General features: G+C 37.9%; 2 protein-coding genes across 9 annotated transcripts; one reads left to right on the top strand and one right to left on the bottom strand.

Moving 5' to 3' along the window:
* Positions 1–61,373: 61,373 nt before the first annotated feature.
* On the bottom strand, positions 61,374–83,962 carry LACC1 (laccase domain containing 1). 6 transcript variants are annotated; one of them, XM_072617162.1, is made up of 8 exons: positions 83,384–83,554; positions 80,587–81,181; positions 80,015–80,068; positions 76,282–76,460; positions 75,166–75,331; positions 70,517–70,742; positions 69,230–69,409; positions 61,675–61,806 (listed from the first exon to the last, which is right to left on the bottom strand). In XM_072617162.1, the coding sequence occupies exons 2-7, from the start codon at positions 81,125–81,127 to the stop codon at positions 69,235–69,237; spliced, it is 1,341 nt and encodes a 446-aa protein (XP_072473263.1). In that variant the 5' UTR covers positions 81,128–81,181; positions 83,384–83,554; the 3' UTR covers positions 61,675–61,806; positions 69,230–69,234. The 6 variants fall into 6 exon arrangements, with proteins under 6 accessions (XP_072473265.1, XP_072473263.1, XP_072473266.1 ...); XM_072617161.1 differs by lacking the exon at positions 61,675–61,806 and adding an exon at positions 66,523–67,236; XM_072617164.1 differs by lacking the exon at positions 80,015–80,068 and having other exon boundaries at positions 61,374–61,806.
* CCDC122 (coiled-coil domain containing 122) lies at positions 83,625–127,228 on the top strand. 3 transcript variants are annotated; one of them, XM_072617169.1, is made up of 7 exons: positions 83,625–83,711; positions 84,163–84,297; positions 103,178–103,303; positions 108,312–108,427; positions 112,809–113,207; positions 113,976–114,092; positions 126,519–127,228. In XM_072617169.1, the coding sequence occupies exons 4-7, from the start codon at positions 108,314–108,316 to the stop codon at positions 126,666–126,668; spliced, it is 780 nt and encodes a 259-aa protein (XP_072473270.1). In that variant the 5' UTR covers positions 83,625–83,711; positions 84,163–84,297; positions 103,178–103,303; positions 108,312–108,313; the 3' UTR covers positions 126,669–127,228. The 3 variants fall into 3 exon arrangements, with proteins under 3 accessions (XP_072473270.1, XP_072473268.1, XP_072473271.1); XM_072617167.1 differs by having other exon boundaries at positions 108,293–108,427; XM_072617170.1 differs by lacking the exon at positions 126,519–127,228 and adding an exon at positions 117,703–117,788 and having other exon boundaries at positions 108,293–108,427.
* Positions 127,229–144,179: the final 16,951 nt, after the last annotated feature.

Genomic DNA, 144,179 nt, shown 5'->3' with positions numbered 1-144,179 from the left:
AGGTATAAGTAGATTTAAAAACTAAGTCATTGTGTGGCCTGAGGGGATCTTTATGTACAGGTGAATGACCGTGATTTCTATTTGAATTTAACACCATTGCACTACCAAAGCTCCTTCCTTGGACATATTACCAAGATAGTATTGTGCACAATATGCAATGTAGAAGATCTCATCAAAAAGCTGTAGAATCAGAAAACAAGACAGGACAGTCATGAAGGGATGGTAAAGAAGGGCACTCAAACTTTCACATTACAGCAGTGCCCAGGTAATGTAAGAGCCTTCAATAGTCTTCAACAAATTAGACAAAGCGTCTGTGGACCATGTGGATGAGTCACAGAGGACAGGAAGGTACAAGTGTCTAGTGAACTATTCTGCTGGAGGCGATGCCTACATCAACAAAATTGCTTTGATTCATTGAACTAGCAATAATTCTGTTCTCCAAAAATGAGGGCAGGATAAACAGTGCAGAAAGACAGCATAATCACAGTGCTTTGGGTCCTCAGATACCCTTCCCTTTGAGAATGGGTTTTGTTTTGTTTTGCTTTTTCTCTGCTGGATTCTCTCCCCTCTTATAAGAACGCATAAAGGGTCAGGAACTGAACTTGTGATTTCTTCAGTATAAAATGCATATAAGGAACTCCCAAATGAGGAAATTCCCTCTACCAATGAAAGTCTACAATTTCTCTGCAGATGATGGTCTTAGAGAGTTGCCAAAAGCACTTGGAGTTTTAGGGATTTGTCCTGGGTCAGCATATGTAAGAGGTAGTTCTTGAATTCAGGTCTTCCTGTTTTCAAGGATGGCATTCTATCCACCATGCCACCTTGCTTCTCGAAGGATAACATATGTCCTTAGAAACATTATCCCTATTTTCCTAGCCTTATCTTGGTCTATTTTTCATGTACTCTAAATTCCAGAAGATCAGAAATAGTTACTCTCTCTTGTATATACCCTACATGTCTGTTGCTGTGTCTCTGCATATGTTTATGTATATGTCCCCTGGGGAATGTCTTGTGTATCTATTTATAATCTTACTGGTGAGCTGTCCAAAGGTCTCAGTGTTGAGAACATGAGCCAGTGATGCTTTGGTGGCTAATGGGTTAAACAGATGGGAGAGCCAGGTGAGGTAGCCCTAAACCAGAAAAGTTCAAGTCTAAAGGACTGATAATATACCTGGTAGCTTAAGGGTAGCAATAAAGACTTCTATTTTCCTCTCAGCCTGGGCTTGGTTGGGAATGTGACAACATTCCAGGGATGATTGGGTATCTGGAACTAGGGCAGACTAGCTTGATGAAGTGAGGGTTGCTATGCAACAAGGAAGAAAAGGACCTTGGGAAGGAGTGATAGTAGAAAATCTATAGACTGCTAAAAGATAGAGGAGAAATTGCATCTCAGGAAAAGGGAAACTGGCTGCAAAATATATTATAGTAACCTTAAGGTGACTGTAGAATGGAAGGCTGGAAAAAAAACTTTTCAATGGAGACTAAATATTGTTGGGTATTTGTAAAAGACAAGTCTGCTTTTATACTGAATGCTTTGAGTTCAATGGACCTGAGTTCAAGTCATAACTCTGCAATTTGCTATTTCTGTGACTGAATAAGTCATTCAACTTGACAGATATTAATTAAACATTTCCCACACGAAGGCACTGCATTCTCTGGGTCTCATTTTCCTCAACTATGCAATGAAATGGTTGGACTAGGGGATCAGTAAGACCCTTGTAGGCACTAAGAACCTATGAAACAGATTCTAAAAGGTAAAGACACCCCTTATAGCTTTGCCAAGCTGAATTAACTGGCAAGAAAGTAAGAACTGATCTAACATCTCACCCAGACAGAATTGGTCTGAATGATCCCTGACAAGGCCTTTTAGAAAGACAGTGCATCTTGACAAGGGGAGTAATGGACCCAACATACAGAGTGACATGGAAAATGGGCTAATTTATTTATTTTGCTCTACATTAGTAGAGGGTATTTGCTCATCAGTAGTTCCCAATTGCTGCACAATCACAGATCTGGGTTTTGCTTTGTTTTTTAAATCTCTGTTGTGCTTAGAAATAAAATCCTTTGAAACCCCTGTTAGATAAGTTCCATGCTGCTTTCAGGGAGTCAGGCAAGGGAGAAAGTTTCATGTTCTCATCCACAAGCTTTGCAGGGGACTTGAGTTCAAAGCAGTATTTAGATGACAGAAGGGTATAATAGTGAGCCAAGGCAGAAAAAGAAGGGGCAGCTTTAACCATACACCCTATTTTTCTAGCCTTCTCTTGGCCTCCTTTTCATGTACCCTAAACTCCAGAAGAACAAAAACTAGTTACTATTCCTTGCATATATGCTACACACCTTCTCCTGTGTCTCTGTGCCTGAAATGTCCTTCCGCTTCTCTAGTTAATGGGTTGCTACCTAGACTGTAATTCCATCCCCTCTTCCTTAATTGCCCATCCCGTCTCTTACCCAATAGGTAATGACATTTCTTTCCCTGAATCTCAGGAATCTGCTTTGGATCTGTTTTGTTTGAACCTTTTCTATATTTAGACCTGGAGCATGGTGCTGTGCTGGGCTATCATTAATGTGAGCATCCCCTCAAGCAATGCATGCAGATCACAGACTATCCATACATTCTCACCCCCTGCAATTTTGTCTGTGTGCTCCTGGATATCCTCCATAGGGAATTCTACACAATGTGTTAGGAAACTTCATCTGGGTAACAGTGCAGAACTCAGATTGCCCTTCCCTCTTACTATATAACTAACCCACCTCCTTTTGGGGATCATTCATTTGAATATTGGTCTTTTTTTTTTAAAGAGGTAGGTGTCAGTGGGCATCTTGAGGTCATTAAAAATTCTAAGCAATTTCTCAAACTGGATCTAACCCACTCTCTTCTTCCTGTTCTATTTTGGGATCAGCTTGTTCATATGCAAGACCTGCCTAAAATATACATGCTAATACACTTATTCAATGAAATGGACCTCCAGATAGATAGATAGATAGATAGATAGATAGATAGATAGATAGATAGATAGATAGATGGATGCAGGAATTTTTGATCCACTTGACTTTTCCTGTGTGAATTTTTAGGCCAGTTTCTTCTGAGTGGCCATGGAATTCCTTGAAAAGGCTCTGTAGTAATTTGGAACTTGATGCATTCAGCACAATGTTACCTATTAACAGGAGCACATGACTGTCTTCAGCATCTAGATGCAGGGGTGGGGAATCTGGGGGCCACATATGACCTTGAAGCCCAGAGGTTCTCCACCTCTGAGAGAGAGAGAATTCATTTCATTTGACTTCTGTGTAGAACATTAGCCATGACTGTGTCAAATAACCTTGGTAAACATAAGCCTCTCAACTTTATGCCTCCCTTGCCATAGATTAGCAGAGGATCATTGATCAGTCATCCATTATCCAGAAATCATATGTGATCTCAATATTTGTGTAGGATAGGGAAGAGAATAAGAATGTGTTAAATAGCTGCTATGTGCTAGGCATTATGCTAAGCACTTTACAAATATTTATCAATCCTACAAGGTAGATGTCATCATTTACCCCATTCTACAGTTGAGGAAACTGAGGTTAAGTGATTTACCCAAAGTCACATAGCTAGGAAGGATCTGAGGCTGGATTTGAACTCAAATCTTCCTAATTCCAGGGCCATTGCTCTATCCACTACCACCTGGATGATTCTGGGAGATTCCCTGTTGGAGAAGAGATATTATGTCCCACCAAATAAAGTGCTTTTTATAAACAGACAATCCACAATAATTCAAAAGGATCTTACATTCTTTACATCTTTCAGTCAAATGTCTAAGTGTGAGGACATGGCCTACTGTAGAAAATAATTTGGGGGGGATGGGGTACCAAGATGGTGGAGTAGGAGGATGGACCTGCTTTAGTTCTCCTCCTATAGCCCATAAAATACCTGTAAAATTTACTCTAAACAAATTTTGGAGCAGCAGAAGTCACAAAATGACATAGTGAAATAGATTTCTAGCCCAAGATAGCCTGGAAGGCTGACAGGAAAGGTCTATCACACCAGACTTGGGGCAGAGCACTACCTAGCATGGGCTACACCTCACTGACAGGACTGGAGCAGGCTTCAGGGTGCAAAATCACAGACAGCTGCTGCAGTTCCCAGATTTCTTAACCCACAAATGCCAAAGACAGCTTCAAACATCAGCAAGAAAGCTCTTTCACCTGGGTGAGAGGGGAGCAAGGTCTGGCCCCAGCCCAAGGCCCAAGGCAGCTGTGTCCACTTTTGGAGATCTCAACCTAAAGACCATGGGGGAATGGAGCAGCTGATCTGGGTCTCAGTCCTGAGAGGTGGTCCTGGGGTGAGGAGGAAGAGCACTGGTTGGCATGATGGAGCTGGTGGTGGGTGTGGAGAAGGAATAATACTTTCAGTTCCAGGACAGAAAAGAGTGCTTATGATTGCTCACAGACCAAAGTGCAGTCCAGGAGAGGAAAAAAGTCATCTCCCTTGATTGTGTCACCTTGGAGGAAATGAGAATGTACAGGTTCCTAGACATATCTCAGAGAACAGCTGCAAAAAACTTCTGAAGCCTAGGGTAGTATACCTTCCACTTGACAAAGGACTCAAAAGTCAAATAACTGACTGGGGAAATGTCCAAAAAAGGGGAAAAGGCCATGATCAAAAAAAAAGCCTAGACATCATCTTTCATGAAATTATCAAGGAAAACTGCCCTGATATTCTAGAACCAGAGGGCAAAATAAATATTGAAAGAATCCACAGATCACCTCCTGAAAGAGATCTGAAAAGAGATTGTAGCCAGATTCCAGTGTTCCCAGATCAAGGAAAAAATATTGCAAGCAGCCAGAAAGAAACAAATTGAGTATTGTGGAAATACAATCAGGATAACACAAGATCTAGCGCTTCTACATTAAGGGATCAAAGGGCATGGAATATGATATTCCAGAAGTCAAAGGAACTAGGATTAAAACCAAGAATCACCTACCCAGCAAAACTGAGTTTAATATTTCAGAGGAAGAAATGGTCATTCAATGAAATAGAGGACTTTCAAGCATTCTTGATGAAAAGACCAGAGTTGAATAGAAAATCTGACTTTCAAACACAAGATCAAGAGAAGCGTGAAAAGGTAAACAGGAAAGAGAAATCATAAGGGAACTTACTAACATTGAACTGTTTACATTCCTACATGGAAAGATAATATTTGTAACTCTTGAGACTTTTCTCAGTATTTGGGTAGTTGGAAGGATTACATACATAAAGACAGAGGACACAGGGGGAGTTGAATAGGAAGGGATGATATCTAAAAAAATAAAATTAAGGGGTGAGAGACAAATATATTGGGAAGAGAAAGGGAGAAATGGAATGGGGCAAATTATGTCTCATAAAAGAGGCAAGAAAAAAATTTTTTAATGGAGGGGAAAAGGGGGGAGGTGAGAGGGAAAAAGTGAAGCTTACTCTCTTCATATTTGGCTTGAGGAGGGAATAACATGCTCACTAAATTTGGTATGAAAATCTGTCTTACACTACAGGAAAGTAGGGGAGGAGGGGACAAGTGAGGTGAGGGGGATGATAGAAGGGAGGGCAAATGGGAGAAGGGAGTAACTAGAAGTAAACACCTTTGGAGGGACAAGGACAAAAGAGAGAATAGAATAAATGGGGACAGAATAGGATAGAAGGAAATATCATTAGTCTTTCACAGAAAGATTATTATGGAAGTCTCTTGCATAACTACACATGTATAGCCTATATTGAATTGCTTGCCTTCCCAGTAGGAGTATGTGGGGAGGTAGGAAGGAAGAGAAGTTGGAACTCCAAGATTTAGGAAAGAAAGCTGAGAATTGTTTTTGCATGCAACTGGGAAATAAGAAATAATAATAAGGCAATGGGGTATAGAAATCTATATTGCCCTACAAGAAAAGAGAGAAGATAGGGATAAGGGAAAGGAGGGGTGTGATAGACAAGAGGGCAGATTAGGAGAAGGGGTATTCAGAATGCATGGTGTCTTGGGGTGGGGAAGGGGAGAGATGGGGAGAAAATGTGGAACTCAAAATCTTGTGGAAATGAATGTTGAAAACTAAAAATAAGTAAATTAATTTTAAAAAGAAAATCTTAAAAAATAATAAATATATGCATATATGCATGTATATACGCACATATACATATTCATATACATACACATACATATATGTATGTACTATGTATCCATAGCATTTCTTTATTTGATATAAGTATTTTACATTAGATAATTTTACATTATGTAAAATATATTATAATATATAATATAAATATGTCTATTATGTATTTCAAAAATAGCAAATTAAACAAAATAAATTTACAGTTTTTTTTTTTTTTATGATTTTTCTTTCCTGTTTACCTTTTCATGCTTCTCTTGATTCTTGTTCTAGAATGTCAGGGCAGTTTTAATAATTTCATGAAAGATAATGTCTAGGCTCTTTTTTTTGATCATGGCTTTCAGGTTGTCCCATAATTTTTAAATTGTCTCTCCTCGATCTATTTTCCAGGTCAGTTGTTTTTCCAAAGAGATGTTTCACATTATCTTCTATTTTTTCAATCTTTTGGTTTTGTTTTGTAACTTCTTGGTTTATCATATAGTCATCAGCTTCCCTGAATTCTACTCTCATTTTTAAAGAACTATTTTGTTCAGTGAGCTTTTGAACCTCCTTTTCCATTTGACTAGTTCTGCTTTTTAAAGCTTTTTGGACCTCTTTCTCCAATTGAGTTAGCCTATTTTTAAAGGTGTTATTTTCCTCAGTATTTTTTTGGTTCTCTTTTGGCAAGCTGCTGACTCACTTTTCAAGCTCTTCTATGTCCTGATCCCATTTCATATTCATTTTGGAGGTACTGGAGGAAGAAGCCTTGACTTCCTCTGACAGTATGCATTGTTCTTCCTCATCTGAAAGGATGGAAGGAGATACCTGTTCACCAAAAAAGTATGGTCTTATTGTTTTCTTATGGTCTTATTTTGGGGCATTTTCCCAGCCAGTTACTTGATTTCTGAATCCTTTATCAAGAGGAAGGTCCTAGTGCTCCTCCTCCCCCCAGGACCATGTTCAAGGCTGAGATTCAGATCAGCTGCTCAATTCCCCCTGGGCCTTTGGGTGGGGGCAAGGCTGCCACTGAGGGCTGAGGGCTGAGGTTCACAGTTCCTGCTCAATTTCCCCACACTCTTTAAGCTGAACTGCTTGGACAATGGACCCAGGCTCCTTCTGCAGCCACTGTAGCTGCCAGCCACCCACTGCTGCTGCTGTTGCTGCTGCTGCTGCCACCTCTGCTACCTCTTGGGGCCAGTGCTGGGGGGACTCTGCTCCCATCTTGCCCAGCGTGGAAAGCCCTCCCACAATGACTTTTGAAGCTTTCTTTGTCACTTGTGGGTTGAGGGATCTGGGACCCTCCCTGCTGGGAATTCTGCCCCAGAGGTCTGTTCAGGTCCTGTTTCTCCCTATGCCATGTGGCCAGGGCTGGGCTCCACTCCCCTCAGTGTCCCACAGGATAGACCTTTCCTGTTGGCCTTCCAGGTTACCTTTGGCTGGAAATCTCTTTTACTCTGTCATTCTGTGGCTTCTACTGCTCTAAAATTTGTTGAAAGGCATTTTTTACAGGTATTTTGTGGACTGTAGGGGAAGTGCTAGAGTATATGCATCTTTCTACTCTACCATCTTGACTCCACCCCCTAAAGTTTCATATATAATCATCTTTTTTCTATTCTACTAAGTTATGGAAAAGCTTATGTTATTTCTAAAGTTCAGAATAAAATAAATAAAATTTTTTTAAAAAAAGAAAAGAACACCTTTAAAAACAGACTAACACAAATGGCAAGAGAGGTCCAAAAAGTCAATGAGGAGAAGAATGGTTTAAAAAGCAGAATTAGCCAAATGGAAAAGGAGGTTCAAAAGCCCACTGAAGAAAATAGTTCTTTAAAAATTAGAATAGAGTAGATGGAAGCTAATGACTTTATGAGAAACCAAAAAATTATAAAACAAAGCCAAGAAATGAAAAAATAGAAGACAATGTGAAATATCTCATTGGAAAAATAGATCAGGAGAGATAATTTAAAAATTATTGGTCAACCTGAAAACCATGATCAAAAAAAGAGCCTAGATATCATCTTCCAAAAAATTATCAAGGAAAACTACCATGGTATTCTAGAAACAGAGGATAAAATATAAATAGAAAGAGTTCACTAATCACCTCCTAATAAAGATCTGAAAAGGAAAACTAGGAATATTGTAGCCAAATTCCAGAGTTCCCAGGTCAAGGAGAAAATATTACAAGCAGCCAGAAAGAAACAATTCAGGTATTGTGGAAATACAATTAGGATAACACAGGATTTAGTAGCTTCTACATTAAAGAACAGAAGGACTTGGAATATGATATTCCAGAGGTCAAAGGAGATAGGATTGAAACCAAGAATCACCTACCCAGCAAAACTGAGTATAATACTTCAGGGGGGAAAAGTGGAATTTCAATGAAATAGAGGACTTCCAAACATTCTTGTTGAAAAAACCAGAACTGAAGAGAAAATTTAACTTTCAAATACATGAATCAAGAGAAATGTGAAAAGGTAAACAGGAAAGAAAAGCTTTAAGAAATTCATTAAAGTTGAACTGTTTACATTTCTACATGGAAAGATGCTATTTGTAACCCATGAGACCTTTTTCGGTATTAGGGTAGTTAGAGAAAATACATATGTGTGTGTGTATACATATGTGTATATGTGCATGTGTGTGTATGCATGTATATATTATATATTTGTAGGTATGTATATGTACATGGGTGTATGTGTGTATATGTATATATACATAGATAGAGGGCACAGCGTGAGCAGAATATGAAGGAAGAATACCTAAAAAAAATAAAATTTACTGTTGAATGGAATGCATTAGGAGTAAGAAAAACGGAGAGATAGAATGTAGCCAATCATTTCACATAAAAGAGGAAAGAAAAAGCTTTTACAATGGGGAAGAGGGAGGAAATGAAAGGAAATAAGTGAGCTTTACTCTCATGGGATTTGGTTTAAGAAGGAAATAATACACACTCAATTGGATATGGAAATCTATTTTACCCTGCAGGAAGGCAAGGGGAAAGGGGATAGGAGAGGGAAGATAATAGAAGGGACAGAGAATTGGAGGAAGGGATAATCAGGAGCAAACATTATTGTGGGAGGACAGGTCAAGGGAGAGAATGGAATAAATGAAGGACAGAATAGGACAGAGGGAAATGTGGTTAGTCTTTTACAACATAACTATTATGGAAGTGTTTTGAGAAAGGGAGAAATGGAATGGGGCAAATTATCTCTCATAAAAGAGGCAAGAAAAAGCTTTTTTCAATGGAGGGGAAAAGGGAGGAGGTGAGGGAAAAAGCGAAGCTTACACTCATCACATTTGGCTTAAGGAAGGAATAACATGTACACTCAATTTGGCATGAAAATCTGTCTTACACTACAGGAAAGTAGTGAAGAAGGGGATAAGTGGGGTAGTGGGATGATGGAAGGGAGGGCAAATGGAAGGAGGGAGCAATTAGAAGGAAGTGTTTTGCATTGTTACACACGTATTACCTATATTGAATTGCTTGTTTTCTTAATGAGAGTGGGTGGGGAAGGAGGAAGGGAGAGAATATATAATTCAAAGCTTTAATAATGAATGTTAAAAATTGTTTTAGCATGCAACTGGAAAATAAGATATACAAGCAATGGAGTATAGAAATGTATTTTGCCCTATAGGAAAACAGAGGGGAGGGAGATGGAAGGAGGGGGGTGGTAATAGAAGGGAGGACAGACTGGAGGAAGGGGTGGATGGAGTGCATGCTGTCCTGGGGTGGGGGGTTGGGAGAGATGGGGAGAAAATTTTCAATTCAAATTCTTGTGGAAGTGAATGTTGAGAACTGAAAAATAAATGAATTATATATTTTAAAAATAAATAAATAAGAAAATAATTTGTATAGTCTCTCTATTCCTTTCTCAGATTTTCATGATGTAAGCTACATGAAGAAAAGCATTATTTCTTATTTCATCTTAACATTTCCTCATCTCAGAGTGATAGAATGGAAAGAGTGATGGTCTCTGAGTCAGGAAGACCTGGGTTTAAACCCTGCCTCTGACACATAAATTAAAATTACTGCACAACCCTGGGCAAGTCACTTAACTTTAGGGTGAATCTCCAAGGCTCTCAGTTTTCAGAACAGTTCTTAATCAATCCACCTCTGACAATGAAGTTTCCTCACCCAGGAATTCCCAACATCAATGAAATCATAGGCCCAGATTGAAAACAAAAAAACCTCAGAGACTTCCTAACCACATAGCACAGTACTCTGCACACAGTATGTGCTTAATAACCATTTGTTAAACTAAGTTGAATTGAAAACCTGTGGAAAGTCACAATGAATCACAGGCTCTTCTTAGAGCAATGAGGACAGTTTCAGCCAATTTTCTTTGTTCACTTGTTGCAAGAACAGACTTTGGCCACAGAGGGCTTTAGACATACTTGGTCTGGAGTGTTTTGTTTGCAGAATCTGTTGATGCTTGTCAGTGATGCTTCTTATGCCTCTAATTGTAAAACAAAACAAAACAAAACAACAGCCTTTTAGATGAAACAATATTTTTACCTTCAAGTCACTGGGACACTTAGACTCATGAATGCCTTTGGTAAGTTTTCACCAACTCACCCATAAGTACCTCTTTCCTTCTTGGCTCTCCCAAGGTGGTGCACAAACACTGCAACAGACACATGGAGGAAGACACGGAGCTGACATTAGCCAAATGGAGGGGGAAAGAAAGAAAATTAATTAAGATGGCACAATTCCAAATCTCCATTTTTAATAATTATAATAGCATTTTATAAAACCCTTTAAAGTTTACATAGCACTTTGAATGCTGTCTTGTTTGATTCCCACAACTCTGGGAGGTAAGGTGTCCCCATTTAACAGATGAGGAAAGTAAGGCAAACTGAGGTTAAGTAACTATCCTAGGGTCTCCCAACTAGGGAGTCTGAGGCAAAATTCAAACTCAGGTCTTCCTGACTTCAGGTTAAAGTCTATCCACTGTGTCATCTAGCAGCTTAGCTTAGCTTTTACCTATTTCTCAGTTTATTTACATTTAATCTGCATTAGTAAGAAGTAGATTGGCAGGGTGGATGCAGAACCAGTCTTGGAGTCAGGAAGAGGTGAGTTTCTAAGATACCAGCTGTGTGACCCTGGGCAAGTCAACTTACTTTCTCAGTGCTGTAGACAACATTTGAGAGCAGGAGTTCCCTACATTGACAAAATCATATATCCAGGCAAAAACAAAAACAAAAAACCCAACTTCAATAAAGAAATAAATTGTAAGAATATAACTTGATTTCAAAAAACATTTGCCATAAGATCAATTAGTTCTTTTAATGCAGTATGGGCTTATAGCCAAAATGGGAATAGAGGAAATAAAGGAATGAAGGAAATAGAGACCATCCACATTTCAGGCCCAGCTCTGCCAACATCTTCAGAAAGTCAACTAACCAGTTGATCTGAGACTCACTTCAATTTACTTACGTGACTATTATGTCATAAACGACTGTGGCCAAGTTACCTTTCAGGGTGTTGACTTCTAGTGGTTTGAGCCCCAACCCAGGAACCTGGGAAAATCCCATCAGCTTACAGTCTGATGGGGAAAGACAACACACAAGAAAAGCTGAAAAGGGGGGGAGGGTACCCAAGGCAGGCAGGTTGTTTTGTGGAATCAAAGCCAAGCAGAGGGGCTGAGAGAGAATGGGATTTTCAGGAAGGTTGTGAGCCTTTGAAAAAGGAACACTTGGGGAGGAGCTGAGCACACCATCTTCGTTGTTCTATCTCATGGCCAACCCGAATGAAAGATCTTCTCTTGTTTTACTTTCCCTCTCTCTAGCCTAAAGTCCGCCTCCCCACCTCCACCACTCAGGCTCATGCTATAGTTGGGATATATGGGCCTGCTTCTTTGAAATGTAGATGAATCTTCTGTCCTTTGTATACCCAAAGACTCCATTCGCAGGTTTACTTATTACAGCTAAGTAAAAATAGATAGAACACTTACTCCAGGTGCATTCTCCCAACCCCCACAGTAATGGAAAACCTAACCCTTTAGGGTTACAGCTGAAATTCAGAAGAGGATTTAGGAGCCTCAGACTGAATTTTAGCTAAGGTGTTAGGTTTTCTATTGCTATCACTCACAAGCCCCTATTGGGCATGCTCTATATTATTATTCAATCCACAGACCTCTTTTATCTTGTAGAAAAGGCATTTGCTGAGAAGGTACAGTAACATCAGAAATTATAAAGGCAATTAACTCCCCTTCTCCCCACCTTCCAGAGCACACTCTCAACCCTTGCACACACAAGAGGAGTGGACTCAAACTCAAAGTACAATGAATTGAGGCACATTTGTAGAGAACATGTGGTTAAAAAGGTACCCCTTCACTCTTGGCTTTAGGAAAGAGGAAGAGGAAGAAAAGAAGAAAGGAGGAGGAGGAAGAGGATGAGAAAATGAAGTGATCTAAGGAAAAAGAGGGGAATGAGAGCCAAGAGATTGGAGGGTAGAAAAATCAGAGAAAGAAGAAAAAAGGAGACTACTGAGTAGTTGGATCTACAGATAAGTATGAAATTCTTTCCAAAGAGAATGCCTCTGAGTCATTTGAATATTTCACAAAAGGATAAAATCGAGTCACAGATATCACCAAGAGTGAAGGTATACAATACTGGTCCCAGAAAAAAGTGATAGTTAATTTCCTCCTCATGGCAAAGGGGACCAAAGGGTATTTTAGCATGAGCAACTGTGATGTTTGTCATCTTCCCAGAGAATGTATCCAAGGTGATAGAAAGCCTTCAAAGACTTGTTGGACCCTATGAACTGTTTCCTGTGCCAGTGATGAATGTAGAAACACACGATGCAGCCAGAAGGGACCTGGAAAGGCTCTCCAAGGAGTAAAAAGGCATGAACAGGAAAATTCAAGCTTCAAGGACACAGGAGTTAGAAGGGTTGCCAAGTAAGATAAGCACTTTAGTAGAGAAAGTAAAATGAGGGAAGGGAACTGCTGACTAAGGAGATGATGTCTGGATTAGATAATCTCTAACAGAAGTTGGCAACCTAAGAGGGGAAAAGGAGAAAGAGCTACAGCCTGTTTTTGTATGGCACCCAGCTAAGAAAAGTCTTTATGTTTTTAAATAGAGTTGACCATACAAAAATAGGCAACAAGATTTGACATTTTACCAGTTCCCACTGTAATATCTGTTCCAGTTCTAAATCCTATAAATTTATAATCCTATGACCCTTCGCTGGAAAATTATATTCGTTTCTTCAGTCTATGGCACAAAATACAGGAATGATCAGCTGTTGGACATGAACAGAGTACAGTCAATGAATATTGTGAGCAACATATTTGCTCCAAACCTGGCTAATCTAATGGAGTGGATTTTTTAAACCAAGAATGGTAGGGAAAAGGAGAAAAGCATCCATATACAACTGCTAAACAACATACTGAGGAGAAGAGGTACAGTAAAAAAGGACAGGTGTTTAATAATTTATAGGAATCAATTAATTAAAATCTAGATCATCTAAAGTCAATGCTCTTGACTACATCATGCTGCCATTACCTGAGTTGCCTTGAGTAAAGCATTTAACCTGTCTGAGCCTCAGTTTCTTAATCTATAAAAATAAGACATTTAAGCTAGATAATGTATAAATTTTCTTCCAGTTTTAACAGTTGAAGTCTCTTTAAGCCTTCCCCCTCCTCCCCAAAATGCATCCCACTGTTTCAAGTAGCATGGTGTACTCATTATAGATCCAAAAAATCCATGCACATATCCATTGTCCTATCTTTATCTATTCCATTCCTCCCACCTGGATTGTTCTTTCTCCCCAACCCCCCCCCCCCCCCCGCTTTCATTTTTATGTCTAACCTTTCTTTCAAGATTCAACTAGAATTCTGCCTTTTCTGTGATTCTCTGTGGTGCCTAAACAACCAGTCTATGAACTTTGGCATCAATCAACCAACAAATGTTTTTTTATTTTTTTTAAATAGTATTGGTATTTTTTTCAATTACATATAAAAATAGTTTTCAGCATTCATTTTTGTAAAATTTTGAGTTTCAAAATTTTCTCCCTCTCTCCTTTCCCCCTCCCCAATGCAGCAAGCAATCACATATAGGTTATACATGTACAATAATGTCAAACATACTTCCACATTAGTCATGTTGTAAAAGATGAATCAGAACAAAAGGGAAAAACCATAAGAAACAAAAAGTAAAAAACAACAAAAAAAGTGAAAATAGAATACCTTGATCTTCATTCAGACTCCACTGTTCTTTCTCTGAATGTGGTTAGCATTTTCTACCACAAGTCTTTTCAATCCACCAACAAAGATTTATTAAGCACCTACTATTTACCAGACTCTGTGCCAGCTTCTATAATGACATCTAGCAAGTAGTATACACTAGAGACAATCTCTGCCCCAAAGGAACTTATATTCTCCTAGGTCAGGAATTTTTAACTTGAGGTTCATGGATGATTAAGGAGCTCCTATGGAATGGGCCCCAGTGTAGATTCCCAAATGGAAGGGCAGCACTCAGCCCTCAGCATGAGGGTGGGCAACAAAAGTACAGATCCCAGAGCCAATGGCAAAGGAATGTAGTGCAGCACCAGTGGCAATAGCTCAGGTAGCAACATGGCACCCATTGGAGTAGAGGGTGGAATGGATGGTGGCAAAGACAGACCTAACATGGCTCTTTGCTTACAGTAATTGGAAATTAATAGGGCCCTTCTACATTGTGTAATTCTACACAATAATCATTAGACAACCCCTTCCCTGGGAGAGCTTAAGGGATCACAGGTTGGTTATAGGGAGATGTCTTGCTTCCTGGCAATGGGAACAAGATGAAACTGTATAACCAACCCTCAGAAGAACATGAGCAGTTCCTCAACAGAGGCCTCTAAAGGGACAAAAATTTGATATTTTACAACTAACTCCCACCTCCGATAAGGTTTCCATGGAGAGACAGCCCTGGCTGTTGGGCCAGGAAACATTGAGCACATTTAGGGTGGTATATAAAGATTCTTAGTATTGACCCTTTGCACTGGGTTAGACTTTATTCAAGACTGTAATAGCCTCTAAGCTACCTTATTACAGATAATCCTGAATTAAGATGAAGATCTGTGACTGCCCAAAGCATCATCACCTACACAGTGATCTTGATGGTACTGGTAATGCTTATGCTCAGTGTTACCACTTTACATCAGAAGACCCACAGTGAATTGCAAAGATTTGGCAAAGACCCTCCACATGAACTGGATAATTAAGATCCAAAACTTGGTCTTTGTAAAGGGGGAAACAAAGCCTGGAATTTATAGACTTAATTTTCTTCTGAATTTAGTCACATCTTCTGGGGGCCATTGATTTTTTTTAATCTTTCTATCTTTGTTTTTCCTTTACCTGCTCTAAGATCTTCCTCCAATGCTGCCTGCACTAGAATTCTCATATTTCTAAGTTTAGAATTTTCCAGCAAGAGCCCAAAAGCCATTTAAGTGGTAGATTATCTTTAGGACTGAACCACCAAGGTATGGGTTGTAATAGGAGCAATATCTGCAATGAACCATCTGGTTCAATCTTTTTTTTCCCATAGAAGAGAAAGACATTATCCCTGAGATTTGATTGGTTCAGGGGTTATAACCCAAGCTGTTGACAGGACTTCCCAGTCCCATAAGGTATAAAAAGTCAGTCTACAAAATGTTAATGCTTTTTCTGCCTTTTCCAATGTCTCATTCATCATTCTGCAAAATGAAATCAACCCTGAAACCCTTTGAGAGAACAGGGAGAAGAACCACACAGGATGAGAAAGCATAGATGGGTGTCAGTGTGGGAAAGGGAAAGAGATTTTCACCACTGCAAAACCCACAACAATGAGATCACAGATTCATTGAAGGACTCAGGTCTGTAACATTTGCCTTGATAGTTGCCATCATTCTTCATCCCAGCTGGAGCTGAGTTTCAAGTATATTCCAAGAATCCATGCACTGACCACTTTTTCTATTATATTAACCTTAAATATAATTGCCACCTGACTGGTACTTACCTGGGTAACCTGAAAAGACAGAAAATTTAGCAACCATGTCTTTTCTTTTTTAGTCAAGGTTATCATATTCTTTCCTTGAATCCTCAGGTGGTAGAGGGCCAAGCCACTAACAGTCATTCCCAAAGTCACTCCTGGCATTACAATGTGATCCTACTAGCAGTTGGAAGGGCATTGAAAGTCCAGACTGTCATTTGGGCTGATGTCAAGATTCCTTCTAAGGGCACAAGGCCCAAGCAAACCTTAAATCAACTCACACCTGCTTCACAGACTATCCAAGACCAAGGGGCCTCGCATAGACCCTAGCTGCTCCAGGCATGGATCAACAATTCTCTGGGTCATTCCCATGTGCTGGTCCTATAATGACTTCTGCTTGGATCCTACCCCAGCTTTGGCGCCTATCTTGGTATAATGGTTCCAGGCTCTGCTAACTCTGTGACTTTTGGCTTTGACTCCAGTTTTGGCTGCTGGAGCCTGGCTTGGATCTTGGACCCTTCCTCAGCTAACTCTGTGACTCCTGGCTCTGACACCTGGCTTAGCCTAGACTGATTAGTTAACAGAACCTCATTTGGCTTCTCTCCTCCTTTCATAGACTTTAGCAAAGACCTAGAGAGCAACACAAAGTCTTCTGTCCTATAGGTCCACCCTAGTCCCTAATGGTGTGTCTGGCAAGGGAAAGGAGGGAAAAGGGAAACAGAGAGCTTTCTATTCTTATCCATCATCCCTCCTCTGTTTTCAGTTTTAAAAAATTGATAAATAAAAATGTTTCATACTTTTCAGTTGCAGAGGGGTGTTGTGGAGATTGGGTCACAGGATCCCTCTGTGAGCACTAATGTAAAATGTGACCAGGTAGAATTCATGTAGGAAAGAGCTATAGCCCTGGAAACTACTGCATATTGAGTTCCTGAAAAGAAACGTACATTTAAATATACATTAACTATACATTTAATTAAGTTAAATATACATTAAATAATACATTTAAATATTCACATATATAATTATACATTGTTAAGCCAAACTTCTTTAACAGACATACTTGAATTTACGCATACAAATTAGTTTTGTCCCGTTGAAAGTAGTTATTCTGCAGACATCTAGGTGCTTTTACATAACTGTGTCAAATCCAATATAAACATTTTTTTAAAAATTGCTCCTAACAGAAGTTCATAGTTTCATATAGAATTCTCTTTTCCCTTCATTGTTTATTGAAATGTTCATGTTTGTTGATGTTTGCAAAGCTCATATTAAAGAAGAAAGTAGTCATGTTGGCAGGCAATATGTTTATTCCAGATTTCGTAGGATGATGAGAGATAACAATATAAAAGACTTAAAGCTGGAAGAAATCCCAAAAGCCGTCTAATCCAACCCACAAGGAAACTGGCCCAGGCAGGTTAAGAGGTTTGTCCAGGGTCACACAGATAAGAACATTTCTATGTTCAAATCATTTTTGGTTTTCATTTTTTGACGAGTTCCAGATGCCTCTAGAGTCTGGATATTCTCAACACTAACAGAGTCTGAGGTGTAAGGTAGATGGATTAATAAAGCCAAAGAACACTGATCTGGGTCAGGAACAAGCTAGAACAAGGGGGTAACAGAGTGACATTGTGATGCAGCTCCTGAGCTGATTCTGAGAAATCCCTCACATGTCTTAAGAAATGGCTGCCTCACTGAAGTAAATATTTCTTTAAAAAATAAGCATACTTTGCTTCTTTATTTTTAAGCTTTGTTTAAAAAGATTTAGCATATTCAGGAAAGGAGAGGTCAACATATTGAAGAAAATGTTACCCAGAGAGAGAAGAGATTGGTCATCCTTTATATGACAGATCCTGGCAAGAAGAGGGCAGTTAACAAGCGGGACCATGAGCTCTGGACTCGACAGAACGGAAGAGCCTTTGCCCAAGAATATTAAAAGCAATCTCTTTTTCTCCACCAGAGAAGACTTTTATTAGAAAAGTGAGTGTTCTCAGTGACTGGGAAGGGGGTGTTATGTAAATGAGCACAATTAGCACATCTAATGGCAGCCAAGAATATGTTGGAGACGACCGCAAAAGGAACCTAAGCTGTGAATAAGCCCTAGGGGTGAGATAATATTCAATCATTCACTTGGTCATTCACCCATTCATGCTTTCAATAAACCTATACCGAGCACCTACTACATACAAAGTGCGTGTACACATATAGATATACACAGAGATGTGTATTTTAAATGTTTTTGTGTATATACATATGTGTATCTGTCATCTTGTATTTCACTACAACATATATACATACTGGCCAATACATACATACATATCTATTTATGCATACATTTGTACGTGTGTGTATGGAGATGCAGGGGAGACAGAGAGAGAGAAAGAGATGATTTGGGAGGGCTGATACTAGAAGTTGGTGGGATCAAAAAAGGCTTTATATAGAATGTGTCACTTTAGTTGAGCTTTGAAAAAACTTTGAGATTCCAATAGTTGGTAGTGAGGAAGGGGTGCCTTCCAGGCATGGAGGCTTAACCACTGTAGAAGATGGGAGACAGGAGATTGCGTGGTGTATAAGAATTAGCAAGAATATCAATTTGTCTACACTAAGCAGTACTGTTATATTATACAACAAACGTATAATAAGGCCAGAAAGATGGGTTGGGATCAGAAAGTGAAGGCCTTTAAATGCCAGAAAAGTTTGTAAGTTGATACAAGAGGTAAGAGGGAGCCATTGGAATTTGTGTGTGCTTGTCCTTCTTTGCCAAAGAAGACCATCCATCAGAGAAATGATGACATGACTTGCACCTGACTTTGTTTTGAGTGAGGGAGGGCTGTGTAGGTCACCAACCTCACTTCTCCTCCAGAGCCATCTGAATCCAGTGACCAGATATTCATCAGGATGACTGGAGATGGCCCAGGAATTTAAAGAGTAGGGGAATGAAGTGGTCAATCCTGTGCTTTCACAAAATCACTTTTGAAAATATATGTGGGATGCCCTGGAGATGGGCAAGTCTTAAAGCAGGAAGGACAATTAGGAATTATGCCTAATAGTTTTTGAAAAATTATACCTGGCTCTAGTTTGTTCAATATATGTACAGCTGCTTTAACAAAAATGTATTTTAAGAAAAGTAGCAAAAAATGGCCTCTTCTACACCGCTGATCTTTTCAGCTATCCATGTCTGAAATCTACTAAGCACTGATCAGCAGAGGTTCCAGTCACCTGGTGGCAGCTATTCAAGGTATAGACTGGTGATTTTCAAAGGTCTTTGTCTTATGTTGCTTTATTATTCATTGAAGGAGAAATCTTGACACACTATGAGTGAAGAGAGGCAGGAGAGTTGGGAGATACTGCAATTATATAAGTTCCATTAAGTCTAATACAAGCCTAAATGAGGCTAGAGCCACATTCTGCCAGGGCATACCTTTGGAGAACTACTAGACATAGAGAAGACATGTAAGTAAACACAATGTGCAGATGATGGACTAAATTCATCTAATACACCTTATCTTTGCAATCCTAAACTAAGTATATGATGCAAACATCATCATAATTAAGTCTAGAATTAGCATCCACCCCATTTAATGATGGTCATAATTATACCTTATATTCATAGTAAGCTATAAGTTTATAAGCATTTGGTATAATTATCTCATTTCTTTTAGCATGGAAAATGATATCCAGCCATTCTAGTCTTTGACATATTACCACTATCACTACCATCACCACCATCACCACTATTACTACTACCACCACCACCACTACTGCTGCTGCTGCTGCTACTATTACTACTAATAATAATTATAATTATAAATCATATGATAAAGTTTATAAAGTACTACCCTATGAAGTAGGTAGGAGAAGGATTACTATCCACATTTTATAAATTGGGAAACTGAGGCTCAGATATATTAAATGATTTATTCAACTAATGAGTGGAAAAGCATGGCTTCAAATCAGGTCATCTGACTCTCTGAAATATGTTCTTGCTATGATACCATACTGCTTACATTTTGGCTCTATTACTTATTTTATTCTTTCCTCATCCCACATCTTCTGTTGAAGTATGCCAGATGACATTGTGCTTGTCAGAGAAAATCTCAAAACATTGCAGAGACTCCTGGAAAATAGCTATAACTATCCAAAACAGTTTGACAACCATCCACACAAGAAAAATCAAGTGGATGGAGACTATATAGATCATGACATGCAATGGATAGACAATCTTGTCCACAAGCATAATGTGTATATAAGCATGTTTGCCCTATTTTTGCAACTGAGAAATGGGGAAAATAATAGTACCTATGTCCCACCTATGTTGGGAAGATTAAATGAGATATTATTTGTAAAGTTCTTAAAGCACAATGCCTGGCCTACAGTAGGAATATACTAAATGCTTGTTTCCTTCCCTATGTCCTCTGGATGTGGGCATCCCTTAATGTGTATTCCATTCAGCTTGATCCTATACCTGTGCTTTCTGGGTAGACAAGGAATGCATTCCACTTCTTTGCTTTGTTTCATTCTCACAGAAAAGGAAAATCTGACAACCAGGAGCCCCTTGAGCCAATACTAGACTAGGAGATGGCCTGAGTTCTCCTTCAGCCTCCAAATCTGCCTTTGGCCAAGCGTGAAAACAGAGAGAAGGAAGGAATGAAGAAGGGATTCAATCAGATGCCTGATTAAGGGAATCAAGGGAATAGTTTTAGAACAGAAAAGGATCATTTAGTCCAATCCCCAATTTTGTAGGTAAAAAAACTGAGACATAAGGAGATGAAGAGGCCCAAAGTCACACAGAACCAGGATTCAAACTCAGGTTCTCTCACTGCATCCTCTCCACTGCACCTTTGAAAATCTTAAAAGGACAGCCCCTACTTTCCATGACTCCTCTCTCAATTTTCACCTTAATTGTTCTAGACTAAGATTAATTCTTCTTCCTGGGATGACTTTCTTCTAGGCATTCTCCTGGTTCTCTGAGGATGCAAAAGATAATGAGTTCCTCCTGATCCTGTGTGTGTGTGTGTGTGTGTGTGTGTGTGTGTGTGTGTATGCGTGTGTGTATGTCTGTGTATGTGTGTGTGTGTGTGTGTGTGTGTGTGTGAGAGAGAGAGAGAGAGAGAGACTGTGTTCAGTCATGTCTGACTCTTTCTGACCCCATTTTGGAGTTTCCTTGGAAAAGATATTGGAGTGGTTTGCAATTTCCTTCTCCAATTCACTTTACAGATGAGGAAACTGAGGCAAACAGGATTAAGTGACTTGCCCAGGGTCATACAGCTAGTAAGTGTCTGAGGCCAGATTTGAACTCAGGAAGATGAGTCCTTCTGACTCCAGACCCAGCACTCTCTCCACTGTTCCATCTAGCTGCCTTTTTTCCTAACCAGAAGTTGTCACATAGCAAGGTTGGAGAGACACTTGTCTACAATTTTGCAGAGGGGATACTCAGTCTGATATGTGATAAGCAAGAGGTCCTTGCACAACTATGAGATTCTGCAATTCAGCTTTGCTTAGGGCTAATTGCCGCTTGCAATCATCCATCTCAGCATTGGCCTCATCTTATGAACCTCAATTATATAGGTCCCCTGTTTGTCAGAGTTGGCAAGGGGGCTGCTATTTGTTGGTGGATCAGCAGCTTTATCTCCTCCTGAACTGAAAAAGCAGTACCTGGTAGGCTTCCTATACTAATAACTCCCAACCACATCAGGAAATTTTCTGAGAGTCAACCTCAGTTACAAGTAGAATTTTTTCCCCTCCCACAGACAGACATAACTGTCAGCTGAAAGACAAAGGACCCTGAGGGACGAGCAGTGGAAGCACAAAACCTGCGACACACAACACCTTGGACGTCATTTGTCATACATAGCTCTGTTGCTGCTGCTGTTTCTGAAGGGAGAGGAGGAAGAGAAAGAAGAGGAGGAGGAAATGCCAAGAAAAAAATGTGAATATTCATACCTATAGTTGTTTTCATTTTGGTTGTTTTTTTGTGGGAAAGCATTTCTATAACCAGTTTTCCACTAAGTGGGGTGACACTTTCTCCTCCCTATAATTCCTGTTACCCATTTCCGAAAGGCTTTCGTTTCCTTCTTCAGCCCCCAGGTCTCTTGCCTTGACAAAGATAAGCAATGATATCCTCCTCCTCACAAAATGCTGCACCTTAGGAGGCTCAGCATCTTTGACAAGTCCCCCAAGAGAAGGATGGTTGCAGATAAACAGCTCCTTGGGAGCAGCTGCACTGGGGAAATGATCCAGGGGCTGACAAACACAACAGCCCCAAGGAAGCATTAGGCAGGATCTGAAGGCAAAGCTTCAGGAACCTGGGGAACAAGGTGGAATGATAACACTTTTACCCTTGGGGGGTGAAATCCAGTTCCTGCTTTCCCATCCAGGGCTGGTCTGTTCCATTTCAAGGAGACTATAAATGAATGTGAATTCTTGAATGCAGCCATGCCTTGGTATTTTCTCACTCAGCCTGGGTGTGATCACAGGCCAACAATAACAGTGGGTCTGAATTTTTCTGGGTGTGTAACACGCCAGGGCTCCCTAGAGGGTGTCAACTATTCAGCCTTGGATCCCTGGATAATATTTCAGGCAAACTCAGACCTTGGGAGTGCCACACAACCTGGGGGAAAGCAGTGATCACAAAGTGTTAGTATGACGCCGTCAATAAGGGGTCATATCAGATGAACTTCATCTCCTTTATATTTTTTCCCTTTTTACCGTATTATTGACCTGGTAGATCAGAGAAATGCTGTCAGTATGATTTACTAGATTTCATCCAAGCACTTGGAAAGTTTCTTGTACTGTTCTTGTGAAAAAATGGAGAGATGGAGTCCACAGAGCAGTACACTTTGGTGAGTTCAGGACCTGAAGAAGAGTCATTGATGAAATAAAATCAACTTGTTCCTAAAGCTCTAGTGTTGTCACTGATCTGTAATGTTTTGGGGTTTGGGGGTTTTTTAACCAGTGATTTGGAAAAAGGAATAAATGGCAGTCTTATCAAATCTGCAGCTGTTTCAAGGTGGGAAGGTACAAAGTTTGTGATATTATAATAGTGCAATCACAAGAAATTAGGCTGAATTTAATAAGATGAAACAACATAAAGTCTTACTTGAGTTCAAAAAACTAATTTCCAAAGTACAAAAAAGAGGGAAAACCTGGTGAGAGGACAATCCAACTCAAAAAGGCCTGGGGTTTTAGTGAACAGTGCACTTTTAACAGCCAAAAAAGATGACATGAATTTAGGAGACATGAAAAAAGACAGTGTCCAGCATTAGAGAGGTAATATTCCCATTGTCTTCTCTGGTCAGACTATGTTTAAATCTAAACATTGTATTTTGGGAAAGATGTTCATAGGACACCTAGTGATTAGAAGAGCTGGAGGCTTTGCTAAGAATTTTTGTAACTAGAAGAAAAGACCCTAAAAGTACCCTTGCTTGAGAGGTAGGAAAGCATGGAGATGTAGATACATCAGCCCAGGGTAGGGAAGGAGGAAAAGCTGATCTCTCCAGGACAACACAAAACAATTACATGCAAAATAATACTTACCCTACTAAACGCAAAGCATTAATTCTTACAATTATTTATATGTTATATAATTAATCATATAACTATTAAATACTGGGAAACAAAAACAAAACAGTTTCTGTCTTCAAAAAGCTTACATTCTGTTGGGGAATATAGGATGTAAGCATGCCATATACATGATCATTTAAGGAAGGGGAGAAAGTATTAACAGAAATATATTGTATCTCATCAGCACTGAAGGAAGCCAGAGATTTTAAAAGGTAGAGGTAGGAAGAGAATATATTCCAGGTCTGTGCCAGGGCGCAGTGATGAAAGGAGAGAACATCAGACAGACCCAGTTTGGCAGGAATATAGAGTGTGTTCAGGGGAGTAATGTGAGGCAATGAACATTTATTAAGCACCTACTATTCACTAGGCACTATGATAAGCACCTAAAACAAGTAGACTGTGGCTGTATTTTGAAAGAATTTAAATGTCAGGCTAAGGGGTTAATGATTTCTCCTATGAGTAACAAGGAGACATTCATTTTTTCCCCTCCACGACCCATCCTCCCCCCAGCTGTCAACCTAATCTTCCTAAAACACAAGACCTGACCATATGACTCCCCTGCTCAAAAAGCATCCAAAATTCTCTACTGCACCTAAGATATAATCCAGATTTCTCGGTCCAACATTTAAAACCCTTCACTGGTTTTGGCTAAAGTCTGTCTTTCTGGAGCGACATCCTATCATGTTTTCAACATTTTAACCAAACTGGCTTATTTATCAATTTATATACTTAGCCTGTATACAAAATTCCATCTCTAGTCTCCATGCCTTTGGAACAAGGGTATCCTTGTTCCAGAAATGGTCTCACTCTCTAACCTCAGTGTCTGAGAATCCCTCTCTCTTAAGGGCTAGAAGTACGACACCCTACGAGATGCCTTTCCTCATTCCCCGAGTTATTAATGCTCCCTTCTACATCCCACTATTGCTTTGCTTTACTTTTATTTCAAATACTTTTACTGTATTTACTCACATGTATATATACTGTTTCTCTTCAGTAGAATATACTATTGTTATATAATGAGTAATTCTGAGGAGTAATCAGAGGGGCAGAGAGCATCCTGAAGAAGGGTGAATGTTAATCTGAGAGGTTTCCAAATTCAGCCATTAAGAGGTCCACAGGAACTTTAGTCATTGGTGGAACTGGCAGAGAGACTTCAAGGGATTGAGAAAGGATGAGGTAGAGAGGAATCCAAGGGTGATGAAGGGGGTTTTTTCTAGGAGTTTGTTCTGAAAAGGATGGGAACTCCTTAGGGAACAAGCTGCTAATTTGGTCATGAATGACTGGTCCAAGACCAGCAGGGGAAGGTCTGACACCCTTTTCCGTTGTCCTCACCTCTCATTACCCACCCCCATCTGTTATTTTTTTAATACTTTGACATAATAATTAGGTTTAAAACCTAGGGGCAATATAATGGCTCCTAAGATATACATGGGTCCTTCCTCTTCAGCTTATTTTCAACAAAAATTTATGAGATCAGTCACAATTGCTCTGAGTCCTCAGTTTGGAAAATTCCTAACATTTAGGCTGAGGTGGGCTCTCTGCCTAACTTTATATTTATAGCTATCTCTAGTTAACCTCTGGCTTCTCTGTGGTTAAGGAAAAAATCAATTTACTGGAAATATTTGGATAACAAAATAGCAGATTATATCATAGTGCCAGTTAATAGACGATAGTGGGAGAGGAAGTTTGGGGAAAGAAACCCTTTTCTTAGGATTTCTCTCAGCCCCAGTCTTCTACTCTGAGATGCCTAGAGAGTCAATGCCTCTTTGTTGCTCTTTCCCTTCCCTGCTAAGGCTCAGTTCTACTCTTTCTTCTTGAGAAGGTGGTGGAGTGCCATGTTTATTCTCATTTCTGGAATGAATCCTTTCTCGACTCACCCGATCATTTAATAGAAGATATCTCAATAAGCACTACTAAATACCTACTACATGCCAAGCACTGTTCTAAACTCTGGAGATACAAAGAAAGGCAAAAACAAAAATGACAACACATTCCCTGCTCTTAATGAGTTCACAGTATGATGGGGGAGACAGAATGCAAACAACTATGTCTGAATGACATACATACAAGATAAGTTGGAGAAAATCTCAGAGGGAAGGCACTAAAATCAAGGAAGACTGGAAAAACCTTCTTACAAAAGAAGGTAAAACTTTAGCTGAGAGTTAAAAGAAGCCAGGAAGCAGGGACGGGGAGGGAGAAAGGTCCAGGCATGAGTGATGGCCTGTGAAAATGCCCAGTTAGGAGATGGAGTACCTTGTTCAAGGACTTATCAAGAAGATCGGTATCAGCCCAAAGATCCATAAAACTAAGCATACCCTTCAAACCAGCAATATCACTACTAGGTCTGCATCCTATAGAGATTTTGTAAAAAGGGAAAAGGACCTATTTGTACAAAAATATTTATAGCAGCTCTTTTTGTGGTGGCAAAGAATTGGAAACTGAGGGGATGTCCATCAATTGGGGAAATGGCTGAATAAGTTGTGGCATATGATTGTAATGGAGCATTATTGTGCTATAAAAATGATGAACAGGATAATTTCAGGAAAAAAACTGGGAAGTTTTTTCATGAACTGATGCAAAGTGAACAGAATCACGAGAACACTGCACACATACACAATGATATTCTACAGTGAACAACTATGAATGACTTAGCCCTTCTCAGATCCAAGACAATCCCAAAGGATTCATGATGAAAAATGCTAACTCTGAAGAAAGAAAAGACATATGAATACAGACTGAAGTACACTATTTTTCTCTTTCTCTCTTTCTGTCTTTCTCTGTCTCTCTTTCTTTCTTTCTGAGTTTTCTTCCACAAAATGACTAATATGGAAATATGTTTTATATGACTGCACATATATAACCTATTATCAGATTGTTTACAGTCTCATGGAGGAGGAAGAGAGGAAGGGGTAGAATTTGAAATTCAAAACTTTAAAAGAGAATATTAAAATTGTTTTACATGTAATTGGGGGAAATATTATTTAAAAAGAAGAAAGTCAGTGTCACTAAACTATAGGGTAGATAGAGGGGGCAAGGTGTAAGAAGAGTAGAAAGGTAAGAAGGGACCAGGTTGAAGAGCTGTATGTGCCAAATAGAAGATTTTGCATGTGATTCTGGAGAAAATAAGGAACCGTTAGAGTTTATTGAGTATCATACCCTGGGCATATCTTTGGGCATGTAAAGTTCCCTCTGCCTTTCTGAACAGGAGTCCTATGTGAAGTCATTCCAGTCTGAAGGCTTTTTCTCACTCAGTTTAAGGCCTATGAATAAATTGATTCATTGGAAATATTATCACTTATTTTAATCGATGTGAAGTTGAGTAAATCAGACACCTTACTCTTACATTTTATTGATGTAGGGAACTCCAAGGGAGGAAACTCTACTAAGGCCAAAGGCACGGAAGGTCAAAAGAACCAGTATGGTGGCTCTTCAGTTGTTTTAAGTTGTGTCTAACTCTTCATGACCCCATCTGGAGTTTTCTTGGTGGAGATAATGGAGAGGTTTGCCATTTCCTTCTCCAGCTCATTTTACAGATGAGGAATTGAAGTAAACAGGGTTAAGTGACTTGCCAAAAATCACAAAGCTAGTAAGCATCTGAGGCCATATTTGAACTCAGAAAAGATGCGCCTTCCTCACTCCAGGCCCAGTGCTCTGTGCACTATAGCACCACCTAGCTACCCAGTAGGTATCAGAGGCAGGACTTTAAGTCAATTATTTCTGCCTCCAATTCTTTATCCACTGTACCAGGAAATTATATAGACCAACGTATCAGTAAGCACCCCAACATATACAGGGGGTCCTGCTATCACAGGTTCTTAAAGATGCATTGGAAGCCCTTCCATTGCAACATTAGCTAGTCTGGCTTTTGCCAGGCTCATCAAGATGACTGATTCTGGGAAGAAGGGTACTACACATTTAAATCCTTTGTTCACCTGATATTCCCATTGTCCTATCCCAAAAGGCCCAAGGTGCAAGTAATTAGCTACATGGCAGGACAGCATCTTCCTTTTGCTTAATAGCAGGGTAATGCAAGTTTGTGAATTACTGCTAATTTTTCCATTTCCTAAAATCCAGTCTGCTCTGGGAACCTTCCCTAACTAACTAGACTTAAGATATAAGATAGTACATGCCCATTAGTCCACTCTGGATAAATCACAAATCCCATGAGGTCCTTCTTTCGCCATTCTGCAATCGACATTTACCCCTCTGTTTATAATTCTGCCGGAGACTTATTTAGCCACTTTAGTGCACTATGTGTATTCTTGCTCAATGTTTGTTCATTGGATTGCATGCCATTTTTGTCTTTGCGCGTCACTGCTGTTCTGTCACATAACTCATTTTGTATAAGAACTCATCCGTTGCCAAGTTTGGAGGTGCTTCAGAAATGATTTTTTATATTTGTGGTGATTTCAGTTACTTGCAGCTGATGTTCTTATTGGATTCTTTAAAAATGTCCAAACTGGAACTGCCACTAAAATCTAGAAACAAAAGTAATCCACACCTGCACGTTGTTCTTGAATCATTTCAGTTGCGTCCAACTCTTCATGACCCCATTTGGGGTTTTCTGGGCAAAGATACTGGAGTGGTTTGCCATTTATTTCCCCAGTTCATCTGACAGATATGGAATTGAGGCAGAGTTAAGTAACTTGCCCAGGGTCACACAGCTATTGAGTTTGAGACCAGATCTGAACTCATGAAAATGAGTCTTCCTGATTTCAATTCCAGTAGTCTGTGAACTATGTTGCCACCTAACTGCCCACACACTGCCCTCATCACCAGTAGCTTTCTCAACTCCATCCTTGCAGCCCCTCTCCTTTGATGGGGGAGTCTTTGGCTACCCAAGTTATCCATGCTTATTCCACTCCCAGATCTACTTCTGACTCTCCAGAATTTATCTCCTTGACAGCAGACTTGCCCCTTCCTGGGTAATCCTCTCAACCATCCCTCCATTCACCTCCTTTCCAGCTCTTTTTTTAAAAATATGCCGTGTTCCTCCATGAAAACATAAACTCCTTAAGGAAGAGACTTATTTTTGCTTATATTTGAATTGCCAGCATTTAGTCCAAGATCTGGCACATAGTAAGCATTTAACACATGCTCTGTCTATCTATCTACCTACCTACCTACCTATCTATCTATCTATCTACCTATCTATCCATTCATCCATCTATCAATCCTAATCTATCTATCTTTGTCAGTCTTATCAATTGAACTGTTATCACTTTTCCCCCAGGGTCCAGAGTAGTGATGGTATTTCTAGAGGAAGAGAAATAATAATAGGAGTGGGTCTGATGGGACCTTCCCCATCCTCATCTGGAGTCTTAAGAAGTATATATTCTCAATTAGTAAAAATCTGCAGGAGAGAATGGAGGAGATGAAATATAAACAATGATATCCAGGACTGGCTCCTTGTCTCTTCATTCTGTTGTCTTGAGCTCCACGTAGGAGAATGTTTAGCTGCTGCCATAGAACTGAGGCTGTGGGGCTTCCACAAGGGGATGGGGGCAGTTTTGGCTACTACAATCGCTGCTGCTATGGTAAGAGACTCTAGGAGTTGACCAAGACTGCTGGAATACTAGAGACCAGTCTCTAGATTGAAAAAATTCCTTTTGTGCTGGTGAACTGGAGGGATAGACAGATAAGAAGATAAACCAACAGAGAATTTAATAAAGGCTTACTATATGACAGGCACTGTGCTAAGAGCTAAGTATGTAAAAAGAAAGTAAAATAGTCCCTTTCTTCAAATAACTTAATATTTTAATGTGGGGAAAAACATATAAGGGGGTAAGAAGGAGAGGAGAAGAGCAAAGGAAGTACATGTGTGGTGATATGGATGGAGATGTTCAGGAAGTGCACGTAGAGACCTCAAACTGAGCAAGATGAGGTCAAATCTGGTCTATCACAGCCCCAGGCAGTCCCATTCTCTGGTGGCCCCAGTGGAGAAGAGATGGAACAGAAAGACTATTTCTCTCACTGCCCTTTCCCTGATTCACCAGTAGGGATGGAGATCTCAAGCTTTGAGATTACTGGACAAACACCTTTCCCATAATTCCCCTTCCACAATCTATTGGCATGTATGGTTCAGAAATTCCACAAGCCACTTTTGAAGACCCAAGAGGGAGACTTGTAGGGATGGTTGAAGTCAGACAGTTCCATTAATGATGATAATTAATAATGATCACAATATGTTGAGGGCTTGAATGTGGATGGGGCATGATCAGAAAGAAGAGAGTTCATACATAGGGTTGGGACTGGAGAGCTGAAACTTTCATATTTTGAGTCATATTTCATTTTATCCTCTAGATAGCTCCAGACCCACCAGCATGGGTTTGAACTCCTTGGAGCTACTACTAGAAGCCAGGAGCTAAATTGTAGGGAAGAAGTAACATAGACATTTGCACACTTAACCTCTGGTGTCTAGTAGCTGCAGCATTTAGGAAGACTTTCTGAAATATATCCTAGAAAGGAACTGAAGTAGCTACTGGGCTCAGAGAAAGCACCACTTGGTGAACAAATCAGATATGATAGCTCTTGCTGGATAATTAATACTGTAACATACTGCCATCTTGAAAATTTGAGGAAAGCAGCATGACAATCCATTTGGATAATATACAGTACCACAGCTATGACATAGGGGGTCATCCTCCTTGTCGTCACAAGTTGTTACGTATACCAGAAAAGTCCCTTTTGGGATCCATCTGATACTCTGATCTCCCAAGAAAATTCAGGAAGGCATCCTCCCTGAGAGAGGCAGAGTTGATGAAAAAATTCATCATCCTAGCAATAATAAGAATTGACATTGCAAAGCACCTTTATATATTGTCTCATTTGATCCTCACAATTTCAAAAGGTTAAGTTTTATGGTTACTATCATCTCTATTTTACATATAAGAAAGCTACATGGTTTTCTTGGGGTCACAAAGGTAGTAAATACCCAAGATAAGATTTGAACCCAGGTTTTTCCTATATCTAAGTCCAGAGCTCTCTCTATCTGCTACAAGCCATAGCTTCTACCTATACCAAACAGATGCATGCTGAAGCCAGTATAATATACCTAGATCTTTGCTCATAACAAATATATGAGATAAGCAGACACAGAGGGCTAGACTTTGAATCAAGAAGACCCGTATTTAAATTCTGCCTCAGACACTTTCCAGCTATGTCCCCCTTGACAAGTCATTTGAGTTTTCTCAGCCTCAGTTTTCTCACCTGTAAAATGAAAACAATAATAGCAACTACTTCACATATACAAAGTGCCTTGCAAGACATTAAAGCTTATGTAAATACTGGCTATAGTTTTACAGATCAGGAAACTGAGTTTCAGAGAAGTTAAATGACCTTCCTCAGCTTACTCAGCCTCTAAGTGACAGAGCTAAGACTCAAACCCAGGTCTTCTGATGGCTAGGTCCAACAATTTTTCCATTTACCATACTATAGAGCTGGTTCTCAAACTAATTCCAGCTAGCCTTCTTAATGCAGTGAAAGGATTCAGGGTTTTTTTCTGCCTACTGGAGAGTTAATAGATGCAGGCATTTGTCCCAGGCTAAATTCATTTATGTATTAGAGCCCATTCTGAATCTGAGCCTGTTCTCCTTAATGTGGGCAGATTCCAATCAATAGAAAGTGTACCTGCATAATGAAACACCTACTGCTGCCTACTGATCTCCACAAATACTTGGTGAGTCACTGCTCTTAAGGCACAGTGAATAGGGAATGAACAAAGGGAAGAATTCCTACCATGAGATAGAATAGGAGATTTTTATTTTTTAAGACCAACTTTCAGGTGATCCTGGGTCTCTGAACTGCCACCCCTGCCATGAACAAGCTTCTTTTAAAAGCGTTAATTTATTGCCAGCATCCTGTCTTTCATGAAAACTCTTTCAAATCTTTATGAAGTTGCAGCTTTTGGTGGGGAAAGAGGGAGGAAAGAAGGGGGAAGAGAGTCCTTTATTTCACCCACCAACCAAATGGCTATTTGAAAGTTTTCAATTATGCTACCAGCTATAATTTATCATGCTATTTTTACAAGAAAATTCTACAGGATCTACAAGCATAAATGCACCCTAGAAACTGTCCAGTTGCAGCATTAGCTAGTGTAAAGAACTTTTATTGGTTCTTCCTCTATATCATATTCACTCAGCAGCATGAATATGCCCCAAGCTTCTGCCCTAGATCCCCTTCTCTTTTCACTTTCTTATTTGGTCATCTCATTGGCTCCCATTGCTTCAGTTACCACCTCCATGCATCTAATGCCCAGTTCTCTAAATCCAGCCCTAGTTTCTCTTCTGAGTTACAGACACAAATATCCTCTTAGATTTCTCAAACTAGGTGATCTGTGGGCATCTTTATGACTAGATGACAACATTGGGGGGGTTTCTTGGCAAAGATACTGGAGTGGTTGGTTGCCATTTCCTTCTCTAGCTCATTTTATAAATGAGGAAACGGAGGCAAACAGGGTTAAGTGACTTGCCCAAGGTCACACAGCTAGTAAGTATCTGAGGCCAGATTTGAACTCAGGAGGATGAGTCTTCTTGACTCCTTGACACTGGATCCACTGCACCACCCAGCTGCCCTGTTGGCATCTTAAACTCAACATGTCTGAAACAATTCAATCTCTTTCCCTCTAAATCCCTTCTGAACTTCCTTATTACTATGGAGGGTGCTACCATTTTCCCAGTACCCCAGGCCCAGAAGCTCAATGCTGTCCTCAGTTCCTTAATTCTCACTCACTCATGCATATCCAGTCTGTTGCCTACTCTTGTTTTTAGATTCACAGCATTTCTTGTATATATTCCATTCTCTCCATTCATCCATCCACCAACCTAGTTCAAGTCCTCATAACCTCTCGTTTGAACTCCTGCAATAATTCACTTCAAGTCTCACCCCACTGTAATTCAAACTTCATTCAATGACCAAGGTGTTTTCTTTCTAAAGCGTTTAAATCTGGACATTTCACTCCCCTGCTCAATGAGCTTCAGTGGCCCCGTTTTATCTTTGGGATCAAATATAAAGTTGTCTATTTGTCATTTAAAGCTCTTGATAACTTGGCCCCTTCCTACCTCTCTAGTCTTCATACACCTTTCCTTCCTCCACACACTCTATGATCCAACAAAAACGGCCTACAAAAACTGATCTTCAAATGTGAAACTCCATCTCCTATCTCCATGCCTTTGATTGACTATGTCTATACCTGCTCTTTCCCCCAACTCTTAAGCCTAGCTCCCTGGTTTCCTTCAAAATCCACACACACATTTTATATATATATAAAATGTATGTATGTATATGTATATATGTATGTGTGTGTATGTGTATGTATATATATGTGCATGTATATATAGATATAAAAGTATATATGGGATGTTTTTTATTTTGTTTTTCTCTCTGTATTCCTGGCACTTAACATAATGCCTCAGACCGACTTCCTATCATTCTATATCTTCTTACGACACAGTCTTACTAACCCTGTTCTTCCTACTCTATTTATTCTGTTTTTTAATCTCTTGCTAACCACTAGTTCCTTTACCATATTCTATAATCCCACCCAATGCTCCATCTTCAAAACACTCGTACTTCACCTTACCATCTCCTTAAGTCATTACTCCTTATCTCTCCTCATTTTCACAGCCAAACTCCTAGAAAAAGCTTTCCACATTTATTGCTCTTACTTTTCCCATCATTTACTTCTCGATTCCTTGCAATCTAGTTTCTGATCTCATCGCTCAGATAAAACTATCTTCCAAGTTACCAATTAAAAACTGTTTTTCCTTTTAAAAATTTTGCCCCCAGTGATCTCTTGCTAGTGAAATCCAATGGCCTTTTCTCAGTCTTCCTCCTTATTGACTTCTCTTTGGAATTTGATATTATTAACCACCTTCCCATTCTAGATAACCTCTCCTCTCTGGCTTTTTCATAACAGGGCTATCTCTTGGTCTTCCTCTTGTCTGGCCATTCCACTTTTTTTCTGAATCCTCAACTACATCTCATCCCTAACTCTGGGCGTACCCTAAGTTTCTGACCTTAGCCCTCTTTTCTCTCTTTACAGTTTCTTTCTTCATGATCTCTTCAGCTCCCATGGGCATAATATTCATCTCCAAGCAGATTATGCATAGATTTATCTATGCAGTTCTAGTCTTTCATCAGCATAAGTTCCATATCACCAACTGCCACATGGACATTTCCAACTGGATAGCCAATAGTCATCCCGAACTTAGTATGTCTAAAAGATGACTTTATAAGCATAATATCTTCCCCTATAAAAACTCACTCTTCAACTTCAAAGTAATCCCTGAGTCCTTAGCCCCAAATCCAATCATATGACAAATCTTGTCGATTCTACTTTGAAAGCATCCCACTACTCTAGTTCAAGTCTTATCATTTCTTATCTGAACAACTACAATAGCCTGCTAATGGATCTCCCTTCCTCAAATCTCCCCTCTCTCCAATCCATGATCCACACAGCTGCCAAAGAGATATTTCTTGAATGCAGGTCTGATCATGTCTGCTCAAAATCTTCCAGTGGCTACCCATCACCTCTAGGATCCAATACAAATTCTTCTATTTAGCATACAATTTGACTTCAACCTACCTTTCTGGACCTATTTTATATAATTTCCCCCTTCTTATACTCTATGATCCAATCAAACTGGCTTCCTGACTGTTCTCACACAACATTCCATCACCCACCTCTGACTTTTCATTGTTGTTCTTCAGTCTTTTCAGTCATGTCCAACTCTTGGTGATGCCATTTGCACTTTTCTTAGCAAAGAAACTAGATTCTCCAACTCATTTACAGATGAGGAAACTGAGGCAAACAGGGTTAAGTGACTTGCCCAGGGTCACACAGCTAGTGTGTGAGACCAGATTTGAACTTAGGAAAATGAGTCTTTCCGACACCAGACCCAGCATTCTATCCACAGCACTATCCAGCTGCCCCGTGAGTTTTTCACATGCACCTGGAATTCACTGCCTGCTCATTTCTGCCTCTTAGAAAACTACCATCAAAGTTCAGCTCAAGCATCACTTCCTGTGTGAGGTTTTTCATAGTAACTCTTGTCCCAGCTACTGTCCTAGTCCAGTGCCTCCCACCTCCCAATTACCTAGCATTTATTCTGTATATATTTTGTTTTTCTTACGTGTTGCTTCCTTTGATAGAATGTAAGTTTCCTGAGGGCAAAGGATTTATATTGTTTTGTCTTCATACCTAAAGAGCCTAGCATGGTTCCTGGCACATATTAGTCTCAAGCACTTATTGTTGATTGATTGATTGAGCCTGTGATGAAAAATAATCAACTACAAATAATGATATCACTCTGAAGCCACTTTCTTCTCTTTTTCTTCTCCCACTTTTCTCTCCTATATACCTCCAACCTTTAATTATATGTAATATAGAATTGAAGTACATATTTTAGTATTTGTTACATTATTAAATAAAATGTTATTCTCTCAATTTGGAATTTTAAAACCAAAATAATTTGTTTTATTTCTTTAAAAGAAAAACACAAATTCCAAATTAATAGAATTTCTTTTTGTCTATGTCCCAGAATTGATTCTTTCAGTGGGGGAGTGGGGGTGGGGAGGGAGAGACAGAGACAGAGACAGAGACAGAGACAGAGAGAGAGTGAGAGAGAGAGAGAGAGAGAGAGAGAGAGAAGAAAAAGGTTTCTTTACCTTGTCTGGGAAGCTCTGAGAGCCAGTACCATGTTCTGGAGAACATGGAAGGAAAGGAATGAGCAATGAATGTAACCCTGGTGAGTACACAGGTGATAAGATCTGGCATATTTTTATATTCACTTATAAAACATAAAAAATCCTCCATACATTGTGTAAGTAAATTGAGACATTTTTCCTTTGTCTAGTAGTCATTTTGTGAATCCTAAGCAATGCAGTTCTTTTGTGCATCTGTCACAGATAGCTAATATACTCTGTAGGTGTTCAACTTGAACAGCAAATAATGGGGGTACATTGTGCCAAGCTATTAATTTTTAACTATGTAACATCTCACTTCGAAGTTTTCTGAAAGACTAGGAGCATAAGAATGTCTTTCTCTTACATTCACCATGCAGACTTTTAAACTGAGATACACTGATAAATAGGGAGGGATTATATTAAGTCTATATATTCTGTTTTGCTGCAAGGAGATTCGGGGCCTAATTAGGTGAACACCCGATGGTTGTAATAATGTATTTTTTCTTATATTCATAAGTTTACCCTTATAAATCCTCCTCGGATAGAAACCAACGACTAATTCCTTCCTGCAGAGATTCACTGCAGTAAACTCTCAATTATCGATGAGTGGTTTATTTGTCATGTTAATTATTCATGACTACCTCTACCTCGTTCAGAGGAGCTGTTTTGCTTAATAACAGTGATAGCTAGCATTTATACGTCACATGCTAACTCATTTGATTCTCTCAACAGCCTTGGTAGAGGTAGGTACTGTTATTATCCCCATTTTATAGATGAAGAAACTGAGGCACAGAGAGGTTAAGTGATTTGCTCAGTTAGGATCACTCAGCTGGGGAATCTGAGACAAAACTCAAACCCAGGTCTTTCTGATTCCAAGTCCTGTGTTCTGTTCACTGCATCATCTAGCTACCTCTGTTACACTAAGGTTGAGGTATGAAGGGGCACAGAATGGGAATGAAATCACGCCTGTGTACATCATATGTCCACATACATATGCCTGTGGGACCATGAAACCTTAGCAGGGGATTCTGATTAAATCCCAATCCAATGAGCACTTATCACCCATGAGGTGCTAGGAACAAAACACACATACACACACACACACACACAACCAGCCATCCTATGTAACATCTGTTCAAGTCTTCTCTTAAGTCTACAACAGGGGATCCAGTCAATATGCTGAAGGCCTTCTTTGCTTTCTCCTAATATCACAAAAATGTTAGGACTAAGTCTGCCTGCTCCTGTCCACCTTTGCCACATGACCATCTCACCTCTTTTTTCTGATACATTTCCCTGATGACATCTTTTACTCATGTAACAGGTGGCACTTGAGCCAAGTTTTGAAGAAAGCTAGGAATTCTAAGACATGGAAGTAAGGAGGTAGTGAATTCCAGGTGCAGGGATAGCCTATACAAAGATGTGAACTTGGGAGATGGAATGTTTGTATGAGGAACAACAGGGAAACCTAAATTGACTGGACCCTAGAATAAATGAAGTAGAACAATATTAATTAAATGTCCAAAAAGGTAAGATGCAGCCAAATTGTGAAGGGCTTTAAATGTTAGAGAAGTTTGTTTGATCTTAGAAGCAAAAGGGAGCTCTTTGAGGAGGGGTGTGACATGATCAGACCTATATTTCACTCTGGAAGCTGTATGCAAGATCGAAAGGAATGCAGAGAGACTTGTGGTAGAGAAATCAATTCAAAGGCTGGACTAGGTGAGAAGTGCTAAAGTCTTGTAATAGGGCAGTGACCATTTGAGTAAAGAGAAGAGAATGGATATGAGAGATGTGGTGGTAGAATTAACCAGATTAAGTTAGATTGGAGAAGGAAGGGGAAATGGGGAACTAAAAGATGACCGTGAGACTGTGATCCTGGATGACAGGATAGATTCAACTGCAGTAGTCACAGCAATATCACCCCAAGGACCAGAGGAAATCAAAATAAAGGTCACATGTAACCCTCAGGTTCCCTCCTCCTCGTGTCCCTATCCTTACTCTAAAATCAAAATGAGCAAATGATTCCAAGTTAATTTAGTTAAATTCCAATTTCACATGCAGTCAGATTTGCCCACTCTTCTTACCCAAGATTTTCAGGATTAAGAGGTTTCTTTCAAAGAGTCAAAAGCAAAATCATCTCATTCCCCATTGAATTCTAACAAAAACTGTCAACAAAAGCCGGAACAACTGAAGAAGGTCTACACTAGGTTAATATATATTTATTCTGTACCAGATCCAAGCACCTTACTATGCCCACCATGCGTGATAAATGCCTCTGAGCTCCCACTTTGGAAACTGTCTGCCAAGGTGCATATATTACCAAAAACCAAAGCAAACTTATAATGTTGAAGAGATTACTCCTGCCTTTTTATTTTCATAGATTGAGTTGCTTCAGTAATAAACACATACAATAATCTTTTAAACTACTGTATTCTGCATCTCTGTGTAGTAATTGAATATTTGAAGGAATAGCGTGAGAATCTGTGTCCATAATGAATTAGGTGCTAGATTTGAAGTTAGAAAGACCTGGGTTTCCTGCCTCTAACACTATTTTGTGACTTAACCTCTCTGAATACTTCTTCCTGTATCTCACTGCTCTGCTGTGGCAAATCAAATAAGATCATGAGATTTAGAAGCCTTTAGTAGACTATATAAATGGGCGCCATTTCAGCCACATTAAATGGGACTGGCTGCACCCATAACAAAGGCTCTTTCAGCATTAGCTTTTTGACTCAAGGATTATTTTCCTAAAGAGATAAGGGTGTTTTTTTTCTATTTTGTCCAGAAACTTGTGGTTCTCAATGTTGACCCCTTCATGAATAACACATCCATGTTCCCAAGAGCTTCCACAATAGGGACAACTAGATGGGGCCCAGGTGACTAGCTTTTCCCATTGTTTGCTATAGATGCAATTCTGCTAATAAGAGCTTCTCTGTGGGGAAAAGAAAAAGAGATAGCCATTAAAAAAAAAAAAAGACAATTGAACTGCTGCATTGTTATATGAGGAAAATGTAAAAGATTCACAGTAAAGCGTACATTGAAGATCCTCTAAGTAGATTTTATATTCAATTCACTTTAAAGTGTCTGTCATGTGCCAGGCACTGTGCTAGATTCTAGGGACAAAAAAGCAACATGATCAGCTTCTCCCTTTCAGTCCCACCAAAATAAAAGCAACCCTTGCCCCCACCAAAAATGTCCCTGCCCTTGGGTTTATATGCTACTGAGGGAAACAACACATCCACTGATAAGTAAATGGAAAATATAGACATATGGAAATGTCCCAGTACCTCCTGGGACAGTTGCATCTATATAGTTAAAGAGCAGGAATGCAAATAGGGAGGTAGGAGAGATAGTAAGTAACATTTGACACCCTGGACTTAGCTTGTCTTACTGTCTATATCCCCATCACCCAAAAAAAAAAAAAAAAAAAGAATGAAAGGGACTCAGGGTTTGAAAACCAGGGATCCACAGAGCTCTTTGGTAATTATTAGGTAAATAACTATTAATTGATTCTGAGCCGAGGCACTAGAATTTGAAAATAAGAAACATGAAATAATGGACAAAAGTTAGGTTGAGGTCTATGATCAAGGTACTCAATAGAGTGCCCCTCACAAGGAAGGTAACTAAGTCCAAAGAAAAAAGGCTAAGTCTATGGGGGCTTGGTGAGCTGAGACAACCCAACCCCTTGTTCTAAGTAGTTAGACACCAGGGGCTAACCAACTCCTGCTGAGGAGATAACAGGCCCCTGTACTAAAGACTGAGGAACCCACACAGAAGAGGCTTTCTGTTGGTCTTGGGGTTAGGGATTTCTGCCTTTTTCTTAAAAAGCTACAGGCTTTCAGCTAAGTGAATGTGGCACCACCCACTTCTGCTTGAAGAAGAGATCCCTGCAGATTTCAGATCAATCAGAACCCTGAGGCCATGGAGGTGACAGCTTCCTGTAGGCCTCTTAACAATGGAGGGGGTAAAGAAAGGTCTCTTGTAGGAGATAGCCCTTGGGCTGAGTCTTGAAAAGAACTATGAATTACAAGGGAAGGAAGTGAGGAGACATCAGCATGAAACATACTGCATGAGAAAGAGGACTGTAATCTTAAAGGACAGAGGGAGTATCCAGCTGGGCGAATAAATCCATTGCAATTCCATGTAAGAATACAAATCCAGAGTATCCTCAAACTACACTAAAACTTTTTGGGACACTCTGGGCTTGCCAGCTATTTCTTTTACTTGGATGAATTAAGACTTGGTTAACACCTGTACACTGCTGGAAAGAGATGGTTAAGCAACCTCAATCAAGTATACAAACAGGGGGACGAAAAAGGCAGAGAAGGAAGATCTTAGGTTGTTATCCATACCACCCATATCCATACTTGACACAAAGAAAAGGAAAAAGCCTCAACCAATTTACAAGGAAAAAATTTACTTTTATACGGAACAAATAAATTGAGAACTATCAACAGAAAACAATCAAGATTTCTTATAGAGAAGAATTACAAGTTCCAATTTATCAGTATAGCCCCCAGATATAAAGAGGAGTGGGAAGCAAGAGGGAGAAAAGTCAGTTTTGGCTAAGTCAGACTCAAAAAAACCCAGTTATAATGACTGCATCAACAGCCCTGGGATAAAAATCGACTCATCTGCATTAAAATGAAAAGACTGCCCAGCTCAATTCATCTCCTATGAATGTTATGGCCGAGAAAATGACAGTCACTTTAAGAAGAAAGTGTTCATTTCTTAAGGAGCAAGGACCAGGTACATGAGTTTTCTGTAGGATTCGATTTAAAAGAGAGACAAAAAAGAAAACCCTGTGGACCTTAGGAATGATGAAGGAAATTATCTTTTAATTTGAGCAGGCTACTAGACCTGTTGGCAGCTGACAGTGGAGGCAATTCAGCAGCGCCAGAATAGAAGGGGCTAAAAAATCAAAGGCAAAAATGAACCTGGCAAATTTTTCATTTTCAACAGCTTTCTAAAGACTGAGACAAATTACAGTCTAGCTAGGAGAAATTGGGAAATTTCAGACAGCGTGATTTTAAACTAAGCACTGGGGAAACCTTTTGAATTGATAAAAACCAGTCCTTCTCAATATACCATGACCATTCTCAGACATACAGTTAGGCAGGGCCCTGGCCTGACAATGAGAGAGGTGAGTTTTTCTCTACCTCCAATCAATATGAATCTTTAATTTGCCCTTTGCCAGAGCAATTTATCCCCTCAAATAACTGCTCTTTTTACTGCTGATCTACAGTAATGAGGTTGACATGTTTTTCTACCAGTCTATGCCTTAGCAAAACAACCAAGTGACCCCTGTGTCAATAATTGTAGCTCCTTATATCTACGGTCAGCTCACCCACATTCATAGCCTAGTTGTAAAACTCCAGCAAGAGCCCTCATGTAGGCCCTACTGGCACAGTTTAACCACCTTTTGAAAAAACACAGTATCCTATTAGAAGAAAGCCAAGAGAGCCTGTGTATACATCAAAAGCTCCCATAGAGCTCAAGGTTTCTAAATGGAAACAACCCAGAAGCTACTCAGACTGAGATTGTTTGCCTCCTGCAAACAAGATCAACCCTTCCAAGGTCAATCTCGCCCAGAAGTGGACAGGGATATGCTTTCTTTATTATTATCCCTATTTGCCAGATTTCTCCAGAGGTCCAGGGAGGTGTGGCTAAGAAATTCCCTACTCCCTTTTATCTGTCCACAAGAAGCCCCTAGAAAAAACTGGGCCAAGCCAAGCTCTACCACTTCAGTAACTAGTGGATGAATAAACTGTCAGGGTGTGGAAATGAGTTCTACAGCCTTGAATGTGATTCTGTTTATGTAGAAGTCACTGACATACAACAAGGTCTCAATTCTAAGCATCCAAAGCAAGAGTTCTCCAATTCCTGACTAGGTAAGGAATCGGCAAATTGAAAAGAAAAATAGGGTGATACAAACTTGTTATTTAAGATGATAATCTCAACCACAGTAGCTTATAATCTTATTTTTATTGAGGTGTTTTGCTTTTATGTTATCTTTTCTTTTCTGAATAAATTCTTCTTACCCTCTGCTACTCAGTGAGCTATCACTTGAAGTAAAGATTTTAAAAGAGGGGGAAAAAGCACTTTAACCAATACATCAGCTGTGTCTGAGAGTACATGCAATGTTCCATTCCCATGGTCTCTCACCTCTAGAAAGAAGGGAGGGGAGTAGATTTTTCTCCACTCCTTTCTAGGATTCAGCTTGGTCATTAAGATTACATAATTTTCTTTAGTTTTCACTTTTTTGTTCTATTTGCAATGTTATAATCATTTTGTATATTGTTTTTCTTTCTTTACCTTGCTTCAATTTATGTCTTCTCATACATCTCTAAATTCCTAATATTCATTATTTCTTATGGTGCAGTATTATTTCATCACATTCACAGGCCATAATTTGTTTCGGAATTCTCCAATCAGTGAGTATCAATTCTGTTTCCAGCACTTTGATGAGAGAAAGAAAGAAGCAGAAAAAGAGAAAGGAAGGAAGGGAAAAGGAAGGAAAGAAAAAGAAAGAAAGAGAGAGAAGAGAGAAAGAAAGAGAGAGAAAGGAACAAAGAAAGAAACTGTTTTAAAGATGTTGATGTATATGGAACATTGAGGTATATGCCTAACACTGGAATCTCTGAAACAGAAAAAATATGAATATTTTAGTTGCTTTTTAAAGCATAATTCCAAATTGTTTTCCAGAATGCTTGGACCAATTCACAACTCCACCAACAGTGTATAAGTGAGTCTGCCATTCTGCAATGCCACCAACACTATGTCATCTTTGCCAGTTTGCTGGGTATGAGGTGAACCTACAGAACCATGGTATTTTTTCATGGTCAGCCCTCAAAGCAACCTAAAGAAGCAACCTAGAGAAAACAGTCTACTACAAAACAAGAGTAGCCCTAGTAAGAAATGACCAAGCAGGGAGAAAAAAGTGGGGGAAGCTTGATCTTACCTTCTGACCCTGAGCATTAGAAATGCTCATATCCTCTCACTTTTTCAATATTGTAACTGCTTTCTTCAGGGCTACAGAAAATAGAGCCTTAGCTGCGGAAGTTTTGTTTTGTTCATTCAAACTTGCACAATGTTCCATCCAGGTCTCAGTGAAACAAGGTCTAACTCCCTGTGTTCATAATAACTATGAACCCCAGGCTCCACAAGTGACTTGCTACACTCCCCAGAAAACGCTGCTTTCCTCCATAACAATGATGATACATCACTTACACTGTTTAGGATGGGGGCAAATATTCTTTGCCATCTGTTGTGGCTATTGCACTGATGAATGCTAGGCTTTCTATTCACTCTAGGCAACATGTGGTCCTAAGGGGAACCCACTTACACAACAGCCCAAGAACTCCACACTAAGATGTACAGCTAGGGATGAAAAGGTCTCAGAGAGAGAAATTGGTTTAGGAAGTAAGTGACAGGCAGCTTAGCACGGCCAGCTTGAATTGGAAGGCGTGGAATCCCAGCAGCACAAAGTGTGTTCATCCAGCCTAGCCCAGACTTGAATGAGAATTCACAGAATTACAGGACCTGGGTTTCAGTTCCAGCATTGGTCCCTTCTATCTGTGCAAACTTGGGCCAGTTAGCTATCTTCTCGGAGCCTCAGTTTCCTCATCTGTAAAATGAAGCAGTTGGACAAGATCGTCTCCAAAATCCTTTTCAGCTCTAAGTCCTATGATCCCATTCTGGTCTTTATCTGTTGTAATCCCAATCCTCACACAGGTTATATTTGGAGAGCAAATATAACCCATGGCTTGAGATGCCTATTTTAATTATATGAACTTAATTAAAACACTGCCACAGGTCATTTCTTTTGTGACAAGAGGCTAGGACTTTCACACCACTCTGAGTTCAGAAATCGCCAAGTTGCCATTACCATAGCACTGGTTTAGCTGAAGGGCAACAGGCTGAAATTCTGTATAAATTATCAGAATTGTCTTGCCCCTTTCCATGCCTTAGGACTGTTTTAGTGAAGGGAAAGCAAAGGGAATTGAAGGAATGGGACTCACTTTTCCCTCTCAGCTGTGCACACAAGGGTTCCTGAGTTTCCCTTTGGGTCTACCTTCTGCCAAAATAGATTGAGTTTGTAGGCAAGTCTATCTTTAGCTGTAAATTCGGTATACACAGGAGCCAATGAATTCCACATGGGGTGTGTGTGTGTGTGTGTGTGTGTGTGTGTGTGTGTGTGTGTGTGTGTTTGTGTGTGTGTGTGTTGTTACATAAGAAAATGATAGTCAGTGCTGAAACAGATTATGTCTTTAGGTAAGGCCATCTTTAGCTATAAATTTAGCATACAGAGGAGCCAATGAGGTCCACATAGGGGATGTGTGTGTGTGTGAGTGTGTGTGTGTGTTTGTGTGTGTGTGTTGTTAAATAAGAGAATGATGGTCAGTGGCTGAAATAGATTTTGATTTTAGGCAATGGCATCTTTGGCTATAATAAATTCAGTATGTACAGGAAACAATGAAGTCCATGGGGGGGGGGGGGTGCACATGTGTGTTGGTTAAAAAAGAGAATGATGGTGAGTAACTAAAAAGAAAATGCAGCAAAACATGGGAAACTGAACCTAGAGTTTTTAATCTAGGATACTTGAATTTGGGTTATTTGTAATATATATGTATATACATATAATTATATATATTATAAATAATTATATATAACCATATAATTATATATAATAAATATATATTTTCTATTATATTTAAATATATATTTGATAACTGTATTTCAATATGATTGCTTTCCTTTGTAATCCTGTGTATTTTATTTTATGCACTTTAAAAGGAGTGTTCTGAGAAAGCATTCACAGGTTTCGCCAGCCTGCCAAAGGGGTCCATGACACATTGAAAAGATTAAGAACCCATGGAGGAGAGTAATAGGAACAAGGTGGTCTCTGAAGTCCCAACTGTAAAATTTGTAGTTGTACAATATGGTCTATAAAGTTGTTTCTAAAATTCTATAGCTTAATACCATCTTCTCCAAAATCTCTAATTCTAAACTCACATAGCTTTATAAAAGGCAACTCTGGGACAGTGGAATGTGTGCTGGGTGTGGAAGAGAAAGGTTAAGATCTCCTATGTTTATTACTGGATATATGGTTCTGGGCAAGTAGATTGACCTCTCTATGTCTCTGTTTCTTCATATATAAAATGGGGATGATAATAATAGTTGCATTTTTAACTCATAGTGCTGTGTTCAGCAAAGTATTTTGCAAATCCTAAATGGAAATAATAGAGAGATGATAACTAAATAAGAGAACTATAGCAGTTCATTGACGCAAGTATTTATAGTAAAACCTCATTACTTCAGACTTTTACTGGGTTGGAATTCACGTTAAGCTAAAGAGGGCCTAAACTGAACCTTACTTTTAGACTTACTTCTGAAAGACTAGTAGTTGATTAAGCAAATGATTAAAGTAAACAAAATTAGGAGAATAATGTTTACCTACTAAAGAGAATAAACTATTTTCAAATATTTTAGAAGTAACATTTACATATAATCAATGTAATTACAAGTGAGAAGAAGCAGGCTATTTAGGCTGGTGCTTAGGTATCTTAATTACAAATCATATTAATTTATTCATTAAATTATGCTCTTTACTGTAAATACTTGGTTATCTTTGTTCTAGCTCATCTCGATTTTTTTTTTTTCAAACCAGGTCTTGTGATTTCATCAGAGAAAGAAGTTCTTGCCAAGGAAACACCCTCAGGTTTTCTACTCCAGCCTCCAAATTAGATTAAATTAATCATGTTTGACAGTAGCAGGGGCAGCAATATTAGCTCAGTGGCTAGAGTCCTGGGGACCTGCAGTCAGGAAGACCTGAGTTCCAATCTAGCTTCAGACCCTTATGAGCTGTGTTACCCTGGACAAGTCAGTTAACGTTTATTTGACTTAGCTTTCTCATCTATAAAATGGTGGTAATAATAACCTGTACCTACTAGGGTTGTTGTGAGATTCAGATTCAAATTAATATTTGCAAATTGCTTTGCAATCCTTAAAGTGCCATTAAATGCTAGGTAGTAATAAAAAAAAAAAACACCTTCTTCAGGTGGATAGAATTAAACACCAGAAGCTCACCATCCTTTATAAACTAGCACAACGGTATGTATCAAATTTAACTAGAAGCAAAGGCCACTAAGCCAACCCTACATAAGGATCCCTGCAGGCCATATATTGTCTTAGACAAAACACATGTTAAGATTATCTATTTTCTATTATATTTTTATTTATTGGTTAAGTATTTCCCAATTACATTTTAATCTGCTTTGGGCCACACTCAAGAATGTTACAGGGTAGCATTTGATCTCATGTTTGACACTTTTGAACTAGTAGGTAACACAATCCTGTCTTATAAATACAAACCCCAAAATGTTATTGAGTTAATTTTTCAGCCAATGAAGTCTCTAGGACTGGGGCATGTTTACAGGCAGAACTTATCCACAGCTACTTGGGCATAATGTTGATCCTTAAGAGTAATATTTCTACTTTATATTGCCATACCAAACACTCCTAATTTCCAAATTACTTGGAAGGAAAGGCTTTCAAAAAGCAGAGACCCAAGCAAAAGAAATTAAAATCATTTGGGCACAGGACAAAGTATGTTATCCCTAATTGGTCTATCTGCTACTGGAGTTTTCCAAAAGATACTTGCAGTGGATCCTCCTTTGATTCACTTGCACATTAGTGCATCAAATATCAAATAATAGAGGGATACCATCTTGTCTTCAGATTGTTTCTATCTGAACCCTATCAAAATAATAAGAGTAAATTAACAGTGACAATAATTAATAGTAATGATAATAATACAGTACTGTGTGATTTAAAAAGCACTTCACACTCATTATTTCATTTGGACCTTAGGATGGTCTAGGTCAGGCATGCACAGCATATGGACCATAGGCTGCTTGTAGCCCACTAAAGGTTTTCGGGCTGTCCATGAAAAATGCAAAGAATGTAAAAGAAAATAAAATGTGAGGAGTGCCTCACTTAACCCACCTTCCACTAGTCACTATTGTGAAAAAGTTTAGCCTGTTTTAATTTTGACCCCTACCTACTGCCAAGTTGTGCAGGTCTGGATTAGAGTGTTACAGGCTCACCCAGGGTAATTCCCTTACTTAACATCATAATTCTACTCCCCTCAATAAATTGTGGTATTTTATATCTCAGTTTTTACTGTGTATTAAAAGTAAAATTTTATTGTTCATTTAAATATATGTATGTACATACATATATACACACATTTATTTAGGTTTTAGTTTCCTTGATGACTAAAAATAATGAATTTTATGACTATTCAATAACAGTTCTCCTTTAAAAATACTGCTTCTAGGGATGTATCCCAAAGAGATCGTAAAAATGGGAAAAGGACCCACATGCACAAAAATATTTATAGCATCTCTCTTTGTGGTGGCCAAGAACTGGAAATCGAGGGGATACCCATCCATTGGGGAATGGCTGAACAAGTTGTGGCATATGAATGTAATAGAATACTATTGTCCTACAAGAAATGACCAACAGGCAGATTTCAGAATAACCTGGAAAGACTTATATGAACTGATGCTGAGTGAAATAAGCAGAGCCAGGAGAACATTACCTACAGTAACAGTTACAGTGTGCAAGGGCTGTTTTTGATAGACTAAGCCCCTTTCACAGCAATACAAGGACCTAAAATATTTCCAAAAGGCTCATGATGAAAAATGCCATCCACATCCAGAGAAAGAATTATAGAGTTGGAATTCAGAATGAAGCAGACTATTTTTCTCCTTTGTTATGTTTTGTTTTTCTTATGGTTTCTCTCATTTGTTTTAATTCTTCTATGTGACATGACTAATGTGAAAATATATTTAATAGGAATGCATGTGTAGAACCCATATAAGATTGTATGCCATCTTGGGGAGGGAGGGAAGAAGGAAGGGGAAAAAAATGTGGAACTTACTGAAGTGATTGTTGAAAACTGAAAACAAATAAATTAATAAATTAGGGGGGAATGAAGGACAAACAAAAAAATAAAATAAAATTACCTTTAAAAAATAAATTTAGCAAGAGGTACACTCTAAGAAAATGAGATGGGCACTCCTACACATAGAAATATGTTGCAGTTTATGGGGGGCTTCAATTACCCTAATGTCACTGAAACTATTTTTTCTGCCAAAAGGAGACCAGCTAATACTGTGGTTCCTTGACTTATCCATAATTTCATCCTTCAAAACGTGAAGAATCCATTAGAGGGACTGCTATTCAGGACTTGATTCCAACTAAAAAGGAGGAACAAGGTAAGAATCTGGGGGAAAGTGACCACGCCAAATTAGAATCTGTGATCTTGAAGGAGAGTCATTTTCTGACATGGACCTGGCTTTTGAGAGAGCAGATTTCAAAGGATTCAGAGAAGAAGGGGTAGACTGTTGCAACCTAATAGTCCATAAAGAAAGTTAACTGGGTTGGAATAGACATGAAATTCTGAAAATATAAAGAAGAGAAATTCCAAAATAGAGAATAAGGAATTGTCTGAAGCGAGTGATCTGAATATACACAGAACTTATTGACCAACTTCGACTTGTTGTGCTTTGTCTTTAATGTATGACTAGCAAGTAACACAGTATGAATACAAAAGAACCACATGTGTCAGTGAGAATCTAGAGTCATGAGGGTTAAAGCTCAGAATTAGCTGAAGCTAGAAATAAAAGCCAATGACAATAAGAATTTTTAAATTAAAATTAGAATTCTTAAAGCTGTAAAGAAGAAAAGAAAATTTTCCCTTTTTCTTCTCTTTCTCCAGAGCTTAGCACAGTGCCTGTCAAATAGAAAATACATGTTGTTGACTTATCTTTGGGGTGGTTGGGATGACAGTAATGGATGATTGATAGAGAGAAAAGCTGCTCAAATCCTCCAATTCTTCATCTAGCTCTATGCTATCTAGCCAGAACACATGATCAAGCTAGTCAATCCCCCTATTGTTGCACCTAGAGGGACTTGCAGCCAGGTATGTCTTCTTGCAGGGTGGCTACCCTTCCCCAAAGCATCATGGTCTTAGTCAGTTGTAGGAGTGGCTACAACACAATATTCTGTCTAGACCTGAAGTTTTGACAGCCACTGCTGTAGAAGACTCCAGGGGTTGACAGTCCCCCCATATCCAGTGGGAAACCTTCAACCTCAAGGCCATACGTGGCCATCTAGATCCTCAAGTGTAGCCCTTTGAATTCAATCTTCACAGTACAAATTCCCTTAGTAAAAGGATTTGTTCCATAAAGCTTGGACTCTTGTCAAAAGTCCACACCCAAGGACCTAGAAAGCTGCAGGTTCCCCAACCCTGTTCTAGATCATAATATGACTGGATTTCTAAGATAATATGTGAAAGGTGCTTTGCAAATCTTAAAATATTGTGTAAATATTAGCTATTGCTGTCCTTTCCATCAGGAGCATGTTATAAGCTAGAACTAAGTGAGGTCTACAGTGTTGATTGAACTCAAGCTAGTTTGGAGAACAATAAATGGGAGAGTGAAGTTTCTACACAGATATAGGTGAGGAACACAATAAAAATGAGCTAAAGTTAAAAAAAATCTTGCAGGTGAGCTGAGGATCTAGAGACAGACAAAGGTGGGAGTAGGTGGGCCTACTGAGACAGAAGCAAGGTCAAAGTCAGAAATCACAAGATCACAAAGGGAACTACGGATAGGCAAGGATGAGGGCTCAATCTGGAAGACTCAATCTGGAAGAATTCAGTGCTATGTAAGAACTAAAGATTCAAGCTAGACAAAGGAAAGATCACAATTCATCCTACTCACTGGTTCCATATTGTTAACCAGTCCAAAGCTCACTAGACAGCAGATGGCCCCACCTTCCAGACCCATCCAAATTCCCTTCAACTGAATGGTTCCCAAGGAGACCTTGAACTGATTTCAAGGAATCTATGTTGCTAAAACAGAAGGAATCTTCAAGGTAATCTACTTTAGTCTTACCAACAGTTAGCTGTGGATCTGTCATTGACATTTTCCTCAGTCTCTGAGCGGATGTTCATAAAAATTGCAAATGGAGCTAATATGACTGGGATGAGTAAGTAGTAAATATTTGGAAAGCTGGGAAGAGGGGAAATGTCAAAGGCATTCTGTAAATTCTAGCTCAGGATGACATCTCTGAAGATGGGCTGCGGAGAAATAACTACAAAATACAAGGTGGAGAAGGATAGGCACAAACAAGGTAAAATGAATCTAAATATCATATTGTCAAAATGTAGTGCTCTGGTATAAAAAGAAGCATGATACTAATGTGCTTTAATATATAGGTCGAACCTTCTTAATAGACTCTAAACTCCTTGAAGTTTTAGATATCTTATATGCAGTGCTATAACAGAAATGAGAAAGGTGCCAGCCTAGGGTATCCAAAGATTAAAATAATAGAGAACAATATATAAAATATGCAGAGTAACTCATAAGAAAGTATAGGGAGGAATTATAATATATTTTTCCTGAGGCTTAAAATAACTACCTACAGCTTTGGTTATATTTCTTGGAATCCCTCCTTATACAAGAAGTTGGGTCCCTAGCAGAGCACAAAACAACAAATACGTAATAATGAAATCATGATAATAAGCAGCATTTATGTAGTACTTGAGGGCTTGCAAAGTGCTTACAGAGATACTAATAGTAATAGTTAGCATTTATGCACCACCTACTACATGCCACGACCTCATCTGACCCTCACAACAACATGGAGAGGCAGGTGTTTTTATTATTCCCATTTTACAGTTGAGGAAAATGAGAAAGAGGGAGGTTAAGTAACTTGCCCAGGGACAGACAGCTGACCCCAAGTCCAACACTGTCTTTGCTGTGCCACTTTGCTGCAACAAATATTTAGAGATAATCCATCAGCAAGCCGCTGATGGAAGCAACTAGGTTACATAGTGTGGAGTGGTCAATAGAGCCCTGGGCTTGAAATCAGGAAACCCCATCTTCCTGAGTTCAAATCTGGCTTCAGACCATTACTATCTGTGTGACCCTGGGCAAGTCACTTAGCCCTGTTTGCCTCAGTTTCCTCATCTGCAAAATAAATTGGAGAAGGAAATGGAAAACCACTCCAATATCTTTGCCAGGAAAACTCCCCATGAGGTCATAAAGAGTTGAACATGATTGAAGCAACTAAACAGTAACAGATCAACAGGCATTTATTAAACACTCACTATAGTCAAGCACGGTGCAAGGCACTGGAAATACAAAGACAAAAATAAAACCATTTCAGCCTTCAAGGAGCTTATGTGATGATGAAAATGATGAAAGCTACAAGGACAGTTTAGGAACCATAAGCTAATCCTCCCAGCTTTGCTTCAGCTTAGTAGTGTAAGTTCTGATTATTCAACAAACATCAGATTCTTTGTCTAATTCTGAGCTCCCCAGCTAAAGGGTATATGGAAAACCAAAAGAGGAGTCAGTGGAAAGTAATAAATGTGAGCAAGTAGAAGGTTGGAAAATAATACTATAAAGGAAATGTTGGCAGAACTGAGATTGTTCATTCTCAGGAAGAAAAGATGAGACAAATTAATAATAATTATCACTCATTCTTCAGAATAAGAGTAATTTCTTCATGCACCAAATATCCTCTAAGATTCTGAATATCCAAGGCATGTATTTATCATGCTGAACAGAAACTAAGAGAAACATTTAAATACGAAAAATAAACATGGGTATGAGAAACAAACAAGTATATTTTCTTAAACAGGAAAGAAAATGGACATAATATTACTGCATAATTTCAAAGAGCATTGAAATCAACTAGCTCAATCATTTCATTTTATAGATGGGAAAAAATTAGTATGAGACTGTCTGTTATGTAACACTGTCATAGCTTCATAAGGTGGGGGGAGAGGATAATGAAAAATTGGTAAGATATGGATGATTAAAAATAAATATGGGAATGGGGAGAAAACCACTATGTCAAGAGGAAGATGGAAGAGGAGAGGAGATGGAAAAAAAGCTTTAGAAAAAGCTTATGGGTATATGTTTGTACAGGGATGGACTGAAAGATCATAAAGTAATTTTGAAATAAAAGGATAGGAGGCTTTGTATTATGTAGCTATGTCTTGAGGATTGGAAAAGGGGAACATTTGTGGGTGAGTGTGTCATGAATAATAAAACTTGTTTCCAAAAATATTCACTGGCTACTATTAGTACAAACTTATGTTCAGAATGAGTTCTTTTTTTAAAAAAAAAAAAACAGGGAAATAAAATGATTGTGTTCCTGAAAGAAAAAGCTACCAAATGAAACTGGCAAGAATGTAGTTGTAGGTCACCTACAGATTAGAGTGCCAGGAAATATTAATTATCTTTGAATACACAGTGTCACCTAGTGGATTACAAGTGACATTGCAAGATGTGTAATTTACTGGTAAGTTTTTGGAAGGAATAGACAAAAAGGAGAATGAAATCCTTATAATTAAGAAATAACACACTGTTGAAGTTTGATCATATTATAGTCAGTAAAGCACCTGATGTGCATGATTGTAAATCAGATTAACATAACTGTAAAAGACTGAAATCGAACTGTTTTTTCACAACCCCAGACTCAGACATCTCAACACGTTACCATAAAGATCATCAGAGGCTTTCAACCTCGTCCCACTTTCAGTAACAAAAGGGGAGTGAAATATCTTGAGTTATTCCTCTCCCTGTGACCTTGATCCCATCTCCTCTGGCCCCATCTGCTATCATTATAAGCCATCATCTCATCTCTCATATATATTCAATCTTTTTCCTGTCTTCTTCCAATCCATCTAAAAAGATACTTAGATTGCATCATTTTTAAAATTTATTTAACTTTTCAACATTCATTTCCACAAAATTTTGGGTTCAAAATTTTCTCCCCATTTCTCCCCACCCCAAAACGCCAAGCATTCTAATTGCCCCTATCACCAATCTCTCTCTCCTCTACATCCCTCCCTTCCCTTATCCCCATCTTCTCTTTTGTCCTGTAGGGCATGATAACTTTCTATACTCCATTACCTGTATTTCTTATTTCCTATTTGCAATAACAATATTCAACAGTTGTTCCTAAAACTTTGAGCTTCAACTTCTCTTCATCCCTCCCTCCCCACCCATTCCCTTTGGGAAGGCAAGCAATTCAATATAGGCCATAGCAAATGATTTCCATAATAGTCGTGTTGTGTAAGACTAGCTATATTTCCCTCCATCCTATCCTGCCCCCCATTGCTTCTATTCTCTCTTTTGATCCTGTCCCTCCCCATGAGTGTCGACCTCAAATTGCTCCCTCCTCCCACTGCCCTCCCTTCCATCATCCCCGCCCCCGCTTATCCCCTTCTCCCCCACTTTCCTGTATTGTAAGATAGGTTTTCATACCAAAATGAGTGTGCATTTTATTCCTTCCTTTAGTCGAATGTGATGAGAGTAAGCTTCATAATTTTTCTCTCACCTCCCCTCTTTTTCCCTCCACTGAAAAGTCTTTCACTTGCCTCTTTTATGAGAGATAATTTGCCCCATTCCATTTCTCCCTTTCTCCTCCCAATATATTTCTCTCTCACCCCTTAATTTCATTTTTTAAGATATGATCCCATCCTATTCAACTCATCCTGTGCTCTGTGTGTGTGTGTGTGTGTGTGTGTGTGTGTGTGTGTGTGTAATCCCATCAACTACCCAGATACTGAAAAAAGTTTCAAGAGTTACAAATATTGTCTTTCCATGTAGGAATGTAAATAGTTCAACTTTAGTAAGTCTCTTATGATTTCTCTTTGCTGTTTACCTTTTCATGCTTCTCTTGATTCTTGTGTTTGAAGGTCAAATTTTCTTTTCAGCTCTGGTCTTCTCATCAAGAATGTTTGAAAGTCCTCTATTTCATTGAAAGACCATTTTTCCCCCTGAAGTATTATACTCAGTTTTGCTGGGTAGGTGATTCTTGGTTTTAATCCTAGTTCCTTTGACCTCTAGAATATCCTATTCCATGCCCTTCAATCCCTTAATGCAGAAGCTGCTAGATCTTGTGTTATCCTGATTGTATTTCCACAATACTTGAATTGTTTCTTTCTAGCTGCTTGAAATATTTTCTCCTTCACCTGGGAACTCTGGAATTTGGCCACAATGTTCCTAGGAGTTTCTCTTCTTGGATCTCTTTCAGGAGGTGATTGGTGGATTCTTTCAATATTTATTTTGTCCCCTGGTTCTGGAATCAGGGCAGTTTTCCTTGATAATTTCATGAAAGATGATATCTAGGCTCTTTTTTTGATCATGGCTTTCAGGTAGTCCCATAATTTTTAAATTGTCTCTCCTGAATCTATTTTCCAGGTCAGTTGTTTTTCCAATGAGATATTTCACATTATCTTCCATTTTTTCATTCTTTTGGTTTTCTTTTGTGATTTCTTGGTTTCTCATAAAGTCATTAGCCTCCATCTGTTCTATTCTAATTTTGAAAGAACTATTTTCTTCAGTGAGCTTTTGAACTTCCTTTTCCATTTGGCTAATTCTGCTTTTTAAAGCATTCTTCTCCTCATTGGCTTTTTGAATCTCTTTTGCCAATTGAGTTAGCCTATTTTTCAAGGTGTTATTTTCTTCAGCATTTTTTGGGGTCTCCTTTAGCAAGGTGTTGACCTGCTTTTCATGCTTTTCTTGCAACTCTCTCATTTCTCTTCCAAGTTTTTCCTCCACCTCTCTAACTTGATTTTCAAAATCCTTTTTGAGCTCTTCCATGGCCTGAGACCATTGAATATTTATTTTGGATGCTTGGAATACAAAAGCCTTGACTTTTATGTCTTTCCCTGATGCTAAGCACTGTTCTTCCCCATCTGAAAGGATGGGAGGAGATATGTGTTCATCAAGAAAGTAACCTTCTATGGTCTTATTTTTTTTCCCTTTTTTGAGGCATTTTTCCAACCAGTTACTTGACTTTGGGGCCCTTTGTCAAGAGTAGGGTATACTCTGGGAATCTGTAAAATCTCAGTTCTTCCAAGGTGGCACAATCAAGCGTGTACTGGTCTGGGATTTTTGTGCCCAGAATCTTAGCAGAGTTTCCTCTCCACAGCCACCTGGCCTCCCATTCTGCCAAGCCAGCACTGGCGGGGTGGGATTCAGTCAAGCTGTGGGGGCAGGGCCACCATTCAGTGTGAGACAAAGACCAGCTCCCTCAGGGCCTCTATGCAGGGCAGAGGCAAGAATCAGCTGCTCAGTTCACCCAGGGGTTTTTACGATCCAACAATGGTCATGGGCTGCTGTGAGAACTGCTGCTGCCTGCCTGATGTGGCCTCTGCAGCCACTGCCTGAGGCCAGAGTTATGGGAAGGCCCTTCTCCCTTCCTGACCAGCTGAAAAAAACCTGTCACTGCCCTTTGGCACCTGTGGATTGAGGGATCTGAGAACCCGCTGCTACTGGGAGTGGGAATTCCGCGACTGGAGATTCCGCCCCCAAGGGTTGTTCGTGAGCTGTGCAGCATGGCCAAGGCTGGGCTCCACTCCGCATCCAGTGCAACAGACAACAGACAATTCCTGTGGGCCTTTCAGGTCACCCTGGGCTGGAAATCTCCTCCATTCTGTTGTTCTCCACTTCTGCTGCTCCAAAATTTGTTGAGACTCCCTCTCTACAGGTATTTTATTTGCTGTGTGGGCAGAGCCTGCATTTTTGTGTCTTTCTACTCCACCATCTTGGCTCTGCCCCCTGCATCTTTTTAAAAAAAAAAGTTATCTCATACTTTTACTGCATTCAGCTACTATCCAATCTTCCTTCCTTCTTTTTAAAAATTACCTACACTTGATGTGTCTACCTGTTACTCATATACTCTCTCCTGAACTCCTTTGCAATCAGACTTCTACCCTAGACATTCAAATGCAATTGATTTCTCAAAGGTCACCAATGACTTTCTGTTTGTCAAATTAGTCCTCTACCGTCATTTCTTCAGTCATCCACCTCCTTGAACTTTTAGCAATATCTGACAATGCTGAACACCCACTCCTGAATCTTTGGCATCAGAAATACCACTTGAGCTATTGTTTGCTTCACTGGTTCCTCTTCCTTTTCCCGATCCCATAAAGTGAATTGCCCCCAAATTTTGACCTGATCCTGCTTCCATTTTCTGTCCTCTCTTGGTCATCTCATTCATTCCCTAATTTCAACTGTTATCTCTATGCAGATGGACTCCAAATCAATATCTTCAGTCTTAAGTTCACTTCCAACTGCCTAGAAGATCTCTCCATCTAGACATCTTGTGACAGAACTATAGGTATAGGAAGTCTAGTTCATTAGAACCTCAAATCCAAATTTCCAAAACCAAGTTTATTTTTTCTTCAGAAATATATAGTACAATATTATTTGAAAAATATAATCACAGAGATAACCTTATTTTATTTCTATCTGGTTGTTAATACCAAGCAAGGCACAGAACAGGAATGCAGATGTGTCTATCAAAGACATTTATTTGCCACCGTCAGAAAGTGGGTCGAACATAGACTAAATCATAGGATCATAAATTTAGAGGCAGAAGGAACCTTAGGGGCCATCTAGTCCAATACTGCCATCTTAGCAATTAAGAAACTGAAGATCAGATAGATTAAGTGACTTACCAAGGTCATGCAATAAATATCAAAGGACAGATTTGAATACAGGTTTTCCTCCCAGTCCAGGACTTTAATTATTATGCTAGGCTATTTCTCTAATACAAGTGTGGCATAGGGTAGAAAAATAAGAATGAGCTGTAACACACAGCCTTGGAGAGAATAGTCACAAGAAGGAAAACAAATGTAGTGTGACAATTCTACTTTGGGGAATTTTCAGGAGGTGAGGCAGTCATGCAATGACATCAAAAGACAAACAATGGACTGATTATGTGGCATATTGGTACCCATGTAATGTCAAGAAACCTGTAGGAAGACCCTTGGCTTGTTAGGTGGAGTCACTGTGGAGGATTCATGGGAGAACATGGACAAGAGTCGCAGAGGATGAAAATGCATTGATGAGTTACGATCTGTGGCCTTGGACGGATTGCCCATATTGATGAAATTACAGATCCACTAAAATAAATATGTAATGGACTCGGGGGCCTTCCTTAGAATCCCTTGACATCATAAGGATGCCAACTGAGCACATGAACTTATTCTTTAGTTATCTCTTATTTTTACCATGTGATAGATCCATTTTATTTTTCAATCATATTTGAGATTACATTTTATTACACTTCTGCATTATTTGTTGTAATGAATTGCATCCTGTTCGTGCCCACCATGCATCTCTCCACTGCCCTTTTAACAACCCTCATTTCTAGTTCTTCAGACTATTCTGTTCCATGACTCAGCCATATGGCATCACCAAAGATAGCTTATGGATAAGCTAGCAATTTTCCCAATAAATTTGCAATTTCCAAAATGCAATCCAGTTTGTCCTCTTCTCCCTGTTCAATTCTGAGCTCAGTTGACTTCCCATTTGCTATGTCTGTCTGGGATATATCTGCTAATAGATGGATTCTAGAGACTGTCCATCTAACTTCGTATTATAACCTTGACACTAGGCATTCTTCTTTGACTTGGTTTTTTTCCTGTATGAATAGTTAGACCAAACTCTTTTTGAATTATGGATCTCATTTGGAAGATTCTTAAATAGAGTGCAATCCACATACAGGGGGATCTGAAGGACCTAATCAACTATAAGGAATCCTTCATCAACTTAGACATTACATCTCCTCCATGAACATCTCTAGCAAACATACCCTCCTGGTCTATGCCTCACTTGATAGTAATAGTCAGAGGGTCATTTTAAGAAGGTTATCTGTCACTTTTTTTGTCCTTTATGGAATCTTACTTGTATAATTTTATTGTACATGGAAGATAGTTTGTTCGAAGAGAGCCCATAAAGGAGGACTTTGTCCTACAAAGTCATGTTTTTTTTTACGTCAACAAACAAATTCATAGTGAGACTTTGTATGTGGTACATCTTTCAGTTGCTTATGTGATCTGCACAAGACACTCCATCTCCTGACTCTGGGCATTTTTACTGGTTGTCCACCATGCCCTGAATTTTTTTCCTCCTCATCTTTTCCTCCTAGATTCCTTAACTTCCTCCAAATCCCAGCTAAAACTCCACCTTTCACAAGAATCCTTTCCCAGTTTCCCTTAATGCTCATGCCTTTCCTGTTCATTATCTCCAATTTATCTGGTATATATCTTTGTACAAAGTTGCTTGCATGTTATCTCCACTTCACCCACTACTTCATTAGAATGTGAGATCCTTGAGAATAGAGATGGTTTTTTGTCTTTCTTTGCATCCCCAGCACTTATAATAGTGCCTAAAATACATATAGTCCCATCTTTTTCTTTCAAAATTATTTTATAACACTGCAATTTTCCCTCCATACATACGCCCATTCCAATCTCTGCCTAAACCTTTCTTTCCATTTACCTTCCTGTTTCCCGTGATTTCCCCTTGACATAATGAGTTTCTTCCCATTCCCATCCATGTTGTTAAATGCTTGTTGACTGATTTCAACAGCATACAAGCTTCTTGTGGGAGGGAATGACTAAATTTTGCTTTTGTGTTCCTAGTACTTAGCACTTAAGAAATTTAAGTAACGGTAACGATATGGGCTATTATGTGGATTATCAAATGAGAAGCAATAGAAGAAAAGACAAGTATAAAGAAAATTTGGTGAGGTCACCAGCTTAGCAAAATTATTCTTAAGGATGGAATTCTTAAGGAAATGGATGGAAATGGAAAAGATCTGCAAAGATTTTTGTAACAAACTTGTTTCATCATTTCTTGAAGGACAATAGAGTCATACTATACTTCCAGATGTGCCTCTTGAGAAAGAGGGAGAGCAGAGAGCATTGACAGGGGAATGCGATCCTAGGTTTCATGGGGAAAAAATGAGAGAGAGAGAGAGAGACAGAGAGACAGAGAGAGACAGAGACAGAGACAGAGAGACAGACAGAGAGAATAACAGAATAGCAGTAACTGCTCATCCAATTTCCAACTTTCCCGTCCTTATAAATTGTATATGCATTGAAGCCATCCTTAATGAGTGATGTTCAACAAAAAGAACTGCATGATGTAAAACACTGAAAATGCAGAAATGGAAAGCTTTGAAAAACAAAGATATTGACTTCATGGACAAATCTGCTTTCTATCTTGTGTTCTCTATTAGATTGCTCTTTTTTCCACCCTCAGACTGGCAGTACAGTATTTTGAGCTGTTATGTTGGTAGGAAAATTTAATTGTTAAACAAAATACAGTGACCATATCAGGCTTACCAGAACCAGCCCAAACAAAAAGTCTGCATCAGATAGAGAAACAAGTGGACAAAGTTCACCTCAGGCACTTGGCATCAAGACAGAGAGAGTGTGATGTAAGCATTTCCTTTCATACATCAAGGGAGAGTGTGAGAAGTCAGTCTTCTGAACATGTGATCTTCGTGAGTGCAAACTAAATGTATGAAGTCTGGGAAATGCTGTACAGAATGCTTTTTCTTTCACTAAGCAATGATGCAGCACAGAACAACACATTCCTTGGAACAGTTTGCCAATCCTTGAAATCACAGCAATGGAAGATAGCACAAAATGTTTGGATTGTAACTAAAATGTGAATTTCCTAGATTAGCTACTAACGTAACACAATGATCATATGGTCCATGCATCACATTCTTTAATGTCCTACCCTTTAGGGCTTTTGTAATGAACAATTCCATTATTTCACTTTACCCATTGGAGTCTGTATGAAATGTATGAGGGTCAAAATGAACTGGTTTTATATTTTATCTTCTAGACACAAATTCCCTGTTCCCCAAAACACACACACAGAGTATATAATATAAAACACACACACACATATAGAATGTATATGAATAAGTGTCAATAAACATTGTATATATGATATATTATATATACGTATATATAATATATATGTGTGTGTATAATACTGATTGAAATTTGTGTGTGTATATATTCGTTTGTGTGTGTGTGTTACCCTAAACACATGGGTTTTTCTCACTAATGTGTCTCATTGGCTAGTTTCCATAAATGTGACTACTCCCCCTCACAGAATATACTGGTGGGAGAGTATGACCTTTACTTATGTTTAGATGTTAATGAAACTACTATTCCACTTTTGCTTTAATATATAAGCATCTGTGGTATTATTGTTATTTCTTTGGTTGAGCACGTAGTACAATGCCTGACATATAGTAAACACTTAATAAATGCTTGTGGATTGAATTAGTGCTTAATAAGTGGTAATATTTAAGATCTAAATGTGTCATCATTGTGCGTGGTTTGTATAAAAGCCCATTGATGGAGGCTAAAGAGCTAAAGTTGTGAGTAATGTTAAGCATATTCCCCCATAACAAGGCTGTTCCTGTGAACATGAATTTGAGTGTATCAATGTTCTGATGGTCTATCTCCGGGAACCTAGACTTTCTAGTGTAAGGTTAAGCTGGAGACAATGAGCTAGCCCAGAAAGTAGCTTTAGATAAGTAGATGTCCATATTCCCTGTGTGAGAGGTGAGGCACTACAGTGTTGGTGGCTAGTTCCCACAATCATACATGCCTAGATATAAATTTATATATATAGATATATATACAGATATATACACACATATATGTATATATACCTACATATATGTATATATATACACACACACATAAATATCTAAATATATGCCTATACAATGTGATTAAGATATTTAGATATATACATACTTAAAGACACATATAAATTCACATGAAAGTGATTAATACTTTAAGGCTCTGATGTCTTCTACAATGCAGATTGCAAATTTCCAGTCCTCATGAATTGCTAGAGTTGAAACATTTATTCCTTTGTCGTCAGTCTGATGATTCGACCCTCTAAGCTTAGTTAGATTGGTCTCCAGACAACAAATGCATAATCCAACTCTGGACTTGTTTTGTTACTCAATATTGATTTAACGTTAAGTTGAATGCTCTCTATCTAGGCTGCTTTTAAAAAATTGTTTTCATTTTTGTACCCCATCCTAGATAAATGCTATTATTAACCTAATAATCATAGACTTTAAGCAAAGATTCTTCTGAATACTTATAATTAGATCATTTTGAATAGCTGCCTACAGAACAGAACATCCATAAAGATTAATAAAGACTTTTTTAGGTTTCTGTCATATGTAAATATATGTACGTGTACAAGTGCAAGCAAGTACTCCTATATGCATTTGTATATATAAACATATATAATACTTCAATACATAGAGACAAATATGTGCAAAGATTCTATTTGAGAATATGACACCACATCAAATACCTTTGTGAAAAACGTTATGTAACAAAACCAGAGATGTTTTGATGAATTCCCTGGAACAGACAGGATGGGCCTCTTTCTATTTAACATGCAGTCAGTAAAATTCCCAAGATATCATTCAACAGAGCAGAGAATGTGAATTCAATTAATTGAATGAACTCTAATATACTTACATACTCACTTTAGTCATGGCTAGCGCTATGAGCACCAGGACACCTGCAAGCCCCATAGGAAGCCAGGATCTTATTAAAATAAACATCCTTTCATTAATCAGTACTTTTCCTCTGATTCTTACTTGCCTTTCACACTTGAAGTCCTTTCAATAAGCAACTTATTGGTAATTATGAACACTGGATGTTGGACATTTTGTTTTGAGAAGAATTTAGACTTCTAGAATTTGAATACAGTTGATGGTGTGACACTTGAAAAAATCATGATTATCTCTTTAAAGGTAGCCTATGTAAAAGGGCATAGACACAGAGAGAGACACACAGAGATATTCAGACTCAGAGAGAGACAGAGATGGAGAGACAAAGAAGACAGAGCTGTTAAATCATATTTCAAATTAGAACAAAATTGCTTGATAGTCTACTAATTAGTACCTGATAGAAGATACCTGGAAAGCTGACAAAAATCCACTACCAAGTGTGTGTAAAAAGGATCAAAGAGTTTTCGCTAACTATAAGCTTAAGACAAGTTAATAGCACGATGGTTACGAATGTCATCCTAGAAGGCATTCCTAACAATGTTCTGTGTACTTGTCAAACAGTTGAACCTGGGTTACTTTTAAAAACATTAACAAAATAAAGTATATCAATAAGAGGCTGACAAGAGACATGAGTCATCTTGAATCTGTTGTCATATGAGAAACAATGGAGCTGCAGATGTTTAGCAGGAGAAAGACACATGCAGTACAAAAGAATAGTCTTTAAATATAGCTTATAATAAGCTTAGTAAAGCTTAAGATTTCACTAAGACTTTTGGAACATCCTGTATAACAAGGGCTGCCATGTGGTTCCAAAAGATAAAAAGAGAATCAATGGATAGATATTAAGAAACGCTGACTCTTTGTTTTGCTGCCACATAAAATCATTCTTCGACAATTCACCACGCCCTGGAGGTGACTGTTGTTCTGGAAGGCTGATACAACAAAAACTCTGGCAAGCTCCACCAAGAACTGGAAAGATCTTGAGTATAGTCCCATCCGCAAAAACAGCTTCTGTCCCTTGAGGACAAGGTTGAATGAGCAAGGAGCTTATCAGAAGTAGACCTGCAACAAAGGAAATTCTTTTGCTCAGGTAACCATAAAATGACATTTTTGATGGTCTTTTTTAATCTTATGCAATCTTGTTTTGCATGGCAGAGGGGTGAAATGCATGTGGAGATGCTAAGAAACATAATTTTAAATAGGAGATACTTTTACCTCTGACGGTAGAGTCCCTCTGCCATCCCCCTCACACTATCATTCTATATTACTCCTTCCTTTCAGAGCCAAACTCCTAAAGGCCATCTGCTTAATCTCTGCTTTTTCATCTCCCACTCAATTTTCAGCCTCCTGCAATGTGACTTCTGATTCTGCCACTTGAATGAAACTATCATCTTTTGTTACTAATTCTCTCTCTCTCTCTCTCTCTCTCTCTCTCTGTACCACATTCATTAAGCAGAACAAGTCCCCTTTGTATCACACATAGTGATTTGCTGGTCAAGGATCTGGGTCAATTATCTATTAATTACTAAATTCAATTGGTTGAGTTGTTTTTCTCAGTACTGATGGTCGTTGGCCTCCCTGTCTGACAATATTTTCAGCATCTTTTGTTGATGTTCTATGGCTACAAACCATGGAGCAACACTATCTCCTAAGAATAAATATTTTGAGTCAACTAAGGGGAAAAAGAGCTACATTGGCAGAATTAGGGCACAACTCATAAACAATGATTGACTTGCTTGCAAGTTGTGTAAGAGATATCATTCAAAAGATGTAAAGATTTAAAAAGGAAGTGGGTTGGACAGCCATTATGCTGTAGAGGACCCCACATGATACAACACTTACAGGAAGGCACCCAGCACTACGGATGGGCATTTAATGTAAGATTTATAAAAGAATGTGGACAAGAATCATAGGATGAAAAGGATAGTCAATAAGTATTTAAGCATCTACCATGTGCCAGGCAATGTGCTAAGGGCTGGGTACACAACAAAAGGCCGAAGATAATCCCTGCTCTCAAGCTCACTACCCAGTGGGAGAGCCAACAGGAAAACATCTATGTACAAAGTACATACAGAATAAATAGGAAATGATCAACAGAGGGGAGGTACAAGAATTAAGGACTAGGAAAAGACTTCCTTCAGAATGATATGATCTGTCCTGTTGGAGTATCTATACTGCTGAAAGCTCAGATCCATTAAAGTTTTGTATTAGGAAAATTTTTCTAACAATTTAGGTCATCCAAAAATGGAATGGACTGTCTTGTGAGATAGTGATAAATATGAACTATATCACCATCAGTTATCTATTACCAGAATTATTAAAAACAGAGGTTGAATAATTACCTGTCAGATGTAAGAGAAAAGTAAAAGATTATAATCTATGGTCAATTACAACTCTTAAGATTTCGTGAATTCTGTGTGGCAGAGAAAAAAAGGAATGTTTTAGAAATAGAATTCAGACTCGACCATTTTATGGAAGCCAAAAATTAAGTTTCTGGGATATTTTAAGGTCAAAGACATTACATTCTTTAGCCTACGGTGGGCTTATATTTTATAGCTTCTCACTCACTCTGTTCCAACACTACTAAACATTTCTCAAATCACTAATACCCAGGTCCTCAAGGGAAGTTGTGACAGAATCCACACATCATATTTTGCAGATCCTAAAAGAAATTGCTAGAACCTAGACGGATGAGCAGTTATTGACTTGCAAATTCTCCCTCCAACACTCAGTAGCTGTGTGACCTAGGGCAAGTCACTTAACTCCTGGGCTTATTTTCTCGCTTGTTAAATGAGGGAGCTAGACTAGATGACTACTGAGGTCCCTTTCAGCTCTAAATTGATGAGCCAATGATTTAGAGGAATCACTCAGGGGATGGTTACAGACTGAGCAAGTCAGAGTTTCTAATAAATCTGACTTTACTTCTTTTGGTTAAATCCTTAATAGAATCATACATATTTAGAAATTTTTGAACGAAAACTACATGAACACATTTTTTTCCTTTGATCTAGTTCTGTAATTTCATTGGTATAGAGAATACTCTGTGAAGAAACTGCCTTTGCCAGTGCAGATCAGCAACTGTAATGCTGTTTAAAGAATGAGAGTGATGGACACTGAGACATTAAGTGACTTGCCCAGAAACAAATAAGTATGTTTTAGTGCTAATTTTAAAAAAAAAAAGTATTGAATACTATATTTGTGTGAACATAAAACACTTGAGAGGGCTTAGTTTAACTGAAAGTTTATTTATTTAAAACAGAGAATGGTTTCATGAGAGATGTCCAGTAAACAAAACACAAAGGTGATAAAGAAATACTTTACAGAATCTTTAAGTCACTCTTCTAGCCAAATGAAAGGAGACACAGTTTGTTCCAAGCTTACAAAAAACAAATCCTAGCAGCATTACATTTATACTGACCCCTGGTGGTGAGGCCACCTTACCTTTACATGTTAATACAATATTAAGTACAGAAAAATTAACCACTACACTGTTTTCAGAATATCAAATGTAAGAGACAGTGCTACTCATAATAGCTAACACTCCCTCCAAACTCAATCATGTCATGGGCACTCATTTTACTCATTCCTCAGTCTAAATCTGCCACCAGAACGTTTCCCGTTTCCAATGCCATCGACATTTATAAAGCACCTGCACAACATACTCTGCTGGTTTCTGGAAACATGAAAGCAATGAAAACCTGTCCCTGCTCTTAAAGAGCTTACACTCCCCTGGGGAAGAGATACAATATGCTAACAGACAAGCACACATGACAAGCTGGAGAAGAGGGAGCAAACACCAACAACTAGGGAATAAGGAAAGGTTTCGAATGGGAGCTGAAAGAATCATTCAGCAAGGGATTCAGAGCAGCAGAATTGAGAAGAAAGTACATTATTGTCAAAGGGGACAGCAAGCAAAGACTAGGTAAAAGATGACAGGAAAATATCTACAATTAACAACATTAACAGTCACATATAGGAAACAACTTTCAGAAAGCAACAATGATGTCCTCCAGAAAGAGAAGCATACAAAGTGAGAGACTTCGTTCTTCAAGCTGTACTAAAGTGTGACTTTCTAAAGATGAACTAAGTCTTTTTAGTAGTCACTGCTGACACAGTACTTTCCCCTCAATGCTGAAGAAAAAATATATTCTATGATCCCATGATTTTATATCAGAGTCAATTCAAGCTTATCTATATTGGCAAAATATGGTTTGTGAGTCACATTTTCTCTGAGTTGGACCAAATATATCAAGTACTTTTATTAAATGACTTCTTGCTGAACTGGAAGGAAAAGAAAGAGTAAAATGAGGTATCACTGTATTAACACAAGATTTTTTTCAGGTTAATTATTTTAAAATGTAAGATTGTAACAATGGATTCCCTACAAAATCTTATAACTCAGTTATTCTTATAAGTGCTGCATACAAAGAAGTGAACAACAAATCTAAGGATTATGGAAGCCCATAATGGTAGTTTCAAAATGCTGTGTGACAAAATACATTAAACATCTGTTTGTTATGTCTAATATACTTTCCTAAAATTAATTATTAGATAAACATTTTCTGAGAGCTCATTCTAAATATGGACAACATGCTGTGTTAGGTCCTGTGGGAAATGTAAAGATGCTGACAATCTAACAGAGAAAGAACATGAACACAAATAATTACACATAAAGTGGACTGTGATAAGTGCATGCAAGAAATATAACGTGCTAAGAAATTCCAAAAGAGGGGGAAAATCACATTTGGCTTGGTACGGTTAAAGAGGAATATAGCACAGAAGAAAATCCGAGGAGGCTCAAAAGGACTAGGAAGAGACTCACTTGATACAATCTATGACAATTAGCGATAACAGTTAATATCAACATGATACTTTACAGTTACGAAGCAATTTACATTTGATCCTCAAAACCTATGAGGTAGGCAATAAAAATATTATCCCCATTTTACTGATGGGGAATCAGGTGTAAAAAGATTACATGCTTTGTCTAAGATTATGCAGAGAATTAAACTAGTAGCCTGAACTCTGCTCTCCTGACTCTGATGCTGCTTAACATACACAAGAATAATGAAAGCAATCTCAGAGCTTTATCGTGGGAAGGGGTACGCTATTTGGCATAGGAAAGCACAATCAGAAAAGAGAGTTCTTGCCGTAAAAATCTTTATCACTGTGAAGTGGTTTAACATCAAAACAGATACAGTTTTACTGATGGGAATATAACACTAAAAATGCTAAATAACATTAACTACCAAAAGCATGGGGCTTTTCCACTCACAGCTGAAATCTCCTCTCTCTGCTCTCTTCTCCTATTAGAGGGTGGAAAGCAGTGGTTCCTGGAAAGCAGTGGGTATCTCACTTTTCTATTTATATCCCCAGCACTTAATAACACTCTTTGTCCATAATAAGCATTTAATAAGACCTCCCCCCCCCACCTTTATATTCTTTCTTTCTTCTAGATCATACTGACTTCATATCAGTTCTAAAAAGAATTAAATAAATTTACTTGGTTCAAAATGATAATGAAAGTACAAATTTTCCTGAAGATAGATCAGCTTATTTTTGAACTATCTAACATTAGGCAAGTCAAAAAGCTAAGCTTTTTCTTATAGGCAGAAGACCCAAATAAACAGTCATCCCAAGGGCATTTAATGATGAAACCAGAACCTTATTGTTATTTACTCCCCCAAAATAGTGATCAAGTGAATGTTATTAACTCTTGATCCACATACCTACTTTCCCCATCTAAAGAAAATTTCGTGATAATAATAAACACATTCATTGAGAAAGGAACAATAAGGCTTTTACAAATGATATTTCACAGCACACATTTACAATATCAAAATTGACTAAAAGGTAAAGAGAACACAAGATTCCATTGAACTTACTGTGTGACTATAAACAAGTATTTAATACAGTAAAGCAAGGCTCTCTTCCAACAAGTTGTCTCCCATATGTACAGCAAAAGCATTTAAGATATAAGAGATAATGTTGTTAACTCTCTGCTTATAAATATCAGATGGGTCATAAAACAGAGAAAGACTTGTTTTTGACAAAGATGTACATAATTGTCATGGAGGAGCTCTAATATAGTCAAATGACAGAAATGGAGAGGTGGTGCACATGGTGTGCAAGAGCAATGTGACACTTCACAAATAAGGAATTATGCAAGAGGAAGGGCATAAAAGAGGTTATCAGAGAAGTGTTTAACCGAAAAAAAAATGGCTGTCATGTTGCAAAAAGTGGGATAACTAATGGATAGTCTACATACTACACTGTTATCCAAAGAATACCTAGAAGAATATCTGTCAGGCCCCTAATTATGAATTAATGGGAATGTCTGGATTCGAATCACAAGAAGGGCAGGCAGGGAGGGGTTATAATCTGCATTGCTGGAAAGAATGTTCACACTGATGAGATCCCAGGACCACAGAATACTGGAACCGGTTTTATAAATGGCCAGGAAACAACCCAGGCAAGCATTCCAGCTTGTACCTGTAAAATATAATGTCATCAAATACTAAAAAAGGCATTGCTTAAAATATCCAGAAAAAGCATACTAGTAGTGTACTTTCTGGTAGCATGCATCAAATATTTATAAATTCCATTAAAAAGAGGAAAAACAAGTAGATATCAAAATTTTTTTCTTTGTTAAATAGTTAACTACATTCTTAAAAGTTACTATGAAGAAAAATACTGATGCATATTCACAATGGTGACTATATTTTAGCCTCATAACATAACTGAAAATATGGGAGTGGTGGAATAAGAATGGAATGCTATTCATTGGAATTTGCTATTTGTTATGAGAAAAAACATCAATGCAGTTACAATGTTGCTACATTTCTGTGAGTTTGAACATGTTTCTCCAATAGATACTAACTTTAAAAATCAAATTCATTTTCTTGTATTATCTGCAAATAGTTCATAAAAATCTGGCTAAATGCCAGATTATTTTGCACACCAGTCTAGTATTTTAATAAATAACTGTTCAAAGATTATTCCTTCAACTAGTACACAGAAAGATAAATGAACTCAAAACATGAGAACTTTATAGTCTCAACAAATTTTACTTCCTGCTGTCCATGTTTAATGAAAAGGTATGATACACTCATTACTACATGTCCAAGTAAATTAGGTGAGTTATTATTAATATGTAAACATACTTTTTTTGGTAACTGATGTTAAAAATACGAGAAATCTTAATTGTTAGACTACAGAAAAAAATGAATTTTGAACTGTTATATCCTATTAGCAGAGCAACTTTCTTCACGTTTTCAGTGTTGTTCTACAAAATCTTAGTGATGACTGTCAGTCTAAATTCACTTAAGGCTGCAATTCTATTATTTTTCATTTATATTGGACGACTAAATTCCCCCCCGCAAGTGTCACAACAGCATCTGAGTAGTCTGATATACTCAGCAGAATACTATTTAACCCCAAGGACAAGCAAGATTTTAAGAATGATAAAAACTGTATGAGGAGAATTCAATATTCTTCAGTTTCTCCTCTAATAACTACTGACATTTATAGCTCAAGGATCAAAGACGTCAGAACCAGAGAGGACCTTAGGTATCACCCAATATAGCCCCCACATTTTATTTACAGAGGAGGAAATCAAAGCTGCCGAGCTGTTCAGGGACTTGCTAAAGTCCCTGAATGAACACATTAGCAGAATAGAGACTAAAACCCAGGCTTTCAGACTCTTGGGCCAGTGCTTTTCCCACTTTATCAGCTGCTGCTTCCTTTCTGTCAAGTTTCTAACATCCTCTATCTTCACATATATTAAAAAAAAGTCTTCAAAATGCTTTAAAAAGAAATGCAGTACATTTAAAGAAACAACAATCCTTGAGCACTCACACAAGATTTTAAAAATCACAGACTCTATACTAATCTTGAGAGAGGTAATATATGATATTTCAGTGAAAGCTGTAAAGGACCTTAAAGGTCACCTAGTCCAAATTCCTTTTCTTTACAGAGGGAGAAACCTAGATCTGCAGAGGATAAGTGATTGTCCCAAGATCCCACGGGCAGAAAGAGAGCCAGGGGCCTTCGACTACAAATTCAACACTTGTTCCACAAAGGGAGGCCTCCACAGGAAATACCTGAATCTGAATTGTATCTCTTGATGCATATGAATTGTGTGATCATAAATAAATCACTTAATATCTATGCATAACAATACTAGCACTACTAAGCTCAGTAATGAGGAAAGTGATTTAGAAACCTAAAAGTACTACAGAAATGGGAGTTATAATTATTATCATTATAATCTATTAACCAAGAAAAGAGGCAGTGGTCCTTCAAGAATAAGCCTGTCACTATGATCTTTGTATATCGAAGCAGACTCAAATTAAACTTCTAAATATTCCACAAGTATAAAAGGAAATTTGTTATGTAATTATTAAGGACTTATCACAAAAAACCTTAATTCACAAAATCCCTTAATGTTTTCTAACTGGGTTTGGTAAAAACAAAAAGAACTTACCATATTCACTCTCTAATTAATATGAAGCCTATTTGTGACCCAAAATTAATGCCGTCCCGGACATGAGAGAAGAACATATCAGGATGACAGGATGTACAAAGGTCAAGATGTTGGTTCTGGTCAGACTTAGAATCACCTTGAATATTCTGAGGAAGAATTCCTCCTCGTTCTAAAAGAATACTTAAAATAAAAAACAAAGATAGGCATCAACAATTTTTATGTCAAGTAACCAGGATAAATGTGTGTATAAGGTAGCTGGTATATATCGTTTTAGTAAAGCTCTACAAAAGACAAAGGAAATTAATTACATTTTAATTGTGATACTTGGCCCATTCTGCAAGTGGATTCTATATCCTTAATTAATGAGATAACAGTGCAACCTTCCATATTGTAACTCTATAGACTTGTTTTAAGTAGAAAGCTTCACAAATAACAAAAAGTATTTGAAGAGATACTTCTAAAGCAAATTTAAAGATATTTTTATGCAAGGCTCACTCACTAGGCTAGATTCAAACATTTTAAAATTGTTTATAAAAATCATCTGGCCCTTTTTTCTCCTCACTTTCTCTGACTTGATTTTTTAATAAGAAAAACAGTTAACAAAGAAGTAATAGTATATACAAGGCCATAAAGTAATAAGGTTGGTTCTTAAAGCCATATGTACAAATAAGCTGCATTCTTTTGTATTTGTCCAAAAAAATCTTTGCAGCTAACTTTCCTTCTGAAGACAAAAGCACAGAATCAAACACTGACAGATTAATGCCGCTAAGTGCAACTGCAACCAATTTTCTAATGGCAGTAATAATAAAACTCAAAAAATTCAAATAGCAAGGCTCCAGAAAAATATCTTTAAAGGTTTTATATCATCCTAGTTATATTAAACTAAAGAATCACATTCCTCTACCCAGCTGATAATAAAAATGTTCTCTGGTTATGAGCTTAAACAGATCAGCTTAATGTTTCACTATCCTTGGGAAACTTTAACCTATGTATTACCCATGATTAAAAGCAAACTTTGATTTGTCTACCTAGAACCTTTTAAAAAAATGATTAAATCATATACCAAATATTTCTCTTTTTCCTTTCAAATCAAGAGGTTTGCAAAAAGTCTAGGAAAAAATTTCATTTTGTTTAGTTAGAACAGGTTTCATGTTTTATCTAAATTTTTGATGTAACTGAGTTCTCAGCTAGTTGATGTCAGCATTGTGAATGTCTCAAGGATACCATTTTGGTCATATAATGAAAAAGCTGGTATTTTGTCTTCTACAGAAAAGAAATCAAACTTACCGAGTGGCTCTACGTATGTCAACATAGGGATCTGGTGAATCAACTAGTCTTACACACTGAGGGTCAATATTATAAAAGGCTTTTGCTGAATCTCTCGGAAGAGTAAAACAACAAGGTCCCACTGAAGGGCCCATTACAACAAGAATATCTTCCAGGCGACAGCCATATTCTGCTACCAGAGCATTGACAGTAGCCATAGCAACTCCTAACAACGTACCCTTCCATCCTAGACAAGAGTAATGGGAAAATAGTCAAAATCTGGAAATGCTGGACAATTATGGTTTGAACAGTACTTCTCACATTATTGTAATATCAAATCAACTTCACAGTGTTAGTTCATGAAAAAGGAATCATATTCCAATACAACACCAAGACTAGAACATATGAGAACAATGAAAGCAATCTTCTGAACTCTGCTTAGGACTACTGGGTCACAAGGTTAAGGATAAAAATGTGACAAGACTGAAAGGAAAGAAAATACTTAATTACCCTGAGGATTACTGATTTCATCCAATGCAGGTAGAAAACATTCTACACATCAGAAGTTCCTTGTAAAAAGCTCAGGCCAGCTTTGTGGGTAACTGGCCTCTCCAAATTTACCTAGGCTCATTATTGAATGATAGCCACACAGTCCCTACATAGTCAGACTCACAGCCAATGCCTTTCCAAATTGGTAAAACCTACCAGAAGTCAAACTCTGCCCAGTAGGAGGGTACAACACAATGTCATCAGAATAGGACTTAAGAGAAAGTTGTTACACATATGTTATCAATAAGAATGGGATGATTTGACGGGTCTTTAAAAATACAAGATAATTATTTTCTATATAGAACAGAAAGAACTAAACAAAAAAGAAAGAAAGAAGAATATTAGAATATTAAAAATAGGTTAACCATATACACTGGTTAATGTTGAAATAATTTTTGACAGGAGACTATGATCTGAGTGGCCAGGACCATCAGTTGATATTTAATAAATGTCAAATATGTGCACAGAAATATATTAGGAATTACAATTGGAGTTCTACCTAAAGGCAAGAGAATTAACTAGATGACTCAGTCTAAAGAGTCTAAGATAGTAGAAGGCAGGATTTTATACAACAGAGAATAGGTTAGGAATTGACCTGGGACTCCTTATACAGAATCATAAATGAGAAAACTCCCTCAATGAAAGAGCAGATTCATACCTTCTCTGCTTAAATAGAGTTCTCTTGCATTTAAAAATATAAAAACCATTCTTAGATCATTGGTCTTACAGAAACAGGCCAACCCTTGGTCTAAAGTATTGAGGGGAGAGGTTATGTGACTGATTTGTGCAGGATCATATAGCCAATGTGTCAGAGGCTGGAAATAAGTCCAGGTCTTCTGGGCTTCTAAGTCAGTTGTCTACCCACTACCCCCATACTGCCTTTTTTATGCTATATAAAAGAAATAATGAACAGTTAATTGAACTTTATAGATAAGTATGCTGCATGTACAAGCGTGAAGACTCAGCTTCAAGAAGCTACATCTTTCATAGATTCACTGAACATGTTGATTTGACAGAAATTAGGTAGTGTGGTAATATATGTACTCTAATTATAATCTATTTACTACAGTACACTAAAAACAGATGACCACCATTACAGGACCCAGGAAGAGGGGAAAAAATGTAAGAAAAATTATACGTATGTATAATTTCCCATGCTATTTACATTTATTTCTGCTTTTTATTCTAATTTATCATACTCTCAGATGGATACTGCCTCTAAAAATATACTAAGATGGAGGTTCAGTTCTGAAAATTATAACATCCACTAATTGCTTTTGCTTGTCAACTAATATTGGTGCTGTTGTCCAGTTGTTTCAGTTGTGTCCAACTCTTCATGAGGCCATTTGGGATTTTCCTGGCAAAGACAGTGGAGTGCTTTGCCATTTCCTTCTCCAGCTCATTTGACAGGGGAGGAGCAGAGGCAAACAGGATTAAGTGACTTGCCCAAGGTCACAGAACTCTTAAGTGTCTGAGGCCAGATTTGAACTCAGGAATACGAGTCTTCCTCACTCCAGGTCTAGCACTACATCCGCTATGCCACCTAGTTGCCCTAATATTAATCATTTTAATCTGGAACAAAAACTTCTTAGTCCTATCTTAAATCCTTTAATCAGACTCTTTTTTTTCCTAAGAAATGCTCTCAATTCACAGAACTATTTATGAGAACTTCCAAAAAATGGTAACATGATAAAAAAACAAAAGTATCTGCAATGTAGATTCTATTTCATAGTCTTACTTATCACTTCATGGCCCAACCCTAAGGAGGCAGTTTCAGAAAATATCATTTTATTACACAGGGATTCCTACAACCTGTGTGATCATGGGCTTTCAGATCCAGACTATATGCCCACTATGTATATTGTGGGGGGTGGGTCACATCTGGAATGTTTCTAATTTCATAAAGCATACCTTGTAAACCGTATATAGTAAACTGATGCTTCAAAAAAAAATACTGATTTATATTCATCATAAACCAGGTACCGTAGACTATTTTCAAAGTAGAACATGTAAATAAGGAATCTGATTAGTGCTCCTCATGTGCAAAATACAATTTTTGGAAAATGCAGGGGAGTTTCCATAAGCCCTTTAGTTATTCTCTCAGACTTTAGTACACTTACTTTTCAAAAAGAAAAATTAATTGAACAGAGGGCCATAGATAATGTGCTTTGGTCTACTCTTGAGGAGAGTTGCAGTACTAGATTACAGCCCTTTAAAAGTAAAAAAAAAAACAAAAAAACATAGAACATGAATTTCCTACATCCAAATTATAACCCTACTTCTAAAATGCTAAAGATGAATTCACTGACCACCTTATATTTCATGGGTAAATTGCTTTATTTCCTTTTTAAGAACCTGACTGGTTATATATCTATGTAAAGGACTTTACTCTCAAGGACACCTTGCAATTGGTTATGTACTATTTCTCTCTATGTGGTCTACATCTTAAATATTTTAACACCTCAAGAATTTCCAGTAGAAAGTAACTGTTTTTGTCTTTGTATTCTTAACGTTAAGAAAAGTGCTTTGGGAGCAAGTAATAATTAAGGTAACAACAAATGCTTGTTGAATTGAACTGAATTTAGACTTCTGAAGCAATAAATAAGATCTAAATTTTTTATCAGGAAATTGGGATACAGTAAACCTGTGCTCCCCAGCAATGTTCTCTATTTAGCAAATCTGGCTACAAACCATCAAATGCCACTGCTGTAACCAAGTAAGAAGCATCCCAAGGTACATTCCTTTTCTCAGTGCTATAAGGTCTGAAGCCCAAAGTAGTGGACTGATTCGTAAAGGTGAAAAGAGACCTGGTAATTCTGGCCTATTTCCTGTCTTAAGATCCTTTCATTCATCCTTAATTGATTGCCTATGTCCCCAACAAAGTTTTTCAATCCTTCTCTTCTGTCCTGAAACCTTCCTCACACCTCCCCCTTTCCACTCTCTTAACAAAGAATCTCACCTTTTATTTTACAAAGAAAATTAGCATCTTAAAATTAACATAACTCATCATATTTCACCCCACACCCAGCTTTCAAAACTTTTCTCTTTTTGTCAAAAACACCACCATTTTACCAGCCTCTCAGGTTCAGAACTTTGGTTTTCTCCTTGATTCCTCTCTTACTCCATTTACACAACAGCAAAATCTTGCTGCTTCTACCTCCACCACATCTCTTGCATACAACCTCCACTTTCAAGTAACATAGCTATTACCCTAGTACAAGTCCTAAAAGCTTCTTGCTTAGATTACTGCAAAAGCCAAAATTTTCTCTTTTCCCTCTCCTACAGTCTCTCCTACACAATGCTGTCAAAGCGATTTCTTTAAGCATATATCTATGTCATTACCTACTCAATAAATTCCAATGATGCCCAACAGTCTATAAACTTCTCTAATTTTAAAGCCCTTCACAAGCTTGCTCCAACATACCTTTCCCACAACAATGGACATTACTTGTCCTCTCACACTGAGATTTAGTCACACTAGCTATCTCTTAGTTCCTCACACACAACACTTCACCTCCCTCTTCTGTGCCTTTGTACCTGCTGTCCTCTATGCCTGGAATGCTCATCCTTCTCCCCTCCACTTCCCAGAATTTCTCTGTTCCTTCAAGAAGCTCTTCAATTACAACTTTCTATCTGAAACTTTTCTGGAAGCCTTCAAGTGCTGGTTCCTTCCACTCCAACCACCTTTTAGTTAACTACTTCATTTATTCTCTTCATATTTATTTTGTATATACTTCCATATGCCCTGCTATCTCATGTATTAGAACGTAAGCTTCTTGTGAGTAGGGATTGTTGGATTCAGCCTATCTGTAACTAGTTTTGAGCTCAGTGCTTAAGACATGGTTACTGATTGACTCATACTCAAATGCAAATCTACATACTTTTCTAAAAATCTAAAAAAAAAGAGAAAATTATTCTCTTCCCCAACCCATAAGTGACAAGTGATCCCTGCTGTTAAGAAGTTTTTTTAATGATTATTTTCAATTCTTTAAGCTATCTCCTATCTCAATATAAATATATCTCCTATCTCAATATAAAAAGCACTGTCCAATATCCACAAAACCTTAAATACTTTATGATAACAGGAGCTGACAATGAAATAAAGAATGAAATATAGTTACCAGAATGAGCAACACCACATGCTTTTTTAACAGGATCTGCAAAAACTAAAGGTATACAGTCTGCTCCAAGAGCTGCTATGGTGACACCTCTTTGGTTGGTTGTTATTCCATCATAAGAATCAGGCTCCTTCTTGCCCATTATCCAGACACCATTGGCATGATCAGTCTAATGACAGGGAAGATTTAAGGCAAATAAAGAAAAAAGAAGTTTTAAAAGAGAAATTAATTAATAACTTGGAATGAAATGATTATAATATACAACTACATTACCATCTTAAGATTGCTTTTACACTATTAAGTCCATGAGATATCTGACTCTCCGACCCAACTACTAGGTGCCCCTGGACCAACAAATCGTATCTTGATATAAAAATGTAAAACAATATAATTTTAAAACTTTTAAAATGGAAATTTCCATAAATTTTAAAGGAAAATTAGAAAACCATTAGGTCCCAAAGTAAAAAATTCAAACAGAGGAAATTAAGTGGCACAGTGGATAAAGTGTAGTTTCTGGAGTCAGGAAGACCTAAGTTCAAATCCACCCTTCAGCCATTTAGCTATGTGACGTTGCATAAGTCACTGAGCTTCTATCTGACCGAGTTTCTTCAACAGTAAAATGGAGATAATAATAGCAGCTACAACTCATGGTTGTTGTGAGGGTCAAATGAGATATTTATAAAGCAGGAAGCACAGTGCTTGGCACACAGTAGGTGCTTCATACATGCTTGCTTCCATCCTTCTAGGGACACAGGCTTTGTTGGGAAAAGGTATCTATCTTTTCAATGATGGTTCTGTTTGCTTCTGCAGCTACTGGAATGAACTCCCTTTGTTTTTAACAATACTCAACACTCTTACAAATCAAAGATTAGCCAGTGAAGCTATGTACCAGTAGGATCAGGTCCTACACTAACCAGTATGGTCCTATAGTACTTTTAGAAGGCATTCCAAGTGGCAAACAAATACTACGTAATTTATCTATAGGGTCTGAGGTGTCTTATTGAAGAAAATCAAGAGTAAAGTTCCTTAGACTATAAGTGGAAAAGCTAAAGCAAAAGTAGCCTGATCAAAAGTCACATGGTCAAATTTAATTTTTGCATCCGTGAAGCAACAAAATACCTTTATGCGGTGAAATTTTTCAGGATCAAATCCTGCCGCTTGAGCCAATCTGCGCAGATTTTCTTGAACGACAGCTTTGGGATCTCTACGCTTAGTACTACTGAAGAGATTGAAAGAACTGAGCGTGGGTAGGTAAGATATCCCACCTGTCCTGGTAGTGAAGCCATGTATGAAAGTATCTGTTGAAAATATTAAGTAAAAAATTCAAAATAAATTCCATACACAAAGACTAATACTTTACAATGCTCCTATTAGATGATATTGATAAGGGGCACTGATCAGATACCACCAAGGGTTTTTTTTTTAAGTCTATAGACATATATATAAGACCATATATAGCTACATATATATGTAAGACTATATAAGCTATAGACTTCCTATAGCTAGGAAGGATTGGGCTAAACAAATGGGCCTGAGTTGATCTAGTTTAAAAGGCAATGGAAGTCTTCTGAAAATCATCAAAGTAACTACTGATACATCAATAAGCCATTACCATGGGCCTTCTCTTGGCTGTCAAGACTACAGGCTCTGGCAAGTTACGCTTCTTAATCATTAGACAACCTCTCCCACCATCCCTTAAACTGTTTATTTAACCGGACCCAGAACCTAAGTACTTATACATCAGAATCTTTGCCCTGATAACATACTTTCCAGTAACTGATCTAATCTTCCCAATTTAGCTATATCATGATCTATACTGGCAATCTTTGTAAACAGCTTATCCCTCATGTGGTAACTGGCTAACTGGCCCAGCTGTAATAGTTTATTCCAAGCCAGTTTTGTAGGATGGAGGCTAAAACAATAGAAATTCAGAACCTGTGCCCTACACCAAGTAGCAGAGAATAGTTAGCAGAACAGGAAGATGCAAGTGCTATACAAATCCTGGTGCTGAGGGCCCAGATACTTCTAACAAAGAAGACAGCTCATATATACGCAATAGGGTTTGCAAAGTTTGCCCAAGCCCCAAGCCAGAGATAGATAATGTATGTATTATTTTTCCTTGCCAGGTTCTAATGTATTTTCCCAAATTTATCTACTTCCTCTTTAGTTTCTAGTTCCACTGATCCATATCCTTCAATTTCTCCCCTCAGGAAGTAAACAGTCTATCAAAGGGTTAAGATAAACAATGCTATGTAATATTATTACAATTTATATTATTAGAGAACTGCAGTGTAATGTGAGGTCCAAGAGGAAAGACTGTCACCAATTATAATAGAAGAGGCTTCTGAAAAAGAAGTGGCAGTCAAGCTGGATTTTAAAGGATGGACAAGAATTCACAAGTTACAGAAAACAAGGAAATTTAAGGAAAAAGAAACAGTATAAGCAAAGCCAGTGCCAAGAGACCCAAACATGCCTCACCACAATCAGAGCACAGCAGAGTCATTTTTTTGGAGTAAGAAATGAAAGATAGGGTAATATTAAATAATAGTGGATAAAATACTATCTGGAATGACATAACAAAATGATCTTTTGAACTCTGACATAGGCAGAATGAGCAGTACAAAGACTCATGAACTTATAATCATACACTCTGGTAGGGATTACTTATCAGTAACTATGGACAAGTCAATTTACAATTCTCTCCAGACCTCAATTTCATCTATAAAACGATAAAATTAGACAAGTAGGATACTTCCAGCTCAAAATCTAGATTTTAAAGTGACTTCATCAACAGTATGTTCTTCATAGCTGAGTTAATGAGACAGCATGCCAATAAGAAGGGAATGCAAGTTACTCAGTTAATACTATTAGGTTTTATTTTTTTTCCTTAATATCTAAGAGTCTCATAGTTAGAAATCCTTATTCTCTCCTTCAAACCAGAGAGGGAGCAGTATTTTCTCTCAAACATGATAAAATCCTTCATCCCCTTTTCTTTGAGGCAGGTTTATGCTATCAGTGACCAATCTTGCCAAATCAAGAGTGGTATATTGATTTTACCCAAATTAGATATGGTATTTTGATGCACATAAATGTGGTTATATCTTTTACATAAGCAACAGAAATGAGGTTATTTTATACTATGTTCTATAGAAGCAAACAATTGTCAGATAATGCTTTAGACTAGTAGTCTCAAAGTTTTTTTGATACCACGATCAGTAAAAAAAAAAAAAAAAAACTGTGTATGTGCCCCAATATATGTATATTTATTTGTTCATAAATTACATACAACTGCTATTACATACATTATAAAATAAACACAAACAGAAATTGAAAATATTTTATTAAAAGTACAAAATCTCCTTTGATTTTACTTAAAATTATCAATTTAATGAGAGCAAAATTAATAAATGTTTCATTGGTCTTGAAAATTTTTGTTTTAATGTTTTGTATAAAGCACTTCAAGATCTGGTTGTAATGTCAGTTTATTTAGAAACTTGTTTTTAATGGCTGCCGTAACTGAAAAAGATATCCCACAAAGTCACACAGATGCAAGTACATGGCTCACAGTGCTCACTACATCCTTATACTCATTAGTGCTCTAAGTATAGAGATACATTGTTACAGGTGACACACTGTTTTCAGCAAGTTGGCAAGGAAACAGGAAATAATCAAAAGGAAAATACTGATAACATGGATGAAGGCAGTGGTGTAGGTATGTCGGAGAAAAGCCTGAAATTGGCTATTGTGGGTAACAGAATGGGATCCATCTTCCCACCACCTTACTGGTTGTTATGGACTCCACACTGAAGAATACTGCTTTAAAAAATGTGAATGTTAACTATTATTCATCCTCTAATGGGGGGGGGGGGGTCATCTTTATCAAATAAATTATTTAAAGTCTAGGAAAGAATATATAAAAGTGAATATACCTAGGAAAATGTTCCAGTATCAAAGAGATATAAAATCTAACAAGTGAACTACATTTATTTTGAAATATGTTAATCATATCCTGCTGACACTAGCAAAATTATCCAGAGATTATTTCTAGGCTTGCCGATGACATTAATTTCCAATTTGTAAAATGGCAATATGGCTCATGCTACTTTGTTTCCTAAAAAGAGGGCTGTGATAAAATTGTACATGTTGATACACTGTCAAGTTATCAGTAATCAATAAGAATTTACATACGAAACACATGCCATGCATTGGAGATAAAAATAAGTAATGAGACAGTGAAAAATGAGCTGGATTTGGAGTCACAAGACTAAACTCCTACCTCTACCACTTCCCATTTATGACTGAGCTATACTGTCTATTCACGGAGCCCCAGCTCCCTTATCAGTAAAATGAGGAGTTTGTACTATATGGCCTATAAACTCCCTTCCAATATGAAAACCATGACCTTGTTATTCTTTTAACTATATATAGAGATTATATACAAAAGCTCTACAAGGGGAGGGAGAATACAAGAGCTGAGTAGATCAGGAAAAGCTTCAAGTGTTGCTTAATTTCAGAGATTTAAAGGAAACAAGGAACTCTTAACAAGTGGAGATGACAAAAGGTGAATTCCAGGAATGAGCACAACCAGCCCAAAAGCAGAGAGACAGGCTGTGGCTCAACCAGAGTGTGGGAAAAGGAACAAAACATAACAAAGCTAGAAAGGTAGGTTGAGATCAGGTTGTGAAGTACTTTAAAATGCCAAGCGAGTTTATACTTCTTCTTACTAGAGGCAAAAGAGAAACAGTGGGGTATACTGAGCAAAGAAGTGACATGGTCAGACTAATACTTCAGGAAAATTGCTCAATGCAATACCAAGCACAATTCCAGATGACCAATTAAGACGGCTACTTACTTTCTGACAGAAAGATCCAAAGATTCAAGATCGTATTTTTTCCCCCTCTCTCAACTGGAGGAATAGGAAAAAGAGAAAATAAATGCTTTTGAGAGACAGAAAATCATTCTGACAGTGTGTGAAAAAAGGATTGGAAAGGGGAGAAATTTGAAGCTGGGAGACCAATTAAGAGGTTCTTGCAATAACCAAGGCAATAAATGATGAGGGGTTGAACTAGAATAGTGGTTGTGACATGCTCAGAAAATTCTGCATTTTTCTACAGTATCTTTGGTCATTTTTTTGATACAACCATAATTTAACTGACCTGGGTACTCCCTCTATCAATGAAACCAGAGAGGGATGCTCAATGTGATGCTTTTGTGATGCTCAATAAATAATTACTGAGTGAATGAATATCAAATGAAGATTATCTGTGTGTGTATGTATGTGTGAGGGTGTGTGTATAGACACACTAATAAGCCAGGAAAGAGATCAAACCAAGTAGAGGAGAGGGATATGGAAAAGGTTAGGTGAGTGCCTAAAGAGCTGACTACAAACACACATGAAAAATAAATGGATATAACCTAAAATACCTGGGATCAAGGAAGATGTGAGAATGGTGAGTTCCCCCTTCAGTCCCGGTAGACTTCTCAAATATGTTTTGATAGCATTCTGGATTTCTTCTAATTCTTGGTTTGTAACAGTATTTAGCTCAATGGATTCTTTTATCTGACTTTCTCCCAAATCTAGTTGTAAGTCTTCAAACTCAAAATGGTAAACATCAGTGAAGAGTTGATCAATAAAAACTTTCATTTGTGCTTTCCTCTGTAGTGTTGTCATTATTTTAATACTACTCAAATTTTTTTCATCAAGCTTTTGCTTAATTGTATACAAGGTAGCAGCCATACTGGAATTACTTATAACCTCAAATTCCACTGGAAGAATTGGTAAACTATTGATCATTTCAAGTTCACTGTCATTTTCACATGTGAGATTATGACAATGCATTATGCAAAGGAATTTAGCTTTTGCAGCATGCAGGTACTGGACAGCATTCAGTGTTTTTAGTAGCACACAATTACTCTGTGAGTTCAATTTCAAACCAAAGAAATCGATCAATACTGCTTCTGTCATACTTGAGAAATGTTATAAAGCTCCTCAAAAAGAATCCTGTACCCAATAAACTACCTATAAAGAAAAAATATAACACAACATACAAATTATTCAACAGTTACAGCAAAAAAAATTGTGTATATTTAATTTTAAAAATTAGATTTGGATATCAAAAAACTAATCCATTAAATAATATAACCACTGAAGTAATACCTCCCTTATTTTCCACATAAAAATTTTAAGTATTAACTAAGGAAAAGTCCTAGGATATATTTTTTTTTATTATAGGTAGTTAGCTTTGACAATATCTTTAAAACTGACAAGACTGACATATAATGTCATACTCCTTGATGTGAATCATATCCAGCATCTGGGCCAGATTTCAGCTCGGTCACTTACTAGTCAAGCCATTTTAACTTCAATGAGTCTGTTTCCTTATCTGTATCATGAAGATGAGATAACAATACTTCTAACATGGACCCCAGAGGGTTCATGTATAGATCAAATGAGATGCAATAAATGAAAGTGTTTTGTAAATCAAGAGTTACATGTTGATGTTGCTTAGACATTTCAGTTATATCCAACTCTGTGACCACTATTTTTTTTGGAGGGGGTGGAATCTTTGCAGATATACTGGAATGGTTTGCCATATCCTTCTCCAGATCATTTTTTTTTTTTTTTTACAAATGAGGAATTGAAGCAAATAGGATTAAGTGACTTGCCCAGAGTCACAAGGCTAGGAAGTGTCAGAGGTTGGATTTGAACTCCGGAAAATAAGTCTTTCTGATTCCAAGCCCAGTGCTCTATCCCTGTACCACCTAGCTACACCATACCTTACATTTATTAAACTTCAGTCCAATGAAATCACTAGTTTATAAATTATTCTTCATCATAATGAGAATAGCTCATAGGGATTAAAGTTTTACAAAGTGCTTCACATACATTACTCTCATTTGATCCTCATATAAAACCTGTGAGGTAGGTATGTTATTATCTCTATATTACAAATGAGAAAACTGAGACCCAAAGAGGTGAACTGACTTGCTCAATATCATCCAGTTAGTAAGTGGAAGTTCTGGAAGTTAAACCCAAGTCTCTTTTCAACTCTTCCTATGGGCTTTCTATTACCTTTCCTTAAAAGGAGAACAGCTAGTAAGGAAATCTTTCTTGTTTTATGTGTATAGAATGGTGTATCTACATATATGAAAACAAACATCTTGATTAAATCAGTACAGACACTGTAACCCTCTTCTTCCTTCAACCACCAACAAGGCACTTTTTGAAGGCCTCAGACTGGACCAAATCACAGCCCTAATTCTTTATCTAGGCTGTACTGTGCCATGCCCTTCTTCTCACATCCCACCCCACTTCTCACTCCCCAGCATTGTTTATTTCCTAAAGTACTTAATGTTTATACTTTCCACTCTTTATCTAAAGATGCCCTTGCTGTTAATTTGTAACAGAAATTTACCTAAATACAAATGGGAGGGCAGGTGGGAAAGAAAAGTAGTGAAGGGCGCAGTGACTTGTCCTCCAGTCCTCAGAGGCAGTCTGGCTGCCTTCTGCTGTATTTTTCCTTTTTCCTACTGCATCAAGGGATCAGGGATGATCTCAGTTTCCTTCTTACTGCTTTTAAGGTAAGCCTAATCTTAGATCCCCCTCAAAATACATACATGGATGTGTGTATATGTGTATACGTAACATGTACACACATGTATCTCAATGGATTTTATACATCTATACAGACAGGGGAGATTTATATGTATGTATGTATAAAGATCTAGATATGTACATATCTATCAGTATACACCTACAGTTCTACGTAAATCTGAACAGATATTACAGAATAGGTAATATAAAAATGTCATGCCACAGATACGTGATTAGATTATATATAATCGCTGGTGTCATTCTTAGGGATCCCGATCCTTCGGTCCGGGCTATGGGGGCCCACCCCTGAACTTGACCTCATCCCTCGGCCTTACGGCACCAAAGCTCCTGTCCTCGCGGGTGTCCTCAAACTTGGTGACATTTAAGCTCCTCCAGTTTTTCACCCCCGTGCCCTGCCCCGCGGGGGTGGTGCTGGCTCCCGACCCGGTCGCTGTTGTGGGGGTCAAGCCCTAAAAATTAATCCCAGGAAGCCGTGACCGGGTTACGGGCACAGGCGGTAACGATGCCCCCGGCTGGTGCCACCGTCCTCCTGACTCACACACAGCAGGGGCTCGCGGCGGCTCCCAGTTACTTTACTATAAGCACCCACGGGTACCCCATACTTACATCCCAGGGACGCGCGTAGGGCCCACTTCCACGCTACAGATCAACCAAGGCAGACTTCCGGCGAGGCCCCATGAGCATGCGCACTCGTCTTCGCTGGGCTCTGGGGACGCGTAGCTGACGGCACTGCACAGTACGTCTGGCCGGGTAAAGATGCCGCAGCACTTCCGGCTTGGGAATCAGAGCTTCCGGGATGCGCCACCCCCTTCCCCCCACACCCACCTTCACAGACCCCAGCCCCAGGCTTGGCCTTGTCTTAGAGCCTCCGAGAATGGGACAGGAAAAATAAATCTCGAGAACTAGTCAGGGCTAAGGGAGCTGGGGTGTGGAGGTAGGACTCACCTGAGAGGCTGGGACCAGAGCGGGAGGGGGGAGGGATAACCAGGGGGAGAGGCGGTAGCGAGAACGAGGCTAAGGGTCCAGGGGAAGGGACTGAAGGTCGAGAGTGAGTATGGAGAGGGTCTGGCCCTGGCGCAGCCGATGCGAGAGCGAGGCTGAAACCAAAACGGGAGCGGGGAGAGAGCGAGAACGAGGCTGAGTCCAGGAGGAGGGGACTAAATTGAATCGGGAGAGCGAGGCTGGAGGAGGCGTGGCAGGAGGGCGGGGGAGAGGGTGGGGCCGAGGCGAGAGCGAGGCTGGAGGAGGCGGGGCGGGGAGGCTGGGGGAAGAGGGCTGGCCCTGGGCGGGGCCGAGGCGAGAGCGAGGCTGGGCGAAAGCGAGGCTAGGCGCGCTCTCTTCCCCCTCCCCCCCCCTCCCTCCGCCTATAAAACCCCGCCCCTCAGGTGTGTGAAGGTGAGGCCTCTGGGGCCGGCCGCGTCCTGTTTTGCACCCGCTTGACCGGCTTCTTGAGCGCCGCAAAGCAGTCGGTGTTCTCAGGCCTCCAGCCCCGGTTCTAGACCCTAGTTGTGTGAGAGCTGGTAAGTGGTTTTTAACCCCCTCCGTGGGCCTCAGTTTCCACAAAAGTCGATGAAACAAAATGCCCACTGTGTGCCGGGCGCCAAGTGCCGAGGGTAGTTTGCCCGAACCATACAATGTGTAGGTTGGCAGCATTTTTAAATAAATACCCTAGGAATGGCCTGACCCATGCGGAGTGCGGTGGGACGGCCTCGGTCCCTGAAACCCAGGGTCACGTGATCCTTCTTGGCCGCCGTGTCACCCTGTCAGCTTAGTTAGGATCCTTCAGAACTACCGGCTGAGAATTCATCATTTTTGGAAACAAAGGGAGCGTTTGACCATAACTCCCTGTCTTTTGTTTGTGAAACTGATGTTTGGAACTCAGCCATAAAACCTGCTGTAAATTTACATGTCTGTGTGAATTAAATGTCATCTTAGTAGATTCAGCCCAACGTTCTACGTCTATTGATAGATTCTATATAAATCTATGTAGGTGTTATACAATATGAAATACTATATATTACACAAATTATATATTATAGATTGGATACTGACTGCCATCCATAGTATAACCATCATCAAGGAACTTAGAAGAGCATCCTATCTTTGCCTTCGTGGAGGACTTTTCCAAATATGGATCTCAGGACATTCCACTCTGGACTTGCCTCCAATTTGAAATCAGTCCCTTAATTAATAACTGCTCTTTGAGAGTGATCCTTAAATCAGTTTAGAAAGTACCCAAGGAGGGAATTTGTTGCTTAGCCCACATCTCTTTATCTTGTCTGAAAGGATGGCTAAATTTGTTCTGTTTTAACTCAACATTTCTGTATTGTATTGTTGACAGTCATTCAAGAAATATATATTGAGATTCCATTTGCAGAAGAATGTAGTGTGCCAGAATGAGCATCCATCTGGAGGCCGCAAACCTGGGTTCTGCTTCCAGCCTTGCTGCTATTTGAATTGCACCTCTTCAGACCTCAGTTTACTTATATTAAAAAGAGGTGGTTTGACTGGATGACTTCTCAGGTCTCTCCCAGTTCTACTGTCCTGTAATTCTACTGCAAACAAGGAAGTGTGTGTGTGTGGATAATACAAAGATGTATAAAACTGTCCCTGCTTGCCATACAACTTTCAATCCAGTGTGGGAACTTTGTACCTGAATATATTATAAATGAAGATGTCATAAATGTCATAAGCATGGTACAAGCAAAACACTGTAGGAAGTCAGAGGAGGGAAAGCTTTTTGAATTTTGGTGTAATTAAAGGTTTCACAAGAGAAAGTGGCATTTTTGAGCTGACTTTGACTTTGATTTCTCATATATCAAGTGAGGTCAGTTGCAATGTACAAAAAATAAAGTTCTTGGTATTCCAAATCTGAGGAAGTATGGTGCAGTGGATAGAGTGCTGAATTGGAATTCAGGAAGACCTACTTTCAGATCATCCCTCAGAGTTGGGGAACCTACCACCTCAAGGCCACAGGTGGCCTTTCAGATCCTCAGGTGAGAGGCCATTTGACTGAGTCGAAGTTTTACAGAACAAATCCTTTTATTAAGGGGATTTGTTCTGTGAAGTTTGGGTTCAGTCAGAGGACTGACCTTGAGGACTAGAGGGCCATATGTGGCCTGGAGGCTGCAGATTCCCCACTCCTGCCTCAGATTGTTACTTGCTGTGTGACCCTGGGCAAATAACTTTTTCTTCTTTGAGCCTCAATTTCCCTTTTTTACATCTGTAAAAATACCTCCAGGATTTGTTGTGAGATGTTATTAAGCGTTTTGCAAACCTTAAAGTATTATAAAAATGTTAACTATTAACTATCTTTAGATGAATCAGTTCAAATATTTCCATTGTGGTACCAGTTATAGCTAACTTTTAAGAAATATAGAGGAAAATTTTTAAAACAAAATATAAAATAAAAACATTTTTAATTTTTATATTGAAAATAATTTAAAATTTTTCACAGATATGTAATTTCACGAGTTTGAGTACTCTCTCCACTAAAAAAGCACTCTATACTTTAGTAGACAGACTTTGAGAGTTACTGTGGTTGTAAAAGGACCATGCTATGATGTATGTAAGGAAGATCTTGTTATTCTTTTTTAGTTTAGTTTCTCAGGATCCATGGCCATGGGAATGTCTAGTGTCCAGGTACTAGATAATAACTCCCAGAATAGTCTCAAGGATTCTAGATAGTAGTTCTTAGAATCATAGTGACAGACAGTCTTAATGAGTCTGTGCCATGAGATATGGGAGTGACATAACGTGTTATTTACTATGCTTGCACAAAATGACGTTGTTGCTAAAGTTAACCTGTGAGCTTAATGTTGGCAAGATGCCTTTTTTATCTGTTGTCCTCTAAAAGCAAGTGGGCACCAGTCCCTGAAGGGGGGAGAAACCCATATGGGGGAAATCCATGGGGGAAAACCACAGGGAACTCATAGGGGAATCTGTGTGTGCCTCAACCAGCCTCCATTGAGTCTCAAAGGGTTTAGGGGAGTGCACAACCTGTGCCTGTCTCGATTAGCCTCATAGCGATATAGGCATATTTGCCCCCTCTTCTCACCAGCCCTTTCAAGAATGGTGATTAGGGAATGCTGTAGGAGCTGGTTCTTGAAGACTAGACTAGAATAAAGCTGATTATTAACCCCTCCAAAGCTGTCTGCTAGTCTGACAAGATCAAGAGTAAATCTGTTAGAGGCTGGAGTTTGAAACCTCCAGTGCCTCCTGTGTGTTATCTGTGAAACATATGATCACCCTAATGATGAACCTTCCTGAACTTAACCAGTGTGGACCTCAGACAACCCAAACCCTCCCTCAACTTAGCTTGGTAAGACCTGTTGGATCATGCACTTTGCTTTCCAGATCCTAGAGTCTTTTCCACATTTTGGGGAAACATGAATGCAGGACTTTGGTGGAAAAATGGTTAGAATATTCCACTGTAAGCACTTGGCTCACTTTACTTCAACTTAAAAAAAATGGCAATGTAGCATCTGCCTATTTAGTTATTACATAGCAACTTTCTGAACTTGATGCCACTGAAGCCACTCTAATTTGAGGGGAAAAAAAACGAAAATAAAATAAATAGACCATAGACCTAGACTACCATTGCCTAAATATAATCAAGCAGAAAAATATACAGAAAATCAGATTCTCTGGTAGGTGGTGTAGTGAACAGTGTTGGGCTGAGAGTCAGGAAGACCTGAGTTCAAATTTCTCCTCAGACATTTACTAGCTGTGTAACCTTGGTCATGTCATTTAAATGTTTGCTTCAGTTTCTTCAGCTGTAAAAAATAAGGTTAATAATAGCACCTATATCCTAGAATTGTTGTGAAGACCAAAAGAGACTGTGGGTTTGACACATCTTTGAAAACCATCTTCAGCATTCTTAACTGTTACTTGGATGAAAAAATACCAGAGCTGAAAAAAGAAGATGAAAAGTTCATGGAATTGGAAGAATCATAGAAGTTTAGAATTAGAAGGGATTTTAGTAATGATTTAGTCAAGCCAAATTATTTTACAGATTAGAAAACTGAGACCCCCAAGAGGGAAAAGTGCTTGTGCAAAGTTAAAAAGTTAGTGAAATACCAGGACTAGAATCAATCCCTCCTCACTCCCAACAAATTCAGTTTCCAGTATACCACATTGTCTTCAGTCTTTTTTCCTCTAAGATAAGACCATACTTCACCATCTTTGACAGATGAGAATGAATCTTGTTTTTCAAAAATCCTAGAGAAGGTGATTTGAAAACTTCATCTTGATTGTAAAGAGTCTGAGTTTGGTGACTGTGGGGAACAGCATGGCAAAAAAATCACAACATAGCAAAAAAAAAATTGTATTAAAGCAAGAGAAAAAATAAGTGAATGGGGAGCTTATATTTCCAACAGACAGAGAAAACCCCAACAATATCCCTATGAAGATGCCTCTAGGGGGGCATCTTAAAGCATTAATTAGTTTGAACTGAACTAGGTCACAGATGTACTTATTACAGAGTTTAGTTTTTTGTCTGGGAGCCAATTCAGCAATTGAGTTTTGTACAACAGGATATCACGAAGCAGTTTAGCAGTTACTCAACACTTAAGGATAGACAAGGGAATTCCTGAGGCTGGGTTCAGATAAAGGTTACTTCATGTCTTAAATTGAGAGACCTGTTATTCAGCCTGTCTTTATATAAACAAACTCTTCAGCAAAATTCCCTGTCTGCTGTCCTTACTTCTAAAACCCATTCTACTGTTAAACATAGTCAATCAAGTATTTTTAATATATACCTTAAACTAAAATTCAAACTCATTTCCTCTTTGATCATAAGAATTAGAACTGAAAAAAATTTTTAGAGATAATATAGCCTGAACATTTCATTTTAATGATAAGGAAACTGACATCCAGAAAGGTTAAATTGTTCCCCAAGGTCACAGTAGTCAGGAGAGATAGGTTCTGAACCCAGGTAAATTAATTAAAAAACAGTCGTTATGCACCAGTCACTGTGCTAGGTGCTAGGGATATAGACCAAAAAAAAAATGAAATAAACACTGCCCTCAGGGAGTTTATTATGTGTAAGTCCTTTGATGCTAATACCAATGTCCTATTATATCATATTGCCTTTTTTTTTCTACCAAGTAGAAGGGCAAAACACAAAATAAAACAGTCTCTGTAAAGTTAACCCTACATATACTCCCAGAGTCTATTAACTCTTTAAATCTAAAAAACCCCACAATTATTGTCTCACTTAATATGTCTAGAACTGAAATCATCTTTCCCTCATTTCTGTATATGGCAACATGATTGATATACCTTTCACCACACCATTGTCATTCACCCCATTTTCTGTGTTTGAAACCTCAGTATTATCTTCCTTCTTCCTCACCTTCTATGTATAATTATCATCCTACTCAGATCTCTGCAATCTTTCTTGTCATTGATTCTTTCCTTTCTATTACCATTGCCAACAGTCTAATACAGACTTTTCATTGTTATACACCTAGGTTATAGCAACAGATTCCATTATGTCTTCACATCTCTACTCTCTCAAGACAATGCACAGTCTCTGAACTTTTTGAGAAAACAAACTGTCTTTTGCACTTCTTTGTATCCATGTTGTTTAGTATAGTACCTGGCACATGGTAGGTACTTAATATGTGGTTATTGACTGACTACCAGAATAGTGTACTACACTAATCAGTCCTTCACTTCTTTCTTTTTTTAAAAAAACTTTTAAAAGATTATGTTTTCAACATTCATTTCCACAAGATTTTGAGTTTCAAATTTTCTCCCCATCTCTCCCCTCCCCTCACCCCAAGACACCATGCATTCTGATTACTGCTTCCTCAAATCTGCCCTCCCTTTTATCACACCACTCCCTTCTGTTATCTCCATCTCTGCTTTCCCATAGTGCAAGATAGATTTCTATATCCCATTACCTGTATTTCTTATTTCCCAGTTTCATGTAAAAACAATTTTTAACATTCATTTTTAAAACTTTGAGTTCCACTTTGTCCCTCTTCCTGCCTCCCCACCTATTCCCGCTGAGAAGGCAAGCAATTTGATATAGGTTATACATGTGTAGTTATGCAAAACACTTCCATAACAGTCATGTTGTGAAAGATTAACTATATTTCCTCCATCTTATCCTATCTCCCATTTATTCTGTTCTCTCTTTTGACCCTGTCCTTCCTCAAAAATGTTGACTTCTAATTACCCCCTCCTCCCATTTGCCCTCCCTTCTATCACTACCATCACCACCCACTTAACTCCTTCCTCCCACTTTCCTGTAGTGTAAGATAGATTTCATACCAAATTGAGTGTGCATGTTATTATCTCCTTAAGCCAAATCCAATGACAATAAGGTTCACTCTTGCCCCCTCACCTCCTCCTTTTCCCCTTCTTTATATTTCTCTTTCTTCCAATGTATTCCTCTCTCACCCTTTCATTTTATTTTTTTAGATATAATTCTTTCATATTCAACTCATTCAGTGCCCTTTGTCTATATATGGGTATATATGTATGTATATAATGCTGTCAACTATGCTAATACTGAGAGGAGTCTCAAGAGTTACAAATATTATCTTTCCATGTAGGAATATAAAGAGTTCAACTTTAGTAAGACCCTTATGATTTCTCTTTCCTGTTTACCTTTTCATGCTTCTCCTGATGCTTTTGAATGAAGGTCAGATTTCCTATTCAGCTCTGGTCTTTTCATCAAGAATGCTTGAAAGTCCTCTATTTCATTGAATGACCATTTTTTTACCCTGAAGTATCATACTCAGTTTTGCTGGGTAGGTGATTCTTGGTTTTAATCCTAGTTCCTTTGACTTCTGGAATATCATATTCCAAGCCCTCTATCCCTTAATGTAGAAGCTCTAGATCTTATGTTATCCTTACCGTGTTTCCACAATACTGGAATTGTTTCTTTCTGGCTGCTTGCAATATTTTCTCCTTGATCTGGGGACTCTGGAATTTGGCTACAATATTCCTAGGAGTTTTTCTTTTCAGATCTCTTTCAGGAAGTGATTGGTAGATTCTTTCAATATTTATTTTACCCTCTGGTTCTAGAATATCAGGGCAGTTTTCCTTGACAATTTCATGAAAGATGATGTCTAGGCTCTTTTTTTGATCCTGGCTTTCAGGTAGTCCCATAATTTTTAAATTGTCTCTCCTGGATCTATTTTCCAGGTCAGTTGTTTTTCCAATGAGATATTTCACATTGTCTTCTATTTTTTCATTCTTTTGGGTTTGTTTTTTTGGTAATTTCTTGGTTTCTCATCAATTCATTAGCTTCTGTATGCTCCATTCTAATTTTTAAGGAACTATTTTCTTCAGTGAGCTTTTAAATCTCCTTTTCCATCTGGCCAATTCTGCTTTTCAGGGCATTCTTCTCCTCATTGGCTCCTTGGATCTCTTTTGCCATTTGGGTTAGTCTATTTTTAAAGGGGTTATTTTCTTCAGCATTTTTGGGGATCTCCTTTGGCAACCTGTTGACTCACTTTTCACAATTTTCTTGCATCTCTCTCATTTCTCTTCCCAATTTTTTTCTCCACCTCTCTTACTTGATTTTCAGAATCCTTTTTGAGCTCTTCCCTGGCTTGAGACCACTGCATATTTTTTTGGAGGCTTTTCATGTAGAATCCTTACATTGCTGTCTTCCTCTGATTGTATGCTTTGTTCTTCCTCATCTGAAAGGATGGAAGAAAATACCTTCTTATCAAGTAAGTAACCTTCTATAGTCTTATTTTTTTCCCTTCTAGGGGCATTTTCCCAGCCATTTACTTGACTTTTGAGTCCTTTGTCAAGTGGAGGGTATACTACCCTAGGCTTTAGAGGTTTTGTGCAACTGTTCTCTGAGTTATCTCTAGGGACCTCTAAGTTCTCAGTTCCTCCAAAGGTTGCACAATCAAGGGAAAAGAGTTTACTTTTTTCCTGTCCTGTGCTCTTGTCTGTGAGCAACCAAAATCACTCCTTCGTGCCCTGGAGCTGCGATAGGATTCCCTCTCCACAATCTCCACCAACTATGCCATGCCAGCACTCCTCCTTACTTTAGGAATACCACTCAGGACTGAGACCCAGATCAGTTGCTTAATTTCCCCAGGGTCTTTAGGCCAAGGGCTCCAAAAGTGGACACTTCTGCTGCACTGGCTGCTGCTGCCCTAGGGCCAGGGCTCGGGCCAGACTATGCTCTCTCATCTAGGTGAAAGAACTTTCTTACTGACTTTTGAAGCTGTCTTTGGCATTTCTGAGTTGAGAAGTCTGGAAAGCACAGCAGCTGCCCATGATTCAGCTCCCTGAAGCCTGCTCCAGTCCTGTCTATGCTATGCAGCCCATGCTGGGCTGGGCTGTGCTCCACTCCAAGCCCAGTGCGATAGACCTTTCCTGTCAGCCTTCCAGGTTGTCTTGGGCTGGAAAAATGTTTCACTGTCATTTTGTGGCTTCTGCTACTCTAGAATTTGTTTAGAGTCATTTTTACAGATATTTTATGGGCTATAGGGGGAGAGCTAGAGCAGGCTTGTCCTATTCTGCCACCCTGGCTCTGCCCCCACTTTTTTCAATGGCTTAATATTGCATGCCAAGTAAGTTTCAGACTCCTTGCCTAGCAATCAAAGATCTATATAAATCTGGCCCCAACTTTTCTTTTTCAGCTAGCTCTCTCATTGCTCCCCCATATTCTCTGCTCTAGACAAGCTATAACCTCTATTAGTTGAACACATCCTACCTAATTTCTTCTCCACACCTTTGTTCACATCATTTCTGTTGTCTTGGGGGAAGGACTTATGACAAAGGCAACATTGGAAAGACAAAAATGAAATGATCCTGGCCCTTAAGGAGCTTACATTTAATTGAGGGAGATAATGTCATGCCATTTGACGTTCCACTGAAGAAACTGTGGCTTGAGAAGAGGGGATGGAGCCATGATAACTTTTCTTTATGTTCAGAGGGCAGTCAAGGAAGACATTACATATTTTCTTTGGATCTTGAGAGCAGAGCCAGAAGCAATGGGTGAATTTTGAAGAAACGCACATTTCAGCTTGACTTAAGGAAAAACTTTCTTTCATTTAGAGATTTATAAAGGTAGAATAGAGCATTCCCAAAGGTAGTGAGTTCCCTACCATGATAGGTCTTCAAGTAAAAGTTGCATAATTACATATCATATATAATAAATGACATACCTGCTTAGATATGGTTAGAACCTATGACCTCTGAAGTCCCTTCCAACACTAACATTCTTCAATTTCATGCCTTGGGTGAAACAAGTGCTGTGTTCCATATACCACTTTCTGAGGTGATTCCAGAGCATGCTCAATCCTCCCTTTCTTTGGTAATAGACATAAAAAACTAATATTCCAACATTTTTTCAACTAGTCCATGGGGACAATTACACCTCCCAAATACTGGTAGTGATTCTGTCATCTTTCCTCTGTGTCAACCACACCCCCAAGATTTTCCCAAAAATTCTCTTTTAGTTCTTTACCTCTCTCCTGCCTTTCCATTATAATACGTAAAAGAATAGGTGAGAGGAGTCTAATAAAGTTGCTCCTTCAGGAAAGTCAAATATCCAGTCTAAAAAGAATGTAAGAAAGAATGGTGTCCCTTTGACCTAGTAATACCACTACTAGATCTGTACTCTAAAGAGATCAAGAAAAAGGAAAAGGACTTATATGTACAAAAATATTTATGACAGTTCTTGTGGTGGCAAAGAATTGGAAATAGGATGCTCATCAACTGGGACTGACTGCATAAGGTGTGATATATGATTGTGATGGAATACTGTTGTGTTGTAAGAAATGGCAAGCAGGATACTTTCACAAAAACCTGGAAAAACTCATATGAACTGATGCAAAGTGAAATGAACCAGAACCAGGAGAACATTTTACACAGTAACCAATATTGTACGATGATCAACTGAATGACTTACTTATTCTCTGCAACACAATGACCTAAGACAATTACAAAGGACTTATGATCTACCTTCAGAGAAATAATTGATGGAATCTGAATGCAGATATATTGAAGCATACCTTAAAAACTTTATTCTTATTTTTTCGTGTTTTCTTCTTCAACATGACTAATGTGGAAACGTTTTGCTTGACTACACATGTATAACCTATATTAAATTGCTTGCCTCATCAAGGAGGGAGGGAAGAGGGAAGGGGAGAAAAAGAATTTGGAACTCAAAATTTTAAAAAATGAATGTTCAGATTTTTTTTACATGTAATTGAGAAAAGCTAAAAATGTGCTAAAACTTAAAAACAAAAAGGAATGGAGTGCCTCATATTTAATTGGAAATGACACAAGGAGTATTTTTTTCTTTCTTGGTATATAAATGAGAAGGGCTAAAGACTCTTCAAATGAATGAGAGAGAGAAAATGTTGAGATTCAGAGATTCTGCTGCAGTTTAGAATATTAGCTGGAATGGTCTCATGCTTCTGCTTAGCTGATAAATAGAAAAAAGACAGAAGTCTAGTACTGGAAGGAATCTCAGAGGTCATCTATCTCTCATTACAGGGGAATACTCCAGGACCTCTTTCAGACAGATGGTCCTCAATGTTCCCATTTCCATTATTTCATATACTGATTAAGAATCCAGGATGAGATATCATCCAACTGTATCAGTAAATACAAGGTACAGGGACTGTCCCCTGCTGAAAGGTAGTTTCACACGGAGCAAAGAGATTTAGTTTACAAAGCAAGTGTAAAAAGTACCAGTGTTTTATAGTCAATGGTGGCAATTCATTTTCCTTTCCTTTCTAAACCAGGCAGTAGATAAAACAGAAAAGGAATATTTCAAAATAGCAAAGCTGTCATGGGAAAGAGATGTTCTCATATTCTATTTACATATCCTTTCTCTCCACAATGGAGAAAATACCAATGATGACATAACTAATTTTGAATATATATACTTCAGAAGATCAATAGTCCTTTCCGCTTAATATTGTCCACCTTTTGGTTAGCATATCAGATCTCTATGAGTCTGTCAAGCCTTCATATCTATGCCTCTGCCTCAGTAGTGGCAATATTTACACAAACTGAGTTACTCCATACCAATTTACATAAAGTTTTTGCTGTGTTTCAAAATAATTAAAAATTCCTCTATTCCATTAAATAATGTCTACTCTACACACCTGCTCTTACTAGCTATTCCCCTTCTCTTCCAGCATCAACTTTAGTTTTGAAATATTAGATTCAAAGGAACCAATTTCATAGTCAAGCGAAAATTTGGCATATAATTGATTTATTCACCAAAGATTTTTGAACACCTACTTTGTGCAGTGCAGTCTAAGAGACACTGAAGATGTAAAGATAAAGAAGAATGCTAGGCCACAAAGAATTTATAATCTTATAAATAAGAGTATAAAGTACTGTGAGATTGCATGAGGGAAAGATTACTTAGAGAAGGATGAAGGAAAGTCTTCAAAGAATAATGGACATTTAAGCAAGACCTAAAAGAGAAAATATGGGAGTCAATAGCCAGAGTATATAACTTTCTTTTCCTTACTTTAGAGTTAAAACATTAAAACAACAAATAGCGCATGGTAGAGTGAAGAAAGCATACATGTAAATATGGTTGTTGGCAAGAACCTTCCTTCTTTTGGCTTCCAGCAAAATGTAGTATGTGTAGCTCCTCTGGAATGAGTGAGTGTATATAGCAACCTCTTTTTTTGTTTTTCTGGGCCAGAGCATCTTAAAAGGCCAGGAGTGTCTCTAACATAATGTCTTCTGCCTTCCACCAGGGTTTTTGATTGTGATGGTATAGACGGGGGTGAACCAACCTTATTCTTTTCTCTTTGGCTACATTGTTTGGAGTAGCAGTTCCCTACCTTTTTTTGAGAGTGAAAACCCTCCCATTTAAAAAAAAATAAATAAATTTATTTATTTATTTATCTACTTATTTATTTATTTATTTTTAGTTTTCAGCATTCACTTCCACAAGATTTTGAGTTCCAAACTTTCTCCCGATCTCTTCCCTCCACCCATCCCAAATACAGCTTGAATTCTAATTACCTCTTCCCCTACTCTGCCCACCCTTATATCACTTTCTCTTAACCCCCTTCCTCTATTTTCTTGCAGGACAAGATAGATTTCTATACCACATTCCCTGTATGTCTTATTTCCCAGGTGCATGTAAAAACAATTTTTAACATTTGTTTTTAAAACTTTGAGTTATAACTTCTCTCCTTTCCTCCCTCCCTGCCCACCCCATTGAGAAAGCAAGCAATTCAATATTGGTTATACATGTGTAGTCATACAAAACACTTCCATAGCAGTCATGTTGTGAAAGACTAATTATATTTCCCTCCATCTTGTCCTGCCCCCCATTTATTCTGTTCTCTTTTTTGACCCTGTCCCTCCTCAAAAGTGTTTACTTCTAATTAACCCCTCCTCCCATTTGCTCTCCCTTCTATCACTCTTAGTACCATCCACTTAACTCCTTCCCCCCACTTTCCTGCAGTGTAAGATAGATTTTCATACCAATGAGTGTGCATGTTATCCTCTCCTTAAGCCAAGTCCAATGAGAACAAGGTTCACTCTTTCCCTCTCACCTCCCCCCCATTCCCTACCATTGAAAAAGCTTTTTCTTGCCTGTTTTATGTGAGAGATAATTTACCCCATTTTATTTCTCCCTTTCTGCTTCCCCCAATATATTCCTCTCCTTAATTTTATTTTTTTAGATATCATCCCTTCATATTCAACTCACCCTGTGCCCTCTGTGTATATATGTGTGTCGGTATATACATACATACATATACACACACACACACACACACACACACATATACACACACATATATATATACACATGCACACATACACACATACACACACACACACACACACACACACACATATATATATATACATATATATGTTCCCTTCAAATACCCTAATATTGAGAAAAGTCTCAAGAGTTATAAATATTATCTTTCCATGTAGGAATGTAAACAGTTCAAATTTAGTAAGCCCCTTCTGATTTCTCTTTCCTGTTTACCTTTTTCTGCTTCTCTTGATTCTTGTGTTTGAAAGTCACATTTTATATTCAGCTCTGGTCTTTTCATCAAGAATGCTTGAAAGTGGTAGAGCCAAGATGGCAGAGTAGAAGGACGTACCTCTAGAAACTCTGCCTCCACAGACCATAAAATACCTGTAAAAAAGGACTCTAAACAAATTCTAGAGCAGCAGAAGCCACAAAATGACAGAGTGAAAGAGATTTCCAACCCAAGACAGCCTGGAAGGCCAACAGAAAAGGTCTATCATCTGGGTGTGGAGCAGAGCATAGCCTAGCATGTGCCCCACCATGGAAGGGACAGGACTGGAATGGGCTTCAAGGCACCACCAGCAGCAACTGTGATTCCCAGATTCCTCAATCCACAAACACCAAAAGCAGCTTCAGAAGTCAGTGAGAAAACTCTTTCACCTGCATGAGAAGGGAACAGGGTCCTCCTGCCCTAGCCCTGGCCCTAGGTGGCTGCAGCTTCCATTGTTGGAGCCCTGGCCCAAAGACCCTGGGGTAACTGAGCAGCTGATCTGGATCTCAGCCCTGAGTGGTAGCCCTAGGGTGGGGAGAAGGAGCGCTGGCTGGCATGATGGAGCTGGTGGAGGCTCTGGAGAGAGACTTCTACAGGCAGATCCTGGGCAGAAAAGCGTGCTTATAGTTGCTCCCAGACCAGAGTGCAGGTCAGGAGAGGAGTAACCTCCTCTCCCTTGATTGTGCCACCTCGAAGGAACTGAGAAATTACAGGTGTTGGGACTGGAAGCTCAATTCTGTGTGGACGGTCTCGGGCGGGTAAAAGTGGGACTTCTAAATCTTAGAGTCTTACGAGGCCCTCCATGAACAGCGGGGGTTCGAGAAGGTCAGACTGAGCTAGCTCGGGTATTTCCGCCTCTCCCCCGGAGATACCTGATGGGTGGAGTCTCCCTGCCCTCGAGGTTGTCCCGGATTGGAGCACACCTAGTTACCTAACAGCACGGTATTGAGATGCAAACTGTGTGGCTGAAGATTAAGTAGGATTGAGGAAGCCAGAAAGCTCTCTCTTAGCGAGTGTGGAGCCAAGAGGACAGGCTCCGCTCCTCTTCTTTCCTCTCTCCCCTCCCCCTCTCTCCCCGCTTGTACTTCTACTTCCAATCCCTTAAGCTTAGCCTCCTTAGGAAATCTCCCCCTCTTCCTCCTAAGGAAGACCCCCCCCCCTGCACTTGTAACCGATTCCCTGGAATAAAGCTCAACCCCTGTTCGACTCTGGAACGTCCTTTCTCTCATATGTGCATCCGGCGTGGCCAGCCGAAGACCTGGGACAGGTAGGAAAGACTCGGGTAGCCCAATACAGGCCTCTAGGCTTGGCATACAGGTACCCAGAGTATACCCTCCTCGTGACAAAGAACTTCAAAGTCAAGTAACTGGCTGGGAAAATGCCCAAAAAATCAAAAAAGAATAAGACAATACAGGATTATTTTCTTGGTGAGCAGGTATTTTCTTCCATTCTTTGAGATGAGGAAGAACAATGCTTACCATCAGGAAAAGACCTAAAAGTCAAGACTTCTGCATCCAAAACCTCCAAAATAAATATGCAGTGTTCTCAGTCCATGGAAGAGCTCATAAAGGATTTTGAAAACCAGGTAAGAGAGGTGGAGGAAAAACTGGGAAGAGAAATGAGAGAGATGCAAGAAAATCGTGAAAAGTGAGTCAACAGGTTGCCAAAGGAGATCCCAAAAAATGCTGAAGAAATTAACACCTTTAAAAATAGACTAACCCAAATGGCAAAAGAGTCCCAAAAAGCCAGTGAGGAGGAGAATGCTTTAAAAAGTAGAATTAGCCAAATGGAAAAGGAGATTCAAAAGCTCACTGAAGAAAATAGTTCCTTAAAAATTAGAATGGAGCATATAGAAGCTAATGAATTGATGAGAAACCAAGAAATTACCAAAAAAACAAACCCAAAAGAATGAAAAAATAGAAGACAATGTGAAATATCTCATTGGAAAAACAACTGACCTGGAAAATAGATCCAGGAGAGACAATTTAAAAATTATGGGACTACCTGAAAGCCAGGATCAAAAAAAGAGCCTAGACATCATCTTTCATGAAATTGTCAAGGAAAACTGCCCTGATATTCTAGAACCAGAGGGTAAAATAAATATTGAAAGAATCTACCAATCACCTCCTGAAAGAGATCTGAAAAGAAAAACTCCTAGGAATATTGTAGCCAAATTCCAGAGTTCCCAGATCAAGGAGAGAATATTGCAAGCAGCCAGAAAGAAACAATTCCAGTATTGTGGAAACACAGTAAGGATAACATAAGATCTAGAGCTTCTACATTAAGGGATAGAGGGCTTGGAATATGATATTCCAGAAGTCAAAGGAACTAAGATTAAAACTAAGAATCACCTACCCAGCAAAACTGAGTATGATACTTCAGGGTAAAAAAAATGGTCATTCAATGAAATAGAGGACTTTCAAGCATTCTTGATGAAAAGACCAGAGCTGTATAGAAAATTTGACTTTCATTCAAAAGCATCAGGAGAAGCATGAAAAGGTAAACAGGAAAGAGAAATCATAAGGGTCTTACTAAAGTTGAACTGTTTGTATTCCTACATGGAAAGATAATATTTGTAATTCTTGGGACTTTTCTCAGTATTTGGGTAGTTGGAGGGATCATACAAATACATATATGTGTATTTGTGTGTATATATATATATACACATATATGTATATATACATATAAATGTGTGTATATATACATACAAATACATATATGTGTATTTGTATATATACACATATATGTATATATGTGTATATATATATATATATATACAAATACGTATATGTGTATTTGTATATATATATATACACACATATATATGTATATACATATATGTGTGTGTGTGTATATATATATATACAGTGCAGAGTGAGTTGAGTAGGAAGGAATGATATCTAAAGAAATAAAATTAAGGGGTGAGAGGAATATAATGGGAGGAGAAAGGGAGAAATGGAATGGGGCAAATTATCTCTCATAAAAAAGGCAAGAAAGAGCTTTTTCAATGGAGAGGAAAAGGGAGAGGTGAGAGGGAAAAAGTGAAACTTACTGTCATCATATTTGACTTAAAGAGGGAATAACATGCACACTTAATTTAGTATGAAAATCTATTTTACACTACAGGAAAATAGGGGAGAAGGGGATAAGTGGAGTATGGGGGGATGATAGAAGGGAGGACAAATGAGAGGAGGGGGTAATTAGAAGTAAACACTTTTGGGGAGGGATAAGATCAAAAGAGAGAATAGAATAAATGGGGGGCAAGATATGATGGAGGGAAATATAGTTAGTCTTTCACAACATGACTATTTGGAACTCTTTAGCAAAACTACACATATATAGCATATATTGAATTGTTTACCTTCTCAGTGGGGATGGGTGGGGAGGGAAGAAGGGAGAGAAGTTGGAACTCAAAGTTTTAGGAATGAATGTTGAGAATTGTTTTTGCATGTAACTGAGAAATAAGAAGTACAGGTAATGGGTTTTAGAAATCTATCTTGTCCTACAAGAAAAGAGAGAAGATGGGGATAAGGGAAGGCAGGGATGTGATAGAAGGGAGGGTAGATTGAAGGAAGGAGTAATCGGAATGCACGGTGTTTAGAGTTGGGGGGAGGAGACAGATGGGGAGAAAATTTGAAACTCAAAATCTTGTGGAAATGAATGTTAAAAGCTAAAAATAAATACATTGGAAAAAAAATGCTTGTAAGTCCTCTATTTCATTTAATGACCATTTTTTCTCCTGAAGTATTACACTCCGTTTTGCTGAGTAGGTGATTCTTGGTTTTAATCCTAGTTCCTTTGACTTCTGGAATATCATATTCCAAGCCCTTCAGTCCCTTAATGTAGAAACTGCTAGATCTTATATTATCCTGATTGTGTTTCCACAATACTGGAATTCTTTCTTTCTGGCTGCTTGCAATATTTTCTCCTTGACCTGTAAACTCTGGAATTTGGCTACATTATTCTTAAGAGTTTTCCTTTCAGGATCTCTTTCAGGAGGTGATCAGTGAGTTCTTTCCATTTCTGTTTTATCCTCTGGTTCCAGAATATCAGGGCAGTTTTCCTTGATAATTTAATGAAAGATGGTATCTAGACTCTTTTTTTGATCCTGGCTTTCAGATAGTCCCATTATTTTTAAATTGTCTCTCCTGGATCTATTTTCCAGGTCAGTTGTTTTTCCATTGAGATATTTCACATTGTTATTTTGTCGTTCTTTTGGTTCTGTTTTATAATTTCTTGATTTTTCATAAAGTCATTAGTTTCCATCTGCTCCAGTCTAATCTTTAAGGAATTATTTTCTTCAGTGAGCTTTTAGATCTCCTTTTCTATCTGGCCAATTCTGCTTTTTAAAGCATTCTTCTCCTCATTGACTTTTTGAATCTCTTTTGCTATTTGGGTTATTCTATTTTTCAGGTGTTACTTTCTTCAGTATTTTTGTGAGTCCCCTTTAGCAAGCATTTGACTTGTTTTTCATGATTTTCTTACATCATTCTCATTTCTCTTCCCAATTTTTGCTCTACTTCTGTTACTAGATTTTCAAAATGCTTTTTGAGCTTTTCCATGGCCTGAGACCAATTTATATCTGTCTTGGAGGCTTTGGATGGAGGAAATTTGACCTTGTTGTCTTCTTCTTCTGTTTGAATATTTTGGTCTTCCTTTGTCACCAAATTAAGATTCTACAGTCTGATTCCAGGTTTTGTTCATTTACCTGGCTTTTGACCTCTTTGTTAAGGTAGTTCTCTGTTTCCAGAGGATCTGGGAGGTGTACCTTTACCATCTCGATTCCCCCCATAATCTGTGAGCCTAGAAGTCCAGAAACAACAGCTGCTGCTGTCCCTGCTTCTGCTGCTGCTTCTGTGGCTTCTGTAGGCTCCTCCACCCCTTCCACCACCTGGGGCTGGGCTCCAACCACTCTACCATCTCACATAGGTCCAACAGGTTTTTTTTCCACTGACTTTCTAATTTGTTCTCAGCATTTTGGGGTCATGAAGTCTGGAAACCTCCACAGGTGCTAGAGATTCAGTCCCCCTCCCCCCCACTCCCTTCAGATCCTGTCTTTGCTGGCATACCCATGCTGGACTACACTCTGTTCCCAGTGTGGCACAATTCATATACATTTCTAGTCACCCTTCCAGCTCTCTTGGGCTGGAAGTTTGCTTCACTCCATCATTCTGTGGGTTCTGCAGCTCCAGAATTTGTCTAGAATCATTTTTACAGGTATTGGCCTGGGTATGAGGGGAGAGCTGTAGCAATTCTCGGCTTTTACTCCACGATCTTGGCTCCACCCCCAGCCCTCCCTTTTAATGTTAAAATATTGTATTCCCCCCCTCGCCAAAATAGTGAGAATAACTGTGAAATTGTGATAATTAGTAAGAAAATACTTAATGAAAAAAGGCTACAATGAAGTCAGCTTTGTTTTTCAACAAATTTATATTTTCTTACATTAGTTTCTATGTACATTTGGACAGCAACAATATGTGTATTAATATTACAACATATACATGTATTAATGTGAGAGGAAGAATAGGAGTAATGCCCAGTCTCAAGGGAAGAAAACTTGGGTTTCAAGTCCTAGCTCTGTCGCATTTTGGCCCTGTGACTTTAGATAAGTTATTTAACCTCTCATTTCCTCAAGCAGCTCGAGTTTTAAGCCTATAAATTGCTGAGTAGGTGTGGATCTAAATTAGCAGAAGTTTTCTCACTGGGAGTTTCTTTTATTAGCAAAAACACACATCTAGACACAAAACAAATATATGTATGTAAGACATTATTTATTTGGTCTACAAAAATTATGTTTGATAAATATCAAAATGGCAATACTTAGTGAATATATACATTCTTGGGAAACCTTTGTAGTAACTGCAGAGACCATCCAAAATCTGGGACTCACATTTTAGAAACCTATTGTTGTTATCATCATTATCATTTATGTAGCACTCTAAAGTTTGCAAAGTACTTTACGTTTATTGTCTCTGTCGATCCTTGCTACAAGCAACACCCCTGTGAGGTCTGCATTTTACAGATGAGAAGATAGTCTGAAAGAGGTTGAGTGACTTACTCAACTAATAAGCAGCTATCCTAAGTTATATACACATATACATAAACATATAAATACGTACGTGATCTATTGTCTACTATGGTATATCTCTATCTATCTATCCATCTGTCCATCTGTCTGTCTGTCTATCTATCTATCTATCTATCTATCTATCTATCTATCTATCTATCTATCTATCTATCTATCTATCTATGTGTTACTTTTTAAAAAAATCACTGAATTAGTCAGCACTGTTGAATCCCTTCAGGATTTTTGTTAACGTGGAATTCTAAGACCTTGACAACAGATGGCAGTATTTCTTTTTTTTAACCTTTTGATTTCCTCTTCATTTTTTTGTAGATTGTAGGGGCTGGTGACTTTGCACAGCCCTTCTTCACTTAAATCCAATTCATTTGCAAGTCATGGCATCACCTTCCTGATATCACAGTCCTCTTCAAGACAAATAACAAGGACAACAAGAAGATTGTAAGGAATGATTGAAATAAGTCTGATTTTTTTCTCAACAGCTATATATCTTTATGCATGCATTTATCTGGTGTGAATGTGCCACTGACTTGTTTAAATCCATCTTTCTTATTGTCAGCCTGTTTTCTTAAGCTTTTCTTTAGTTAGAGAGGATAGATAGAGAGGGGAGCAGCCTGTTGTTTTGTACACTATGGCAGGACCCTGAAGAGTCAGTCTATGCCCTTCAGTGGTTTACAGTTCAGTTTAAATGGGAAGTAAAAATGTAAGAGCTGAAGTCAAGAAACTTGGAGATAAGTGCAGTACAGTGAAAGGAACACTGGATTTGGAGTCAGAATTTGATTTTGAATTCTATTTACATCCATTAGAACCTAACTGTTTCCTTATTTGTTAAGTTAAATCAAAGAGGTGATCTAAAGCAAGGAACTATGGACTTGCTTTTTATATGTATTTTGATGACTCTAAATTTAATAGATTTCATTTGTAATCCTATATATTTTATATTATGCATTTGTTCTGAATTCTGAAAAGTCCAGAGACGTTGCCAAACTGCCAAAAGGATCAATGGCCCAAGAAAAGTTAAGAACAACTGGCATAGATGATTCATTCATCTTACAATTGGAGACATAGCCCATGGCTACATGAATCCCATTTTCCCAGTTGTGGTCTTGGCTTCATTAACACTGTGCTATTGCAAACACCTGAACTAATAAACAACAAATTATTTATATACACAAAAACAAAAGGAGTATGTAATAATGAGGTGAAAAGAAGAGATATTAGTTTTGGAGTGAGGTTAAAAGGAAAAGAGGAATATAAATTGACAGGGAAGAACCATCACAGTGATGGTGGGATGCTAACATAACCTTCAACATTTTCTGCATAACAATAATAACTTAAGAGATGTTTAGCTATATAATGAAGGGCTGGACTAAGGGATTCCTACAGCCTGTACCAAGCAAAGAGTCAGTGGGTTAGTAAAAAGCAGAATTTCCTCTTTATTTCCTGAGTGATTTATCTAATATTGATACATGTACATGCTACTGGGGATAGACCAATTTATTCTGTGTCAACTTTTTTTATCTCCCTACTTACTCCACAGAGATAAGCGGATTTTATAGCAAAAAGCAAAGTACTATTTTTAAACTACTAAATTTGAGGTAAAATGGAAATATCCTGTAGGATATTTGAAATTAGGATGAGAGTCAGATTGAAATCCACCTCTGATTCTGTCTAGCTGAGATGCTATCTGACCTGCTTGTCGATATAAACATCACAAATGATTAGGCTTCTTAAGAGTCAACCTAGAAGGGTGGAGACAAGATGTCAGAGTAGAAAGATGGACCTGCTCTAGCTCTCCCCTCATAGCCCTTAAAATACCTGTAAAAAATGACTCTAAACAGATTCTAGAGCAACAGAAGCCACGAAATGGCAGAGTGAGAGATTTCCAGCCCAAGAAAGCCTGGAAGGCGTACAGAAAAAGTCTATTGCACTGGGTTCAGAATGGAGTGCAGGCCAGGGTGGGCCATGCAGCATGGACAGGACTGGAGCAGGCTTCAGGGAGCTGAATTGCATGTAGCTGCTGCCATTTCCAGATTTCTCAATCCACAAATGCAAAAGACAGGTTCAAAGGTCAGTGAGAAAACCCTTTCAACTAGGTGAGAGGGGAGCAGCCACTGAGGCAGCAGTGTCCACTTTTGGAGCCCTTGACCTAAAGATCCTGGGAAAATCAAGCAGCTGATCTGGATCTCAGTCCTGAGAGATGGTCCTGGGGTGAGGAGGAGTGCTGGCATGGCATAACTGGTGGTACCTGGGGAGAGGGAATTCTACTCGTGGTTCCAGGGCAGAAAAGAGTGCTTGTGATTCCTCACAGACTAGACCGCAGGCCAGGAGAGGAGTAAACTCTTCTCTCTTTATTGTGCCACCTTCGAGGAAATAAGAACTTACAGGTCCCTAGAGATGTATCAGAGAACAGCTGTATAAAACCTCTGAAACCCAGGATAGTATACCCTCCACTTGAGAAAGGATTCAAAAGTCAAGTAACTGGCTGGGAAAATGCCCAAAAAGGGGAAAAAATAATACTACTGCTTTCTTGGTGAAAAGGTATTTTCCATCCTTTCAGATGAGGAAGAGCAAAGCATACAATCAGAGGAAGGCAGCAAGATCAAGGCTTTTATATCCAAAGCACCCCCCCCCCCCCCCCAGAAAATATGCAATGGCCTCAAACCATGGAAGAGTTCAGAAAGGATTTTGAAAATCAATAAGAGAGGTGGAGGAAAAATTGGGAAGAGAAATGAGAGAAATGCAAGAAAATCATGAAAAGCAAGTCAACAACTTGCTGAAAGAGACCCCAAAAATGCTAAAGAAAATAACATCTTTAGAAATAGACTAACCCAAATGGCAAAAGAGGTTCAAAAAGCCAGTGAAGAGAAGAATACTGTAAAAAGCAGAATTGTACACATGGAAAAGGAATTTCAAAAGTTCACTGAAGAAAATAGTTCTTAAAAAATTAGAATGGAGCAGATGGAAGCTAATGACTTTATGAGAAACAAAAAAATTATAAAACAAAACCAAAAGAATAAAAACAGAAGACAGTTGAAATATCTCATTGGAAAAACAACTGACCTGGAAAATAGATGGAGGAGAGACAATTTAAAAATTATTGGTCTACCTGAAAATCATGATTTAAAAAAAGAGCCTAGACATCTTCCAAGAAATTATTAAGGAAAACTACCCTGATATTCTAGAACCAGAGGGTAAAATAGAAATGGACAGAATTCACCAGCTATCTCCTGAAAGAGATCCTAAAAGGAAAACTCCTAGGAATATTGTAGCCAAATTCCAGAGTTCTCAGGTCAAGGAGAAAACATTGCAAGCAGCTGGAAAGAAACAATTCAATAAGAATAACACAGAATTTAGCAGCTTCTAGATTAAGGGATTGAAGGGCTTAGAATATGATGTTCCAGAGGTCAAAGGAGACAGAATTAAAACCAAGAATCACCTACCCAGCAAAACTGAGTATAATAGTTCAGGAGAAAAGAAATGGAATTTCAATGAAGTAGAAGACTTGCAAGCATTCTTATTGAAAAGACCAGAGCTGAATAGAAAATTTGACTTTCCAATATAAAAATCAGTAGAAACTTGAAAAGGTAAACAGAAAAGAAAAGCCTTAAGGAACTTATTGAAATTGAGCTGTTTACATTCCTACATGGAAAGATGTTATTTGTAACTCATAAGACCCTTTTCAGTATTAGCTTAGTTAGAGGGGATATATATTTATGTATGTATATATATATATATGTATGTATATACACATATATGTAAGTGTGTATGGGTATGTATGTATATGTATTATATAAGTATAGGTATGTATGGGTACATGGGTGTATGTGTATATACACATAAAGGGCACAGAGTGAGCAAAATATGAAGGGAGAATACCTAAAAAAAATAGAATTTACTGATGAGTAGAATGTAGTAGGAGTAAGAGAAAGGGAGAGGTAGAATGTAGCAAATCTTCTCACATAAAAGAAGCAAGAAAAAGTTTTTACAATGGAGGGGAAGAGGGGAGAAATGAAAGGAAATAATTGAGTCTTACTCTCATGGGATTTGGCTTAAGCAAGAAATAACACACACTCAATTGGATATGGAAATCTATTTTGCCCTACAGGAAGGCAGGGGAGAAGAGGACAGGAGAGGGAAGATAATAGAAGGGACAGAAAATTGGAGAAAGGGATAATCAGAAGCAAACATTATTGTGGGAGGACAGGTCAAGGAAGAGAATGGAATAAATGGAGGGCAGGATAGGACAGAGGAAAATGTGGTTAGTCTTTTGCAACATAACTATTATGGAAGTATTTTGCATGGCTACACCTGTATGACTTATATTGAATTGCTTGTTTTCTCAATGAGGATGGGTCAGCAGTGAGGATGGGAGAGAATATGGAGCTCAAAGCTTTAATAATGAATGTTAAAAATTGTTTTAGCATGCAACTGGAAAATAAGATGTACAGCCAATGGAGTATAGAAATCTATTTTGCCCTATAGGAAAATAGAGGGGAGGGCATGGAAGAAGGGGGTATGAGAAGGGAGGACAGACTGGAGGAAGGGGTAGATGAGCTGCATGCTGTCCTGGAGTGGGGAGAGATGGGGAGAAACTTTTGAATTCAAATTCTTGTGAAAGTGAATGTTGAGAACTGAAAAATAAGATATATATTTTTTAAAAAAGAAAGAAAATTAGGATGACCTTCAATAGGTTAAAATAGAGAAAATTTAAGGAATATCAGTCTAGAATTGTCAAATCAGTTAATTAAGGTGGAGCAGATAAGCTAGAGGACATGAAATGGGATACTGTAGAAGTAGAAGAAAAAGACTATGTGGGCTGAAATCTCCTCTTTGCCAACCAAGAGGGAATGGGAAGGAGAAGAGAACAGAACATAGTAAAGGAGCAGTTGTGGGAGTGCCAGGCCAGTGCCAAAGGCAAGAAATGGTCTTGAAACATGGGATATTTATGTCAAAAGCAACAGCAAAGTAGATAGAGGAGAGGATGTTAAATTTGACTCAGAGAAGGTTTGTATGGTGTTTAGAAAATAAATGCATGTGTTAAGACGTATATATAATGAAGGTATATCAACGTTAATTATAACGTGGCATCATTATATTACTGTAATTATAATACGTTTAGAAGTGTTCTGACAAAAAATAGGAAAATAATATCATGTTCAATGAGAAAACAGGTGGAATTGTGTCAGAAATCCGTGTGGAGAGTTCAGATTTTTTCAGTGTCCCGTAATTTCTTTTGGGTTCCACTATATTCACAGAAAGGAAGCTCATATACTTATGGTGAAAAAGAAACTTAGGAGCTTAGTAGAAAGAAAATACAATTCCTTAGCACATTTAATAGCAGTTAACATTTATATAATGCTTACTGTGAATTAGGTGCTGTGCTGTCTCATTTTATCATTTGTCTTTTAATCCCTAATTTCAAAATAGAGCTAATTCTTCTCTCCAGATATGGCTAAGAAAAACGATTCTTCATTTTCTGATGCTGTAAAGGAAGTTGTAGAGCAACAGCAATCCCAGACATCTGAAATAGAGAAAAACAAAAAAATTCTGTTCCACTTGCAGGTAATTTCATTCACTATACCTTTAATAAAATATTAAATGTATGTGAAACTTCCTCATTAACATAAGAGAAATGATTAAAGGTGATATAACATTTCATTTTTTTAGGAATGCTTTTTCAGCCATTCAATTGTACCTAAATTATATTTATATGAACATTCTAATCATGTGGGAAATGTGTCAATCTGTGCATAAAATTAATACAAAATATTTAAATGTTTTGTAACAACAGCCACTGAAGCAGCTAGTTGGCACAGTGGATAGAGTGGAAGACTTGGATCAGGAAGACCTGAGTTTGATCCCTTCATCAGACATTTACTAACTGTCTGACCACTTGATCTTTCTGTGCCTCTGTTTCCTCAAATGTAAAATGAGTATAATAATATCTACTTCCTAGATTTGTTGAGAAGATACATGTTAATGCTTTGAGAATGTTAAAGTGCTATTTAAATGCTAGCTATTAGACAACTCAGAGTTCACATTTGTGTATGTGTGTGTATGTGTGTGTGTGTGTGTGTGTGTGAGAATTCTTTGTTGTTCCTAAAATGCTTAACTTGGCTCACAGATTTTATTCAATATTTTCAAAATTATAGATCACTAGTGACTCTTAATCTGAATGGAGCCTGGTGGCTTGCCTTCATCTTTGGACATGAAACAGTTAATTGTGTTCACTGCCTATACTTCCTCAGTACTTTACAGTCTGGCTTTTGGCCCTAAAAACTCAACTGAAACTCCTCTCTCCAAAATTACCAGTGCTATTTTGATCACCAAGACTATAGGTCTTTTCTCAATACTCATCCTTCTTGATCTGAGTGTTTCAGTTGACCCTGTTAATAGCCTCTCCTGCTAGATAGTCTTTCCTTTCCATGTCTTTGTGACACAGCTTTCCTCTTCTGGTTTGCCTTCAGTCTAGGTGGTTACGCCCTCTCAGACTCCTTTCCTGAGTCATTGTCCACATCATACCTCATACTACAAAGTTCTAGATGGAGTTCTCTTATCTTCTCTCTCTTTTTTTTTCTAAGGAAACTTATCAGCTCCCATGGATTTAACTATCACCTTTATGTATATAGTTTCTGGATCTATATATTTAGCCCAGTTCTCTCTCCTAAGCTTCATTCAGTCCCTGTTTAACTCAATTATTGTTTCCAGTTTTCAATTGTATCTTAACCGTCATGACTCCACTTGGTTTTCTTTCCAAAGATACTGGAGTGGCCATTTCCTTCTCCAGCTCATTTTGTCGATGAGGAATTGAGGTGAACAGGATTGAGTGACTTGTTCAAGGTCACAGCGCTATTAGGTATCTGAGGTCAGATTTGAACTCACAAAGATGAGTCTTCCTGATTTCAGGTCTGGCGTTCTATCCACTGTGGTGCCTGCCTAACTGTCCCTTAAACTTAATACTGTTTCTCTCAAACTGAAATCTTTATCTTTCTCCTTAATCCTTTCTTCTTCAGACTTCTTTATTTCTAATAAAGGCACAACCATTCTTCCAGGTCTCAGGTTTGTTATTTTGTCCTTATTCTTGACTCCCAGTTCTCCCTCACCCACATACTCAGTCAGTTACCAAATCTTGCCATTCCTACTTTCACAACATCTCTCACATTTGATCCATTTTCTCTCTCCATACTTCTACCATCTTAGTTTAGGCCCTCCTCCCCTCTTGCAGACTCTTACAGTGACCTCATTTGTTTTCCCAGCATCAAGTCACTCATGCTTCTAGTCTGTTCTACACACTGCTGCCAAAGTATTTTTCTCTAAGTGCAGATCTGACCATGTGACTCAAACAACTCTTGTGACTTCCTATTGATTCTAAGATAAAATATAAACTCTGTGGTTTTGCTTTTAAAGCATTGCACACTTGACCCTACTCTACCTTTCTGACTTCGTTGTACACTATTCCTCCTCTCACATTCTGCAGCCTACCCACATTGACCTCTCTGTTCCTCATTCACAGCGTTGCATATTTTTATCCTCATACCTTTGCCCTGGCTGTCTCCCTTGTCTGGAATGTACTTCCTCCTTACCTCTACCTCATAATATCCCTCTTTTCCTTTAAGACACAGCTCTAGATTCTGAATGAAGCCTTTCCTGATCTTTCCTGATTCTCCCAGCTGTTAGTGCCATCCTTTCCATAATACCTTGTATTAACTATTTTATGAGTTATGTGTGTAAACTTATATTTATAATACATGTTTTTTATATGTATTTGTCTCCTTCACTGAAATGTTAAGTGCATTATGAATAGTTATCATTTCATTCTTTGTACTTTTATCCCTAGCACTTAACAGTTCCTGGTACACAGTAGATGCTTAATACATAGTTGTTGACTTGTTGGTTGATTGATATGAAAGCACTGAAGAAGATTACAATTCATGGGTTTGACTAAAAAGACAAATATATAAGAAACAAAATGTTTTAAACTCTTTATACAGAAGGATTTTTATTTAATTTTCAGCTGTAGCTACCACTAAAATTGCTGTCCGTTTTCAAGTTACCACAATAAGATTTGTAGCAAACTCAGATTTTTACTATTTAAAATGAGTGACCCTGTACACTGTTGCTAGCTCCTAGAGTTCTCTATTTAAGCCTCATTCAAGTTAGAAGCTTCAGAGTGTTCATAAGGTAATTCTTCTTTGCTTTTTCTTATTATGGTAAAAAAAAAAAAAAACAATAACAGCAAACCTAAGGAATAGAATATTGTGAAGTTTCAGTTTTAAAGATGCTTCTTCATTATGATTTCATCAGTGATTTTATCCTTTCAGCATGATAGTGTGGTGTAATAGACTTTGAGTCCTGTCTTTGCACCTAACTATTTGTGTAATCTTGGCAGAGGAGATCCTCTCAACTGGCCTCTCTTTCCTTATTCACAGAAAGAGAGGATTAGAATGTATGAACCCTAAGGCCCCTTCCAGCTCTAAATCCAGGATTCCATGACCACAGATTATAATCCTTCCAATATTCTATAAACTGTTGTTATAGCTCATTACAGGATGGTCAACTTTATGGTTATTAGCTTTTCTGAATTTAGAGTAGGCTGGTCTTTGGAGAGCAGACACACAGACTATCCCAGAATTCCTAGGCCCAAGGCTTTTTAGCCTCATGGGACCTTTCAGAGCCTGAATTTCACTAGTATAGTCTTCACAAACACAGGCTCAGTTCCACGTCATGTTAAGTCATTGGAGGAAGACTTTGGTGGAAAGATCTTCAAGAATTAGATTTTAACTTGAAAATATATTACCACCACCATTACCACTTTCAACAACAACAATGAAGAATCCTATGCATTTATATAATGCCTATAATTTTCAAATTTTTTTTTAACATATCCTGACACTTAACTGCTCCGCTGTCTAAACTGCAGTAGCTTAGGCATGTTTATAGACTGCCTGATTCATATACTTGGGGTATGTAGGTAGCACAGTAGATACAGTTCTTGTCCTGGAATCAAGAAGACTCCTCCTCATGAGTTCAAATCTATTCTCAGACATTTACTAGCTGTGTCACCCTGAGCAAGTCACTTAGCACCGTTTACCTCAATTCCTCATCTACAAAATGAGCAAACTGCTCCAGTATTTTTGCCAAGAAAACCCCAAAATGGGATCAGGAAGTGTTGGACACATCTGAAACAACTCGATGATAACAGTTCATATGCTTGGATATGGCCCTCAAGAACAATTTAATTGAAACTATTCCTTAGCAAGTGATTTTTTTCCTTTCTTAGCATAGTTTGATGTCAAAGTATCAGCTGTGATATGGCATTGATATTAGCATGACAGCATATTTTTTGTTTAATTACTAGACTTTTCTGTCATGTAACAGTAAAAATATGTTCCATTTTTAAACCACTTTCACACATTTATCTTGTGTAATCCTAACAATAGCTCTACAAAATAAGACTGTATAAGTAAGTAAACCTGTTCTATATAGGAGAAAAATGAAATTCAAGAGTTAAAAATCTTCTTCATGGTCTCTTGGCTAGGACTAGGCTCCAAGTCTTTCAGTACATAATCCAGAGCTCTTTCCACTTTACCACACCCACAGTCTCTTTGTATTACTTCTGTTATTCCACAGTTATGCTTATTAGCTCAAATTTTTAAATATTTTATCAAAATAAAATGTTAGGACAAAATAATAAAAGCCACATAGCTAGAAGTAAATGAAAATTATAGAAAATAGCATTCCAAGTTCTATAAGAAATTTTTAAAAATCACTCTGAAATTTGATTGTATTTTTCATTTTCTTATACATTGGTTTTTCTAAATCTGAGAAATAGATATTTTTCAGATTAAGTGACTTCCCTACATGTATTATGCATCAAAACAATGACTTTCCTCTGATGTTGAATATCATGAATTAATAATGATAATGTTGAACTATATTACAGAATGAAGTCCGTGAGTTTGAGAAACAAATAGGATCTGTCATAGCAAAGACCAAAGAAACAGAAAAGCTCATTTATCAACAAGAAAGTGAAATAGAAAAAACCAAGCTTCATTGTGGAAGCCTAGAGGCTCAAATCAAATCCTTACATGCAGAAAATGTAAAGCTCAAATTTTCCATAGAAACATCACAAGAACAGTTTGAAGAGCGCCAGATGAGAAATAATGCATATGATGAGAAAATAAGAATATATAAAGAAAGTATTGCTGAGGCAGAAAATAAATGGTCATTTATGATTGAACTCCATCAGAAAAAAGAACAAATTAAACAATTAATGACAAAGAAAAAGAAACTGATCCATGATCTCCAAAATCCAGAAGGAAACATGATGAAACAAGCCCAGGTTTGAAATATTCTTTTTTGGACCTCATCTTTTTTATCATTTTTTTTTCAGTGCTATATAATACATTAGTTAGCAAGGGAGGGAGTGTTGACTCAGAATTAAGCAGTAGAGCTACTTGTTAAACTGTTTAAACTAGATTCATAAGCTTCTCCGTTGACTTTTATAACTTTTTTCAACTTTGTAAAGCATTTAAAATGAGTGACAACAGTGCCAAATGTGTGGAAGCATAACTGAAAAATGAAATAAAATTAGATTTATAAAAATATATAGGAAAAACATCCTGTGAGCAATTAATCCATTTATGATTAAAAATTGTGATTCAAAGAAATGCTCAAGCACTTGGCTCCAGACTGATAGATCTTAACCAACTCAAATCTATTTAATATGTCTAATGCTGATTTGGAAATAATATAAATTAATGATTATACCGTAAGCTGTTTTCTTCTTTTGCCTGCTGTTCTTTAAAGACCGGGAGCTACAAACTTTAGGATGTCAGTCATTTCTTAGTGCTGTTACTGGGCAATAGCCACCATGACTACCACTTATCTTTGCATCTTATTTCCATTTGATTCTTGGTTCTGTTTCAGAATCTATGGGGTTTTGACTAAGTTTCTAATTTTAGTTGTGTAGAATAGAAATATTTAAATGATGCTTAACAGCTTCTAGGTAATGTTTTTTTTTTTAAATCACAGTGATAACTCTGTCTTGGATTTTATGTACTAGTACCCATCTTCTATTCACCCATGTACTTTCATTTTTTATATATAGGAAGAAATTATGAATCTAAAAGATAAAATTGTAACTGTAGAGGCATCTATCTCCACACAAACTGATTTACTTGAGGAAGAGAAGAAGGTACATGAAAAACTGATCAAAGAAATAGAGGTAAGTTTTAGATATTTGAGTTAATTTTTTAAAATCTCAGTTCTATATAACATAATTTAAATACAGTTGTCAGTTTTCCATTCTAGTGAAGGCAGAGGAGTTAGTAATCTGAGATTTAAAAACAAATTTTAATCTAAATTTATTTGTTGGATTTTGAAATGTGGCCAGGAAATTCTGCTTTTGCAAAACTTCTTCACAGAAGGTGTGCTGGCCCTGCTCATTTTTACTACCATGGTCTGTTTAAGTTGTTTATTGAGGATGCATACAGCTGCTCTTTTACCACAGAATAGTGGAGATGTATTGTGTTCTGTTAGAACTGGGAGGAACCTTAGAGCAGACAATGTTCTATACAAAGGAATCCTTGGACATCATCTGATCAGCACTAGGGTAAGAAAATGCCAAATGTCCAACCAAAACGCAGCATCCTTAATCAGAAATGTCTAGGGGAAAGAATCTGAACTGATGATATTTCTTACAGACCTTTAGTTGAGAGCTGGAGAAGCCAGTCTCATAATGCCATACATACATTCAGCCTTCTTTCTCAAATTTGTCATGGACAGGATTCTAAACCAAGTTTATCTCCCTAAGACATAGTCATATAGTATGAGATAATCCCTCAGAGATAGGATTTGAATCCTGCTTACACCACTTATTACCTTTTGGTCAAGTCATTTAACCCCACAGGAACTCAGTTTCCTTGTTTGATAAGTTACAAGGTCGAACTTAGTGACCTCTAAGTTCCCTTTTAGCCCTAAATCTGTGATCCTTTTGTCTTCCTTTTCACATAAGTGTGTCACACACCAAAGCCTTTTGATGCCTTTCCCTTAAAAAATAAGTTTTGTCAGCCTACTTTTATTCCCGTTGATACTGCAAGATCTGTTTTTTAGGCTTGTTAAGGTTTGAGGTAGAACCTTAGGCATGATAGGTTCTAAAATATTGAGGGAAAACTGAAATTTGAGACATTGAGGAAAGCCCAGCAACAAAAGCAAAGGGAAAATGGGTATGTCTCACAAAGGAAAATCTCTGAGGGATTAGGCAACTGACACTACAAATACGTAAGCCTCCGAGGCCATGAGCATGTGGGAATTGGCATAGTAGACTCATTCATTAATATTGTTCATTTCGGAGTATTACCCATGTCTGGACTCCTGAAAAGACTGTTCTGTGATTTCATGCTTATGTTTATGAAAAACAAGTGGTAGTTATCATATTTTCAGAGCTTTTAAGAAGATTTGTTTTTTCATCAGTATAAGTCCTCCATCAGTGCTCTCTACCTTAGTAAATGAAAAGAATCAGAACTGATGGTATTTCTTTTAGGCCTTTAGTTGAGAGCCAGAGAAGCCAATCCTATAATGCCGTACATGCATTCAGCTTTCTTTCTCAAATCTGTCCTGGACAGGATTCTAAACCAAGTTTTTCTTCCCAAGACATCATCATTTCTACCTCCACTACACCTCTTGTATCCGTTCGCTTCTCCCTGTTCACACTGCTGTCACCCTGATGCAGGCTCATATCTTCACTCCTAGAATATTGCAGTAGCTTGAAGCTGGTCTCCCTGCTTCAAGTCTCTCCTCACTTAGTTTTCAGAATGATCTTCCTAAGCACAAATCTGACCTTCAGGGTCAAATATTAAGTCAGGGGCTTTAAAGTCCCTTTCTTCTTACACTTTACTCTCCTCGTATTTTACAGTTGGGTCACAATTGCCTTCTTTCTGTTCCTCACACATGACACTCTATCTCCTGACTATCTTTTTGCTGGCTTCCCCCTATGGCTCTTTATTTTTAGGTCCTAGCTTCCTTAGATTCCTTCAAGACTTAGCGCCCCCCCCCCTCCCCCCGCACCAGAGACCTCACTCTAAGATCGCTGCCTATTTATTTACACTGTATATCAGGTATGTGCAGAATTCTTTGCATGTTGTCTCCTTTATTAGAAGCTGAATTCCTTGAGGGCAGGGAACATGTGTTTTACCTTTCTTTGTATCCCCAGCATTACTAAGCTCCTGGAACACAGTAAACACTTAATGCTTGTTGACTGCTACTTCATTTCCAGGAATGGTAGTAGATATGATTACTAGTCCCACAGTAAAAGATATAACAGCAGCTTGGGGGTCTGGATCAAGCCAGAAATGGTAAAGGGTTACCCATCAGAATAAATGATTTTTGAAATTCTTTCTTAAAAGTTCATTACTCCTTGGCCACCCTTTTGTTGATGAGTCTTTCTGAATTTAGTAAGGTAGGCCCCTAGACAACTGAAGTACATTTGTTGCCTGGTCCATGCAGCTTAGAAGGAACAGACAAGATTTGTGTTCTACTAACAAAGTTTTTGAAAAGCTCAAGAATATCTCCATGCCACAAGGAGACATGGTGGACTTTAAAGGAAGAATAATCATTGTATTTTTTTTAATAGAGCATATAAAGCTTCAAGTAGGACTGAATTTTATAGTAGTATGTTACCACAAAGCTTAGTGACAATTCATGTTCAGATGATTATAGGAGGAAATTTAGAATATAGAAAAAATAGATTAAAAATAAAATCTACAGTGAAACTGCAAACCTGAAAATAATGTATCTTAAAAGTATTAATTTAGAAATAGATTATTGTTTCTAACTTATTGCATCTAATTTAGAACACTATCAAGGTACAGACTGAATGGTCTTATACTGTATCCCATGAGTATAATTTATATTTCACTGAGAATAAAAATAAAAATACTTTTCTGGGCAAGATTAATATACTTAGATGTTAAATCTTCTATTTTAAAGGTTCATATCTATTTCAGTGGCATTGATGTTTAGTCTTAGACAGAAGTATGGATGAATCTGAGACTTTCATTTTTTTATCACTTCAGCAGATAACTTCCTGCACTGAAAATTAATGAACTGTTTCAAAGCCTTATAACAGCCAGTTTTGTCAAGAATATCTTTTCCATTATAATTTTAGGTTTATTACCTTTAATACATTTTAAAGTAGTTCTGTGTTAACACTACCATAATATTAGAGTTGAAAAAAATAAAACTTAAAAAATTAGATGCTGCACGATTAAGTTATAAAAGCAAAGATGAATATATTTGATGTGATATATATATGATATTATATAATCATCATCATAGTAGCTTGAAAACATTAATTTTTCTCGTGTCTGAAGAATTGCAGTAAACAAGTATTCCACTTGAAATAGCAGTGTTCTTGGAAGGATATATGTTTCAAAGGTAAAATAATTTTGCATCGCCCATTATACCTTTTGCTTCTTAGTAAGACACTTCATGGTATGGTGGAAAGGACACTGAACCCAAGTCCAGTTTCCAAAATCCAGATTCCAAAATCAAGCAACAAGCGTTTATTAAGTATCGGTTGTATGCCACAATCAGGTAATATATGAGTTTGAATCACACCTCATATAATTACCAGGTGTTTTTTCTAGTTGTTTTGCCATGGCTAAGTAATTTATTCTCTCTGAGCCTTTGTTTTCACATCTATAAAATGTGGTAAATAATAACTCCCAAGGTTGTTGTGAAACTCAAATAAGACAATGTACATAAAAAGCTTTTTTAACCTTAAAGTGCCACATTACAGTGGGCTATTATTAATTCTGCTCCTTTTGCATTTCTAGCCTTCATGAAACTTCTGCTCAGATGCCTCACTGTAAAAGTGACACCAAGTACTTGAATCAGTTGATCAACAAGCACTCACAAAAGGGCCAGTTACATCCAAAAATTGAGGTAGAGGTTCTACCAGTGGAGCCTAAAGTCCAGAAGATTTTACCAAACTCTAAAAATTTGACACACCATATGTCCAGTGACATATAATGTGTATGCCATTCAAGGACCAGTAAATTGCTCAGAGAGGCTAAAGAACAAAAAGCTTGGGTACCAGGTGATCAGTATTTTTGGCTATGGTAATGAATAAAAGAATGACTCCTAAGCCTGAGAGGTGTTGGTTCTGCTTAAGTGGAGAGAGTAGCTGCACTAAAGAAATTATAGATTTATTCAAATACTGTACTCCTATATCCAGGGCCTTCATGCAGTATTAGGCCTTTGCTTGGATTACAGAACTGGCACATTTCAGTTTTTAATGCTTTCAAATGTTTTACACTTTGCAAGCTTTACTTTTATGCTTTCTGTATTAATATGTCTAGGGTAGAACTAATTCAGGTTATTTGTATCTAGCAAAATTTTTTTGCTAATAAATTATTTTAATTTTTTTAATGTAGGTCTATATGAAGCAAACAGTTAAAAATAAACTGTCTCATTTCATATATCTTGGGAAAAGTTAATTTAGATAAACCTAGTTTGGACAACAAATAAGGAGAAATACAAAAAAAAAATTTTTTTAAAGCCAAGCACACAAATGTCCATAAAATGACTTTCAGTAGGTAAAAATAGTATTTGCCAAAGCCATGGATTTGGAGCAAAAAAGGCGGGTATTAAAAGAGACTTTAATAGATAAGGATAAGGAAGCAGGCAGAAATTTGTGATAAAAGGCTATATACAAACGATTTTTGCCTATATTGTATAGAATTCTGAATTCCATTACTTGAAAGGACTAGGGAAATTGGAGAACATTCGTTAACTCTAAGCTCCTAGAGTTCAAGAGAGTATATTTAACCTATTTTGTACAATATAAGCACTTGATAAATGTATTCTTTTAGGACAGGTACAAAAGTGACTAAAAATTTGAAAAATAATACTTATTTTACACAAAGAAAAAGCTATCAAAGTGATTCAAAGTATATGAAGATTTTAAGTATTTTCAGAAAGTGGAGTGGTAGTATGGCATAATAGTTGGAGAACAGGCATTGGCTCCAGGAAGACCTGGTTCCAAGGCCCACCTTCCCAATACTGACTATGAAACTCAGCTTCTTAACTTCTCACTGTCCAAGTCACTCTAATACTCTTAAGTTGTAGAAAAGATGTAGATTGGGCCTGGTAGAAAAAGTAGAGTTTTTCCCTTGGAGCTCACTACTCCAGTGAAGTCACAAGTCTAGCCAAAATCAGAAAACAGAAGCTGGGGATCAAATATTTTCTGCTAAAAGTAGAGACAAGAAGAAACAATGATGATTTTTTAAAGATGTACATACTACACATTTCACAAGTTCTCCTATCCTAAATCTTCCTTTTACTACCCTGTGGGTAGATATTTTTAATCTACATTTTAAAAAAGAAATGTTCACAGTGTCGTAGCTCTGGAGCTGGGAGAGACCTGAGATGTCATCTCGTCCAACCCCTTCTTCTGCAGACGAAGAGACTGGGATGTAGGGAGCTTACAGGACTCCCCAGGGTCATACAAGTCAGTCATACAAGATCAGACACAGTGTTTGATCCAAGTCCTCTGGTCTCTAATCCATAGCTTATAAGTAATAGAGCTGCTGGTGGGTCAGCCTGCCACAAATCACTCCCCACTCCAGTCCATCCTCCATTCAGCTGCTGAAGCTCAGATCCCACCATGTCACCTCTATACTCACTAAACTCCAGAGGCTGCTGTTACCTCCAGGATTAAATACAGAATCCTCTCTTTGACTTTTATATCCCTTTATAATCAACCCCCCAATCCCCCACTTTGCGATTCTTCACACACACACACACACACACACACACACACACACACTCACACACACTCACACACACACTCACACTCACTCACTCACTCCCCCCCTCCCCCCTCTCATACTCTTCAATTCAGAAGAATTGAAGCTGTTTCACATCTTTCGACTGCAGGCACTTTCTCTGTCTATCCCCTATACAGAAGGGAATGTTCTGCCTCCTTATCCCTACATAGTTTGTCTGTCTTCAAGTCCCAGCTAAAATCCCACCTTCTACCAGAAGCCTTTTCCGGTACTAATTAATTCTAGTGCCCTTCCTCTGTTAATTGTATTCCATTTATCCTGTATGTAGCAAGTGCATATATATACATTTGCTTATTGTCTCCCTCCATTAGACTATGTACTGCTTGAGGGCAGGGACTGGCTTTTGCCTTTTTTTTTTGTATTGCTGGGTGCTTTAAGTGCAATGCTTAGCTTACTAAATGTTTACTCTTAAACCTAGTTCTCTTTCCATTACTTTATGATGCATATAAAGAGTTAATTAAGGTTATTTAAAAAAAAAATTAAAATGGGTTAGTAAAATAAAGTTTAAAGCCTACAGCTAATATGGAAATATATTTTGTATGACTTCATATGTAGAATAAATATCTTATTTCTTGCTTTCTTAACAGTTAGAGGGAACTAAAAATAAAATAATAAAATTAAGAAGAAAAAACATTTAAAGCCTCCCTTTTAAAGAGAGAGTCTAATTTAAACTAAATTTAAATTTAATTGAGACCACTGAGGTCAGCCAGTTATAAACCATGCTTAGACAAAAAGTTTTACTAGACTAGAGCATCATATTACTGCTGTGTTGGTTCTACCGGTGATCCTTCACTGCCTGTTTAGTTCAAGAAGCTGCTGTTGATGTTAACCCACCCATACCCAGGATACAAAATTATATATTTCAGAGAGCTCTACCTCCCACATCATCATCATGATCCACGTTTAAGTATGTTTTTGTGTAATAGATTAGATCAACTTTCAAATTCCCCACTAACCGTAGGATCCTATTCTTTCATTTGTTTAACAGTTAATGTCCTTTAAATAACCAGTACTAACATCAGGGGACTTGAGTTTCTCTCTTCAAGTCTCTGAGAACAGACTGTGATTTATCCCACACTACTTGGCTTTTTTATTTTAATCCCAAGTATATGTGGTGCATGCATATTCTCAAAAGATACCATAGAAGTAGTAGACAACATGTGGAAAATAATTATTTAACATTTTTAACAAGCTTGAAAGCAAAACTGCTGTTTGAAATCATTTTTTCCTTAGAAATCTGTGAAAATGATAAACAGTTACAGATTTTAATTATTATCACTAGCTTGTTTGATGTAATTTATGGGACAAGAATTGTTGGACCCAGCTTCGGTAAACCTCCTGAATTCATTATAATAACAAAATAATAGACTTTTAGAATCCAGAATAACCTCAGAGTTCATCAGTTCCTTATTTTAAAGAAGTAGCAGCTGAGGCTTATGACTTATACAAGGTCACCCAGGTAATTTGTCACAGACAAGACGAGTACTGCACTTTCAGGGCAGTGTTTTTTTGTTTTCTACTTTACTATATCACAGTATCACCTTATCCCTTTCCTATGTATATGTGTATGTACGTAAAATCATACTATACATACTTCTGTTTATCAGTTCTTTCTCTGAAGGTGGATAGCATCTTCCTTCATAGGTCCTTTGTAGTTAATTTGATTATTTATAATTTATAATAGCTTAGTCATTCTTTGAACAATATTGCTATTACTATAAAAAAGATTCTCTTGGTTCTGCTTATTTCACTCCTCGTTATTTCATGTGAAGCTTTCCATGTTCTAAAACCAATGTGCTTATCATTTCTCACAACACAGTAGTATTCCATCACAATCATATATCACAAATTATTTGTGCATCCCTTCAATTTCTAGTTCTTTGTCACCATAAATAGAGGTGCTATAAATATGTTAGGTTCTTCTCCTTTTTCTCCGATCACCTTGGGAAACAAACCTAATAGTGTTATTGCTAGATCAAAGAATACACAGTTTTATAACTTTTTGTACATAATTCCAGATTGCTGTCCAAAATGGTTGGATCATTTCACAGTTCCACCAACAGTGTATCAGTGTCCCATTTTTTCTACATCCTTTCCAACATTTGTTATTTTCCTCTTCTCTCATTTAGGCCAATCTAAAAGTTGTGAGATGATCTTTAGGAAGGTTGTTTAAATTTCCATTTCTCTAATCAATAGTGATTCAGAGGTCACAACCCACTATTTAAGAAATTCTGAAGGGGTTGCAAGTGGAAACCATTTAAGAAGCCCTGATTTATAGCATTTTTTATGTGACCTTATATAGTTTCATTTTTTTATCCCCAAATTGTCTATTAATATCCTTTGACCATTTATCAATTGGGAAATGACTCATATTCTTATAAATTTGACAAAGTTCTCTATATATTTGAGATATGAGAACTTTACCCAAGAAATTGTTAATAACATTTTTTCTCAATTTTTTTGTTTTCCTTCTAATCTTGGCTACATTGCTTTTATTTGTACAAAACTTTTTCATTTAATGTAATCAAATGATCCATTTTGCGTCTCACAATGCTCCCTATCTCTTGTTCGTTTACAAATTCTCCTATTCATGTTTTTCTTTTTTTCTTTTTTCTTTTTTTTTTTTTATTTTGTAATGTTTAACAATCACTGCCATACAATTGTGATTTTATCCCCCCCACCTACCCCCCACTCCCCCCCTCCCTCCCCATGACTGCATACAATTCTGTATAGATTCTACATATACTTTCCTATTGAGTATATTTTCACTATAGTCATGCTATGTAGTCAGACTAAGATAAATGAAAGAAATCGTATAACAAATCAGAACATGATACACAAACACATACACATACACAAACATGATCTGCTACAATATGTGAGTGACTTCCATATTTCTCTCTCTGAGTGTGGCAGGCATTTTGCCTTGAGATCCTCCATTGGAATTTTTTTTTTTTTTTTTGGTAAGAAGTTCTTGTGTTATTACAAAAATCTAAGTCTACCAGAAAAAAACTCTCACACACTGTGGTTGTTGCTGTGCATAAAGTTCTCCTGGTTCTGCTCCTTTCACTCAGCATCAGGTCATATAAGTCCTTCCAGGCCTCTCTGAAGTCTTCTTGTTCATCATTTCTTATGGCACAATAGTACTCCATTACATTCATATACCATAATTTATTCAGCCATTCCCCAATTGATGGACATCCCCTTGGCTTCCAGTTTTTGGCAACTACATAGAGTGCTGCTATAAATATTTTTGTACATGTGGGACCCTTTCCCATTTTTATGATCTCTTGGGGATACAGTCCTAGTAGTGATATTGCTGGGTCAAAGGGTATGCACATTTTTGTAGCCCTTTGGGCATAGTTCCAAATTGCTCTCCAGAATGGTTGGATGCGCTCGCAGCTCCACCAACAATGCTATTCATGTTTTTCTAATTTACTTATGATATCTCCCATTATATCTAGGCCATGTATCCATTGTGACCTTATTTCGGTAAATGGTATAAGATATTGGTCTACACCTAGTTTCTGCTGAACTGCTTTCCAGTTTTCCCAACAATTTTTTTTTACCAAATGGTAAATTCTTATTCCAAAAGCTTAAATCTCTATATTTGTCAAACAAAAGATTACTATAATCATTTACTGCTGTGTAGTGTATGCCTGTTCTGTTTCACTAATTCACCTTTCTGCTTCTTAGCCAGTATCAGATAGTTTTGATAATTATTTCTTTATAATACAGTTTAAGATCTGGTACTGCTCAGTCTCCTTCCTTTACATTTTTTTTCATTAATTCCTTTGATATTCTTGACTTATTGTTCTTCCAAATGAATTTTCTTCTTATTTTTTTCTAGCTCAATCAACAATATTTTGGGTAATTTAATTGGGATGGCATTGAACAAGTAGATTAGGTAGAATTGTCATTTTTATTGTATTGGCTCTGTGAATGAAAAATTAATATTTCTCCACTATTTAAATCTGACCTTTTTTTGTATAAAAAGTATCTTATAATTATCTTTGTGTAATTAAAAATTAATATTTCTCCACTATTTAAATCTGACCTTTTTTGTATAAAAAGTGTCTTATAATTATCTTTGTGTAATTCCTGGCTTTGTCTTGGTGGTATTCTCCTAGGTATTTTATGCTGTCTTGTCCTATAATTGTTCATGTTTTTTTCTGTGAATTTTTGTATTCTTTTTATCTGTGTTAATCATCTCTGCTTTAGCCTTTACATTTCTTGAAATACAAACTGTCTAGTGTTTCCTGTATATCTTCCCATAGGATATTGGGGTGGAGCTTTGAATACAGTACCTCACTCAACTCCTAATATACGTGCATGCATACATACATACATACATAACATATACATGTGTATAAGCATACATTCATACATGTATATTAACTAGGAAGATTACGTTAAGATTTATATGATATACTGTGTAAAATATATGTATGTAAACTATAGATACATAGAAACATCCATATAGGCTTATATTATATATGTATATATACAGCTATCTATATCTTAATTAGGATGATTAAGTGATTATAGCCAGGCAGCTTGTAAGATCAAGGACATTTCATCCCTCCCAGTTTCTGGGTGGAGATTATAAACAGAGAAACAGAGTAAGTTGCAGTGTTAAGCCATAAAGCCCATTGATTTATAGCATAAGCATTTTAGCTGTACTGGAGATGGAATGATATGTAGAAGGAACATCAAGTAAGCCAATTTGGCTGGACCACAGAAAGCAGGAAGGGAAATGATATCCAAGCTTATAAACACAGTTACCCAGTTTATGTTCGGAATGTTCCCCATGCTTACAATGCATTTCCTTGTCAACTCGACCTCCTAGAATTCCTTTTTTCCTTCATAGCTGATCTACAGAGTCATTTCCTGTATGTGGCCTTTCCTGATCTCCCCATATTTTTCCCCATACTTTTTTTCTTAGAGAACCCTAAAAGTTCTCTAAGGTTAGAGTCTTAAAGCTCTAGTTTAAAGTTAGAGCCTCTCTAAGGTTCTGGGTTACAGACAAGGGCCCACCTTTTCTGAGGAAGCTTCTTATCCCAATGAAATCATAGCTCTAGTTCCTGTCTCTGTCCTGCTGTGTGCCAGGCACTGCTAAGTGCTAGAGATATAAAGGAAAAGTGAAAAAAGTCCCTGCCATCCATGAAGGATCAACATAAACAACATGCACGATAAATACAGAGGACGTGTTCCCCGGGAAGGGAACCTTAGAAGAAATGATATTAACATCTGGCGGGCTGAGAAAGGCCTTCTAGAGGTGGTGACACTTGAGCTGAGTTGTAAAGGAAGCCAGGGCCTCTACAAGTTGGAGGCTGGTAGGGAGATGATTCAAGGCAGTGGAACAGTATGAATGCAGGGGATGAAATGTTATATGTGAGAGCAAGACAGGAGGCTGATACAACTAGATTACAAAGAGAGGGTGGCAGGAGAGTCAAGTGTTAAGAATACTGGAAAAGCAGACAGGGGCTAGCTTTGGAAGAACTTTAAATATCAGAAGACTTTATATTTGATCCTGGTGGTAAGAGAAAGTCAAGGAAGTTTACTGAGTGGGCAGGTTAAACTGTGCCTATGCTATAGTTCAATCAAACCACTGTCAACCTTGTCCAATCCTATTCATTTTCAAGGCTGAAATAAAATTCTGCCTCCTCTGAGATTACTTTTATGATCACTGGAATCTAAAGGATTACTTATTGCCTGTATTACCTTGTGTTATTATCTTTTCATGTCTAATCTTATATCCCAGCTAGAGTGCAAGCCCTTGTAAATAGAGATTATGTCATATATTTTAAATCCTCCAAAGTAACTAGCATGGTGTCTTACACATAATAGAGATACTCAATAAATATTTGTCAATTTGAGCTTTATTTGTCTTATTTAAGGTGTAATTAGTTTATTATTTTCTTATAAAAACCAAATAGATCCTCATCTTTCTGACCTGTCCGGCTTTAATATTAACCTTCCCATAAGAAAGAAACAGACTAGGCATCATCCAGGTTCTTTTAAGAATATAATTCTGTGAATAACTGCATAAAAGGAATATTCAGCTCTTTTAACCTATAACATTAATGGATATACATGTGCTTTGAGAGGTAGAGAAAGCTAGATAAATGGAAGCTGTTTTTTTTTACTTTATTATCATCACCTCCATTTTTCAAGCATCCTTCAGTCTCCGGCTTTCCTACATAAAACAAAACTGTAGTCTTGACTAGTAATAACATCTGTCATTTACACAGCATGTTAATGTTTGTGGGGCAGCTAGGTGGCGCAGTTGATAGAGCGCCATGCCTGAAATCAAGAAGATTCACTCATCCTCCTGAGTACAAATGTGACCTCAGACACTTCCTAACTGTGTGACCTTGGGCAAGTCACTTAACCCTGTTTGTCTCAGTTTCCTCATTGATGAAGTGAGCTAAAGGAGGTAACAAACCACTCCAGTATCTCTGCCAAGAAAACCCCAAATAGGGTCACAAAGAGTCAGACAAAACTGAAAAACAACTGAACAACAACAAATTAATGTTTGCAAAATATTTTTCTACATATTATTTAATTTCATAACAGTCCTGTGAATAAATACTACAGGTGTATTCCCATTTTACAAATGAGGCCACACAGCTAGGAAACAGCACAGGGAGAATTCAAGCCTCACTCTCAATCCTATACTAATTTACCCTACATGACAATACTTCCTAATTATTGCTAAGACTTTCCCTTGAGTAAGCCTTTTATGTCCATATTTATTTTTTGTTATAAATCCTATTAAACTGCACTCTTTGTTTCAATAGGTGCAAAATAAAAGGTATGGTGCTGTTTTAAAGCGCCTATGCTGTCAGGTGAACAAGCTTCAGGCAAACAGAAGACAATGGCAATGGAATATTCAGCAGATGGAAAAAACTGTGGAGGAACTAAGGAGATGTATAGGAATGAGAGAATAAAGCAGTACTCTAGCAAAGTGGAGAATACAGGTGACAGCGTACGTCATCCTTGGCATACAGTAAAATAATTTGGGAAATAAACCTTTGGATCAGTGACTAGTAGGATCTATCTAATTCTTTCTTCTCTTTTGGTTTCATTTAGCACCAACAAACTGTAAAATGTTTGGCAAGAAAATAATACTTCTGAATTTACGATAATTTCAATTTTAATGCATTTTAAACCTAATACTTTAGAGAGAAAACAAGTATCTATTTCAAACTGTGTTAGAACTTGCTTTCTAGACATCCATTTTAGCAGTAGTCCATAACAAGGATAGGTGCATTAATTTCATTATTACAGGTTCCAAAAAATGTAACATTTTTATTTTGTCCAATAGGTGGCAATTTAGTACCATTTTAATCATTTGCTTTGTTGTAGAGTGGAAATGAAGTAATGTAGATGTGGTTAAAAAAATTAATTGTGTTTTCCAGTGTATATCTTCTACATTTGTTTTAAAATAGCATATATTTTTATTCCATTAATGCAATAAAAATCAGTTTTTAATGTCACCAAAAACAAACATATAAGATAGTGCCAATTTATTTGTATTAACCAATTTTTCTCCGTCATAGAAAGGTAAATAAGTATCATGGTAGTTTAAAATGAATTTTAATTTACCACTTTGAATGGAAAGATTAAAAAGGCATTTTATTACATATATGCTGATTATATGCCAGGCACAATGCTAAGCACTGGGAATAAAAATGTAAAATACAGTCCTTAAGGACTTTACATTCTAATATGGGGAGACAATACATGTACTGTTTTCCAGTAGAAAATAGAATCCTTCCTCTCCTCTTTGTACTGTTTCATCCCTCAAGTCAAATACATTTTAGTTTTTACGTGTAAAACCACATATTCGAAGATTTCTTTTACAAAGATATCATTTGTGGGATTTCTTGATTTAAAAGGGAAAATGAAGTAGATATCTATTTCTTTCATTGCATATAACTTCCATCATACCTGAGAGCTAATGAGATCATTTGAAACCAGATATTTCTGTCTTAGTCCTGTGATTAACATGTATTGACCCATTTCCCAAAGAATGAAATGTAGGAGAAAACAACACAAGTTGGGCTACATTAAGGAGAAAGAGCTGGGAACCTTGCTAAAAAGAAATCTGAGTTGTAGGAAAAATGAGGGGGATATAAGACAGTCAAGAAAAGAGCAAAGAATTTACATAGTAAGTGAATTGCCAAAAAGTAGAAGACACCATAACTTAAAAAATTAAGGAAGCCTAAGTAATAGAAGAATAGACAACAGGTAGAGATGTGTAGTTTTCTATGTTTAAATTTTTACTATCAACCTTATTTCCTCCTACTTTATGTTGCATTTTCCGTAGCTGCCAATAAACCATCTCATACTTGTCTGCTTATATCACATGCTTAGCGTTTTCCCACACATGAAAAACTGAACACAAATAGAAATATTATGCTATATCTAGCCACTTGGAATTTTTAATTTAAAATATTTCTATATATTTGGTATAACTATTCTATAAATGCTAAATATTAATTTTAATGTTTATATAGCAATTTCAAGTTGATAGAAAAATACATATATGCACATATATGTATGTATATATACATACACATATGCATGTGTGTATATATACATATGTGTGTGTGTGTATGTATATATATATATATATATAATTATCTCACTAAACTTCAAATATTATCAATATGGTTTTACTTCCATAAGGAGAAACTAACTTCTCCAAGTAGAAATATAAGAAGGCAGTATGCTGAGTCAGGAAATTCAATTTTAACCAGTGATTTTTGACACTTCTTTACCTTTGTGACCATTGAAAAATCATTTAACTACTCTGAGCCTCATTTTCTTCATCTTTAAAATGGAGTTAATGTGGTGGTCATTAGCCATCTCACAGTACTGTTGTGAGAAAAGTGCTTTGTAAATTTCAAAATGATATATAAATGCATTGTTATCAAGTGTCCCTACCAGGATATAGGCCCAGAACTGGGGTCCAGTTCCCAGAAAAAATCTTCCCTACTTCATGCCTCATTATAGAGGTGACTCATAATTTTCAAAGGCCATAGCAGTTGTGTGTTTGTGTGTATGTGTTTGGGTGTGTGACCTGAGTGATAGCCCAACCAAATTCAAACAGACATTGTCACGTTGGCAGTAGAAGGATCAATTTTTCAGTCCCAGCTCCTCTCAAAGGTCATCTGCAAAGACAAAGGGGTTGCAGTTTGTTCTGGTGAAGAGAGTACCCACAACAGTGAGCCTGTAGAAGGATGAACGTTAGCCTTATGCATGCTTTCTTGATACAAGATGGAAGATGGATGAAACTCTTATTCAGTGACTTTCTTCCTTAGCCTCAGCTCAGTACCAGCGGTATAGCTCCCACCTCCAAAGTGTCTTGGTGAGGCAGTTACCCCACTTTACTGTTCCCTAGACATGGCTCTACCTCCTGTGCTTCTAGACATAGAAAATCGCTAAGCTCTAAAACTTTACCCAACTTCCTCCTCTGACTTTGGCAGTGCCAAAGGTCCTTATCTACCTGTTCATAGCTTATTAGAACTAATGTATTAATTTACTTTCTAGCATTCTTAATTATCTCTACCTATTCTATTCATCTACTCTCCCCCTAAACCTACCCTTTTCTATTTGCAAGGGAATGGGTTCCCTTAAAACTGTCTCCTCTCTGTGTTTATGCATCCTTTTCGTTTCACAATCAAAAGAAAAAAGACCCAAAATTATAAAATTTGTTGAGTATCTTTTTTTTCCAATTAGATAAAGATTATCCAGGTTTACACTTCTATATGGATCACCTCCTTTGAAGCTTAATGCTTACATATAAGATACTTTGAATGACTAGTTAAAGGTGTCCTTTCATCAGCCTAGTGTAACTGCCAGCAGTTGCCTTTTTTTTCCTATCTTACACTTGCGTCAGGCCTGAGACTTCTTAAAGCACACAGCCTATTCTTTCTTTGTGAGCATTAAAACATCAAAAAGAAGGGAAGGAGGTACAGGAAAATCCACTTATTTAAAGCATTTATAGGATAATTTCCTCACAGTTTATGAAAGACACATGTGAAAGTTATAGGTATCCCTGATTACTGTACATGCACTAAACAGCAATATTGTACTACTGTTCACTTGAGAAACACCCCCAGTTCCTTCTATAGAGGTCCTTATGTGGAAGATATAGGCCAGTTGGGCAAAGAGCTTTTACATTTGTAATATCATTTACATATTACCCATTTCCCATTATCAGTTATTTGTCCCAGTAGCTCAGGATTCAGTTGTTTTCATTGTGGGCAGTATCTTTTGTCCTACCTTATAGCTTTCTTTAAATGCTAATTCTGATCTTTGTTCTAAGACCACTGCCGTTCAGGGATGACTCCCACATCAATAATGAGCTTTCCTATCAAAATATAATCAATTTCATATTTTTCATTTAACTATCAAAATATTTAGCTATAACTATTTAAACAAGTAATTGATCATGAAAATTTATAATGAATATAAAAATGTCTATGGCAGTTATAATAATTTTATACAAAAATTAAAACCAATGACCATAAAAAACAGACTGTGTTAAAGTTGTATCTTGTTTTGGTCCCCTGTTAAATCCCTCCCCCCTTTCTATTCAGTATAGTAAGCAAGATTATAAATGTTGTTGTATCATTTCAGTTGTATCCGACTCTTCCTCACCCCATTGGGGGTTTTCTAGGCAAAGATACGAGAGTAGTTTGCCATTTCCTTCTCCAGCTCATTTTAGAGATGAGGAAACTGAGGCAAACAGGGTTAAGTGATTTACCAAGGGTCTCACAGCTAGTAAGTGTCTGAGAATCTATTTGACCTCAGGTCTGCCTGACTCCAGGCCCAGCACTCTATCCACTGCACCATATAGCTGCTCTTAAGGTTATAGATAGTGAGTTTAAAGTAAGAATAGCAACAAATAAGATGGCAAAGGGAAACCTAAAAGTCACATATAGATTTGCAAACTGTATCAGTCACCAAAAATCCTATCTCAAGACTATGTGGAAAATCAGGGCATGGTTAGATTTTTCTGTCAGGGCCTGTTGGTCCTATGATACGTAACCTCAGATAAGCTCCAGACATCTTCAAGAAAGTAAGCAGAATACCCGTGGTGCTGATGAATTTGAGATAATGTGGATATATTAACTTTAAAGTTTCATTGACAATTTTGAGATGACACTCACTGACAATTTTCTCAGTAGGTTAATGAGCTAATCCCAAGGTGGCATGGATAAGAGTCTGTTCCCCACCAAATTCATATAAGATGATATTCCCCAACTCCTGCACCCCTTAAATACTATTCCATCTTCGTCGGGGTCTGTACTGCTGAGTGCCCCCAACTCTAATCTGTGGGAAGTATTTTCTGTGACTTTCCCTCTCATTCTCTTCCTCATGTTGCCTGCCTTCCTCTACTATCCCCTTACCTGTCCTCACCTCTGCCTTTGTATCTGCCCACACTCTCTTGGTGTAATTTGTCTCTGTGCTTTCTGTGCTGTTTTCCTCATCACTATTTGTCCCATATTAAAGCCTCACTCCCTGATGTCATCATGGTCTTTCCTGGCAAGTACAAAAAGAACCAGGCATGCCTATCCTGCTTCATAATTCAATAAATTAATTAGCATTTCAGACCGAAAGAGCATAAAAGTCAGCAAACACTTGTCTTACTTACCAAAGGAGATGACAGCCAAAGTTATAATATAAACTCATTACTAAAATTTTACAAAGTCTCACTTATGATTGTAAACAGCACTCCTTCAAAACAGAAACAGTTAAGGGCAGAGCCATGGTAAAGAATATTTGGGAAAAGATTTCCATTTATATTATTTTAGTTATTTTATATAGTTTCCCCACCTAATTCATTTGAATCAGTTCATAAAATTTTCCTATGCATTTCTGTATTCATTAGTTTTTTTCTTTGGATTTTTATATGTTGGCTTTGTTGAACTCCTTTTACTCTTTTTGTAACATAAAGGTTGGCTTGGGGTTGGGGAAAGTGTGTTGGTAAATCTGGAAGATGTAAAAGAAAAGGCAATTTTAAAAAATATTTGTAAATCTCACATTTTCTTCTTTTGCTATCCCTATTTTCATTCATAAATTTAGCCCTTATTTCTATTACTTATTTATAAATCTTGTATATCACACAGTTATGAGATATTTAATCCAATTATTTTCTCTAGTTTACCATTTCTTTTCTTATTCTAATTACATTCCTTCTACGCAATTCTGTGCAAAAGCTTTTCAATTCCAAGTGATCATATTATTTGTTATTACTCTTGTAATTGCCCCTTTCCCTTGTTTGGTTAAGAATTCAAACTTCTAACTGTAGTTGTGAACACTACCTGATCTGATTGTGTGTGTATGTGCGTGTGTGTGCATGTGTGTGGCATGACCTTTAATATTCAAGTCACATAGGGGGCAGATCCAAGATGGCAGAGTACAAAGACACACATATGCTAGCTCTCCCCACGAAGCCCATAAAATACCTATAAAGAAAAACTCTCAACAAATTCTAGAGCAGCAGAAGCCACAGAACAACAGAGTGAAGGAGATTTCCAGCCCAGGGTGACCTGAAAGGCCGATGGGAAACTTCGGTCACGCTGGTCGTGGAGTGGAGCCCAGCCCAGCCTTGGCCACACAGCACGGCTCGGCTTTGGGAGGAGGACGCAAGCAGGCCTCGCGGAGGGAATCTCCAGTCACAGTAGCAGTGGTTTGCAGATCCCTCAACCTACAGGTGCCAAAGGTCAGTGACAGGGTTTTTTCAGCTGGCCAAGAAGAGAGAAGGGCCTTCCCATAGCTCTGGCCTCAGGCAGCGGCCACAGAGGCCATATCTAGCAGGTGGCAGCAGTTCCCACAGCAGCCCCTACAGCAGCCCACATCCATTGTTGGATTGTAAAACCCCTGGGGGCACTGAGCAGCTGATTCTTACCTCAGCCCTGCATAGAGGCCCTGTAGCAGCTGATCTTTATCTCACATTGAATGGCAGCCCTGCCCCCACAGCTTATCTGAGTCTCAGCCCCCAGTGCTGGCTTGGTGGAACTGGAGGCCAGGTGCCTATGGAGAGGAAACTGCTAAGATTCTGGGCACAAAAATCTCTCAAACCATTGTACACGCTTGATTGTGCCACCTTGGAGGAACTGAGATCTTCCAGATCCCCAGAGTATACCCTACTCTTGACAAAGGACCCAAAAGTCAAGTAACTGGTTGGGAAAATGGCCAAAAAAGGGAAAAAAAATAAGAATATAGAAGGTTACTTTCTTGGTGAACAGATACCTTCTCCCATCCTTTCAGATGAGGAAGAACAAGGCTTACCATCAGGGAAAGACATAAAAGTCAAGGCTTCTGTATACCAAACATCCAAAATAAATATTCAGTGGGCTCAGGCCATGGAAGAGCTCAAAAAAGGATTTTGAAATTCAAGTAAGAGAGGTGGAGGAAAAATTGGGGAGAGAAATGAGAGAGATGCAAGAAAAGCATGAAAAGCCGGTCAACACCTTGCTAAAGGAGACCCAAAAAAATGCTGAAGAAAATAACACCTTTAAAAATAGGCTAACTCAATTGGCAAAAGAAGGTCAAAAAGCCAATGAGGAGAAGAATGCTTTCAAAAGCAGAATTAGCCAAATGGAAAAGGAGGTTCAAAAGCTCACTGAAGAAAACAGTTCTTTAAAAATTAGAATAGAACAGATAGATTTTATGGGAAACCAAGAAATTACAAAACAAAACCAAATGAATGAAAAAATGGAAGATAATGTGAAATATCTCATTGTAAAAACAACTAATGTGGAAAATAGATCCAGGTGAGACAATGTAAAAATTATGGGACTACTTGAAAGCCATGATCAAAAAAGAGCCTAGACATCATCTTTCATGAAATTATCAAGGAAAACTGCCCTGATATTCTAGAACCAGGGGGCAAAATAAATATTGAAAGAATCCACCTATCACCTCCTGAAAGAGATCCTCGGAACGTTGTGTCCAAATTCCAGAGTTCCCAGGTCAAGGAGAAAATATTGCAAGCAGCTAGAAAGAAACAATTTGAGTATTGTGGAAATACAATCAGGATAACACAAGATCTAGCAGCTTCTGCATTAAGGGATCGAAGGGCATGGAATAGGATATTCTAGAAGTCAAAGGAACTAGGACTAAAACCAAGAATCACCTACCCAGCAAAACTGAGTATAATACTTCAGAGGAAAAAATGGTCATTCAGTGAAATAGAGGACTTTGAAGCATTCTTGATGAAAAGACCAGAGCGGAAAAGAAAATTTGACTTTCAAACACAGGAATGAAAAGAAGCATGAAAAGCAAAGAGAAATCATAAGGGACTTACTAAAGTTGAACTGTTTACATTCCTACATGGAAAGACAATATTTGTAACTCTTGAAACTTTTTTCAGTATCTGGGTAGTTGGTGGGATTACACACACACACACACACACACACACACACACAGCACAGGGTGAATTGAATAGGATGGGATCATACCTTAAAAAAATGAAATTAAGGGGTGAGAGAGAAATATATTGGGAGGAGAAAGGGAGAAATGGAATGGGGCAAATTATCTCTCATAAAAGAGGCAAGTAAAAGACTTTTTAGTGGAGGGAAAAAGAGGGGAGGTGAGAGAAAAAACATGAAGCTTACTCTCATCACATTCGACTAAAGGAAGGAATAAAATGCACACTCATTTTGGTATGAAAACCTATCTCACAATACAGGAAAGTGGGGAAGAAGGGGATAAGCAGGATGGGAGGGATGATGGAAGGGAGGGCAATGGGAGGAGGGAGGAATTAGAAATCAACACTCTTGGGGAGGGACAGGGTCAAAAGAGAGAGTAGAAGAAATGGGGGGCAGGATAGGATGGAGGGAAATATAGTTAGTCTTACATAGCACGACTGTTATGGAAGTCATTTGCAAAAGTACACAGATATGGCCTATACTGAATTGCTTGCCTTCCCAGTGGGGATGGGTGGGGAGGGAGGGATGAAGAGAAGCTGGAACTCAAAGTTTTAGGAACAGCTGTTGAGTATTGTTCTTGCAACTAGGAAATAAGAAATACAGGTAATGGGGTATAAAAATTTATCTGGCCCTACAGGACAAAAGAGAAGATGGAGACAAGGGAAGGGAGAGATATTAGAAGGGAGGGCAGATTGGTGATAGGGGTAATTAGAATGCTAAGCATTTTGGGGTGGGGGGAGGGGAGAGATGGGGAGAAAATTTGGAACTCAAAATTTTGTGGAAATGAAAGTTGAAAAAATAAAATAAAATATTCAAGTCACATAGCCATTTTGAGCTTATTATACTATATGATGGAAAATGTTGATTTAAACCTAATTTGTCAGATTGCTCTGTAGTTTTCCCAGGAGTTCTTGTCAAATAGGAAATCCTTTCCTAGGTAATTTATATTTTCCAGTTTATCATATACTGGGTTACTGAGTTCATTTATTTCTGATTCTTCCTCGTCTAATCTGTTCCATTGATCTGCTTTTCCATTTTTAACCTGCATTTAATATTTTGATGATTGCTGCTTCATAATGGTTGTTTGAGGTCTGGAAGTGCTCTTCTGCAAAACTTCCTGGAAAATATGTGTAACCATCCAAAACAGTTTGATTTGACCCTCTACAAAAAAAAAGATCAAATGAAGGAAGGATGTCTGCTGCTTAGATTATAACATTCATTGACTAGGCAGCCACCAGCACTTGTCTGAATGTACACAGACACACATATAAACACATTTGCATGTATGTATGTATATATGTAACATATACATATATCCAAATTTATCTATCTACATCCATCCATCTATCTGTCTATCCATCTATCTGTCTATGACAAGTACAAATGAACAGTGAGTTCATCCCAGAATAAAAAAGGGGTAGGCAAGAAGACCAGACTGCCTTCATGAAAAGCTCCTTTAATTACCTCAAGCATTTTTTGGAAACAATTGCCCATCTTTTTAATATCAGTATTTTACCACTTTTGTTGTATAAATGTGAGGCAAGAAACGTTATTATTTCTAAGAAATTACTCACAGAAGGCAAGAGAAAAATACATATGTACTATCTGTGAGCAAGCTACAATGTCTAATCACTGAGGACCTGCAAAGAAGAGGAGAAGAAGATTTCACCAGGGAAATGTGTGATGGGGAGAGAAGACAGACTAGATATGTGGCACAGGCAGTGGGTGACAGGCAGACAGAGCAAATGTTCCATTGGTATCCTTGGGATGTCAGCAGAAAGTGAGGAAGGCTTTCATTGTAGCTGGTGGATTCCCAATGGTGAACTCACGGGAAAACATGAAGAGGTGTCACACACAATGATTAGGCATGGAGAGATGCTATTTGCATTATTAGAGGGAACACTTAAACAGATGAGACTACAGGTGCATTTGAGTATTTTGAGTTTTTATATATGTTCAAATGCCTTGGAGGTAGTTATTCCTGTTTTAAAAAATTAAGGGAAAGGGAATAAGCATTTATTAAGCACCTACTATGTACCATGTACCATACTAAATGCATTATGAATATCACTTTTTATTTCTCAACAACCATGTGAGTTGGTAGTATTATCCCCATTTTACAGGTGAGGAAACTGAGGCAGTTAGAGATTAAATGACTTGCCCAGTATTAAACAGCTATTAAGTGTTTGAAGCTGGATTTGAACTCAAGAGGTCTTTTTGTCTTTAGACCCAGCTCTCTAGCCACTAGATCACCTAGATACCTCTTTCAAAAAATAAATATTGTAATAGCAAAGCTTGAACTTAAGTGGACATTTTCAAAATATACATATGAAATGTGACTTTCAAAAAAGATAGTAACCTTTTATTAGATTTTGCTTATAATGCTATTGTATTTATGATTACCATATGCATGTTTCTTACTAAAGGAGAATATTTTAAAAGTTTCTGTTTTTGCAAATAATTGTTCTTTCTTGAGGGTTGGGCACTAATATTAGCAACAGATGAAAATTTAAACTAATGATACTCCTGATATCAGCACAACTTACCTTCTTTGAATTTTGTATAATTGTAAGAGGACTTTGTGGACAAAGATAAAAAGGACTTCCCTTCTTGCTCCATTCTTTCCAAATTTGAGAGCCTTTTTGGAAAATGGGAATGATTCAGATTAACCCAAGAGGGCTAAAAACTCCTTCAGGGCTAATGCTCAATCTCCAGACAAGCCACTGTAGGGAAATGTGAGGAAATATTCCAGTGAAAAACACACTTAGGCACAGGCTTTATGGTTTGAAATCACCAGACTGGAACACATTTGAGTCTGTTATTTCAGTCATCTTAACAGCCAAATTGGATTGTGTCATGGTTAATAAAGTCAAGTCGCCACTGATGGTAAAGATGTTGAAATTTCCTTCTCTGCCAGACTGCAGCTTTTTGTGGAAGCCGGCGTGGCCCAGTAGAGAGAGTTCTGGAATTGGAATGAGAACACCTGTGTTTGAATCTCTTCTCCACAGAGTGGTCTAGAATAAGCCACAGAAGCTCTGACCCTGGTCTTATTATGTAAAATCGGGTTAGTAATACATTCACTATTCATTTTGCAGGATTGTTATGAGGCTCAAATTAAATTACTGATGAGACACCAACTAGTTACTCCATCTACCACTGGAAAGAACTTAAGGAAATCCCAAGCTTTCTGGCTCCCAAAGAGCTGGCAGTATGTCTCTCTAGTTCTGCCTCTTTTTCTGTGCCATTGTCCTTTGCTTTCATTTAAGGGGGATGGTCAGTAGGGATTATCTAATATCAGAATAGTTGATCTCCATCTCACCAAGAAAAAAACCAGGGTTTCCTGTGTTTTACTGAGCCTTAGTCACATGGAGAGCCTAAATGGGATAGAAAAGGCCATGCAAGGATACCAACTATAGCATTTGCATTTTCTTTACTCATAGGCATATTTAAAAAAAATAAAACATTCATATATAATTGACAGGCAGATACAGTAATAGATACAATCTGGCCTCAGGGTAAGGAAAACCTGGATTTAAGTCAGGAAAACCTGTGACACACACTAGCTGTGTGACTTGAGACAAGACTCTTCAAGTTTCAGTGTCACAAGCAACCTTAAAACTGTATGACACAGATCTGAATGGGCAGAGGGTACTCTGCATCAGGAGCCCCTGTCCCAATGAAATCACAAGCCCCAAAGGTCGGGTGGAAGGAGATTAACTGCAAAGCAGATATGACCACAGTTTCTTCCATACTCTGGCTTCCCTCAGTGTAGGAATTTTAGGAAAACCACCGTTCCCACTTCTCACACTCTCCCAATAGTGCACAAAGGGTTTCACACTTACCTTCAGAATGGTCATTCAGTTATTGAGGAACTTAGGAGCTCAGATTGACTGCATTCTTCATGGAACAAGAGATACAGACTCAAGGTAAACCCCAGCAGAGAAAGAAGCCATGAGCAACAGGATTCTGAGCATGCTTCTGTTGTGGTATAGTGGATAGAGCAATGGACTTGGAAGTCTAGAAAACCTAGGTTAAAATCCCTCCTTAAACACTTTCTGTCTTCATCTCCCTGGGCAAGCTACTTAACCTCTTTGGGCCTCAGTACCCCCATCTTTCAAATGAAGTACTGACTTGATGACTGCTAAGGTGCCTTCCAGCATTAAGTCTATGAACCTAAGACCCCTTGCCTTGTGAATCTAAAGACCCCAAAGTTTCATAATAGAAAATGGGCAGTAGGAGCAGAATAGATTCACTGTCTCAGTTGTCACTTTATGTTCTCTCTCTCTCTCCACTCATTCTTTGTTCTTGAAATATGGGGACCACCTGCCTCCCTTTGCTGCTGTGTCTGGATCATACCTCTCCTGAGCTACTCTTGTCTTTTTCTTAAGTACCTCAGTTTTATGGGCATGGCCACCCTGAAATGTTTTGGGAGTAGGAGCCTCTAGAGACACAGAGCCCACGATCCCTAGCTGGAACATAATATAACTTCTGCTACATAAATGTTATTTATGACTGTGGACTCACTTTTGGCTTGACTGACTTTGCCTATTCTGAACTCCCAACCACATCTGACTTAAGGAATAAGAAACTTCCTCCCAGGGTTAAAGTCAAGTTTATTACAAATATGGAATCATAATTTACTTCCACATCTAATCCATCATTTTAATGGCTCATAAACCAAAAATGGAATTGAGCTGAGTTTATTTGAAATGTAATGAATTTTATGGTGAAAAGCAGTACGCAGGTAAATGGAGACCATAGCACAACCATCAGAAGAGGAAAAAAAAATTGGCCAAAAGCATTGATTGAAATCATGATGCCTACAAAGGTTTTGTTGTGAACTTCTAGGATTATGAAGGAGATTAGTGTTAAAGGCCTCAAACCTTGTGTAATATTGCACAACAATTTACTAGCTACAGAATCAATGCCTTTTGTCTTCCCTGAAAGAATGAAAAGCCTGTATTGACCTTAGGGAGATTTAAGAATATTGTGCATGAGGTCAAAGGGTCTGAAGAATTTGAAGGCCCACCACTAGAGGGTGGGAGCTTACTTATGCTTGATCCATTCTGAATCAATATTCATGGAACACAAATACTCTCAGACATTAGGGGCTTATAACATTTTCAGTATCATAAATATTTTATTTTTCATTAGCTAAGCTAATGATTGCCAAAGCTAATGATCAGAAGCTAAAACTGAAGTTATATGCCCATCAAAATAACCTATGCTGCACACATTTGTTTGTTTTAATTTATCATGTATTCCTCAAGGAAAGAAGCTTTTTTTTTCTTTACTGAAATACCTTTGCAGTGCAAGAAATCAAGCTTTAAAATGTGTTTCCTTTATCACAGATATCACCCTAAGGTTGTCTACTGAATATCGCTAAACAATATTGGACATTGGGAGTAGACAGGGGATAAAGGAATTGAGAGAATTGAGGAAACCATTGGTAAAATTATTCACCATATAACAGAATGGATGTTCCTAATGAATTTTTTTGTGCTATGTTACATTTTAATAATGAACATGAGGACTAGATTTTGAGAAACATAAAAATAGCCGACAGTAAGGACAGTGTTGCTGTTTATATACTTCAGTGAAGATAGACCCAAAGTAATGAGTCTTCTGGCTCTTAATTAATGAGATAATGTACTCCAAAGCCAACATCAGAATTCATATGATAAATAGTTTTAATAGGTTCCTTACCCCAAAAGCTCTCTGGCACAGAAATCATGCTGAAATGGAAACAGAGCAAAAATTACAGACATTTTGCCAGTGTTACTGAAATGTACCATGTGGTAGTTTTGAAGAAGAAGCCCAAAGCAAATTTAGGCTTAATTTTAAAAATATTTCCTGAACGAAATATTTGAGTCAAAAAATATAATCCACCTCCTCATTCGTTAATATTTATCTCTCCTGTGACATTATTTCAACAAATATAGATTTAGCATCTTTCCTGCTGATGACGTGACTAACATAGACATGTCTACAAGAGGTACATGCTTTTCATACATTCCATACACACTGTGTTCTGGAATCCAAGATATTTTGAGGTTTGCTCCCTGCCCCACCCCAACCCCCACCCCACCCCTCTCATAATATTTGTGTGCAAGGGAGACAACAAAGGACTGAGTAAATGATTTGCTTGAGTTGCTTTGTCTTCAGTATCCCACTGCTTCCATGACTCATGCACAACAGCCTTACCTGATGTCAGTACCTCTTCCTAACTGGAAAACAAAACAAAACCTCAGGGGTTTTGTCTTCACCTTTTTCAAAGTCACAAACACTGTGACTTTGCCACACAAAAAAACGAAAACCTAGAAACCAAAAAAAACAAACCATAAAACAAAAAATCCTCCAAAAAACCTCCACCCTCAAAAAAGAGAACTCGTATCCCATTGTGACTCTTCCAAGTAGTGCCAAAGCAGGATGGATCGGGGAGAGTCAAACACATAGCCCTAAAGAGATCCAAGCTCTTTGAAAGACCTTGGCCGTAGGCCTCCTGCAGTGATCATTTGGGTCTTATTCCAGTCTCTGGTTGGTCTTGAATTACAATACAATTCCAAGAAAATGTAATCTGTCCTGTCCCTCGTAAACAGTATTAAGTATTTCACATTAAGTTTATTCATTTTCTAAATGTAACTGATTATTGAAAATTCACATTTTTTCTTTCATCTCACTTTATCAAAACTACTATCTCCTGTCTTCTGCCATTTAACCTTTATTACCCTATTCATTAGTCTCTGGACATCTCACCAGTTATGTTGTCTTCCCAATCAAATTCACATGTTTTGTTGTCACCTTTAAAATTGCTCGGCTCTCCATTTTACACTATATTTCTCTAGCTGTGTGGCTTTGTCAAGGGGCCTTCTCAATTTCCTCCTGTGGAAAATGAGGGGGTTTGGCCTCTGAGGTTCCTTCCGGCTCTGAAGCTACGATTATAGATCATAGAATCTATTTACATTTTTTCATTTCTTGTTTTTCTCCAGCAATTTGCTTAAGTCTAGTGCCTAAAGATTTTGTTTGATCTCTTATATGGCTATGAATGAACTTTCTCTGGTAATCCAACCTTTTCTTTGAAATCCTTTTGAAAGAGGGGGCCTCTTGGAAGCCTTAAAAAAGCAATCATATAGTAAAAGTCTCCATTCCTCTACCCATTTCTCTCCATCACTCCCCAGGCCCTATCAACCAAAACAAAGGAATTTTGCACCCTTGATAAGTTAAACCATTCCTATTGGATATGGTTACTTGGGGGGTGAGGGGCAGTAAAATGTTCCATGCATCTAACTTGAAAAGAAGGCCTCTAGGGCAGGTACTTTATTTTCTGTGTTTAGTACAATGCAAAGTGCACTGTTGGCTTTCAGAAATAATAAATTACTGCTTCTTTTTATTAATCTCTGTCAATGTGCTCAGGGGCTACCATGCAGGCACATCCGATAAATCTAGTAAATAAAAACATTATGATAATGAAAGCCCAACTTCCAGTTCAGGATATTTACTCAACTCAGATAACATCATATGCCTGATTTTAGAGCTGATATTCTCATTATTATAGGTACTACAGCTGTCCTCCCCCCACCAATATTTTCAAGTGGCTGAGCATGCAAAAACCTTTGAATTTAACTGAAATTAGTCTTTGTGTTTAACTCCTTTTCCAGATTTTTTGGTATTTATTCAAAATTAAATCCTATGGTTAAATTATTCTATTTCACACAACTTCCCCATTTGCATAACATCAGAAAGTTAAATTATTATATTCTACAAAAATTTCCCCTCCCATAATATCAGAAGATTTCTGTGGACTACTGTATTTTAGTTTTGAAATAATACCCATGCTAGGCACTGTGGTGGTGGTGGGGATGTAAAGACAAAAAAAAGATGAAGCTACCTACCTTAAGGAACTGACATTCTCTCATAAAGAGATTATGGGAAAGATAAGACCACAGAAAAGTTAGACACAAAAATAGTATTATAGAGGTTAAATAACAGCCCCCTGGTCTTCTCTAGCTAAAACATACCCCATGGATTACTAAACCTGTGCCATATCCTTTCAGTCTTGATTCACATGTTCCTCCCACAGCGGGTAGGGCGCAGGCTCAGCAATTCATAGGGTATACTCTAACCAGAGCAAACCGAGGGTCCTCTCACTCTCCCCTAAGGGGCCCATTTTAGCTCTGGACTCATATACTTATGCCCCCACTCCAGAACCCTGGGGGAAGTGATTTAAAATTTAGGTTTGGTTTTATATCTTTAGGGTCTCCCCAGAGGGTCAAGTAGAAAGGGCCTCAGTGTTCAATATGAAATCATTATTTCCATCACACAAAAAAGGGCCAAACTAGAAGGATCTGCATTGATGTTAATGATGTTAAAACACTTTTCCTGTAACATAACTACTTTGATACCACTAAAGTATAATTTGTGGGACTGCTAAATAGTCCTTGTCAACATCTCATCCCACCTCTATACTGTCTCCTTAAAAGTCCACATTTTCTGCCAGTCTAGGCCAGGGTTTGGGGCTCCTCCTCTTTCCATTTATGGTTATTTTCTCTAAGAAGGGTAGATAGTTGTAAAACAGTCAGTTCCAATAAGGGGATCCAGGACCTCTGCATTGCTTGAATTCCTAGGTTAGACACTTCCGTTGCAGGATCACTGTTCAGTCATCTCTGCCCAGAGAAGAAACATAAGAAGGAAAGGCATCTAGGAACTTGGCTCAAGCTCCCTTAAGCCAATGTACGTGCTTCACCTGTTATGTGCTCACAGTTAACCATTTCTGGTAAAGTAGAAAAAAGGCACCTCCTTCCCCTCCCCAACTCACAGGAAGAGAAGTTGAGGATATATTTTCTTTATAATTGACAGAGCACCTCACTACAGTGTTGGGGCAGGAGAAGGAACCAAAAGCCCATCTAAGTTTGCAGTATCATACCAAAACTCGAAGTCTGGAAGTGGCCAGAGTGGAAACTTAACACCAAATAAGGTGAGCTCTAATCAGAGCAGACCAGACAGTGTGCTGTTTATTGTCCATTTCAGAAGCATTTGGGGCAGAATGAATTGGGCATCAGTCTGTTGCAAAATCTGTCAGTCAGTAAGCATTTATTAAGCATCTACTGTATGCCAGGCATCCTACTCAGTGCAGGGGATACAAAGAAAGGCAAAAGACAGTCCCTGCCCTCAAGGAGCTTATAATCTAGTGGAGAAGAGAACAAGCAAACAAATATGCACAAATAAGTTATATACAGGATAAACAGGGGATAATATAGGAAGGCACTGAAATGAAGAACAGTTGGGAAAGGCTTCCTGTAGAAGGTGGGATCTTAATTGAGGCTTGAAGGGGAGCCAGGAGGTGGATGAGGAAGGAGAACATTCCAGTGCTAGGAGACAGCTAGAGAAAATGCCTTTGTGCTGAAAAAATGTGAAACAGTCAGGAGTCCAGTGTCCCTGGATCAAAGAGTAAGTGAAGTAAGAGGACTGGAAAGGTAGAGTGGGCTAGATTATGAAGGACTTTGAATACTAGGCGGATGATTTTCTATTTGATCCTGGAGATGATAGGGAGTCTCTGGACTTTTGAGTTTGGGGGTGCCATTGTTGAACCTTTAGGCTTTAGGCAAATCACTCCAGCAGGTGAATGGAGGATGGACTAGAGTGAGGGGAGACTTGTGACAGGCAGCCTCCAACAGCAGCTAGTAGAATAGTTCAGGTCTGAGGTGATGAGGACCTGTACTAGCATGGTAGTAGTCTCACAGGAGATAAGGGCGGTGTTGTGTTGTAAAGGTAAAACAACAAATTGGATATGGGGAGGAGGAGGGTGAGACTCAATAGTGAGAAGTCAAGAATGACACCTGGATTGTAAGTTAGGGGATCATAGTGCCCTCAACAGTAATAGTGAAGTTTGGAAGGAGGGGGAGGGTTTGGGGAAAAGATAATGAGGCACAGCTAGGACTCAGTGGCCACAATAGCCCTTTTAAGTTACACTGTAGTAAAAGATTAATGGATTTGTATTCCAATGTAAACAAA

The sequence above is a fragment of the Notamacropus eugenii genome, chromosome 6, assembly GCF_028372415.1.
Source record: "Notamacropus eugenii isolate mMacEug1 chromosome 6, mMacEug1.pri_v2, whole genome shotgun sequence".
NCBI classification, from domain to species: Eukaryota; Metazoa; Chordata; class Mammalia; order Diprotodontia; family Macropodidae; genus Notamacropus; species Notamacropus eugenii.
This window is presented reverse-complemented; position numbering and strand designations above follow the sequence as displayed.

What these genes read in the sequence shown, in the direction of transcription:
- LACC1 (XM_072617162.1), bottom strand. Translation starts at nt 81,127, where the DNA reads ATGACAGAAGCAGTATTGATCGATTTCTTTGGTTTGAAATTGAACTCA. An exon ending in AAAAATTTCACCGCATAAAG is followed by an intron (nt 75,332 to 76,281) that starts GTATTTTGTTGC and finishes CCCTGTCATTAG; the next exon opens with ACTGATCATGCCAATGGTGT. An exon ending in ATGTGGTGTTGCTCATTCTG is followed by an intron (nt 70,743 to 75,165) that starts GTAACTATATTT and finishes ACTCTTGTCTAG; the next exon opens with GATGGAAGGGTACGTTGTTA.
- CCDC122 (XM_072617169.1), top strand. Translation starts at nt 108,314, where the DNA reads ATGGCTAAGAAAAACGATTCTTCATTTTCTGATGCTGTAAAGGAAGTT. An exon ending in AAATTCTGTTCCACTTGCAG is followed by an intron (nt 108,428 to 112,808) that starts GTAATTTCATTC and finishes ACTATATTACAG; the next exon opens with AATGAAGTCCGTGAGTTTGA. An exon ending in AACTGATCAAAGAAATAGAG is followed by an intron (nt 114,093 to 126,518) that starts GTAAGTTTTAGA and finishes TTGTTTCAATAG; the next exon opens with GTGCAAAATAAAAGGTATGG.